The sequence below is a fragment of the Scardinius erythrophthalmus genome (assembly GCF_964197995.2).
Source record: "Scardinius erythrophthalmus genome assembly, chromosome: 21".
Lineage (NCBI taxonomy): Eukaryota > Metazoa > Chordata > Actinopteri > Cypriniformes > Leuciscidae > Scardinius > Scardinius erythrophthalmus.
The window spans coordinates 3,054,924-3,199,102 of record NC_138241.1 but is presented as its reverse complement, the minus strand read 5'-3'; the positions used below and the strand labels follow the sequence as shown (position 1 = coordinate 3,199,102).

At 38.5% G+C, this 144,179-nt stretch overlaps 6 protein-coding genes across 7 annotated transcripts in view; 4 read left to right on the top strand and 2 right to left on the bottom strand.

Annotated features, from left to right (window-relative positions):
* eloal (elongin A, like) overlaps window positions 1-13,968 on the bottom strand; it is a 27,645-nt gene extending 13,677 nt beyond the window's left edge. For both annotated transcript variants that reach the window (XM_081351940.1, XM_081351941.1), the window contains exons 1-8: window positions 13,757-13,968; window positions 11,170-11,226; window positions 10,953-11,065; window positions 10,250-10,847; window positions 9,002-9,104; window positions 8,745-8,909; window positions 8,573-8,670; window positions 4,826-5,006 (exon numbers count right to left, since the gene is read on the bottom strand). In XM_081351940.1, coding sequence (XP_081208066.1) covers window positions 4,826-5,006; window positions 8,573-8,670; window positions 8,745-8,909; window positions 9,002-9,104; window positions 10,250-10,847; window positions 10,953-11,065; window positions 11,170-11,226; window positions 13,757-13,828 — 1,387 coding nt within the window. In that variant the 5' untranslated portion in view covers window positions 13,829-13,968. The remainder of the gene's footprint in view (window positions 1-4,825; window positions 5,007-8,572; window positions 8,671-8,744; window positions 8,910-9,001; window positions 9,105-10,249; window positions 10,848-10,952; window positions 11,066-11,169; window positions 11,227-13,756) is intronic.
* A 970-nt stretch (window positions 13,969-14,938) lies between these two features.
* klhl31 (kelch-like family member 31) lies at window positions 14,939-23,463 on the top strand. The gene is made up of 3 exons (XM_081351939.1): window positions 14,939-15,066; window positions 17,030-18,232; window positions 22,418-23,463. Exons 2-3 carry the CDS (start codon window positions 17,058-17,060, stop codon window positions 23,148-23,150), a joined length of 1,908 nt encoding a protein of 635 aa, XP_081208065.1. The 5' UTR covers window positions 14,939-15,066; window positions 17,030-17,057; the 3' UTR covers window positions 23,151-23,463.
* Window positions 23,464-26,919: 3,456 nt separating this feature from the next.
* On the top strand, window positions 26,920-73,958 carry gclc (glutamate-cysteine ligase, catalytic subunit). Its single transcript, XM_081351408.1, has 16 exons — window positions 26,920-27,469; window positions 29,207-29,319; window positions 32,565-32,747; window positions 38,749-38,862; window positions 50,167-50,225; window positions 51,657-51,793; window positions 51,871-51,945; window positions 59,179-59,295; window positions 64,673-64,811; window positions 65,765-65,877; window positions 66,986-67,078; window positions 67,963-68,067; window positions 68,255-68,336; window positions 69,348-69,460; window positions 70,231-70,351; window positions 72,630-73,958. Exons 1-16 carry the CDS (start codon window positions 27,320-27,322, stop codon window positions 72,809-72,811), a joined length of 1,896 nt encoding a protein of 631 aa, XP_081207534.1. The 5' UTR covers window positions 26,920-27,319; the 3' UTR covers window positions 72,812-73,958.
* Window positions 73,959-75,238: 1,280 nt separating this feature from the next.
* Window positions 75,239-97,463, top strand: elovl5 (ELOVL fatty acid elongase 5). The gene is made up of 8 exons (XM_081351305.1): window positions 75,239-75,730; window positions 76,862-76,926; window positions 77,900-78,087; window positions 85,084-85,161; window positions 88,094-88,265; window positions 93,392-93,516; window positions 95,322-95,456; window positions 95,535-97,463. Exons 2-8 carry the CDS (start codon window positions 76,869-76,871, stop codon window positions 95,652-95,654), a joined length of 876 nt encoding a protein of 291 aa, XP_081207431.1. The 5' UTR covers window positions 75,239-75,730; window positions 76,862-76,868; the 3' UTR covers window positions 95,655-97,463.
* A 24,909-nt stretch (window positions 97,464-122,372) lies between these two features.
* On the top strand, window positions 122,373-124,986 carry LOC308681365 (zona pellucida sperm-binding protein 3-like). The gene is made up of 8 exons (XM_081350181.1): window positions 122,373-123,023; window positions 123,522-123,640; window positions 123,716-123,819; window positions 123,908-124,085; window positions 124,228-124,345; window positions 124,429-124,511; window positions 124,612-124,700; window positions 124,772-124,986. Exons 1-8 carry the CDS (start codon window positions 122,379-122,381, stop codon window positions 124,840-124,842), a joined length of 1,407 nt encoding a protein of 468 aa, XP_081206307.1. The 5' UTR covers window positions 122,373-122,378; the 3' UTR covers window positions 124,843-124,986.
* An 11,386-nt stretch (window positions 124,987-136,372) lies between these two features.
* Window positions 136,373-144,179, bottom strand: part of dnaaf10 (dynein axonemal assembly factor 10) — a 16,207-nt gene continuing 8,400 nt past the window's right edge. Inside the window, exons 6-9 of the mRNA XM_081350178.1 lie at window positions 143,134-143,249; window positions 141,855-141,989; window positions 139,240-139,337; window positions 136,373-136,787 (exon numbers count right to left, since the gene is read on the bottom strand). Of these exons, the coding sequence (XP_081206304.1) occupies window positions 136,580-136,787; window positions 139,240-139,337; window positions 141,855-141,989; window positions 143,134-143,249 (557 nt within the window). The 3' untranslated portion in view covers window positions 136,373-136,579. The remainder of the gene's footprint in view (window positions 136,788-139,239; window positions 139,338-141,854; window positions 141,990-143,133; window positions 143,250-144,179) is intronic.

The following is a 144,179-nucleotide window of genomic DNA, read 5'->3' as shown; positions in this document are numbered from 1 at the left end:
TGTCACAGTGAGATGACATTATTCTACTCACCCTTCAACCATCCAACATTAAAAGGAAATTTAAAAGTGTAAAAGCATCAAATCACCCCTAAGCGCGAGTCTTCGGTTAGATATCACTGTAGAAATATACTGTATATCTGTATTATGTAACTTATGTTGCCTTAATCAAAAATGTTCATTAACTTCAGCATTACGTGACACTATTTAAAGTGATTTCCGTCATTTTGTCAGATTATAAATTGAAAACAAACCTGGAAACAGACGTGAGGATTTGAGGGGAATAACGAGAGATTCTTTGTGCATTCCAGTCAATTATTAATGGGATATATCGTAAATTAAAATAGGGAGAACCGACCACAAATGTGGAGTATATGCTGGCCTTTCTCATACTTTTACAGCGGATTGCAAAGGAAAAAAGAAAATAATCACGAGGAAAAGCAGCAGCGACTGAAAAGAGCTCTTGCCGTAGATATTCTCGGTATAACGTCACGTTAAAATACCAAGTATAACGTTATTATTATGATGTCTGAAAATAAATCATGAAGGGAAACTGACGGATCAGCTTTATTTGTAGGGCAACCGTATGATTTAAAATGACTCGTTTCAGCCTTTTTGAATGGAAGTTCCCAAAACCGGAAGTGCCTCCCATAATTCAACACGCAGTGAGATCAGGAATAAGGCGGATAGTGAGCACAGATCAACACCTCGAAAATCCACCGGAAATAGTAGACCATCCAGGGACTTCCGCCATACTCTTGCGGTGGATCTTTTATAGATAAGATTAATTATGTGACTAACCTTAGAAATCTGACTTTAGATTTTAAACTTATGATAAACTTTTATCACACTTCCCATTTTTATGTCTGATGGTGACTAACTTTCCATTCCAGATCTAACAAAAAAAAAAAAAAAAAAAAAAAATCATACTTCCTTTTATTTAGGATGTAGCCATCATCAAACGAACTTTCGATATGATCTAACCGTCTAACAAACTTAACCTTGGTCGAATGGAACTTTGAAAATGGACTCAATGTTTTGACTGTATTGTGAAATGATTGACTGGAATATGAACCCCTTACAATGTTTTTTATATTTTGCTGATGTCACTAACAAACGGTAATGGGGGGGGGGGCTTGCTTTAAACCAGTGGTTCCCAACCTTTTTTTGTCTGAGACCCCCTTTTTCCCAAGAAAATATTTTAGGGCCCCCCTTCACATTTAATGATATTATATCGCTGTTGTAAGCTTGCAGCAAGGATGACAAAATATGTTGTTTTTAAGCAAACGATATGTTTACTATAACCAGATATGTTTATGCACAAATAATAGCCTATGATATTGAAAATACAATAACAAAAACATCTGTAGGCCCTTTGTAATTTAAAAACGTAAGCCTAGGAGTAGCCTATAAATTGGCCCTATTTGAAATGCAATAACAAAAAAATTCACACTGGTGTGTAGGTAAAAAAAAAAGAAAAGAATATAGGCTATTACTAAATGACTGCTGTCTGGGGCCTCAGTACTTGCATGTTATTTGTGAGGCTTTATCAATGTGAGGCTTTATTTTTGACGCTTTTGGCGCTATAGCGAGCAATAATAAACTTGCGTTTATTAACAGAATAATGCGTCTTTAAAACATTAACATTGTAGCCGGAACTACTTCTCTCTCTGTGTACGTCTATGACGAGTCACGCAGGTACTGGGCTACTCCGCAGCGTCAGCGATCCGATCTAGTGTAAAATAGTCCCAATGTAAACACTTATTATAGGTGTACCATAGTTGTTCAGGATAAGACAAAAACACGGATTGGAAAATGGATTCATGATGAACTCGCTCATTATATACATTTTGTAAATTTTGAACAGAAAAAAGTTAAGGACTTTTATTTAATGCTGCTCATTGCTCAAAACTTTTCAAAATATGACGCGACCCCCCAAAGAGCTCGCTGAGGCCCCCTTGTGGGCCGCGACCCCCCTGTTGGGAACCACTGCTTTAAACAATTTAACCAATCATATTGATAGAGCTTGACATGTTAGTCATGATGATTCTGTTTTGATGTTACCCCATAAAGCCTGTTGTGTTCCTCTGTTTGGTCTATTGCTCGAGAACTCCCGGCCGTTTGAATAAACCATCTGAGGGACATTTACTGAAGTCCGTCTCTTTTCTTATTTATGCTGCGCAGCAAAGAAGTTAGAGTAAGAGACTCGGCCAGTTGTCGACGGAAGACGCAAAGAGCTAGAGGATAAAAGTTATTAAGTGTCGATCAGTAGACGCAACAGATTTATTTATTAAGTGTCGATCAGTAGACGCTAGATAGTCAGATTTAAGGAAAAATCCATTACACTCTCTTCAACATACTATGCTTTGGGACACACTTATTTTACTCTCACACACCGTTTAGGATGATAGCATGGACATTAAGACGCAGGGTTCTTGTTTCTTGAATAAATAATTCAATGACAAATACATTTTTAGCAGTCCCTCATCTCCAACGGTGTAATTGACAATCATTATTGAAGCGGCACGTTACTTTCAAAAGGTGATTTGCTCTATTTTGATTATATCAGAACTTTATCCCAGTACTTTCGTCATACTAGAGATCATATTTCTGTGTGGTTGAAAAGACTGTGAAGCGGTTTCATATCCATTCATGAGAACGGCTCTCTCTGGATCAGAACACGGATCTGAATGTTCCTGTGATCAGACTTATCACAGGTTTAACAGAAAGAGCCGAATCTCCGTCGTTCAGGAATAAGATGGTGTGTGTGTGTTTGAATGGAGATGGCGATCTGTTAACGATTAATCGAGCAGCTCCGGGATCTGTCCACTCTGGGTTTGCCATTAACCCCTCAGTCACAGTTGCTCTTTAAGGCTATTCATAGTGTGAGCGGACAGATGGTCAGAGACGACCCGCATTTATGAGCCGTCAAGCACACTTCAGGAGAAGGCTTACACATTACACTTACACATTATCTCCCAACAGAACGTCTGTTAGTGCGGAGTCAGAGATCAGCCGACAGTCTACAGGAGGACGAAGCCACTCAAATCAGCTAGCATGACGGCTTTATAGACCAACAGAGTTTAATTTATAGACCCATTTAGTGTTTGCAAACGTTTTAGAGGGCGAAAAATCTGTGCAAGCCACGGAATAAAACAACAACAAAAAATTAATTGAGTTTTTCTCACAATTTTGACTTTTTTTCTTGCAAATCCGAGTTTATCATCTCACAATTCTTAGAAGGATAAACAGAATTGTGAGATATACTCGTTATTCTGTCTTTTTTCCTCAGAATTGAGTGTTTATATCCCGCAATTCTGACGTTTTTACCTTCAGAATTGTGATATAAACTCACAATTGCAAGTTATAAAGCCTGAACTGGGAGATATAAACAAGCAAATGCAAGAGAAAGTCAAGAATTGTGAAACAAAAATGTTATACCATGTTTAAAAGTTATGTTTAATGTTATAGGTTTAAATATTATGTCATGCTGTAACTGCTATGCATGCATGTCCCCTATGAACTGCGTATGTGAATATTATAAAGACTTATGGTTTACATCAAATTCATGCTTTAATAGTAGACTAATCATTGCAGGTTTCATCAGTCCAGTCTGTGTTTCGCTTAAAAGTGTGTCTTCAACGACGGAAATAAATGAAGACTGTATTTTTAGCATTACGATTCTGACATACAACGAAACGTTTCTCCTATTCTGTGGATTTTGGACATTTTCCTCCACTGGAAACCGCTATTGTTCTGCCAGCACTATCCGCACGCGCAGCCGAAAGTTATGGAATGACAAACCTGACATAATAAATAAATACATTAATAAATATACGAAGAAATGTATAAAAACTAAAATAAATGAGTATACTTTTATTTCCTTATGTATAATTTTATTTTTTTCCACATGTATTTATTTATTTATGCATTTATTTCTACTTTCATTTATTTTTCACATTTATGTATATGTCTACATTTATTCATTTCTACATTTCTTCCTCTGTATGCTAATGAGGGGGGCGTGTTTTACCTCAGACATTAGCAATCGAGCTCAGAGTGGCAGAGCTTTGAGGCCACAGTGACACCTTGTGGTGTGACCAAACGATACGCAACGTCAATGAAATTTTAATTAATCAACTTTAATTAATCAAATAACATTTGTTTTTCTTGCAGGAACAACATTCATATGCTTTTAATGTGACAAAACTCTTTGAGGAAAAACTTGTGACTATGAGTGTATGTGTCTATGGGTAAAAATAACATAGTTATGGGAAGTAAAACTAGACAGTCTGTTAGAATCTTATGATTAACGAATTAAGTCATCATTAAAACCTTGTGATAAGTAATCACAAGATTAGAGTTTTCTTTACCTAGTAACAGAGGGGTTTGCATATGAAGAACCAATCAAATAATGGGGAAATTATGTAATGCAGCCTGACATTTATGCCATACCCTGATTCTATAAAAACTGTTGTATATGTGTTTTACGGTGGGATTCTCAATGGAATTTGTCTGAGATCCTCCGGCCTTGCTTCTTGGGAGAGATTCCCTGAGAACTGCTCGGGAAGATCTCCTGGCCGTGATTAAAGCATTTAAAGGACATTTGCAGATCTGTTTGTCGATTTATTCCTGCGCAGGAAGCTAGTTTAGGGAAGCAAGTTAGTTAGAAACTCGGCCAGTTGTCGACTGAAGATGTCCCGGATATTAAGGCAGGTGTCGAGTGCAGACGCCCCAGGTAGTTAGGTTTAGGGAAAAATCCACGACAGCAAGCATCAGCAAGTGACGTAAGGTCAGTACAGATTGAGCACGACGCGAGCGCCACTACCTTTGGGCTTCCCGGAGTGAGCGGAGACGATGCTCTTGGTGAGCAGCTGTAGTTTCCTCTCCCGCTCCTCGGACATGCGCAGGTACATCTCTCTCCAGGACTCGTACTCCTCCAGCTGGGCGTTTCTGAAGTCTTTCACACAGTGTCTCTCCCACAGGTGGTCCGTCTCCCCAACATACACCTGCGGCAAAACATTTCAGTTCAGGATATACCAGTCACACGATTGGGCACACATAAATACATTCTGGAAAAAGTAGGAACATTTTTTTAAATGTTAGATCAACGTCCAAAGTAAATGTTTCAGAAAAAGCTTCCACAAACCATGTATCAATAATGTTTTTGTGCTCATGTTCTGAGAACAGTATTAAAGACCAGGGCCCGTATTCATAAAGAATCTTAATGCAAAGAGTAGCTCCTAGTGACAAAATTCTAAGAAAATTCTTAGAAATGTGGGCGTTTACTCTTAAATTTAAAGAAAAAATCCTAGTAAAGAAAAAAAGTAATTCAGAAAGCATCTTAACCCTTAAAAGAGGTCTTAAGGTCAAAATTGTTAGGAGCACGGACGAGGACTTTTAAGAGGCTTAAGAGTTTCTTTAGCAGAGGAGAAAATGGCAGAAAGACGAAGAGGGAGAAGAAATGTGTTGCAGACAATGGATGACAGTGAGTTAATAAGACGCTTTAAATTAGATCATGCAGGGATCATGTTTGTGACAGATCTTTTTAGAGACACGCTAATATCTCCAACACAGCGCAGAAATGCCATAGCGCCCGAAATGAAAGTAATCACTACATTACGATATTTGGCAACTGGGAAAATTCCATGTTTGATACATTAAAACCAACATTCAAACCACCATTTAAATAGACATGCCAACAATCAGAGTGGAACAATTTTTATCATTCTAAGCCAAGCAAATACCTTATAGGAAATTAACAGCATGGTTAATAAAATAAGGATATAATGTGTGTGTGTGAGAACGGTCAAATAGGAAAAATTACGCATGTAATTTCAAAGTGGAGGCTTAGAATAGACCCTATACTTAAAATCACTTTTTTCCCCTTCTTGGACAACCAACCAATCACAGTCTTCAAAAGATTGTGTCATACATAGCAACGGGGTCAACCCCGCCTTCTTACTAAGATAAAAGTTTTTGTCTTTTCCTTACTCAGAGTTGCTCTCAGATCGGTCCCGAATCGCTCTTAAGCTAAGACTCCTACGTAAAAGTTTTTAAGCTAAATTAAGAGTTTTCTGAGAGGATTCTTAGAATCTTTATGAATACGGGCCCAGAAAAATTATGTTGCTGGAATCACATTTGTTCATAACTTTGAAAGAACCGTGCCAGAATGTTAGCCAAAGCTCTGAGTTTACAGGCAGCTCGTTTATTAGTATGGTAGGATTAAAAAAAATAAAAAATAAAAAAAATAAGTTAATTTTGTTTAATTAATGTTTAATTAAACCTTTGGAAACTCCATAACGACACTTATTTGGCTGTATATTTCTCATGATCTTTTTTAACTAAAGGCTTACTTGTGCTTATGCAATCTGTTTTATAGGCTAATAATTGTGCCTACACACATTTTTCTTTACAAAATGCGAAAAAATGGATGAATTGGACACAAAAAAATGGTAAAGTTTTAGAAAACTTTAATTTGGTGTTCACTAGATTTATAGCTCTATTTGGAAATAATTAATCAATCTAGAACGGATTTTTGAGTGAATCTGCATAGAAAATAATAAACAAATTAAAAGTATAGATAAATACAATAGAACAAAGATACAAATGAAATAAACAGTGCTTTGTTTTTCAGGTACGCCTCCAGGTAAAGAAACTGAATAATCAAATGTAAAACAACACTGCATAGTCTTTTACTGTATGAATTTAACATAATTAGTCTTAATCACATCTACAAAAGTGATTCTTTTTGCATTTTGTGGTTTAACATTAATGAGAGACTATAGACTTCTGTCACTTTAAGACTGAACGCACGGATCCAATATAATGATACACATCTGATTTCTTCCTCAATTAAATGTAAAATGTACACACGTGGGTTCAACAACCAGATGCATTTACACTCGTCCAGTTTAATCTGGAATGCGTCTCAGACCTCCTCCTGAAGTGATTTGAGAGTGATTTGTCTCGTAAGAGTTCCGGAGGGCATTAACAGCTGGTCTTTCACCATCAGATAAAACGCATGAAGTGACCAGGTGTAAACAAGCCCATAAAACATGCAAAACCCGATTAGAGCGGACGGACTGAAATGCGCTTTGAATAGGATTGGAAACCACATATGAATGTAGCTCGATGTAGGATTTGTAATTTTGCTGTTCAAACTTGTTAAATATGATTGGATTCCTATCAGATACACTACTGGTCAAAAGTTTGGGGTCAGTAAGATTTTTAATGTTTTTAAAAGAAGTCTCTTCTGCTCACCAAGGCTGCATTTATTTGATTAAAAATACAAACAGAGTCATATTGTGAAATATTATTACTATTTTAAGTAACTGTTTTCTATGTGAATATATAGTAAAGTGTAATTTATTCCTGTGATCAAAGCTGAATTTTCAGCATCATTACTCCAGTCTTCAGAGTCACATGATCCTTCAGAAATCAGTATAATATGATGATTTGATGATCAATAAACACTTATGATTATTATCAATGCTGAAAACAGTTTTTTACATTATTTCATGATGCTATGATGAATAGAAAGTTCAGAAGAACAGCATTTATCTGAAATCTAAAGCTTTTGTAACATTAAACACTACCGTTCAAAAGTTTGGGGTCAGTAAGAATTTTAATTTTATTTTTATTTTTGGTGGAAAGAAATAAAATAAATCAATACTTTTATTCATCAAGGATGAGTTAAACTGATCAAAAGTTACAGTAAAGACATTTATAATGTTAAAAAATATTCTATTTTAAATAAATGCTGTTCTTTTGAACTTTATATTCAAAGAATTTTGAAAAAAAAAATTGTACACAACTGTTTTCAACATTGAAAATAATAATGAATGTTTTTTTTAGCATAAAATCCTCATATTAGAGTGATTTCTGAAGGATCATGTGACACTGAAGACTGGAGTAATGATGCTGAAAATTCAGCTTTTGTCATTTTAAATTGTCATAATATTTCACAATATTACAATTTTTCACAATTTTTATTTATTGTTTTTTTATCAAATAAATGCAGCCTTGGTGAGCAGAAGAGACTTCTTTTAAAAACATTAAAAAAATCTTACCGATCTAAAACTTTTGACCAGTAGTTTATATGCACAAAAACTGGATTTGGACTGACAGTCTGAACACAGTAGTCAACATCTGAAGTGGATCAAAGCCTTTCATCAAAGTTACACATGAATTTTGAACAATACCCATTCTTGTCTTAGGACAACTTTGATGAACTGTTTTGATCCACTTCAAATGTCGGCTACTGTATATTAAAACAAAAAAGTTGCATCCAATTCTCATTTATTTATTTCTCATGATCGTTTAGAATTAAAGGCTTACACTTGTGCTTGCAATTTGTTTTGTAGACAAATAAACTGTGCTTACAACCATTTTACTTTACAGAATAAAAACAACTAAATAAATTCGATAAAAAAAAAGGACTTAAAATATTAGAACCTTTAAATTTCTTGGTAATTATATGATTCACACACTTTCATTGCTGTTATTTCATAGATTTGATGACTTCACTATTATTCTAAAACATTAGAATCCTAATAAAAATAATTCTTCTTACTGGGTTGAACTCCTCGATGCGGAGGAGTTGCTCCGGCTTGCATCGCTCCAGCACCGGCTCCAGGATTTCAAACGGCACTCCTCCGATCTCATAGAGCGCTGCGAAACACACACCGGCTTTAAAGCAGACTCGACTCACCTCGCGCACGAGTAACATCAGGAGGATTACGTACAGTCGATGTTGTTCTGCAGCGCTCGGATACACTGCTGGTACAGCGTCATCATCGAGGGCAGGAACATCATCTTACTCCCAGAATACACCTGCATCTTATTCTTCAGCCTCTGGCCGATGAAGACCGGAGCCTCTTCCTCACACACTTCACTCGTCTTTCTGTCAGCTGGGTGTATGAGGACCACAAACACACACTGTTTTATGGGATCATCCAGCTATAGAGTGAAAACACACTGTAGATGCAGAGCTTCGACCCACCTTTCTTTTCACTGAAGTACTGATACTGAGACACATCCTCACATTCAGGAAAACTCATCGGCAAAGGAACGTTTAACAAGTCCATCACGGACCGCTCAGGAACCTGGAGTTAAAGGGAGAGTTCGCTCAAACATAACTCATGTTAAACCTGTGTGTGGACAATAAGCTCCAACATGAGCTCACATCTAGGCCCGGTTCCACAGACAGGGTTTAGATTAAGCCAGGATTAGACCTTAGTTCAGTTAAGTAGCTTTTCTAAACGTGCCTCAGAAACTAACATTACTGGTGATGTGACGCGTCTTCCTACATGGGTGTTTAAGAAATGAAAAGCTACACACTCTCCATCAGTGAGGGTTAGAAGAACTGTTGCCAAACATATAACAGGATAGAAACATCATAATCACTGCAATAATGATCCAATGATCGACTCTTTAGCATTTTACTCTCTGAATCCAAACAGTGACTTTTTTTTTTTTTTGGCCGGGCAGTGAGTCATGACATCATACAGTGCATTATAAGGTGCATTTCAAGGCATAACTCATTCATAAAAAAATTTATTATACTAATATATATATATATAAACAGTAGTCAACATTTGAAGTGGATCAAAACCTTTCATCAAAGTTATACATGAATTTTAAACAATACCCGTTTTTGTTCGATGACAACATTGATTTTTTTTTGATTCACTTCAAATGTTGACTAATACATACATACATTATATATATATAACCCAGGGTCACAAATCGTCATAAGTCGCACGGGCATATTTGTGGCAATAGCCAACAATACATTGTATGGGTCAAAATTATAGATTTTTCTTTTATGCCAAAAATCATTAGGATATTCAGTAAAGATCATGTTCCATGAAGATATTTTGAAAATTTCCTGCCGTAAATATATAAATCATGTATTTCTGTGAGTGAATGCAGCACAATCGCCAACATAAATTAACAACTTTAAAGGAGATTTTCTCAAAAAAAATTTGGCCCAGATTCAAGATGTTCAATAACTGTATCTCGACCAAATATTGTCCCATAACAAACCATACATCAATGGAAAGCTTATTTATTCAGCTTTCATATGATGTATACATCTCAATTTCAAAATATTGACCCATGTGACTGGTTTTGTGGTCCAGGGTCTAGATCTATATCTATATCTATCTATCTATAAAGGCTTGAAGTAAAGTGTTTTGGAGAATTATACTTTTAAAGAACAAAACAAAAGGCCAGTTTGTTGTGGTACCGTCGTCCTTGGCTCTTCTCCCACAGTCTTGCTGGCCTTCAGAGACACACAGGACTGGTGTGTGTGTGCAGGCTTGAGTCTCTTCTTCTGGGATCTGGCCGCGCTGACGGCTCTCCTGCGTTTGCTGGTCTGCAGGTCGTAGCTCAGGTAGGCCTCGAACGACATGGAGGGCGTTTCAAAGCCGTCGTCCATCGGCCTCTCTCTCTCCATCGACGCGGATCCGTCTCCGGCCTTCTCTCGCTTGCACGAGTCTCCACTCTTCTCTCTCTGCGTTTGAGAGGCTTTCAAGGGTTTTTCAAGTTGCTGTTTTTTAGTTATGCCAGAAAGCTTCTTGGTCTTCTCCTTGCCGTGGCCCGAGTCCTGATTCACACTCCAGTCTTGCTTTGGCTCATCCTTTTTTTCACCATTCAAGTAGAGTTTGGAGTTACTGGGCTTGATTTTGTCTTTTTTGTCAAGGTCATGTGATATTTTCTTCTCAGCGCTGGAGTTCTCCACTCTTGGCCTCTTTCTAGAGTTCGTGCTCTCCGAGAGACGGCTGTTCTCCTGAACTTCTCCACCCAGCGGCTCATTTCGGCTTTCCTCAGGCTTTCCTCTCGAACTGCAACACAAACAAAACCAAAACGAGAAGAGACTAAGAGTGCAACATGCCACATGGAAACAGTCACTTGAATAAAAATGGGGGTCGATTACAGATTTTTAAGACCTTGAAGAGTCTTTTGGAACGAGCGCTTTCCATCGATCCACCAGTATTTTTGCCAGCTTTCCCGCCTCATCATGCTTCCGGAAGGAGTTGACCACTTTTCCAATTCCAGTTTCCTGAAATATAAACATTGAAGGTTTCAGATAAGATCCGTCACAAGAGGAAAATAACTAAAAAGTTAAATATGATATTTAATAATAAAAATACATTCATCTCTTACAGAGAGGATTTCAAGTGTAATGTCCAATGCTTCAAGTTTCTTCAAGATCTTCAGCAGCTGAAATGGAAAAGGTCAGTTAAACAAAGCAAGACAAAGAATTCACTGATTTTGGGCAAAACTTTCCCAATTTTCAATTCACAGGCTGGAATTTCAATTCCAACGAGCTGGTGGATTAGACTTAGGATAAAAGGAGGAGAACAACAGATTCGATCAGTTTAATGTTGGTGTGGTAGCAGCTGTTTCAACAAAACTGGCCAGAACGAAACCTCTTGGTAGTTCTGGCTGAGATTGCCAGCTTGCAAACCCAATTCATGTTGTTTGGCGCCATTTTTGAAAACCAAATAAATCAGAGCATTCTGGGAAATGAAGTGTCCTTCCGCCATGGTCCGTAAAATGAAAGTTAAAGACATGTAAATTAAATTGCGTTTCATACATTATGGTATACGCTGTGAATATTATAACCTGTTTGTCAATGTTTATATGCACTAGCGTTTAAACGTTTGAGATCAGAAAGATGTTTTTATGTTTTTAAAAGAAGTCTATTCTGTGCACCAAAGCTGCATTTATTTGATCAAAAATACAATTAAGCAGTGAAATATTATTTTGGTTTAAAAAATCTGTTTTCTATGTGAATATACAGTAAAGTGTAATTTGTTCCTGTGATCAAAGCTGAATTTTCATCATCATTACTCCAGTCTTCAGTGTCACATGATCCTTCAGAAATCACTCTAATATGATGATTTGAAGCTCAAGAAACATTCATGATTATTATAATCAACAGTTGTGTACAATTTTTTCAGGATTCTTTGATGAATATAAAGTTCAAAAGAACAGCATTTATCTGAAATACAAGCTTTTGGAAAATCATCAATGTCTTTACTGTCACTTTAATGCATCATTGCTGAATAAACGTATTAATTTCTTTCAAATAAATAAATCTTACTGACCCCAAATTTTGAACGGTACTGTATAACGTTACAAAAGCTTTCAATTTCAGAAAAATGCGGTTCTTATCAACATACTATTTTTTCAAATGTTTTCAAAATTGATAAATGTTGTTTCTTGATCATCAAATCATCATATTATAGGCTACTGATTTCTGAAGGATCATGTGACACTGAAGACTGGAGTAATGATGCTGAAAATTCAGCTTTGATCACTGGAATAAATGACATTTTACATATATTCACATAGAAAACAGTTACTTAAAATAGTAATAATATCACAATATTACTGTTTTTATTGTATTTTTGATCAGATGCAGCATTGGTGAGCAGAAGAGACCTTCAAAAACAAAACAAAACAAAAATCTTACTGATGTAAAACTTTTAAAAGGTAGCATACACACATAAACATGTTTTCTGAAGGATCATGTGACACTGAAGAGGTCATAAAGGATGTTACTGTATCAATCAAACAGAAATTAGATGTTCTAAACATGGTAAAAGAAGTCCCACCCAATAATAATCTGAATCTGCTGAGCGAGGGCTTTCTCAGGTCAGGCGCTATATATGGAGAACCCTTAGCTTTAGGCAAGGCTCTATAAATGGGCCATGCAATAACAGTTCAACACACGCCCAATATTCACATCATGGTTGTAAAACACTGCGCATGTGCAACTGAAGGGTCAATGAATTGTGCAATCACATTAAACAAAATACTTTAAACAAACTACTCTAATTTTTCATATTAAACAAAGTACTTTAATGATGCACTATAAAAGTCACCAAAATGTTGCATGGCATGTTGTTTGAACATAATAAGCAGCGACACATTGGCCAAACCGCCTGACAGTCAACATGAGAGACAACTGCAGGATTATTAATAGACAGACCCTCTCAAACACCCCCTCCCTCAACAGCTGCTGACATCCACAGGCCACCATTACTTTATTTCACTACCATTTCTGTGCATATACAGTAGTCAACATTTGAAGAGGATCAAAACAAGTTCATCAAAGTCGTCCTACATGAACAGGGATTGTTCAAAATTCATATATCAAAGGTTTTGATCCACTTCAAATGTTGACTACTGTATAACAGCCTTAAAAACAGCAAGAAAGGATCACAAAGACATATGGACTATAAAAAAAAGAAAAAAGAAAAAAAGATTATTGTTGCATTTGGGTTCTTTACTTTCTTAAAGCAAACACTGCAAAGGCATTTAAAGCAATGGTTTTCAATAATTAATCAAGCTTTAGGCTTAACAGGGCTAGTTGTCATACTTGCATTGCTGATATTATAGGTTATGTAATTGGTTTACGGTGAAATTAACAAAAAAAGCAAACACGGAAAAGGTAACATAAGACACGTGACTAATAACCCCAACCTCACATGAAAAATATTTCTGAGCAGTTCAAAAATGAACCTTCATTATATAGCTGACTTGTTAAAATGCATCCCAGTCGTCAGCTGCTACCCAACAGCTCTCACACACCTGGACTAGTCTTCATTAAGGTGTTCATTTACTTAAACCCGGGCCTGCAGTTCCTGAGATCAAGCCTGTGTGACAACTTGCCCCTGAGGCTTTTTCTTCCAGCCTGTTTGCATTGAGCAAAGCGCTTCAAGCTGTGTGTGTTGAATCCTACCGTGTGTCCTTCACCAGATTCTTTCAGCTGATGCTTTAATTGCAAAACCTTCTTCACATCAGCTTCGGCCATGTCAGCTCCTCACACGCACGCGCATTTCATGCACTTATTAAAGTCTCGCCATATTTCTTTCGTCACCTTTATATGGGCGGAGACGATGTAAGAGTGGATGTAGAGTTTCATCACCTTGTTGGAGAGCCTATTCTATAGATTCTAGAGCACGAGCACGAGCTTTCGGATAAATAAAGCGAATACGATCATAAACACTCCACAAACACAAGCAATCACACTTTTCAACACTGATCACTGAATGTAAGCGATTATTTACAACTTTGATCAAATTTGCAGTAGGCTACACTGAAAAAACTAAAACACATTTCCTACTGATTGCATTTAATTGTTTAGTGGTATAATTTGTGCACGTCAAACACCCATAGGCTAATATTGGAATTTGGGTTTTGGTTCATAATTTCCAGGAAACAATTTGGATGAAGTAGCTTGCATTAATAAAGAAGTAAAAAAAAAAAAAAAAACTTTTAGGTAGGCTGTAAAAGGTAACATGATATAAAACTGCACTAGGTTAATTTATACTTAATAAAAACATTGATTTTTAAATGTCGGTTTTTAGCTACTAAACGTTTGCATGTGGATTTTTTATTTTTTTTAAAGGATTTAATGATGCTTCATTTGCTATAACACAAATAAATTCAAACATTATGAGTATTTTATAGATCTTTTACTCTTACTTTATGTAGCCATTAGTTCAGGCTATAGAACGTTAGAACGTTCCAAAGAACGTTCCCATAACGTTCCAATTTGGTTATTTTTTTGCGGGAACCAAATAAGTAGCTACTATTCAATACTGAAATATAGTAGCCTTAGCCTATGTGTGTGTGTTTTTTTTGTTTTTATATATATATATATATATATATATATGTTTTGGTGTGTTCATATTAGTTTGGTGTGTCAAGTTAAAAAGTAAATTAACCTTCTGAAGAAAAGGTAGAGAACGCTTCTGGAGGCGCCTGTTCTGTTCCGTTCATCCACAAATACACACGTCTTGTGTTTTAATGTTTATCCTTCTGCCTGACAGAATGCGAGTCCACCAAACGCTCTTCTTCACGCCTTCATGTTTGTGTAATTCTGACCTGTTGTTGAATTAACGGAGCACATTTGCGCAATCACCTTTAGAGGAGGAGTTACTCTGCTGTGTGTTCCTCTGACGGGACACCTCTCTCTTTCTCTCTCTTGCACACCAACTTAGGGGTGCAAGTCTGTCCTTCTCCAGCACCCACTTCATCTCGACATCGGTAAGTTCATTATTGTCTTTATACTAAACGTTTTCGGTGGTTCTTTGCAGCAACATGGTTTCAACGAAGAGCATCTTCTTCACAAGCTTGGCTTTGAGGGGTTCTTGAGTTGATGGTTCTTGGGAGTTGCGTTATAGGTGTCAGATCAGAGTGTTCTAGGTTATTTAAAGTAATTAAAGTCACACACACATATATTTACATGTCCATAGACAGCACTTATAGATCCTAGGAGTATACATTATTTAATTTTTACACAGATAAAAAAGAAAAGAAAGAAGTGTTGGTGCTGAAAGGACAAATGGGTTCCAGTGACTTCGAGTCTATAAAAGGAACAGCAATGAAACACAGCCTGTCTATTCTTGGCCATAGTTGTGATAACTTGTGACAGATGCGAAGAGAGGAATGCCGAGGTGATATGCTGCGATAACAACTCTTAAGAGTAGTTCATTAGTAGCCTATAAAGCTTTACACTTCTTAGATGACTTTTGGTTCACCTATTTTTCTGTTTGTTTGTTTTTTTCGCTTCTTGTTAGAGTGACTCTATTTGTTAAAGGGATAGTTCATCCAAAAAATAAAATGCTGTCATCATTTACTCACCCTTATGTTGTTCCAAACCTGTATGATTTTTTTCTCTTCTGGTGAACATAAAAGAAGATATTTTAAAGAATGTGTGCAACCAAACAGGTATTGGACCCCATTGACTTCCATAATAAGGGGGAAAAAACACTATGGAAGTCTTATGGGGACCATCAGCTTGTTTGGTTTAATTTTTGGGTGAACTATCCAACATGAGAAAAGTGTCTGACTGGTTCATTATGAGAATGTTGAGAAGTTGTTTTTTATTGCTGATAAATTGTAAAATTTAAAGGGACATAGTGATGGGGAAAGAAATATGAGACGGGCTTAAAAATTAATTCTAATGCTTTTTGCATTCTCTCGCAAATGTTTTGCGCTCCCCCAAAACTTTGCATTTCGAATTATTTGAGAGTGAACGCAAAGTTTCTCGGAAGCTCAAAAGCTTTGGAATGTATAATTTTTCTCCCATCTCATATTTTTTACATCACAATGTCACTTTAGTGCCTCCTGATTGTTTAAAGGAAATTGAAAATGGAAGGGTTGTTTTCTTTCTCTTCAAATAAAGCCCTAAAGCGACCCCACATTGACTATTCTACCTGTTGTTCTTTACATTGCTAGCAGCCTACATTGTGAAAAAGTGTGTATCTGTATCAGGGTGATCCAATCAAAATTTGCTTTAAAAAAACAGCACAAAAGTAAGATTGGTTACCTGATCCTGGATAGAAAAACATGAGATTTACAAATCTATAAATCATTCTGATCCAAATTAAGGGTAGGTTTACACGACAACGATGCGCTTAAAGCTGAGAAGTTTTTTCTTTGAGTTTTCCTCATTCAGACGACACCATTGTCAAAACAATTCCCATTCACACGGATCCGTGAAAACGACTAAAAACACTGTCTTCTGCTGCCAGGCCAGTAGATGGCGATGAAACACTGTAGACTGAACATGCAATACGCATGTGCATGACATCATTGTCTTCAGAGATTCACACTTTTGTTGTTTACATGGAGACCATTTTCAAAAACTTGCACTTTCAAACCCGTTTTCAAAAGTTTGCGTTTTCAGGCACACAAAATGCTGTTGTCATTTAAATGAACGGCCAAAATGCATAAAAAGTTTTACGTTTTTAGTTGAAAATGGTGTCGTGTTAACAGACCCTAAATTTGGGCCAAGTCTGCAACCACTATGCAGTGCACTATGCACTATGCTTTGTGCTCACACTTAGGTGGACACATCCTAACCTTCTATTTTTATATGGTCTGTGAATAAGGCTTTTTCAAAAATCGATTCTTGAGCTATTACGTTTGGTCCACCCAGTCTTGGGTATTGGTTAACATCCTTTATATAAATGGTGAAATTGTGCTCTCCTTTTGTCAAAATTAGGTCTTGGCTGTGACCCATCACTACAGTCATGGCACCCAAAAAGAACAAGACTGCTAAGAAGAGCAAAGCTGATATCAATGAAATGACCATTATGGTAGAGGACAGTCCCACCAACAAAATCAACGGGCTCAACACTCTCCTGGAATGTGGAAATGGCTTTAGTTGTATCTCAACGGAGGTCACTGACCCCGTCTATGCACCAAATCTCTTGGAGGGTCTTGGCCACATGAGGCAAGACAGCTTTCTCTGCGATCTGACTGTCGCAACCAAGTCCAAGTCTTTTGAAGTTCACAAGGTTGTGATGGCTTCTTGCAGCGAGTACATCCAAGCCATGCTCAGGAAGGATCCATCCCTCAAGAAGATCGAGCTCAGTGAGTTGTCCCCGGTTGGTCTGGCTACGGTCATCACATATGCCTATTCTGGAAAACTCACCTTGTCGCTCTACACAATTGGTAGCACTATCTCAGCAGCCTTGCTGTTGCAGATCCATACTTTAGTGAAGATGTGCAGCGATTTCTTAATGCGTGAGACTAGCGTGGAGAACTGCATGTATGTTGTGAACATCGCCGACACTTACAATCTGAAAGAGACGAAAGAAGCTGCTCAGAAGTTCATGCGGGAGAACTTTATTGAGTTCTCCGAAATGGAGCAGTTCCTGAAACTCACCTACGAGCAAATCAGCGAATTTCTCATGGACGACTCTCTTCAATTGCCTTCTGAGCTCACAGCTTTCCAGATCGCGATCAAGTGGCTGGACTTCGACGAGAAGAGGCTGAAGTACTCGTCCGACCTCCTGTCCAACATTCGCTTTGGAACGATCTTACCTCAGGACCTTGTCAGTCACGTACAAAACGTTCCCAGGATGATGCAAGATTCTGAGTGCCACCGTCTTCTGGTGGATGCCATGAATTACCACCTGCTGCCATTCCAGCAGAACATCTTGCAGTCCAGAAGAACCAAGGTCCGTGGAGGCCTACGGGTTCTGCTCACGGTGGGCGGACGGCCCGCGCTCACCGAGAAATCCCTCAGCAAGGACATTCTCTACAGAGATGAAGACAATGTCTGGAACAAGCTGACGGAGATGCCCGCGAAGAGCTTCAATCAGTGCGTGGCTGTTCTGGATGGGTTCCTTTACGTGGCCGGTGGTGAAGACCAGAACGATGCGAGGAACCAAGCAAAACATGCCGTCAGCAATTTCAGCAGGTACGATTTTACATCCTTTTTAGTAGGGCTGCACGATTAATCGAAATCAAACCGCACGTGATTTGGCAAAGGCTGTCATTATTTATGTGCAGTTTGTCAGTGCAGCGGCTGATCGGCAGTAAATGCTGCTCCATCTGAACACCAGAGTCTCACACACACACACACACACACACACACACACACACACACACACCACATATCCCTCTGAACACCAGAGGGCGTCTCTAACACAAACACACACACACACACACACACACACACACACACACACACACACACACACACACAACACATATCCCTCTGAACACCAGAGGGCGTCTCTAACACAAACACACACACACACACACAACACATATCCCTCTGAACACCAGAGGGCGTTTCACACACACATACATGCGCCGCTGAAGTACGATAATACACATCATTCCAGGAAATCCCGATGGGCTTCACACTATCTGTATCTGAATAAACAGAAGATTGAAACGCTTTGATTGATTAAACATGACTAATAAACACATGACTGCCTTATTCTGTGTAAGAAGCTCATCATCTCACAGGAGGAGGAGCTCAACTGTCCTTATGAAGTGAGTTTAGAATAAAGGCATGTTATTAAATGTCGTCTTTTGTTGGACAAGAGGTTCATAAATGCTTCTCATGTTTGGAAACATGTTTGACGCGTGTTGCTTTTTCAAATGCACGTTATAAGCGACTCAAACTCGCAGTGCTTTCAGATGGAGCAGTGTTTACTGAGCCGTACGTCACTGACAAGCTGCGCATAAAAAATAATCACATAATCACAATAATCCAAATCAATTAATCGCGCAGCCCTACTTTTTATTACAAAAGCTTATTATTTATAGTCAGCATGAAACGGAAGTTGCGCACGTCTTTTTTTCCCTATTGTGACGTATATCTGAGTGAAACGTCTTCTCGAACAAGAACAAATGCAGAGCGGGGCTTGATTGGATGGTTGTGGTTTGCTCGCTAAACACTTGCAGTCTTCCTACGAGTCCGCACTTAACATTTAATAGTCGGGAAGAAGTCTTCAGAAAATCACCCTTCTGAAACCTACAATGACAAGCGAGACACCCTACGGTAAGGTCCTGTCCCAAATGGAACCGCTCTTGCGATCTTCCTACGAGTCCGCACTTTCGTGACGTCTTCAAAAGTGCGCATCGAGGGCGCATATCGACCGCAAAGAGGGCGCTCGCCAGCACCCTTCTGAAACCTAAAATGACAAATGAGACTTCTTGTGGCTTTAACGGACATGCGCATGCGGCAGCTATTGTAAGTTCACAAGACTGCAAGTGCACATGAAGTGTGCCATTTGGGACAGGGGCTGATGGGTAGAAGTCTAATGCAAAGCACCCTTCTGAAACCTAAAATGACAAATGGGACACCCTACGGTCTCGTGGACTTAAAATTCCCGCCGCGTGAGTGTAATCGTGAAGTCCACGAGACTGTAAGGTTCTGTCCCAAATTGCACCCTAAGCATTCGCAGTCTTCCTTCGAGTCCGCAGTTTCATGACTTAAAGGGATAGTTCACTTTGAAATTAAATTTTGGTATGTTTTAGCTTACCTCAAGGGCATCCAAGATGTAGGTGTCTTTTTTTCCGCAGTAGTTTCAATTTTTATTTTTTTAGGTCAAACCGTTCTTGTCTGTCAGTCATATAATGCAGGTCTGTGGTCACTGTCTCAAAGAGCATGCACAGAGTCCAAATTAAAACAATTCCCCATTGTCCAAATTAAACAATTCCCCATCGTAAGTGCACATTGATGGCCTAAGACACGAAACGAGCGGTTTGTGTGAGAAAACGAACAGTATTTATATCGTTTTTAGCTCTTATACACAGCCACGTCCAAGTGATCTGAGGGCGCGCGCGCATCCTGCTGTGTGACGTGTGCACAGACTGCTGCATAGATATATACACTAGATGTCGCCTTAAAGACATTCGTTCCAATGAACTGCCGTAGACAAGGCGACATCTAGTGTATATATCTATGCACCAGTCTGCGTACACGTCACACAGCAGGATGCGCGCGCGCCCTCAGATCACTTGGACGTGGCTGTGTGTAAGAGCTAAAAACGATATAAATACTGTTCGTGTGCATCTGTGCATCTGTGTGACTCTGTGCATGCTCTTTGAGACAGTAACCACAGACCTGCATTATAGGACTGACAGACAAGAACGGTTTGACCTAAAAAAATCAAAATTGAAACTACTGTGGAAAAAAAGACACCTACATCTTGGATGCCCTTGAGGTAAGCTAAAACATACCAAAATTTAATTTCAAAGTGAACTATCCCTTTAACTCTGCTTTGACTGTCAGGAAGAAGTCTTAAAAAGTGCGCATCGAGGGCGCATATCGACCGCAAAGGGGACGTTCACGAGCACCCTTCTGAAACCTGAAATGACAAATGAGGCTACGTTTACACGTAGGTGGCTATTTTCATAAACGGACATTTCACCCCTCTTCGTTTTCAAAAATAACATCGTGCTCACGAACCTGTGTATATGCTGTCAAGAGCATGCCAAACCTGTAGGTGGCAGTGTAACGAGAAGCTCAAGCCCACCTTAGCCAATCAGAATCCCGAAAATAGTCACATTCTGTGACGTCGCTACCTAAAACTCCGGTTTTCTCTGTTTACATGCAAACGTGCAAACGAAGATTTTCAAAATCTCCACTCTGGCCGGAGTTTTTAGAAAGAATCGGTTTCATTGGCGAATCCTCCGTTTGCGTGTAAACGAAGGGCGCAAACGAAGGGAAATGTCTCCGTTTTTCAAAATAACCATGTACGTGTAAACGGGGCCTGAGACACCCTACGGCAGTGATCTCAAACTCAATTCCTGGAGGGCCACAGCTCTGCACAGTTTTGCTCCAACCCTGATCAAACACACCTGATCCAGCTAATCAAGGTCTTCAGGATCACTAGAAACTTCCAACCAGGCGTGAGTTGGAGCTAAACTGTGCAGAGCTGTGGCCCTCCAGGAATGAGTTCGCCGTTTACACGAAGGGAAGACGCAGATATTTCCCTGCGGTTTGGCCTCTCATTTACATGAAAACCCTGTTTTTATCACAGAAAACGATTATTTCTAAAAACTCCGGCCAAAGTGGAGATTTCTGATAACGCTGGTAATGTGTTGCCGTGTCAACTGGGAGAAACGGGGTTTTAGCTTCTCAAATGTCACATTATGCGCCAGAAAATGCTTAACGTCATGTGAGCGCCCTAGGAAGTCGCTCGTGTTATTCGTTGTTGTCGATTCTGAGGATTCTGATTGGCTTGCATGGCTCAAAGTACTAAACCTGCTTTTAGCCTCTTAACATCCTTGATGTGTCATTACAAGTGCACAGAAAATGTGAGTGATTCCTTCAGAGTGAACACGAGTGGATCTGACTGCAGTAGATGTGAAAGTATAAAAATTATGTTATTTAAGCCAGCGCAAATACCTGTGTTTACATCCTGTTTTTCGGGTGAAGTCCAAAGTAGTCGATTGCCGAGTTCACGCGCGTGATCATAGGTAACTAAACCTATGCGCGTGAACTCGGCAATCGACTACTTTGGACTTCAACCGAAAAACAGGATGTAAACACAGGTATTTGCGCTGGCTTAAATAACATAATTTTTATAAATATCTTTCACATCTACTGCAGTCAGATTCACTCGTGTTCACTCTGAAGGAATCACTCACATTGGCTGTGCACTTGTAATGACACATCAAGGATGTTAAGAGGCTAAAAGCAGGTTTAGTACTTGCCCCATTGAAGTCAACAGGGTGCAAATTTTAAAAATAGAAAAACTCGGTGTAGGCAACACCGATTTTTGTCGTTGTTCTCTGTATTGACAGCACTCCAAATGTACAAAAAAATTAGCTCAATGTTAAAATTGACCGGAGTTCTCCTTTAAGTAAGGGTTAATGGTATAAGTCCACAAGACCGTAGGGTGTCTCAGTTGTCATGTGCACGTGAAGTGTGCCATTTGGGACAGGACCGATATCGCTGCAAGATAGAGGGGAAGTTATTTTTATCAAAGATTACAAGGGAACATAATGATGTGCACAGATAAATCCTTTGTAACAAACACTGCAATATTCCATAAAAATAAGAATTGTCCATTTTGATTTCATGGCTTTATCTCATGTCCACTGGGATGCATGCATCACTCACGCGTACTTCTCTCCTCAGATATGACCCCCGATTCAACACGTGGATCCACCTGGCCAACATGATCCAGAAGCGCACTCATTTCAGCCTCAACACCTTCAACGGCCTCCTGTTCGCCATAGGGGGACGCAACTCTGAAGGCTGTCAGGCGTCCGTCGAGTGCTACGTTCCCTCATCGAACCAGTGGCAAATGAAAGCTTCAATGGAAGTCCCTAGATGTTGCCATGGCAGCACGGTTATTGACGGCAAGATCTTGGTTAGCGGCGGCTACATTAACAACGCCTACTCTCGCGCCGTGTGTTCTTACGACCCGTCCACCGATAGCTGGCAGGATAAGAATAGCCTGAGCAGCCCGAGAGGATGGCATTGCTCGGTGAGCGCCGGAGATCGCGCTTACGTTATCGGCGGAAGCCAGTTGGGCGCGCGTGGCGAGCGGGTCGACGTCTTACCGGTTGAGTGCTACAACCCTCACTCGGGCCAGTGGAGCTACGTCGCCCCCTTGCTGACGGGAGTGAGCACAGCAGGTGCTGCCACCTTGAATAGCAAGATTTACCTCCTGGGTGGATGGAACGAGATTGAGAAGAAGTATAAGAAATGCATTCAGGTGTTTAACCCCGATCTTAACGATTGGACTGAGGATGACGAATTGCCCGAGGCTACGGTCGGCATCTCATGTTGCGTTGTCACCATCCCCACACGCAAAACACGAGGGTCGAGGGCCAGCTCGGCTTCATCCGCACCGATTAGCATATAATCTGGGGAAATCTAATTGAGTATGATTTTTTATTACTATTTGTTAAAGGCCAGCTTTTCTCACAGATGCTAAGATTGTCAGTTCATAGGAATCTTGGGAATGTTGAATGTCAAATCACAACATAGCAGGGGTGTAACGGCACACAGAAGTCACGGTTCGGTTCGCGCCTCGGTTTGGGGATCGCGGGTTGATATGAGTTTGGTACGGTTACACACACTATGTTTAAAATCGAAGTATTTTGAAAAAATAAAATAATATATATATATATATATATGTATATATAAAAGTCTTAGGCATGTTAATACCCCCCCCCCCCCCAAAAAATGGTTTTAAGTCAGTTATTTATATCTTTTACTGTAGTGTGTCAGTAGGAAATATCAGTTTACATTTCCATTTATATTTATATTGCACAAGGAGTCTGACAACAGCCTATTAACATGCCTAAGACTTTTGCACAGTACTGTATATATATATATATATATATATATATATATATATTGATGTGTATTTAAAGGTGGTTCAAAGGTTGTGGAAACAGGGAAAGTGAGAGAGATCTGGGGGTAGAATTATTGTTTATAATGTTTACGGAAAAGGAAATGCACACAAACAACACTGTAAAATCAAGAGTTTACAGATATAAATTTCATGGGAACATATTTTCCAAGTGGGGCCAGTTCTCCAGTTACGATTCGATTAGTCCCTTAATGTACAAAATGAGGCAATTACAACATATTAGACATTCTCCTTTGATTAAGAAACAATGCAGATACTTATTAAAGCATTACGTTTCTAATGTCGCACATGTGAGCTTATTTATGTAGGATAAGCCAGGTTTTTCATTTCACTTTACTCCTTTACCTACTAACATTGTCTTTATTCATTAATCAGGACACAGGGAGATAACAAAGGTTTATAACCCAGTTTGCACTGTAAAAATACGAAAGAGTGTGAGGAATGATGTGAGGAACACTGAACCGGGAATAGAAGGATTTACAGTGCTTTTTTCCTTCTTGAGAACAGAATGAATAGATAATTGTGAACAAGTTTTGGCCTGAACTGTCGAGGACAAACACAAACATCTGCTTTGTTTTCTGACGGTTCATGAACTTTAATGTTCTGATTAAAAACAGAAATGTGATAACTGAACACACTACTGATTTATTACTTTAAAAAGATATTGCTTATTAATGTAAATCATTGGATTGCATTTCGAATATACATACTGTGATACATGTTGTCAAATAATAAAGCTCTGCATATTTATTAAAGCTTCTTAAGAAATGTTGCTGTTGACATTTTTCTATTTCGGACAATGACTATATACACACTACCAGTCAATTTTTTTTATGTTTTTAAATGAAGTCTCTTCTGGTCACCAAGGCTGCATTTATTTGATAAAAAAAAAAAAAAAAAAAGTAATATTGTGAAATATTATGACAATTTAAAATAACTGTTTTCTATTTTAATACATTTTAAAGTGTAATTTATTCCTGTGATCAAAGCTGAATTTTCAGCATCATTACTCCAGTCTTCAGTGTCACATGATCCTTCAGAAATCAGTATAATATATGATTTGATGCTCAAAAAACATATTATTATTATTATCAGAGTGTAAAAAAAAAAATTCTTCAGGATTCTGTGATGAATAGAAAGTTAAAAAGAACATTTATTTGAAATAGAATATTTTGTAACATTATAAATGTCTTTACTGTAACTTTTGATCAATTTAATTCTTCCTTGATGAATAAAAGTATTGATTTCTTTATTTCCCCCCCCCAAAAAAATAAAATAAAAATTATTACTGACCCCAAACTTTTGAACGGTGGTGTTTAATGTTACAAAAGTTTTCTATTTCAGATAAATGCTGTTCTTTTGAACTTTCTAAAATTATAAAGCGAGAGAGATTCCCTTCCTGTTTGTCTGACCAATGAAAGACAGTCACTGTTATTTTGCAGTTCTGGTGCAGCTACTGGCACAGAAGCGACTGAGTAAACCTGTACAAAAGCTTTGACTTTACACTTACAAGTTCACAAAGTAAACATACCGATGGGCGTTGCAGCTGGCATATAACAGACAGTATGACAGTGCAAAATCATAATTATGATGATGACAAAAGTGAATCTGCAGGACGTGACTCCTGACCTAATAATAAAGGCCTGGCCCCATTTACATTACTGAATTCTTCAATATAAACTGTGTACAGGTGTCACATAAAAGCATCTACAATGGTTTAAAGGGATAGTTCACCCAGAAAAGAAGATATTTTGATGAATATGGGTGACCAAACAGTTTATGGATCCCATTGACTCCCATAGTATGAAAAAGAAAATACATGGGGGTTCATCAACTGTTGGGTTACCTATATTCTTCACAGTATCTTATTCTGTGTCCAGCAGAAGAGAGAAGTTCATACAGGTCTGGGACAACATGAGGGCAAGTAAATGAGGACAGGATTTTTGGGTGAACTGTCCCTTTAATAGAAGTTTACATTACATGGTTCTGAGAATAAAACCTAAAAATAACCATTAGAAAACATTCTGTATAATGGTTATAAAATAGTAGTAGTAATAATAATAATAATAGGGGAAAAAAACATTACAGAACATTCTGTGTAAATTATTAATTAATTGTTATTATAAAAATAAAATAAAATAACCATTAGGGAATGTTCTGTCACTGTGTAAAGAATGAATGGTTATTAAAATAAATAAATAACCATAAGCAAGCGTTCAGGAATTAATGGTTATTAAATTAATTAATTAATAAAAATAAATAACCATCAGGGAGCGTTCAGTGTAAAGAATTAATGGCTGGAAAGAAAGAAAGAAAGAAAGAAAGAAAGAAAGAAAGAAAGAAAGAAAGAAAGAAAGAAAGAAAGAAAGAAAGAAAGAAAGAAAGAAAGAAAGAAAGAAAGAAAGAAAGAAAGAAACCATTTGGGAACGTCCTGTGTAAGGAATTAACGTTTATAAAAAATAAATAAATAAATAAATAACCATTAGGGAATGTTCTGTATAATGGTTATAGAAAAAAACATTGAGAACGTTTTGTGTAAGTAATTAATTAATTGCTATTATAAAAAATAAAATAAAATAACCATTAGGGAATGTTCTGTCACAGTGTAAATAATTAATGGTTATTAAAATAAATAAATAACCATAAGGGAATGTTCTGTGTAAGGAATTAATGGTTATTAAATTAATTATTTATTAAAATAAATAAATAACCATAAGGGAGCGTTCTGTGTAAAGAATTAATGGCCGGAAAGAAAGAAAGAAAGAAAGAAAGAAAGAAAGAAAGAAAGAAAGAAAGAAAGAAAGAAAGAAAGAAAGAAAGAAAGAAAGAAAGAAAGAAAGAAACCATTTGGGAACGTCCTGTGTAAGGAATTAACGTTTATAAAAAATAAATAAATAACCATTAGGTAATGTTCTGTATAATGGTTATAGAAAAAAACATTGAGAACGTTTAGTGTAAGTAATTAATGGTTATTAAAAAAAAACACACACACACACACATAGGGAACGTGCTGTATAAGTGACGGTAAATCATGCAGCCAATGTTCTGGGAACGTTATTCATGGTTGTAAAAATAAAACCTAAAAAACGTTGTGTGTTTGCTGACCTTGGTGTTGCTCCAACCATAACCCAAACAATTCACAGCCAACATATTCCAAAAAACAAGCAATTAAACAATATTTTGCATTGTCATGATTGCAATAGCACATTCAGACTGGTGCGCGTGTTATCGCCTTGACCACGGCACCGCCATCAGCGACAACAAAGAGGAAGCAGGAATTGCTGAGTCATAATATGATGACGCGCCCTCAACGACACAGTCACGTGTTTTCAGCGCAAGCAAAGTGTGTGCGCGCGCGGACAGGACTGACATAACTCGCGCACTCCGATCAAATATCAACAGCTCGCAGCTCGAGGTCGCTTTATTCGTGCGTTATAACGTGAGTTACAGTGAAACCTTCCCCTGAGAAAGCGCTTGGAAACAAAAGCGAATCATTTCCTACTTTAAAACGAGTCGTTGAAGGGCCTAGCGCGCGCGCTCGCTCGCATTACAGATCATCGTTTATCAATATCACGAAACGCGTGACGCGGCGGAGGAGAAGAAGTTGCTAGTTGAAGTCCGTAATAATCATAAGCCGGGGTTTGTAGGTTTGTGATATGGGCTTGCTGTCACAAGGCTCACCGCTCAACTGGGAAGAGACCAAGAAACATGCTGACCACGTTAGGAAGCACGGCATCCTTCAGTTCCTCAACATCTACAATAAGGTGAAGGAGCGACAGAAGGATGTGCTGAAATGGGGAGATGAGGTGAGGATGCATGCTTGTCTTTACAGCCTCACAAATCATGTATTATGAATGCACATGCATGGGAAACACGTGGCTGCGTTGCATTAAATGATGCAATGGAGCAATGGTGATGCTGCATGTGAGCAGGTGCACCTTCAGCTCACTGTGTGTTTATTAATGCACTTTTATCTGGACAGTTGATCTTAAAATCCTAATGCTTACAGTCTTGAACTTGGTTTTGTAGAGAAATGCAAAGTTCAGACTTTATATAAGGTGTGTATTTTACAGCAATGCAACATCAACAACAAAAAAAGTCTGGTAGAATGTGCTTATTGTGTTGATGTTGTATTACCCACACATGTGCTGTTATTGAGCTGGATATGCTGAGGTTAGAGACTGGTTTGCTGGTATGGGTTGGTTACGGGTGAGTTAAAGGGTTAGGCAAGGTCAACAGTGTAATTACCCGGTACAACAAGTGTCCAGCTGACCTTTGACCTCCTCCAGTGATGTTTAAAAGTACTCCCAGGATGAAGTCCCCCTGTAGTCAATCATTTTATCCTTTAAAACTCCTCTTTGATCACCAAAATGACACATTTAAAAATTTCCTCATGCCTTAAAATATCTTGAGTGTAACTCGACACCCTTGCCTCATTTAGTATGCGTGATTCTATGAATATGCAAATGAGCTCCGCCTCCACTCACTCACTCACTCAGCTCAGAGATCCACTGGTTGACGATCACACGTTGATCTGATTGGTTACAAGGTAGTTTGTGACGTCGGAAACACCAGCGTGTTTTTTGGTTCACTGCAGTTTTAAGGAGGAAATACTCAGCAATGGTGTCAACTTATGAATTTACACATGGTTTGTCTTAAAGCACATTAAAAACACCACATAGACAACATTAAAAGCTGGATCTTCACCACAGGGCGACTTTAAACCACGTTAAGAGATTGTGCAGAAGATCCAGGCTACTTTAAAGAAGCTCGAATACAATACTTTTAGTTTGATTTCATATTCTCCCATGTTAACTTATTTCATAGTTTCGGTTATTATCAAACTGTGAGATGAGTGGCGTGTCCAAACTGTTAGCTGGTATCTGAGTGATGTGTGTGTAAAGCAGCTCAGGCATGTGAAGATCTGCCCTATTACACAGTGATTTTAGTTCACAGATTTTGTGCAAAGATGTCAATTGCAAAATCCCATTTCTTTTGGTTGGATGCAGTTAGTCATCTTTCAGTAGTCCACTGTTCTTTAAAGAGTACTTAACTAAACATTAGGCGCCTAAAAGTGTTTGCATGTGCAAACTCGCAGTTCATGTGGGATCAACAGGCTAATGTCGATTTCTGAACCTCCTATTGAAATGGCTTTTCATTTCATTACCTTTGACCGGCCAGAAGACGTCAATGGATTTACGATAAAACCTGCTGGAATGCTGTTGGTTTAGGTGAATCCTTTGTTCGGCGTTTGTGGATTTAAAAGGGAAAATGAATGGAATGGGGGGGGGACGAGGAATGGAATGGCATCCGACTAGGAATGCGTTTTTACTTTTTACATTTTACTTTCATAATGAATGTAATAAGAAGAAAAACACTGTGCTTTATCATTGTTGGTTGGGTTTGCAAGGCAAATGCGCTCGCACGTAATGTGCGTATAATACCTCAGCCAAAGCAGGAACTATTTTTCACTTGTGGTCAATATTTTTGCAACATTAGTATTGTGATAAACCGCATGATAATAAGTCTAACTCATCCCGCAGGTGGAGTACATGTTGGTGGAAATGGATGACAAACATGAAAAAGCCCGTCTGGTTCTGAACGGGAAGGAGGTTTTGGAAATCCTTCAGGAAAAGGGGGAAAAGATCAACCCCAAGTGAGTAACTGAGTGTGTCACAAAAACATTCTGAACATGTTGGTGTGATGACCCCAAAAAAAACAAGATTAAAGTTTTACACTTTTAGGGATACACCGATATGAAAATTTTGGCCGATACCGATAATTCTTTATATTTGGGAGCCGATAACCGATATATCGGCCGATAAATCTAAATCCAAAATTGTATATAATTTTTTGAGTGACTGATTACAAAAACAAAAGTCTCCATTAAAAGCCATGTCCCAAACACACAATTATATGTTCTCATGATACTTTTATGTGGCCGATATGACAGATTTGGCCGATATTAAACATTATTTTTCTTTCTGAAGTGATTCCAATCATATTTAAAGCAGTTCAAAGCCATCATGTTGAACAGTGCGCATCTGAAGTGTCTCAGCTGAAGGAAATAATACATTATTTATCGGCTTTAATATATCGGTCCAAATCTTCTTATCGGGCCGATAACGATAACATTAAAAATGATCATATGTTATCAGTTGACACCGATAAGGTGGCCGATATATCGTGCATCACTAATTATTTTGTTCACATACTCGGAGGTTTATTTCAGGCTCCTCACAATCATGACTTCAATAATAGCAGGTTTATCTGCAACTGTGTAAAGCCGGGATAAAAAGGGTTTGACCCCATTGTTGATTTATTTGATTTATTAGCTGGTTTGTCCTTTTGTACTCTTTAACTGTAAAGACTTGCAGCCAATCCCTCTTTTATGCATGTGTTTAACTGGTCAACAAGATCGATAGTATCTTTTGTGTTTGCTGTTCCTCTCCCTTTGATCAGACTTGCCCTAATCGTGCTATTTAAAGGCTCCTAATGTTTTTTCAGAGTCTCCTACAACAGGTTTAAACGCATCCACGGTCAAAAACTCTTTATTTAACTCATAATCTCCACTGCAGCATCAGCTCTTTTCTCTCAGTGTCTGAAACGCTTCGTTCAAAGATTCAGTCTCTCTAAGCCCCTCTCTGAGAGCTGCTCTGCTCTGATTGGTCAGAAAGCAAACGCTCATTATCATATCTGAATCTCAGCTCTTGATATATAGTGATACGAACAGTAGCGATGGCCTGGGTTTTACCGTATCAATCTCATCAAAGTGTGAACAACACGAACCAAACTCTTCCAGTCTCAGATAAACTACAGTGTTTGAGGGCGGAGCTAAGAGACGCTGATCAGCCAATCAAGACCAGAGGCGGGCATTATGCAAATTAGATATAAACCTACACCGGTTCATCAGGAAGTGAGATTGAATTACTGACGACTCGTTTCAGTTCAGAATCGACTCTATCTTTTAGGAGACAAAAACTCAGTTTATGTGAACTTTGAAACTTTACAGATCTTTTACATTCACAAACAGCTTTTTTACACACTACATGAAAGAAAATATGTTTAAAAATGTATAATAGGGACACTTAAATCTTTCTTTTTTTAAATTATGGGCTCATCAGAAGTTAGTTTGGACAGGATACGCATTGTTTGAAGTTTGATCAGTTGTATAGGAGTGAGGAATGTGACCTTTATGATGTTGTCCTGATGTTGTGTATCTGTAGCTCAGGGCAATATCAGCACACACTGGGAAACGAGAGAGTGGCATTCCTCATTACTGCCTCTCTACTGCACACACTGAAGAGTGTCACAGCACTTTACACTTCACATCGCTGATCCCGTTCACAACGCTCGCATTAGCCGTACACTGACATAGTCCACCGCGTGGAAAAACACTGATGGAGTCCAGTCGGAAAAATGAAATTTACTGTGGAATTCTGGATGAATAAATCAAACTCAGGGTTGTATAATTATTCAGATCATGATATATGGACCAGTGTCTGTGAGTGTTAAAGCTCAAAAATACTACATAACACACACATTTACACACAGAAACTCTCACGGCAACCCGTCATAAGGTTTAACTTGACGTGTCTGACAAAAAATAAAAGGAATTGTTTAATTTCCTTTTGATTACAATGTTTATTAAATTGCTTATGTTTTATTCCATTGATTACCACCATTTTTGATAATGAATTTGCATTAGGCTAAATTATAAATCCTGAAAAAAAAAACTGAAAAAAAAGTAATTTATTAAGTTAAAGTTTAATGAATTTAATTGATTCTTTATGATTATTAAATTCCATAATTCCATACATTTAAAATGGAAAACATTTTAACACTTCTAAAACAGAACTAATAGATTGTTAAATTGAATGAGTTTCATTAATTGTTTAGACATGCTTTTTGATTACTAATATTAATTTAACGTGTGTGGAAATTTCCGCATTTTTTAATTTCCAAACTTTAGAATCCAAACTCTAATAATTGTGTAATGTATGATGTCAGATATTTGAGTGATTTTTAATATTTTAGGTTTCTCTTCTTGTTTAGTTTAATGTTGTTAGCCTCAGTGCCCATTGGCCACAGCGCTCTTGTTACATCATTATTGGCCATTGTCTGTTGTGTTGTCCATTACTTTACATTACTAGATCAAGAATGTAATGGAAGTCACTAATACACTAGTGCTCATTTATCTACCGATGCATAATGGATTGAATGAAGTGCTTTGCTAGTAATTCACATTTATAAGTTCCTTTTCATAAAGAGACAGAATATTGATCTTGAAGTGCAGGCCGGAGTCGCGCAGATACACGATTGAAGGAAATATAATATTTTATAAATTCAGTTGATTAGTCATGCTTTTTGATTATTAAAATGTAATCAAACCATTAAAATGGAATCCATAAAAATTTAAAGTGAAAAACACAGAATTTAGGGGATTATTGAGAAAAAAATGTCACACTTCATAGGGCCCTATATATTTATTTTATAGATTGTTGATAAATTGTGTAAGTTTCATGAATTGTTTAGACATGCTTTTTGATGACTAACATTTAATTTAACCATTAAAATTAAATACGAAAAATAAATTAATTCAGGAAATTTCTGAATTTTCCAAATATTAGAATCCAAACTCTAATAATTGCGGAATGTTTGTGTTCAGATATTTGAGTGATTTTCAATATTTTAGGTTTCTCTTCAGTCTGTGTTTCGACTGCTTTATTGTAATGTTGTTAGCCTCAGTGCCCATTGGCCACCGCGCTCTCTTTACATCATTATGTTCCTTTTCATAAAGAGACAGAATATTGATCTTGAAATGCGTGTGTGTGTGTGTGTGTGTGTGTGTGTGTGTGTGTGTGTGTGTGTGTGTGTGTGTGTGTGTGTGTGTGTGTTCAGCCACCCGACGCTGTGGAGGCCGGAGTACGGCAGCTACATGATCGAAGGCACGCCGGGACAGCCGTACGGGGGCTCGATGTCGGAGTTCAACACCGTCGAGGACAACATGGGGAAGCGGAGGAGAGAGGCGTCGTCTGTGCTCGATCTGAACCAGACTCTCCTCACAGTCACCGCGTTTCCCAGGTGCGAAACATCTATTAGAGCTGCACGATTCTGGATAAACTGAGATTCAGGATTTCTTTTCTTTTTTTTAATCGAGATCATGATTCTTCCATGATTCTGAATAGACAACGAAGCAAAATAACATGTACTTTACTAGAGGTTCTGACTACATGTTTGTTGCCGTAGTCCAGGGGTGCCCACACTTTTTTGCTTGATGATCTACTTTTAAAGTGATCAACACAATGAGATCTACCAACTACCAACTAAAAAACACATTTTAATAAAAAACAAAAACAAAAAAAAACACTTCAAATGGTTGTTGCTACTACAGTAGTAGTACTGCATGTAATCTTGTAATTAAGGAGAAAAATATATCATTGTTGATATTCAATTTTAACACTAAACCCAAAATACCTACAACATTCTGCCTTATTCTGATGACTTGCACTGACTGGAATCAGACAGTTTTATATAATCCGGGCAGAAGCTGCTGATAGCTAGTCTCAAACAGGCCTCCACATTGTCATCAGTCATGGTGGACCGGTGTTTTGATCATTTTCAAACAGTTTATTTTCAAATGGTTGGAATTTATAAATGAATGAATGAATGGCATTTGTGTACGCTACCGATTCCGAATACTGTTAGCTTCACAATTTCGCGCTCTGTTCTCCGAAGCTCTTGAGCTGGAAAGCAGAAGCAGGCTAGTTGTCATGACAACCGAATAAACAAAAATCGCGCCTGGTAAAAATTCATTCGACAAGTGCAAGTTGTACAGAAACTAAAAGAAGGAAGGACAATGCTATATTTATTTTTATTCAAATTTAACAAAAGCATATTTTAAAAATTATGTGCGATCTACCAGCATTGTCTTTGCGATCGACTAGTAGATCGCGATCGACCTATTGGGCACCACTGCCGTAGTCCATTTAAAAATATATTTCTTTTGAATGAATTTTCAAAAACAAGATTGGTTTGAGTGAATGATTCAATGACTCGCTCATAAAGACATGTGCGTATCTCAGTCCGCCGACTTAAACTACGCCCTAAAAGTGTGTCCTCTTCCTGTGAAAAAAGTAGATACGTTTGAGTGTGCAGCAAAAGAGTAGACAAGCTTTGGGAGAAACTATCATGTCATACAATTGCGTCTTTTAACGGTTGCTCTCTGTCACAGTAAACTGACCTGTCAATCATCTTGTCAAAGATAAAATCCTCCACATTTAACTTCCTACCGTATCGGAGAGAAATGCAGAAGCTCGTTGATCTGGGTCTTTCATGCGGAGACTCTCCTCATATTCATGCAGAACGATGCATTTAAAAGTTCATGGCCAAACGGATCTTTGTAAAAGTCCACATTGTTATTGCAGATGACATATAACACGGATAACATTAAACAATTTTTTTATCAAGTTAAACTTTGATTTTGTTAACAACAAAAACGTGAATCTCTGAAGACGATGATGTCATGCACATGCGTATTACGTGTTCAGTCTACAGTGTTTCATCGCCATCTACTGGCCTGGCAGCAGAATACAGCGTTTTTAGTCGTTTTCGCGGATCCGTGTGAACGGGGATCGCTTTGACGGTGTTGTCTGTATGAGGAAAACTCAAAGGAAAAACTTCTCCGTTTTAAGCGCATCGTTGTCGTGTAAACCTACCCTTATTTGACAATGAAAACATTTCTGTGGAGTTTAATTGTGAACAAACAAGTTTACGTGTTTACATTCATTCTCAAGGTCAAAGAAATATTTGGAAAGCATAAATATTGATATTGTATGATATGGAAAAAAAAATTGATAATATTTTTGGCCATATCAGCCGTATCATATTTGGCCATAACCCCTGTCCTTATGTCTTAAATTCACTTTTCATCATTTTAAGGCCGTACATATGCTTACATTTCTCAAATAGTGTAATAAATGTCTTAATTTCAGTTTGAATGGGTCTTAAATTAAGGAAAGACGAGGTGTATTCACCCTGCTGAGCGGGATGTGATAAAGCCTGGAGTGGAGCGACAGCACGTTCCTCTCTGCACTCGTTCTGTAATCACTCCGCTCCGAGTCCACTCCGGGTTTTCCATTCCCGCTCACGGGAAAAACTGCTGTGGGCTATTCACTCCATTTTAAAAGTTATTCTGATATGTTTATTTTTTTATATCATGAACGTCTGAATTTATAATACTATATGTAACGGTCTGGAAAGTATTGTACACGTTTAATAAATATAATTACACAAAAATGTCCAAATGTAGTGAACGTGCCTATAGAGAGAAATGCACATTTTATACGGATTACATAAGAGAGTAGTCTGTTTTTAGTCGTTTTGAGTTGTTTTGCTTAAAAGTAGACATTTCAAGCTATATATATATATATATATATATACACATATATATACTGTACACAGTGCTATGCATAAGTTTAGACACCCATGCTAAAGTTGACTAAAAAGAGGAATAAAAAATCATCTTTTGGAAACTGAACTTAATGCCTTATTTTAAAAAATTAGGAAAAATCCAACCTTTAAGGACACCAATTTTCTTTGTGAATGAATAATGTATCGTAAAGAAATAAATGTTCTTCCTTAAAATACAGGGTGCATAAGTTTGGACACCCCTATGTTAAATTCCCATAGAGGCAGGCAGATTTTTATTTTTAAGTATTTTTTATTTATTTATTTTTTAGGATACTATGCATCCTGATAAAGTTCCCTTGGCCTTTGGAATTAAAATAGCCCCACATCATCACATAGCCTTCACCATACCTAGCGATTGGCATGGGGTATTTCCATAAGATCATCTCTCAATGCAAATCAAACTAGCTATTAGTCTAACTGAAATAAAACCATGCCAATCGCTAGGTATGGTGAAGGCTATGTGATGATGTGGGGCTATTTTAATTCCAAAGGCCAAGGGAACTTTATCAGGATGCATAGTATCCTAAAAAATAAATAAATAAAAAATACTTAAAAATAAAAATCTGCCTGCCTCTATGGGAATTTAACATAGGGGTGTCCAAACTTATGCACCCTGTATTTTAAGGAAGAACATTTATTTATTTACGATACATTATAAAATTGGTGTCCTTAAAGGTTGGATTTTTCCTAATTTTTTTAATTAAGGCATTAACTTGCAATGCAATATCGCGCCGGCACCTCCATGTCCTGATTATATTGTCTGCTATATTTGCTTCTCATTTATGAAATCTAGGCAATTGTTTGATGAAACGTCGATTAAAATTAAGGTACAATTTATACAAAACTTCACTTTAAAGAAAGGTTTTATACAAAACAAAACTTAATGAAGTGGTCAAAATCATGTCTGACCCACTCCATATGTCTCCCGATATATTGCGCATCTAATGATCCTATCCTACTCGTGCCCAGGGCCGTACCCACCGTTGAGGTCTCTGAGGTCTTACTCGTGCCCAGGGCCGTACCCACCGTTGAGGTCTCTGAGGTCTTACTCGTGCCCAGGGCCGTACCCACCGTTGAGGTCTCTGAGGTCTTACTCGTGCCCAGGGCCGTACCCACCGTTGAGGTCTCTGAGGTCTTACTCGTGCCCAGGGCCGTACCCACCGTTGAGGTCTCTGAGGTCTTACTCGTGCCCAGGGCCGTACCCACCGTTGAGGTCTCTGAGGTCAGGACCTCTGTCATTTTTCGTGCATATAATGAAGAGCAGCAAAACACCCCGTACGGCATTGGTCCTGGCTTTTGTTCACACAGGCGCGTTCCGGGACTGATCCCGGCAATGTTACCAGGTCCCCATCCCGGCATCAATCCTGGCATCGATCCCGGGACGTGTTTGCGTTCACACAGAAGGCACTCTAGCAATTTTACGTCAATTTCCCGGGATCAGCGCGCTGTGTGAAAGGGGCTTAATAGAAATGCAGTTCAGAATGGCCTTTCTTTAAATGCAAATGTTCTTTGAGTATTTCATTTGTGAAGGTAAAGCATGTACTCACTACACTCCTAATTACAAGAGGAAGAAATAACTGCTCTTAACTGGGTGTGTGACCGGCTGTGGAATGGGGTTTGGCTGAGGAGAAATTGAGAATTTTTTTTTTTTTGCTTTAACCCCAGTGTCTGTCTACCTCGATATCTTCCTGAAGTGGTGTAACTGGTCACACTGCCCACTCCTAGTCTCTGGACGGCGTGTTTATTTCTCCTAGATAAATGGACTGTTTAGTGTTCACCCACATGATTAACAACACGACTGTTTTGGGCTGCACCAGTTCTCATATAAATGACAGTGTTTTATTAAGGCCCTGCCACATAGTTGTTCCAGTTATAAGGAGATCTTCTTATTCAGTATGTATGTATTAGGGCTGGGTATCGATTAGGATGTTCGCAAGCTCTCAATTTGATTTGATTTTCGATTTAGATTTTTTTATTTCGATTCGACTTAATGAATATAGATTTAATACAAATCCTATATTTTATAAAGAACAGTGAACATAAGTTTACAAGTGGTTAATTAATAAAAAGAAATTAAGAGCCACAAACCTGTATATTAAACTCTTTTTATTTTATTTTAGTACACTTGGGTACATTAAAACAGAACCCAACTCTATTTTCAAATGCGATGAATAGACAGATTTTGATGCAAGATGAAAAATTGATGCTGGAAATTGGACGAGTCAGAACCGATGCTTTGATCAAACACAATCAGGTTATTTTATGTTTAAGATAAAACACGCATAATCTCACAGCATTAGCTGTAACATAGAGACTGCTAGAACAGTGTAGGAAAAAACTAATTCTGGCTTTTGGGTGATAGATAAATAAATATGGAAAAAAATCGATTTGTGGCCTTTAAAATTTTCACATTTTGAATCGACCACATTTTAAAAAACGATTAATCGAAAAAATCTATTTTTTTTGCCCAGTCCTCGTATATATGTATATGTGTATAATGTATATACTGCTTTTCAACTACAAAACAAATGGTAATATTGTGAAATATTATTACATTTTATGAATTTATGATTATGAATGTTGAAAACAGTTGTGTACATTTCTGTCAGGATACTATGATTAATAGAAAGTTTTCTAACATTATAAATGTCTTTACTGTCACTTTAATGCATCATTGCTGAATGAAAGTATTCATTTCTTTAAAAAAAAATCTCACTGACCCCAAACTTCTGAACGGTAGTGTTTAATGTTACAGAAGCTTTCTATTTCAGATAAATGCTGTTCTTTTAAACTTTCTATTCATCAGAATTGATAATAATAATTAATGGGTTTTTTTAGCATTAAAACATCATATTATACTGATTTCTGAAGGATCATGTGACACTGAGGACTGGAGTAATGATGCTGAAAATTCAGCTTTGATCACAGGAATAAATTACACTTTACTGTATATTCACATAGAAAACAGTTCTTTTAAATCATAATAATATTTCACAATATTACTGTTTAAAAATAAAATAAAAAATTATTGAATAAATGCAGCCTTGGGGAGCAGAAGAGACTTATTTTAAAAATATTAAAAATATTACCGATCCCAAACTTTTGAATGTCAGTGTGTGTACGGCTTGTGGCAAAAGAATAAAAATGATGAAACTCGATTTGCTTCCAAGCTAAAATCTGTTTGAAGGAGTTGGGTGTGCCTCGTCTGTGTAGATAACATTCGCCCTTTGACCCCACAGGCTTTATTAACCCTGATAAAAGATGCAGGCAGATTTGCCTTTCCATGCTTTTAAAGGGGTGGTATAACGCTTTGATTAGCATATTCTGTCTTGATAATCTATAAATCGTGTTCAGGGGGCGGGGTTTATGTAAATTTTAAGGTTGGTGATGTCACTAACCCGGGAGGAATGTCGTGTAGTCTCTACCAGCCGTTTGTTGTAGTCCTTTGAACTTTGAGCGTTGTAACTTTGCGGATGTTGTTTATGCTCAAACAGCAACATTACACACTAACTAAAGTTAGAAAAGTCAAATCATAATCAACCACCCCTTTAAATCACGTGTAGAGTTGCAATGTACGATGCTAATCTATATATTTTGTGTGTGTGTTTTGCAGGTTAGGCTGCCCAGGCTTCACACTGCCAGAACACAAACCCACACCTGTTGAGAAAGGGGTGTCGAAATCTCTCTTCTTCCCCGACGAGGCCATCAACACACACCCCAGATTCAGGTGAGAGATCATGTGACCCAGGCCACTAGGGCTGAACGATATTCTGTTTTAACATCGACATCGCGATGTGCGAATGAGCGATAGTCACATCGCCGGAACATGCGATGTGAAGGGTAACGTTAGTAGTACTGTTGAAAACTTTTTCTTCGTCGAAGCAAGAGACCAGGAGACGTTGGGGATCACGTTCAAACAAAGTTATTCTTTATTGAGGACTTCGCTGTACGCGGCTGCAGTTCTTCCCAAATCATTCTGGCTAACAAACTTTACATGGTTTCTTTATAGGCCTTTCAGTGGGCTGTCCTTAAAGGTGCTAAACATACACACAGCCTTAGAGGTAACCACTAAATCTAATCATCTAAAGACAATAGAGGCAATTGCCCCCGACTGACTTCCCCAAATGTTATAAACACAAATGGTCCCGAGAACTAAGACTATGTAACAGTCACACACAGTTCAGCTCTTAGTTGGAAGATCAAAGATGGTATAAACAACAAATGGTCACGAGACCTTAGACTAGGTAACATTCACACACAGTCCAACTCTTAGTTGGAAGATAAAAGACTAACAAGACCCCTGACTATTACAATGTTTAGACAGCTGTCACCTTGAATGCCCAATACAGTGTAATTCACCTTAGTTTTTCATGTGTTATTATGTAAGGAAGTAAGATCAGCAGATCTTAAACATATTCTTAAATTTGGATTCTTAAATTTGGATTCTTCAGTCCCCCGTTTGAGAGTTCTTAAAAACTCTCACAAAATACAAATTTAAACACATAAAGTTAATTCTTGTAACTGGTGTAAGTTACAGGCACATCGCATATGTTCATTCTTGTAACTTGAAAAAGGTACAGGCACATAGCATATGTTCTGTGTTGATTTTCTGTAATTGCATGTTGACACAGAAACAAACATGCACTTAGGGTCCGTGAAGTCTTACGGGTAATATTCTTTTATGGTTGAATCAGTCATTTTCTCGTGCGAGGTGTGAGTCATTCGTTGAATGAAACACTTGATACTGTGGAAGCATACGTAGAATGCCAGTAGGAGAAACAACAGCAGAATTGCTATTTCTTTAATCCACAGCCAGGGTTTACCAATCAAGTTTCCGAACCATGAAGAATTGTCTTCAGTCATCTGGTGTAATTTTGTTGAAAGATCAAGAATGTCTTGTTGGATTTTGTTTAAGTTCTCTGTTGGATCCATTAACCCAGTGCAGCACTCAGGGCCGATAATGGTGCAGGCTCCTCCTTGTGTTGCAAGAATGTAATCCAAGGCTACTCTGTTCTGTAAGATCATTATCTTGTGCGAAGCGAGAGCGTTCGTGATGTTGCCCAGGGCCAAAGCCGTATCATTGGCCAATTTCTGTACAGAATCCGACAGGCTTCTGACTTGATCGAGAGCCTGCATGACACCATACGATGGGATTAAGGCTCCAAGAGTTCTTGACCACCACGTTTGAACACAAGTGAGTCCTGGAATGCAGCCATCTTTGTTGGTAGAAGGAGCTGAATCTTGTAACTGTGGAGAGCTTGGAGTGTAGTGTGTGTTTTCTCTGATAGCTGGCAGAACATAAACCAAGGTGCACCTGCCGTTGAACTGGCTGGGTAGGATGCTGTAGACAGAAGTTCCACATAACCAAAAAGTGCCAGTTGGTGGAGGAATCATACACCACTGATTTATTGCAAAAAGTTTCGGTAGGGATGGGTTCCTGAAGAGACACTCGTTTAAGTCATTTTCCTGTTTCTTCTCTGTAGTAGTAACGTACACATAGGAATCATCTGTTCCTCTTTCAATCACAAAACTGCAACGTTCACGAGGAATCTCACCCAGTGGAGTCGATGCTGGAGCATAATTTTCCATGCACCAGTGGAACATCATTGGCAGGAGTAGATCTGTCATGATGGGAGTAGCTGAAGTTAGGTTGCAGGATGGTAGTCCAGGAATGCAACACTGAGAAGCTGGAGGAATGGTTACGTTGTGACATGTATCCTTTTTGTCTAATCCACTGTTCTGACGATCGAATAAGGTACACGTGTCACATTTGGACAGAGGGTGTGCAACCCATGGGATTCCGGCTCCTACTGAAGGTGCATGTGGCATGCAAACGTTCTTTCCAGCAAACAAGGCATTTCTTGACATATTCATCAGCTCTAAGAATATGTTGTTTCTGGGGTCTACACTTTGCGCTATGTCCATGATGGTTAGTATTAAGGCAATCTTGATCATGTTGCTGGATGACTGAAGTTCCCGTAGATGAGTTTTCTGCGTTGTGTATTTTTATTTTTTTTTTCTTCTTCTGTGTTGGTTGTAGTCTCTGCAGTTGGTCTAGTTGTTTTCTGGAGGTTGGGTATATGCAGGTGTGTGGGTCAGTGCATATGGTTAAAAACAAACAAACAAAGAACAACTGCAACAGACCAGTATTCATTGTAAAGACTACAAACATTAGGGTTGTATCATCTATTCAATCTGAGTCTGCTAATTGTGGTTCCTTCTTTCCCTATTTCTTAATTTATGAGACACCTAAAAGGAACAGTGAGGTGAGGAGAGACTATGGTTGGGAAGGGCCTATAAGGGAATCTTCACCACAGGGTTGGCCCCCGAAAGCCTGTTGCTTCCGGTTCTTCCTGGGCTCCTCACTGGTCCATGTGTCCTATCCTATCCCTGTAGGGGGAGGAACCACTTTGCAATGTGACACATGAGTCCAGGTTTTCCTTCCCTGGCACAATACTGCAGCTGCTGTAATCAACATAACTTGATGTGGTCCTTGCCACTTAGGCTCTAATGGTTTGTTTTTGAATGACTTTATCATGACCCATTGACCTGGGACGATTGTGTGTCCACCTTCTGGTGGAGTCTGCCAACAAGACTCAACTCTCTCTTTGGCACTCTGTACTGCCTTTGTGAGGTTTTCACAGTAAGCAATCAGGGCATCTGAGGCAATGTGTACATCAGCATTTCTAAGATCAATCACACCTGGCATCTGCATTGGGCGTCCTGTAATAATTTCATGAGGGCTCAGTCCTACTGATCTGTTAGGTGACGCTCTCATACTACACAGTACTGCTGGCAGTGCTTCAACCCATGACACTCCTTCCTGATGCATTTTGCTTAGCCTGGTTTTGATTGTTCTGTTTGCCCTTTCAACCTGTCCTGATGCTTGTGGCCTGTAGGGGCAGTGCAGATTCCACTTAATCTTCAACATTTTAGACACTTCTTTAACTACCTGTCCTGTGAAGTGTGTACCTTGATCTGAGTCAATGCAATCTGGTAAACCCCATCTGGGAATGAAATCAGTGACAAGACATTTAGCAGTATGTGCAGCGGTAGCACGCCCTGTTGGATAAGTTTCAATCCATCTTGAGAACTTGTCTATTACTACCAAAACGTCAGTTTTTCCCTTACAACGAGGCAACGAAATGTAATCAACTTGCAAATGACGAAATGGTCCTGGTGGAGCTGGGGTATGTGCTGCTGGTGTAATGGCTGCTGGTACATCATTATTTTTCTGACATGTAACACACCTTTTGGCTGTTTCTGTGCAAACATTTCTGAATTTTGGATTCCACCATTGATTTGAGAACCTGTGATTCATCGTTGCTGGACCACTGTGACCCAAATTGTGTATTTGTTGAGCCAAATATGGCAGCAGTGATTCGGGAGCAACATACTTCCCCCCTTTGGTCCAGCAGCCAGATGAATCAACGGTGGCTCCTTTGTCTAACCATGTCCATGCTTCATATAGAGGAACATCTTTGTACAAATCAATGATAGATTCAGGGGGCAGAATTGTCTTCTGTGCTGTACTACCTGAACACACTTGTACAGTTACATAGAAACAAGCCTGTTTAGCTGCTACATCTGCAAGAGCATTACCTTTAGCTTCTGTAGTGTTAGTTGTGAGATGTGCTTTCACTTTGATCACCGCTAATTTCTTTGGAAGTTTCATGGCAAACATAAGATCTTTCACTAATTCAGCATGCTTAATGGGGGATCCAGCAGAAGTTAGAAACTGTCTGCTTTGCCAAATGATGCCAAAATCATGAATAACCCCAAAAGCATATCTGGAATCTGTGTAGATATTTGCAACTGATCCTGAAGCTAGTGTGCATGCTCTAGTTAAAGCTACCAGTTCTGCAGCCTGAGCTGAAAAATGATCTGGAAGACGACCTGAAGCTACCACCTCAGTGGTGGACGTTACTGCATAACCTGCTCGTCTGTTCCCTTCAATTACTTGAGCTGAACCATCAACAAACAACTCAAATTCTGCATTTTCTATGGGAGTTTCTGCTATTTCACTTGTCGCTGCGTATGTAAGCGTAACACAATCATGAGTCATTTCGCCTTCATCCTCTAACACAACTTCAGTCATTGCAGACATCATACATGAGGAGGGGTTCGTGACTGGTGCACGCTGTAAAACAATGTTCGGGGCTGTGAGAGTAGTTAACCAATTTCCCCAACGAGAGGAAGTGACAGAAGTGACTTTTGCTTGATTCGTTAGTGCGGACACTGCGTGAGGGCATTTTACATTTACCGTCTGACCTAACACCATTGCTGATGAAGCCTGAAGCGCTAGATGAACTGCCTGTACTGCTCTGAGGCATGGTCCCATACCTTGAGCTACTATGTCAAGTTTACCAGAATAGTAATGAATTGGACGTAAACTGCCCCCATGATCTTGCATTAGACATGCAGTCATAAAGCCCAAGTGTTCATGGACATAAAGCACAAAGGGTCTATTAGATTGGGCAATTCCTAATGCTGGTGCTTGACATAGTGCTCTCTTCAAATCATTGAATGCTTTGAGGTGAAGCTCTTCCATACAAACAATATCTGAATCTTTACCATGGCCTTTCAACAAGTCATAGAGAGGCTGAGCAATCGAGGCATATTCTTCAATCCACGGTCTACAGTAACCTGCAGTTCCTAAAAATGAGCGTAGTGTTTTAATGGTAGTAGGCGGAGGTATGGCTTTGACTGAAGCCGCTCGATCCTGTGTAATAGATCTATTTCCTGCACCAATTGTTTGACCCAGAAATGTGACTTGCTTTTTAGCAATTTGAGCTTTGTGAAAGCTGCATTTGTGTCCTTTTTTATGCAAATAGTCCAACAATGATGCCAATTCAGTTTGATGTACCTCGTGGTCTGTTGAGGCAATCAAAATATCATCGACATATTGGATCATAGTGGACTGTTTTACTGGACATTCTGGGTCACACAAATCACGTCTGACAGCCTGATGGTATATGGTCGGGGAGTTTTGAAATCCCTGGGCCAATCGGGTCCACTGATATTGTTCATGGTCAACTGTGAAAGCTAACCATGGCTGGCTGTCAGAGTGCAATGGTACAGAAAAGAATCCATTAGACATATCAATTACTGAAAAAATCTTACAATCTAATGGTAAGCCATTACAAATTGTAGATGGATCTGCCACTAGCGGGGTGATTTTATCAATGTTTTTATTGGCTACTCTGTAGTCTATGGTAAGTCTCCATGTTCCATTGGATTTCTTGATTGGCCATATGGGTGAGTTACAGGGACTGTTGGTTTTAACTAGCACTCCTTGCGTCAGCAGCTTTTCTACAATAGGTTTGATTCCCTGTATGGCTTCCTTACTGATTGGATACTGTTTGGTAACCGGGGGCGGAGTTCCTGTCAATTTGACTGGTTCTACACCTGTCAATAAACCACAATCATCCTTGTCATTAGCCCAAATTGGATGATTCAGTAAGAAAGCATACTCTGGAGGGATTGCATTATTGGTAGAAACGTGTGCTGAGGAAATTTTAATGCTAGCAGATTCTGAGGACATGTCTAAAGTTAGATGTACTTGTCTCAGAAGATCCATGCCTAAAATTGCACCTGTATTCAATGGAGCACATAGCAATTTTGTAGTCAGAGTTTTCGGGCCAAATTGTACCTCTATGGGCGGGGTTTCATACAAAACAGAATCTTCACCTATTACGCCAGTTAAAGAAAGTTTGGTTTTCTTGTACGGGATGTCTAAACCTTTAGCCAATTTTGTAGGAATTATTGTAATCTCTGCGCCTGTATCAAGCAAAAAATCAATCTCTTTTTCTTTTATGCTACCTTTCACAAAAATTCTTTTGTCATTATGATGGATTACAGGGGAAAGGTAGCTACTCACAGCCCCAACAATTAGTTTTTTTCCTGTTCTTTTTGTGCTCTTAGAAGAGCCTGAGCGAGTTGCCCTAAAGTTTCAGTGGACATTTGCTGAACTACATCAGGATTGTAGGCAGGTTGAGAAGGAGCAGAATTATGCATTCTATTTCTTTTATTATCTTGCAACTTCTTCCTACATTCTTTCTCCCAATGCCCTGATTTTCCACAGTAGTGGCATGTGCTTTCTTTTTTAGTCCATCTATTGTCTTGTTTCATTGGGTTAAACGTAGCTGCTGCTATTCTCACTTGGGTTTTAACATCAGCATCCCTTTCCCATGTAGCTAACCTGTCTAGGTTACTTCTGAGAGTTTCGTTAGCCCATGTAACATGTAGGAATGGCAAGGCTGATCTGTATTCAGCTATAAGACCATCTGCCCAAATACGGATTAGAGCTCCTCTATCATCTAGTACACTTTCAGAATCCTCCACTATTCCACTGTACGTGGCAGCTGCCTGAGAAAATCTTTCAGTGTATTCACTTATAGTCTCTCCTTTCTTTTGTACACATCTAGTAACTTTTGACCAGTCTATTTTGGGTCCTAAGAGATTCTTTAGGATTTTCAAAACACCTTCTTTCAAATCGCCTTTACTGGCATGTTGTAGTTCAGACGTAACAGCAGACTCAAAACTGTTGAATTCAGATTCAGTTAGAATTTGTGACATCAGCTGTGTAACTTCTGGCAACGACATGTCATAAAGACGCATTTTACTGATCAATGCTCTTCTAAATTCAGAAAATTCTGTGCGTGCTGAGGGTAAGCTCTGGGATAGTCTCTCGATATCTTTGGGTCCTAGCGCTTTGGCAACAGTTTGTACTTGGACAACAGAAGAGTTGAGAGGAACACTTTCAGTTCCCTCAATTCCCTGAGACCTTCTCCTAGCGCCACACACCTTTACTGAATCTACTGGCTTATCAGTTACTGATTGGATGGCTACATCTGTTTCAAAAAAAGCTTGTAAGTCAGGGTAAATGTTATCTGGCTGACTAACTTCTACATCAGTTTTTTCTATAGCTTTGTTGCGGCTCAATTTCTTAGTCAACGAAGATATTCTAGCACGTAGCTCATTTACCTGTTTCTCTAGCTCTGAGTTGCGCTTAGACTGTTCTGTGGCTTTTGCTAAGACGAATTCTCTATGAACACAAATAATGCCCTTCATATTGTTTTTGCGGATGCTTGCTCCAAGCACCTTTTTACACTCATCTACTGACCAAGTTTTGTCTGGGTGAATTTCATATTTCTGAGTTAGTTCCTGTCTAACTTTTTCAGTGACTATAGTGTCCATTTGTTCTCTTAAAATATTTTTGAATTCGCTTTCTGACCACGATGGAGTCGCAAAGCCACCTTTTTCCGTTGTGGGGATCAGTCTGGCATTTTTTCTAAACATTTCTGAGTTTTCTTTGTTACCACACAATAAACAAAAAAACTAAAACTTCTCTCTACTGTCTACAATAGAGGGTACACTTGTTAACACAGCTTAACTATTGTTAACTTTCCAAATGACCAACACTTCACACTTAACCTCCCTGCCTACAAAAAAAACAGAGGATAAACCAAAATAACTAGCACGTAAAGCTAATTCTTCTCTGCCTGAAGCAAAGGATAAACCAAAATATTAGCACATATGCTAAAATCTTCCCTGCCTACAAAAAACAGAGGATAAAACCAAAATAACTAGCACGTAAAGCTAATTCTTCTCTGCCTAAAGCAAAGGGTACACAATATTAAAATGTACTGTTAATCTTCCCTGACGGGCAGAGGGTATCTTTCATCTCTAAACAAAACTTTTTTTAGAGGATAACTTAGTTAACAAAACCCTGCAGCTGTCTGTTAACTCTTCTCTGAACGGCGCAGAGGAAAAAACACATATACTGGTCTGTAGCGGTTCTTTGAATGAAGTGAAACTCACCAACCCTTGGTAGTAAAGGAAGATTCTGTAACTCAGTCAGGCTTTGAGATCTTTGAGCTTGAAGTTTCAATCTGGAGGAAGCTGGAAAGATTCAGTCTGGTAATCTTTGTTTAGCTGGAAGTTTCGCTCTGGATTCCAAAAGATGCAGTCTGGAAAGCAGATCTTTTGTTGAGTTTGCTGTTTCAATCTGGATTCAGGTCTTTGAGCTTGAAGTTCTTTGAGTTTCCTTTTTCTCCATCCGGGTTCACGGCACCAAATTGTTGAAAACTTTTTCTTCGTCGAAGCAAGAGACCAGGAGACGTTGGGGATCACGTTCAAACAAAGTTATTCTTTATTGAGGACTTCGCTGTACGCGGCTGCAGTTCTTCCCAAATCATTCTGGCTAACAAACTTTACATGGTTTCTTTATAGGCCTTTCAGTGGGCTGTCCTTAAAGGTGCTAAACATACACACAGCCTTAGAGGTAACCACTAAATCTAATCATCTAAAGACAATAGAGGCAATTGCCCCCGACTGACTTCCCCAAATGTTATAAACACAAATGGTCCCGAGAACTAAGACTATGTAACAGTCACACACAGTTCAGCTCTTAGTTGGAAGATCAAAGATGGTATAAACAACAAATGGTCACGAGACCTTAGACTAGGTAACATTCACACACAGTCCAACTCTTAGTTGGAAGATAAAAGACTAACAAGACCCCTGACTATTACAATGTTTAGACAGCTGTCACCTTGAATGCCCAATACAGTGTAATTCACCTTAGTTTTTCATGTGTTATTATGTAAGGAAGTAAGATCAGCAGATCTTAAACATATTCTTAAATTTGGATTCTTAAATTTGGATTCTTCAGTACCCATAGTGTATTAAGAGAATGGTAGCACACAGTAAAAACCAGTTTGTTGTATGGCTTTTTGCTGGGGTGACATACGCGTTCTGCGTGCCTGCACAGTGATTGGTTCGCTGTGCCGCGCTCACCTCTCCACCGCTCACAGCCAACATTCAAAAATGCGCGACGAAAGGATCCGCCGCAAAAAAATTTAAAAATCAGCTATTTGGGACTAGCCTATTTCGTCTACAAAAAGGAGGATGTTGACCAAAAAGGGGTAGGCTACTTTGCTGGAGTGTTATAAAGTTGTGGATGGTTGTCTTTTTTAAAAATTCGTTTATTTTTCGTGTTCGCATTTATGAGGAAAAAACAATGTTACGTGACATTACGGACGCGACCGTTATGAAAGCGGCACAAAAAGACTGCTTTAAAACTTTCACAGAGAGCTCAAACAGAAAGCACAAAGCCTTTCTTTAAAACGAATTTCGTTTTGTATTAATTGTATCTTAATTTTAATCAGAATTTCATTATCCAATTTCCTGGATTTATTAAATAGAAATTAAATATAGCAGCCAGCCAGCGCCTGAACTGGAGATTATAAGATATGATCCATGAACCGAAACTCAGCGTAAAAGGTAGCCTACTTGCCTCACACACCTAAAAAAAAAAAAAAAAAAAAAAAAAAATAGAAATATATCTATTATCTACAGAAATCTCTACTTTTAAACAGAACCATTAAAAAATATATATAGCTATATTTAATCTGTATGAAAAGTGCATTTCTCCCGATCACTGCTGCGAATATCGCGAGTCAGTATTGTCAACTTCATCTTTACAGAAAACACTTGTTTATTAATAAACAATTAAAATGTCTCATTGTAATATTTTACATATTATTAATCATTACTTTTGTTGGGTCTAGGTGCCGTTTACATGAACGCGTCACTGAATCAGCACAGAAAACATAATTTTTCAGGTCCTAGAACCCGAAGAACGTTAGGTCCTGTAGAACGTTCACCGAATTCTGAGAGAAATATGTTTCTGGAATAAAATATTAAGTGGCCTTTTTGTTACTTTGTAATGAAGCTTGCTTATTAGTGAAATTATTAATAACATGGAATGGTAGGCTAATTATTGACTTTAGCCTGGATTGATGGCTCGCAATATCGCGATATATATCATTGGGAAAAAAATATCGCAATGTAATTTTTTTTCCAATATCGTGCAGCCCTACAGGCCACTAACAGCTATCGGTTTCGTGTCCTAAAGAGACGGTGTGAGTTGACCTTGCAGCTGAGTGTGTTTGAAGTGTCATCTGATGCAGAACAATGTGAAGTTGTTTGTGTAAGCTAGAGCTCTGAGGCATTTCCAGGGGGGTTATGGGAAACCGGTTCAGCAGACAATGATCTTTCACATACCAGTAGCCGAGAGCCTTAGACACGCTGTTCATCTGATCTCTCTAAAAGTATTGGTGCTTCCATTATGTTTGCTCATATTTACCCCTCGTCCTTCTCTCACACTGAAAAAAAAATGTCCAGAAATCTTATTTTTATTTCATTTTGATAATATTTTTTTCTATTTTTAAATGCAAATTTTTGGAGATTTGTTATTTATTTATTTTATTTACCTTTAAATTACTGGATTTGATCAATAAATAATAAATAAAAAGTAATTTAAGCACATTCCTCACTTTCTTTCAACTTATATTCAAAATAACGCATGCATAACTAAAATTAAAATGCTTTTAATTCAGCTCAAAATATCTTCCATTGTGTGTCTTTGCAGACCTCTTGTTGAAAATAATAATATAAGATGATATTTCATGACTCTAGATGGCCTTATCTCTATATGGAGAAAATGAGCTGTCCCTCTGGGTCCTAAAGTCAGCTTTTCTTCAGTATGCATTCAGATACACATCTAGATATTATAAAATACATTTTTGTTTTGGTAAAGGTTTAGCATTTTAATTTAGAATTTTGAGCATTTTTAGGTTTGTCTAAGTGTCCTGAAGCATTCCTCACATTACATTTATTCCTAAGGGGGTCAAATCGACCCGAGACTGAAGGATTTTTGCTTTTTTAAATTTCAACCACAAAACTCCTCGAAACCATTTAATTTTTGTGTGTGTGTTTGTGGTTCAAGTGTGACAAAAGTACTAGGGTCTTGGACCCCTCTGATGAACACTCAATTTAAAAAAACAAAATAAAATTTCGGGTCAAAATGACCCGAGGAAGGATGAGGTTACAGTAAGTTGAAGATTTCAGCCAGCCACTAACTCTAAGCACATAACTCATCCTGCATCTATGTAATGTTTCTAAATACTGGATGCGGCTGAATGAGGTGTGGATGCTTTGACTAATGCATCAGTGTGTGTTACAGCACTCTGACCAGAAACATACGCCACCGGAGGGGAGAAAAGGTGGCGATTAACGTACCAAGTAAGTCTTTTTTTTTTTTTTATTATAGAAATTAAGAGTTGTTTCTGTAAGTCAATCTCGCTCTGGAAATAAAATAAACGCTATATGTCTGGTTTCATTTGATCTACTCTAGACTGTATATTGTTCTGTATGTGTTAGACAGGAAGGAAATATGACATTTATTATGGGTTTATGTGAGGATTGTTTGAAATTCACTTAAATTTAAAGTTATATTTTTTGAAGCCTAATAAATGTTAAAAAATGTATAGCTTTCAATCACACTGAATGGCTATAATTAATGTTTAAAATGGGGGGGGGGGTCTGAATAGAATTTTTTGTAAAATTACATTTTTCAAAAAAATGAAAATGTTTTCAACATTGATAATAATCATAAATGTTTCTTAAGCATCAAATCATCATATTATACTGATTTCTGAAGGATCATGTGACACTGAAGACTGGAGTAATGATGCTGAAAATTCAGCTTTGATCACAGGAGTAAATTACTACTTTTTTATATATATTCACATTGAAAATAGTATACTAATATTTCACAATAAAACTGTTTCTTACTGTATTTTTATCTAATAAATGCAGCTTTGGTGAGCATAAGGGACGTTTTGCAAAATCGTAATGTTTCCAAAGCTGGATTTTTGGACCAATGAGATTTCACAGTGGGCGGAGCTACCCAGTGATGACATAAATGACATACAGAAGGCCCCTGTTCACATTGCAGAAATTTAGTATAAAGATTCCTGTGAAAGAGGGCGCTTTTATCTAGGGATGCACCGATATGATAATTTTGTCCGATAATTCTTTATATTTGAAAGCAGATAACCCATATATTGGCCGATATATAATTTTTGAAGGCCTGATTACAAAAAAGAAAACTCTCACGATTAAAAGTTATGTCCCAAGCACACAATTATAATGATGTTCTCATTATAATGTTATGTGGCCGATATGACAGACTTATTTTCCTTTTTGATTCCAATCATATTTCAAGCAGTTCAAAACCATCAAGTGCGCATCTGAAGCGTCTCAGCTGAAGGAAATAATCCATTATTTATCAGCTTTAATAATATATCGACCAAATTTTCTTATCGGCCCGATAACGATGACATTAAAAATGACCAAATATTGTCCGATACCGATACGGTGGCCGATATATCGCCATCCCTACTTTTATCGCTCCTGCAAGCTTGGGAGGACATTCTGCAAAAAGTCAGATTTGTTTAGTTTCAGAAGCTAAAGATGTGTTTCCCATGAACAAAAATTATATAATTTTTTAATATTTTTTTGCTAGTGGGTGTAGGGCACTAGTTCACATAGTTAATGTATGTAAGTGAAGATAGCAAGGTGTCTGAATAAATGTTAGTTTTACTGTATATTGCTGCATGTTTTCTCTCGCATTTGGAATGGCTCATCTTTTGACTTCCGTGTCCTTCTCAGTTTTCAAAGATAAAAACACCCCGTCTCCGTTTGTGGAGACGTTTGCGGAGGACGATGGAGAAGCGGCCCGGGGAGCCCTGCCCGATCACATCTACATGGACGCCATGGGCTTCGGCATGGGCAACTGTTGCCTGCAGGTGAAGTCACGTTCTCTCTCATCGACTTGCATTGAGAATATTGGGGTCATGTGACTGACATCGGATCGATGTTACAGGTGACCTTCCAGGCTTGCAGCATCAGGGAGGCGCGCTACCTCTACGACCAACTGGCCGTTTTCTGTCCAATAGTGGTAAGAGAACACGGGTTAGAGGAATGCAAAGTCTAAGGACAGAGCTGTCCATGTTATATTTCAACTGAGTGACAAAGGCACAAGAACCGCAATTACAAACCAAGTCAGGTTACACTTGTTACAGTGTCAAAACAATTTTTTTTGTATGTGAATACTGTTTTACATGAATATTATGACACGAGTGAAGCACAAAGCTTTGTTTACAAAAGAAATTATAGGTTAGCAAATAAATGCTAGATTATACGAATGAGAGAGTTGTGTGTGAGCCCATAAATTTAAGCTTTGTCCGCTTTAAATTCTGGTTTGCGATCTGGTCGTCCGATTTTCAGCGAATTTAACAATATTCCATTAGTTATTCCATATAGAAAGCTTGAATTGTCTACTTTTAACCCTCTGAGGTCTGAGCTGTTTTCTGGGCCCTGGAGGTGTTCTGACATGCTCTGACATTTGTGGTTATTTCTGTTACTTGTGACATTTTCATGGCTAAAGTCTAATTACACTGTATTCAGCACAAACTCGGCTACAATAATATATCAGCAGCATGTATGTAAAAGTTTGTAGTTTTGAGATAATGACATTTATGCGTGGTTTGTGAAAATACAAAAATAAATTCTCACTGAAATAAGGTCATGAAACCCATACTGATTATTTCTTCACAAGACTTTTGAAAATTGTATCACGTAGCCTAGAACATTTGCTCTAAAACTATGTGAGAATCACCCTGACTGCTCATTCAGAGAAGACAATATATTGATTTAAAAATTTTACGACGTGTTTTGTGTTAGAAAGCAATATGCGAAGGGGCGGATCACCTCATTAATATGAAAGCTTTCCACACCTGAGAAAGACAAAGAACCTCCCTAATGGCCCTATTAGGAGCTTATCAGGGCCCATCATTCTGACCAACCTTGCACAAAGAATGAGGAGATTTAAAAAAGAATGGCTTTTAAAATTGTTTGGATTTATTTACAACACAACATAATCCAAAGATACACAACAAAAAAGCACTTATTGAAGAAAGAGACCTTTGTGCCATTCCTAAAAACATTGTACATACCTTTCATTTTCTAAGGTGTTTGATTTTCACTTTACCATGTTCATGTACAGAGACATGTACTGTGAATGTTGAAGTCAGCAGGACTCAGTGGCATCTGGGCCCTGAAAAAAAAAAAAAGAACATACTGATATCAAGAGAAAGGCCTGCACGATTTTGGGAATACATTTTAGATTTTTCTTGTTAAAATTGCTTTTTAAAATTCACAGAATACACACACTCACACAAATGTTTCCAACAATATATAATGAACACCAGGTTTGTTGTGCCTTGTAGGTATAGGCTATGCGCAGTGCTGCATAAAATAATAACAATATAGCAGCCTATATATTAATTTAAAAAAGATTTCAGTAACAACTAAGCTAGAGAAAAATATATTGATTATCATGTTACTTCAAATGTTTCCATTCGTTATGATGATATGAAATGAGATAATAGTAAAAACATGAAGCCGTTTGGAGCGTTTTGCTTTTCCAAAATATGATACATTCAAACGCGATCACGATCAAAAATATGATACATTAAAACGCGATCGCGATCAAAAATATGATACATTAAAACGCGATTGCGATCAAATATAAAACATTATGGTTAGGCCTACCATATACATAGCCTATCTACGTTTGAGCAGATATCCACAAACACAGTAACAGTAAACACGGGTCTAAATATTATAATATTCACCATATATCTAGCAACAGTTCAACTGCAATGTGAAATTTATGCAACAATAGCAAACTAATATGTAAGAATTACTTACCTTATCTTTCTTGTCTTCAAATATCGTTCTTCTTCTTCTGATGTAAATCCAATGTAAGCTCAGGCAGGTCTTTCAAACTCGACGAAAAGTGAAGTGAAGTGTTTTGTTGTTGAGGTAATGAGGGCGATCGCGTTCCATGTGGAGATTTGCATGTGAATATCTTTTGCGCGAGTGGGCGTGGCCGAATTAAAAATAATTAGGAAGCGTTTGAGAAGCTGGAAATCTTGTTGGTTTTATACAAATTACTTAAACAGAGAATATTTGTTTTCGTTTTGAATCCGATCATTTAAAAGTACACACTTAAATGTTTATAAAGGTGTATGGCTCATAAATGTGTGACAAGTATTCGCTGAGTTTTGTTTCAGTTTATAGACGTGCTCAAGAAAAAAAAGTTCACCGCGACGGAGAGGCAGAACGCACACACTGTTTATTTTCTTTATTTTACAAAAGCACAATGTTTTGATTTGATTGGAAGTGGACACATACAAAAGTAGAAATACCACAGATTCTTTTTTTATATTTATTTTTTCTGTATGACCATAAATGACGGAGAAATTTAAGTTTATAGTGCTACAATGTGGAGAAAATCCAGCAAAACGCGCCGGCGCGTTTGTCGACCTCAGAGGGTTAAACAAAACAATTCAAAACGAAAATAAACCAACTAGCATATGCTTATGTATTCCGTATGAAGTGTGCATTTCTCACGCGCGTTCACTGCGAAGATGACGGGTCAGCATCGTCAACTTCATCTTTGCAGCCGACACTGACACAGAAAACACTAGTTTATTAATAAACAATTCAAATGTCTCCTTGCTATATTTGACACATTCATTTGCCGGTTCTTTTGTCGTATTCTTTCCTGTGGTAAAGTAGTAAAAACGCTGTAGGACAGATAGCCTACATTTTTACTTGTACGTCAAATTCTTTTTAACACAGTTTGTGCTTGTTATTAGACATATGGTAATTGGTAAGGCGCGTCAAGTTTATTTGTAAAGCGCGTTTCACACGCGCGGGTGATTTTTGTTTCGCTTTCTCTGGCAGCGCAATATCAAACATAGCCTAAATGTCTTGCCCTTGTGGAAGATAAAATCTGCTTTTCATACCTTTTACAACAAGTAGAAAACATGAAGATATCAGAAAAGAGGTCGATGGTCTCTTTCCTGTTCGTGTCCCACATCCATCTCAAAGCACATAGCGGTAGGCTATCACGCGTCTTTGTGTGGAAATATTAAACGAAAGTTTTTTTTTTTTTTATAGATTCAACTTTATTATATTATTTAAGTTACCAGTATTTACTGATATTTATTTCAATGCTTTGAAGACTTTAGTTTGTTGTTTCTTTGTTTTTTTTTATTTCAAAACAACCCAACGGTGGTGCGGAAAAACTGCCACCGTCACAGCCCTAGCAGCTACATGTATTTACTGTAGGGATAGGGTAGGATTAGGGTTTGGTTGAGGGTTAGTTGCATGTATTTATGCATAATTAACTGTTAATACTATGGTAAGTACGTGTAACATATGTAACAAGGACACTGTAAAATAGAGTGTTACCCAAGTCATGTTGAAAATAAAACAGGCAGACTGTCTCTGATGGAAGTGATGTGAATGAATCATATCGAACGAATCATGTGAAACAAGCTAGCAGAGAAACGCACACTTTAGATTAGGTGTCTTTAACTACTATGTACTTATATTAAAAAACGTTAGGTAGTATTGTATGTTTGTTGGTATGGGTGGGTTAAGGGGTCAACAGTGTAATTATAGATGCAATTACAGAAATTAATTATAGCTGTAATTACATTCAGGTATTTTTTTTGTGTAAAAACTAGGGGTGTAACGGTACGTGTATTCGTACCGGACCGTTTCGGTACAGGGCTTTCGGTTCGGTGCACGTGTGTACCGAATGACCGAATGCAATATTTTGTGTGCGGAACATAGGTACATTTTCGTGTTTCCACACAAACATATTAAGTGGCGGAAGTCTCCGCGTTCAGCGCAAATCCCGCCCTGCAGCTGATTCTAAAGTTTTACCCGTCGTCACTGTAACCTATACCAATGAAATCGACTGCAGGGCGAAAAAAAGCTTTTCCGGTCCGTGTGCGCCGCCGCACTCCCTGTTCCATGTGTGTATGTGTGTGTGTCTGCGCGCTGCGCTCTCTGCTCAATGTTCAATGTTCGACTCCCAGTTTGCGCTGCGCGTTCTGCTCTGTCGTTAACGGCCCAAACACTCCAGTCATGTACCGATCACGCACTGGAAAAGCAAAGTTCGCTCAAATAACGTGAAATTTCTCAGTAGTAGACTTCTGTTTGCTGAGCTGGTATAGTCATGCTGGCAACAATGGTAAAATGACCTGCTCTGATCACATGCTCTGGTAATAATAGCTTTGTAGGACCATATTTTATTTTGATAATTAGAAAAAAAAAAAAAAATATATATATATATATATATAGCCAGCAGCCATATCACCCTGTAGCCCAAGACTGGTTGCCCACTGAAGCTAAGCAGGGCTGAGCCTGGTTAGTACCTGGATGGGAGACCTCCTGAGAAAACCAGGTTGCTGCTGGAAGAGGTGTTAGTGAGGCCAGCAGGGGGCGCTCACCCTGTGGTCTGTGTGGGTCCTAATGCCCCAGTATAGTGACGGGGAAACTATACTGCCAAAAGAGCACCGTCCTTCGGATGAGACGTTAAACCGAGGTCCTGACTCTCTGTGGTCATTAAAAATCCCAGGATGTCTTTCGAAAGAGTAGGGGTGTAACCCCGGCATCCTGGCCAAATTTGCCCAGTGGCCTCTGTCCATCATGGCCTCCTAATCCTCCCCATATATACTGATTGGCTTCATCACTGTCTCCTCTCCACCAGTAAGCTGGTGTGTGGTGGGCGTTCTGGCGCAATATGGCTGCCGTCGCATCATCCAGGTGGATGCTGCACATTGGTGGTGGTTGAGGTGATTCCCCCCTTCTATGTAAGGCGCTTTGAGTGTCGAGAAAAGCGCTATATAAATGTAACGAATTATATATATATATATATATATATATATATATATATATATATATATATATATATATATATATATATATATATATATATATATATATATATATATATATATATATATATATATATTAAAAAAAATCTTAAATTGATTATGTTGATTGATTACTGAAAAATAATAATACATTGATATATGTATGTTTAATATTATTTTAATATAGGGCTATTTTCTGTTCCTTTTTCCCCCCAGTGTTTCATTTAATTAGGTGATTCTAAGTTTAATTATTGATGATTACAAGCTTGGAGGAATTGCAATTAATTACAGCAAATTGTGCAATTAATTAGTTTATTAAATTTTTTTTTTGATTCCCAGCCTTAATTTTTAAATATGAGCAGGCCTACAAGCTGGGATTGGTAATGCTGCACTGTAATCATAGTTATTTATTTATATTTTTCATTAAATTTATTATGTGATATTGGTTTGAGACTGAGAGTATTTTATTTAGTGGAGAACTTTGCAGCAGTATTTTATTTCTTATTCTTTTTTTTATTTTATATATATTTTATTATATTTTATTAAAAAGTGTTTTAAAAAGTGTAAACAAATTGTTAAAAAAAGTTTATAGTAATAAACAACCTGCAGTTTAATGTTTGCATTTCTTTCCCTTACTGTACCGAAAATAAACCGAACCATGACTTTAAAACCGAGGTACGTACCAAACCGTGATTTTTGCGTACCGTTACACCCCTAGTAAAAACATTTTTTGTGTTCACAGTGTAAAAACATGTACGCACACAATAAGTGCATTGTATCAAGTGATTAATTTAAATTAGGGCTGTCAAGTGATTACAATTTTTTATCTAATTATTCGCACATAAATTTTCGCTGAGAAATTACCCCCCCTCCCCACACCCCTCCCAAAAATAATAATTTAAAGTCATTATTGTGTTAGATGAGAAAAGCATTGAAGAGACGATACAAAAAGTAGCGGTAACACTTTATAATAAGGTTTCATTAGTTAACATACACTTGTTATGAACTGCACTTATTAATCTTTGATAATGTTCATTTTAACATTTACTAATACATTATTAAAATCAAAGGTTGTATTTGTTAACATTAGTTAATGCACTGTGAACTAACATGAACAAACAATGAACAGCTGTATTTTTATTAATTAAAATGATCAAAGATTTATAAATACTGTAACAAATGTATTGCTCATGGTTAGTTCATATTAGTTAATACATTAATGTTAACAAATGAGACGTTATTGTAAAGTGTTACCAAAGTAGCTTTAGAAAGAAATATTCTGTTTCAACATATCATTTATTACACATAAACTTTTAAGGCTATAATGTGGCCTTAATCTTTTTTCTTTTTTTCAGAACTGCATCTAAAGTGCCATTTAGGGATATTTACACTGTTTAATGCAGCTCAAGAGGTGGCATGAATGAAAAATGATACTCTGGCAATCACTATCTTAATGAGTGCGTCATTGAATCATTCATTCACCCGACTCATTCAAACGGTTGATTCGTTCAGGAACGAAGCAAGTGACCGTCTTTATGAGTGAGTCACTGAATCAATGACTCACTCGATTCGTTAGTAACCGCTGTGTATTGCTCAGAGACACGCAACAGTTCTGCTGTGGCTTTGTTTCGAACTATTTTCGGCCAAAACTGACAAATTTTGTCTAAAAAGTAACAATATTAAATTCTTGTTTATTATATTGTTGCATAAAATTAATATCACATTTGCAATCGTGTTGATATTCAGAACAAAACTGTTCTTGCTGTGTGATATGGCTAAACTATATCGTATCATATAAATATAAGGCAAAACCCATATGTAGGCATATTTTTGCTCTCATAATTATGAATTTCAGTGCATTTCAACTGCATGCTAATAGAATTCATCACTCTGCATCATGATCATAAACCAAACTTTATGCAATGTTTTATTTATATTATTTATCTATAATTTATTTATATTAGTACATAGTCGTTGAAGACACTTAATATAAAGTGGGACAGCAGAGAAAGTAAAACTTTGCATCCCAGAAAAAAAATATGATTAACCAGTGTATTCAAATTCCTGTTTATACTGTTGTTAAATAAAATGTATATAAATATGGGGAGATGGACTTGCAGACTTTCATGCATGATGTTACTGCATGTGGGACTGCTTTTTAAATCTAAAAATAACATCCAAATTGTATTGAATTGAATATAATTTAATCTTCTAACTTTGACCCTAGTTGACAATTTACCATCTTTACCATTATACATGAAGTAATATATAACCCACCGTCATCATTTTCACAGTCTTGTGTGCTTAGCAGTTTTACAACCTTTTAAGACTCTGTTGTTAATGTTTCCAGAAAGGCAGTGTTCAGCTCTCAGTATTGATGTGTGTTTGTGCAGATGGCTCTCAGTGCCGCCTCTCCGCTCTATCGCGGACTGGTTTCAGACATCGACTGCCGTTGGGGTGTGATCTCTGCGTCTGTGGACGACCGGACCCGAGAGGAGAGAGGCCTGGAGGTGAGGACACCTCACACCTGCACACCTGCACAGAAACACAACTAATGCCCAAGACTTTGGGCCATATTCATAAAGCAATAATTTCCTTTTCAAATTGGCCTTTTTCTGGGTTTCTTGCACTATGGAGCAAATTACTTACTGTTTTTAAAGGGATTGTTCACCCAAAAATGAAAATTAGCCCATGATTTACTCACCCTCAAGTCATCCTAGGTGCATATGACATTCTTCTTTCAGACGATTGCAATCGGGAGTCATATATAAAAAAAATGTCCTGACTCTTCCAAGCTTTATAATGGCAATGAAGGGCTGTTTCTGTTTTAAAGTCCATAAAAGTGCATCTATGCATCATAAAAGTGCATTCATTCATGATAAAAGTGCATCTATCCATGATAAAAGTGCATCTATCCATGATAAAAGTGCATCTATCCATCATAAAAGTGCATCTATCCATCATAAAAGTGCATCTGTTCATCATAAAAGTGCATCTATCCATCATAAAAGTGCATCCATCAATTATAAAGTGCATCTGTCCATCATAAAAGTGCATCTATCCATTATAAAGTGCTCCACAGGCTCCGGGGGGTTAATAAAGGCCTCCTGAAGCATAGTGATGCGTTTGTGTAAGAAAAATATCCATATTTAAAACTTTATAAAGTAAAATAACTAGATTCCGGCCAAACGAACATACGGATTCCATGTAAGGAAGTTGCAGAAGGCTTTTATTAACCCCCCGGAGCAGTGTGAAGCTCTTGTATGATGAATAGATGCACTTTTATGATGGATAGATGCACTTTTATGATCAATAGCTGCACTTTTATGATGAATAGATGCACTTTTATGATCAATAGCTGCACTGTTATTAACAGAAACGGCCATTCACTGCCATTCTAAAGCTTGGAAGAGGCAGGATGTTTTTTAATATAACTCTGATTGTATTCGTCTGAAAGAAGAATGTCATATACACCTAGACTCGGGCGAGTAAATCATGGGTAATTTTCATTTTTGGGCAAACTATCCCTTCACGTTTTTTGGGCTTAATTCCTTCACTAAATTATATAATTTTATAATTACAGTCTACATGATGATCCGTAATGCCCTCATCCAAACAATAGACCACCGCACTTCAGTAATAATTAGAGAGATCCCAGACCTGTGTGAATCATACATGAAACCACTCCGTTAATCATTTAGAAAGAAAACGAATCTCATCCAAATTGTCCCTTTTGAGAATTTACAAAGTGAGAACTTTGTAAGTACAAATGTTAATGTCAAATGGCAATAAAAGCTGCATGTGTAATAATTAACAAGGCTGTCGGAAGATCTGAGGGCTTCTGATGTCAGCTGGTTTACAGGCTAAAGGCTTCTGAAATAAACGTAGTCAAACTTCACTAATTCTGGGTCACTGAGAACAAAAATGATGCTTAAAATTGTTGGTTGGCTCTAGTTTTCAAGATATGCTATTGGGTCCGTGTATATGACCTTTGACTTGAGAATAGTGAGTAATAAAGATATGGGATCTCAATGACTAAAATACATCTTTGTCTGGATCTGTTAATTACTCTATGTCTGGGTTTGGACAGTACTTGCTTTTTAGGCCAAACAATGAACGATGCAATCTGACACTAGTATTGCATTATATATGATATGAATTGCATCATGTTATTCCTAATAATCACGGATGATGCAGTCATAACGAAGCTTACATCACAAACGGAAATGGAGTACATCAATGCTTGCAGACGAAAGATGCTCCATTTCATGAATACAAGAGACTAGACAAGAAGACAGGACTAAGCTATATACATAATAGTTTTTTTTCTGTTTCATATAAATCTGATTTACCCTTTAGCTGATTTTAATGTGCTACTACAAGTCACAAGTACTGTCAACACAATATACATAGACGTGAAATATAAATTTCCTAAAATATCTTGGAAACAGTAGACAATTAATTGTCATATTCTTCACATCAAAATACATAATAAATAGCGTGGTTTATCTCTGAAGCAGACGACGACTTAAAAAATTGTAGACCAGTGTTATCAGCCAAGGCCAATATCTCAAAATAGACAAATATATCAGCCAGGCCAAGCATTTCAAATCACTCTGGGTATTTTTTTTTTTTTTTTAAACTACAGATGATAAAGAGGAAGCTTGTTCCCATGTTCATCTGTCTTTAGTGTGTAATGTTGCTGTTTGAGCATGAAAAAGTTTTCAAAGTCCCTCCAGTGGGAGTTCTTCTCTATATCAGTGTCAGTGTTTCTGAACTCCTGAAACGCCTCTACTGTAGTCTTGAGTTTCTTCCGGGAACGAACACGTCACAATATTCCTCATTATAATAATTAATGCGCAGAATAAAGGGGCGGGGCCTGGTTGAGTTAGTTAGTAGTGTGTTGAAACTGGTGGTTATGGTAAGAGGCGAGGCATTTCCCAAACACACTCGAAGTGCTCGACTCAACACACTGCTCCAGCCGACCAATCAGAACCCAGTGTGCTTTTCAGAAGGTGGGGCTTCATAGAGACAGGAACTAAACAGAGCGTTACTGACAGACTGGGGCTGCGTTCCAGTCCACTTTTAGACACGCACTTGCAAACTTCCCTAAGCACTTCCTCTCGGGGAATCCCTGCCGCCATTTTGAAGTGTGTTCCACTTCGTGAAGTGGATGAGGGAAGTTTATAGGGACAGACCCTCGCTCCCTCGATTTTGACCGTGGGAGCGAGTCTACTTCATATGTACACTTCAGGCAGTTCCATATACCACAATGCAACACAATTGTGACGTCAACGCTTATTGCGTTTAATTTACCCCACCACAAACAACTCTGATATATTAATTATTTAAAAAAAAATTATTAAACAACTCAAACACACCTATATACATATAGATGCTGCATTAAACATTTTCGTAAGGGAAAAAGTAAATAACAAATCAACCCCATAGTGGATTCTAAGTGATCAAGGGCTTAGCTCGTTCCAATTCAGCCTATTGCAGGTTCCGCCAGTAGTGGGCACTCATGCAACGATAGCAATGACGTACATCCGAGTGAATGAGGCGGAGGGAAGTTAGCGAGTGAACGAGGCGGAGGGAAGTTAGCGAGTGAACGAGGCGGAGGGAAGTTAGCGAGTGAACGAGGCGGAGGGAAGTTAGCGAGTGAACGAGGCGGAGGGAAGTTAGCCAATGGAACGAGGCGGAGGGAAGTTAGCGAGTGAACGAGGCGGAGGGAAGTTAGCCAATGGAACGAGGCGGAGGGAAGTTAGCGAGTGAACGAGGCGGAGGGAAGTTAGCCAATGGAACGAGGCGAAGGGAAGTTAGCCAATGGAACGAGGCGGAGGGAAGTTAGCCAATGGAACGAGGCGAAGGGAAGTTAGCCAATGGAACGAGGCGGAGGGAAGTTAGCCAATGGAACGAGGCGGAGGGAAGTTAGCGAGTGAACGAGGCGGAGGGAAGTTAGCCAATGGAACGAGGCGAAGGGAAGTTAGCCAATGGAACGAGGCAGAGGGAAGTTAGCCAATGGAACGAGGCGGAGGGAAGTTAGCCAATGGAACGAGGCGGAGGGAAGTTAGCCAATGGAACGAGGCGGAGGGAAGTTAGCGAGTGAACGAGGCGGAGGGAAGTTAGCCAATGGAACGAGGCGGAGGGAAGTTAGCCAATGGAACGAGGCGGAGGGAAGTTAGCGAGTGAACGAGGCGGAGGGAAGTTAGCGAGTGAACGAGGCGGAGGGAAGTTAGCCAATGGAACGAGGCGGAGCGAAGTTAGCGAGTGAACGAGGCGGAGGGAAGTTAGCGAGTGAACGAGGCGGAGGGAAGTTAGCCAATGGAACGAGGCGGAGGGAAGTTAGCGAGTGAACGAGGCGGAGGGAAGTTAGCCAATGGAACGAGGCGGAGGGAAGTTAGCCAATGGAACGAGGTGAAGGGAAGTTAGCCAATGGAACGAGGCGGAGGGAAGTTAGCCAATGGAACGAGGCGGAGGGAAGTTAGCGAGTGAACGAGGCGGAGGGAAGTTAGCCAATGGAACGAGGCAGAGGGAAGTTAGCCAATGGAACGAGGCGGAGGGAAGTTAGCGAGTGAACGAGGCGGAGGGAAGTTAGCGAGTGAACGAGGCGGAGGGAAGTTAGCCAATGGAACGAGGCGAGTGAACGAGGCGGAGGGAAGTTAGCCAATGGAACGAGGCGGAGGGAAGTTAGCGAGTGAACGAGGCGGAGGGAAGTTAGCCAATGGAACGAGGCGGAGGGAAGTTAGCCAATGGAACGAGGAGGAGGGAAGTTAGCCAATGGAACGAGGCGAAGGGAAGTTAGCCAATGGAACGAGGCGGAGGGAAGTTAGCCAATGGAACGAGGCGGAGGGAAGTTAGCGAGTGAACGAGGCGGAGGGAAGTTAGCCAATGGAACGAGGCGAAGGGAAGTTAGCCAATGGAACGAGGCGGAGGGAAGTTAGCCAATGGAACGAGGCGGAGAGAAGTTAGCGAGTGAACGAGGCGGAGGGAAGTTAGCGAGTGAACGAGGCGGAGGGAAGTTAGCGAGTGAACGAGGCGGAGGGAAGTTAGCCAATGGAACGAGGCGGAGGGAAGTTAGCCAATGGAACGAGGCGGAGGGAAGTTAGCCAATGGAACGAGGCGGAGGGAAGTTAGCCAATGGAACGAGGCGGAGAGAAGTTAGCGAGTGAACGAGGCGGAGGGAAGTTAGCGAGTGAACGAGGCGGAGGGAAGTTAGCGAGTGAACGAGGCGGAGGGAAGTTAGCGAGTGAACGAGGCGGAGGGAAGTTAGCGAGTGAAGGAGGCAGAGGGAAGTTAGCCAATGGAACGAGGCGGAGGGAAGTTAGCCAATGGAACGAGGCGGAGAGAAGTTAGCGAGTGAACGAGGCGGAGGGAAGTTAGCGAGTGAACGAGGCGGAGGGAAGTTAGCGAAGCAGTGAGTGATTTTCTCATTCATGACCCCAGTTATTTCAAGCCGTTGCAATATGCATATCGCGATATATGTATTTCGATAATTTCAATATATTGTGCAGCCGTAACTGGAACGCAGCCTGGGAAGAGAGGAGCCGCAACAATGGAGAATATGGGGAAAATAATCAACATTCAAGCAGGAAAACCTGTTCTAGTAGAGCCTGAAAACAGCATAAAGACTTTGTTTGGGGCCGTTAACGTTGCGTCTAAAAATGTGTCGTTCCTCCATCTTGACTGAGCTTTCAGTGTTGTTACAGAAAGGCTGAAGCTGATCGGTTGGTTCTTGTCTGAAAAGTTGGTATTTTTTCTATCATTCTATCATGAATGCGCTTGTCACACATCTACATTTAGAAGGACGAACTTGAGCGCACCAAAAATGTGATGTGAACATAATATGGCCTCTCTAAAATGAATTCTCTATCTGTTTCTTTGCAGCCGCTGAAAAACAACAAATTCAAGATCAATAAATCCAGGTATGATTCGATTGACAGCTACCTCTCCTGCTGCGGCGAGAAATACAACGACATCGAGCTGACCATCGATGAGGAGATCAACAAGCAGCTCCTCGATGCAGGTGAACACACACACTGACACCCGTCTACACACACACACACACACACACACACACACACACACACACACACACACTGACACCCGTCTGCATCGACCTCAGTGAAGACTTTCCTCACTTCTGTGTCCTGTTGACGAGAGCAAATGTAGACGGCATCTTTGATTATAATAGGGGCTTTCGCACCGGAGGACCTTTGCATAGTTCCTAGAACTATTGAGTGGAAGTTCCCGGTTATCGGCGTGTTCGCACCGCAGGAACTAGGAACGAGTTTATGTAGGAACTCCTTATGGGGGAAATAAATGAGCTCCTCCTTCAGAGTCGGTCTAAACCAGCGCTACATGATCTACATTGACGTTAGTGTTCGCTGATTGGCCGAACACACGCGAAACACCAGCAGCCATTTTTAAAAAGCAGTGTAAACACACAGATTATAGCCTATATATTTACTTCAGAAACTAACTCTATGAACATGGAAAACTGATAGATTGACCTCTTGACCTTTACGCTGAGGAGAAAACCCAACACAACTTTGAAGAGACCAAGAGAAACATGATTATGTGTTTCTGCTCAGCAACACTGGACATCAAACACACGACATACGCTAATACCCTTTCATTACTGTCTACTTTCTATGTATAACAGTTCTATCTAATAACATATCAGACAGGAGTGTTAGACAGATCGTAAACTAATGAACACCGAGTCGTTCTCAGCGTCGTCAAAATAAAAGGCACAACAACAAGCGAGACTCACGTCACTTCAGAGTTCCTACTGGCGGTGCGAACGCAACCAGGAAACGTTCCTAGGGGAACCATTAGCTCTCGGGGAAACACCCTGGAGGCTCGATCCTAGGACTACCCGGAGCGAAAGCCCCTGATGTGTTCGGTGTGAAGCGGGTCTGTGCTCTCGTCAGCCCTGTTCAGTGTGTTCAAGCGCTGTGTTTCGCACTGTTGCAGGCATAGACAAACTGCTGGCCCAGCACATCGCACACCTCTTCATCCGAGACCCGCTGTCGCTCTTCCAGGAGAAGATTCACTTGGACGACGAGAACGAATCGGACCACTTCGAGGTATTTAATGGAGTAGTTCACTTCAGAATTAAAATGTCCTGATGATTTACTCTCCCCCACGTCATCCAAGAAGTTCATGTCTTTCTTTCTTCAGTCTAAAAGAAATGAAGGTTTTTGAGGAAAACACTCCAGGATGTTTCTCCATATAGTGTCTTCAATGGGGTCCAACGGGTCGAAGGTCCAAATGTGAGTTTCAGTGCAGCTTCAGAGTCTCGACACGATCCAGCCGAGGAATAAGAGTCTTATCTAGACAAACCAGTGGGCATTTTATAATAAATATATACTTTTAAACCACAAAAGTATTGTATATATAAGTATATATGCTCGTCTTACACTAGCTGTGATGCGACACACATTTCGTAATCAGGTTGAAAGGTCAAGCGTGACGTAGGAGCAAGAACAGACCCAGTGTTTACAAAGCCAACATGCAAAGACTAAACCAAATGCCATTTAAATTAATAAAAGGTAAAACATCGATGTTGGACGATTTTGAAGTTTGAGGAGAAAATCTCTTTTCACTCTACACTACAGTTTCCCCTTAAAAATACACATTTATATACTTTTTAACCACAAATGCTCGTCTCGTCTTGCACATCCACGACTTCACGCATTACGTAATCAGGTTCAAAAGGTCACCTTTGTGTGAAGTTGTGGACGTTCAAGATGAGCATTTGTGGTTAAAAAGTATATCTATTTTATAAAATGTCCGCTGGTTTGTCTAGATAAGACTCTTATTCCTCGGCTGGATCGTGTCGAGACTTTGAAGCTGCACTGAAACTCACATCTGGACCTTCGACCCGTTGGACCCCATTGAAGACACTATATGGAGAAACAACCTGGAATGATTTACTCTAAAAAACCTTCATTTCTTTTCAACTGAAGAAATAAAGTCATGAACATCTTGGATGACGTGGGGGAGAGTAAATCATCAGGACATTATAACTCTGAAGTGAACTACTCCTTTAAAATGAACATCTGATTTCTACTGTTCTAGCAAATTGATCAACATTAACAAACTAGAAATGTTAATATTAGGCCAGTGTTTGCCACATAGAATGATTTGTTCATATAGTATGTGAAAATGAACTTTTTTTTTTGCATGTTACAGAATCTTCAGTCAACCAACTGGCAGACAATGAGGTTCAAGCCCCCCCCTCCGAACTCTGACATCGGGTGGAGAGTCGAGTTTCGGCCCATGGAGGTATTAAACACACACCTGTCTTTGGGAAACACTGCTCTAATGCCTTGTCCTTTACTCATCGCTCTTGTCTGTGTGTGCTTGTTTTTTCTTTATTTTACAAAAGCATCATGTTTTGTTGTTATAGTGAGAGTATAAAAATAAAATGATACCCTTTACAGTTTCTAATGATGTCTTACTCTAATATGTATGACAAAAAACTGAGTATTTTAAGTTCTTTCCACTGTTGTGAGGAAAACAATCCCAGCGTGTTCGTCGAAACATGCCAATATTAAAACCTGATTATAGAGCAGTGCGTATCGCCACTCGGCCGGCTGTGCCAAAACACTTATTTATGAGCTTCAATATTTCATACAAATGTTTTGATTTGTAATTATTTACTACAGTGCACTTGTGTACATACAAGTACAATATAAAAACATGTATTTAACATGTAATTAATTTCTGTAACGTCTATAATTACATAGTGATGGGAAGTCTGATTCTTTTCCGTGAACTGGCTCTTTCGGACTGTTTGTTTCAATGAACCGGTTAAAAAAATCTGATTCACCAGTTCGTTTACATAATCACACAATGTTGTCACATATACGCAATTCTGTTATTAAAGCACCTAATAATGAAGTGAAATGCTGATGTTTTACATGTGTAAAGCATATATGTGACCCTGGATCACAACACCAGTCACGAGTCGCACGGGCATATTTGTGGCAATATTTCATACAAAATGCAATAGCACATCATGCTGTCAACACAGACTCCATCCATCCAGAAATATGACATGACATGATCTTAACCGTTATTGTGAAATTCACCCTGTTGTATGTGAAATCTGGGTTTGTTTTGAAATGCATAATTATGTAACACCATTTTTTTTTTTTTTTTTACAGGTCCAACTGACAGATTTTGAGAACTCTGCTTATGTCGTATTCATCGTTCTTCTCACCCGTGTGATCTTGTCCTATAAGCTGGATTTCCTCATTCCATTATCAAAGGTGTGTGTGTGTGTGTGTGTGTGTGTGTTTTACACATTTAGCATTTAAACTGATTTATGCACAGCAGAAAAAGTGTGATTCTAGGGATGATTTTAATTGGCAGAGATACTGTTCATGTTCTTAAAAGTAGAAATGTTTATGCAAGACACTTGTATTTGTGTAATTTTTTGCAACTCTTCTGGTTTAGGTCGATGAAAATATGAAAGTTGCCCAGAAGCGAAATGCCGTGCAAGAAGGCATGTTTTATTTTCGGAAGGACGTCTTTAAAGGTTAGTTGACAGTAAAGTTAAACAAAGGTCATTATCAGTTATATCAGTGTTATATGATGTGACATTTGTGACAGTGCATGCTGGGTCCACATTTACTGTATATTTAGTGTCTTTAACTACTATGAACACATTTAAATTAATTATTTACTACAGTGCACTTGTGTACATACAAGTACAATATAAAAACATGTATTTAACATGTAATTAATTTCTGTAACGTCTATAATTACATAGTGATGGGAAGTCTGATTCTTTTCCGTGAACTGGCTCTTTCGGACTGTTTGTTTCAATGAACCGGTTAAAAAAATCTGATTCACCAGTTCGTTTACATAATCACACAATGTTGTCACATATACGCAATTCTGTTATTAAAGCACCTAATAATGAAGTGAAATGCTGATGTTTTACATGTGTAAAGCATATATGTGACCCTGGATCACAACACCAGTCACGAGTCGCACGGGCATATTTGTGGCAATAGCCGACAATACATTGTATGGGTCAAAATTATCGATTTTTCTTTTATGCCAAAAATCATGAGGATATTCAGTAAAGATCATGTTCCATGAAGATATTTTGTACATTTCCAACCGTAAATATATAAAACATGTATTTCTGTGAGTGAATGCAGCACAACCGCCAACATAAATGCACAACTTTAAAGGAGATTTTCTCAATGTTTAGATTTTTTGCCACCCTCAGATTCCTCAGATGCCCGGTTGCATAAAATATTGTCCTATCATAACAAACCATACATCAATGAAAAGCTTATTTATTCAGCTTTCAGATTATGTATAGATCTCAATGTCACAATATTGACCCGTGTGACTGTTTTTGTGGTCCAGGGTCACATATAGTGAATAAGCTAGTCTTAATCAGAATCGCACACAGTCTCCTGATCCCCCAGAACCCCCCACAGCCGTTTACGTCAGAAACATGTCAGCTTGTTCACCTCTCGTGAGTCTGCAGGTCTGAGTTAAAGATTTCTTGCATGATTGTGGTTATCTCCAGGCTGTAACCCAGTGTTGGACCCGCCGTCCGCGTCTCAGAACGGGGTGGAGAGCGACGCCAGTGACGGGGAAGAGTTCACACTGATGAGCATCGACACCATCATCAACGGGAAGGTGTGTGTTTCTCTGCTCTCCAACCGTCTTTAAAGCGGTGGTTGATTATGATTTGACTTTTCTAACTTTAGTTAGTGTGTAATGTTGCTGTTTGAGCATAAACAACATCTGCAAAGTTACAACGCTCAAAGTTCAAATCAAAGGGAGATATATGCTTTTAAAGAAATCGCTTTTTAAGGACTACAACAAACGGCTGGTAGAGACTACACCACATTCCTCCCGGGTTAGTGACATCACCAACCCTACAATTTACATAAACCCCGCCCCCTGAACACGATTTATAGATTATCAAGACAGAATATGCTAATCAATGACTAGAAGATAACTACACATCAGCTTCATAACTTCATCAACTAACCATTCAGAAATGTCCTGTTGCTTCTACATGTTGTCACTTCTTCTTGAGTCTCTCCATCATTCTGACTCCGGTTTGAACATAAAAGGCTAAAAGTTTTTGAAATGTTTAGTGTGTGTGTGTGTGTGAGGTAAAAGGACACGTGCTGTTGAAGCTCCGCCCCCTGTGCCGGGAGCAGCAGCTCATTTGCATTTAAAGGAACAGACAGACTCAAAACGGTGTGTTTTTGCTCACCCTCAAAAAGTGATAATTTTAACATGCTATATAAAAATATCTGTGGGGTATTTTGAGCTAAAACTTCACACACACACTCTGGGGACATCAGAGACTTATTTTACATCTTGTGAAAAGGGCATAATACCACCTGTCTTTAAGTGTGTTCCTCTGTTTGATGTGTGTGTGTGTGTGTGTTCAGGAAGGGGTGTTTCACGGGCTGATCCCGATGTTGAACAGCTACCTGGAGAACATGGAGGTGGACGTCGACACGCGCTGCACGATCCTCAACTATCTGAAACTCATTAAGAAGCGCGCCTCTGGTATGCAAATGACTTTGAGTTAATTACAGTGCAGTTTCCACACTGAGTTCTGCAATCAGTGCAGTTTGTGTTATAGATGTTTCAGTTCTGTGTGCTATCCATTTAGATTTTTTAACTTATGCTGATTTATTTATTTAAGATAGTGTTTTTTGTTTTTTCAAACACTGTTTTAGTTGTTTCTGTACGATCATGTGTAGTTTCTAACGGTTAAAGGGTTCTGAACTGCTGGCAAAATGGGCTTTCAATAAAACGTATTCCTGCACCCCATGATGCTTTGCGCGAATTATGGGTGTAACTTCCGTTAAGCTGTAAACAATCAGTGAAAGGCTCGCTCTATGAACACGTTAAAAGTGTCACAGTGAGATGACATTAATCTACTCACCCTTCAACCATCCAACATTAAAAGGACATTTAAAAGTGTAAAAGCATCAAATCACCCCTAAGCGCGAGTCTTCGGTTAGATATCACTGTAGAAATATACTGTATATCTGTATTATGTAACTTATGTTGCCTTAATCAAAAATGTTCATTAACTTCAGCATTACGTGACACTATTTAAAGTGATTTCCGTCATTTTGACAGATTATAAATTGAAAACAAACCTGGAAACAGACGTGAGGATTTGAGGGGAATAACGAGAGATTCTTTGTGCATTCCAGTCAATTATTAATGGAATATATCATAAATTAAATTCGGGAGAACCGACCACAAATGTGGAGGATATGCTGGCCTTTCTCATACTTCTACAGCGGATTGCAAAGGAAAAAAGAAAATAATCACGAGGAAAAGCAGCAGCGACTGAAAAGAGCTCTTGCCGTAGATATTCTCGTTATAACGTCACGTTAAAATACCAAGTATGACGTTATTCTCACGATGTCTGAAAATAAATCACGCAGGGAAACTGACGATCAGCTTTATTTGTTCGGCAACTGTATGATTTGAAGTGATTTGTTTCAGCCTTTTTGAATGGAAGTTCCCCAAACCGGAAGTGCCTCCCATAATTCAACACGCAGTGAGATCGTCAGGAATAAGGTGGATAGAGTAGAAAAGCGGCAAAAAATTGGGAAAAGGCTGTTGTTTTCCCTTTTTCAAATCAAATCAGTCAAATATCGCCTTGCTTTAGTAGGAAATACTTCTTAGCAAACTTTTAGTCATTTTTGGCCACTATAGTCATTTTAGAGCAGTATCGTTCCCGGGTTTAGCGGGAGTGAGTTACGTTCAGTTTCAGTGAAGATCACTAAAGGTTGCAAATCATCACAAATCTGGAAAAAACCCTGTTTATAGTCAACATTTCAAACTGGATGATCACGAACACACTGTTTTAGTCCAAACGGAGGGGAAAGCTGACAGAAACTGCTGTTCTCATGCAAGTCATGGAGCCGTCATCATCCAGCGGACTCTAGCAGTGACACAGAGAACGAGTGAACATTGTTCATCTACATAAACTGCCGACTAGCGTTGTCACAATAATGGAATTTCCCACTTGGATATGATATCTTGAAAAATATCGATATTCGATACCACAGGGAAAACACTGCCGTAAATACTGTACCTCCATTCAGATCATTTATCATCTCGTAAGTTTTTGATAATTTGGGCACTTTTGTTGTAATAGCTCACACACAGAACAAGGGAGGCTTTATTTGAAGCGTTAAACTATTCCACAAAAAATGTAAATAGAACAATCCAGATAAATAAAATAATCAAATAAGAACAAATAAACTAATTGTAAACGATAGCACAAATAAATACAACCGAATTAAGAGTGAACTGAAATAAACACGGCTAAACTACTCGTGAAAGTTATCAAACGCTGGACAGTTTTCATTGTAAAAGTTAAATGGAGATTAATGCTTACAATTAAAGTTAAAGGTATTTAGTCATTTTTTGTTTGACAACACTACTACCACTGTCATCGTAGGTGCATGTCCACTGTGAGAGACATAATCTAAAAAAAAACAAATCCAGAAATCACAATGTATGATTTTTTAACTATTTATTTGTATGATACAGCTGCAAATAAATAGTTAAAAAATCATACATTGTGATTTCTGGATTTTTTTTTTTAGATTATGTCTCTCACAGTGGACATGCACCTACGATGACAATTTCAGACCCCTCCATGATTTCTAAGTGGGAGAACTTGCAAAATAGCAGGGTGTTCAAATACTTATTTTCCTCACTGTATATATATTCTTATTGTACTTTAAGAATGACATTATTGATTATTTGGATGATTTTGCTCATATTTGCTCTGACTGTCTTGTGTTTCTCTCAGGTGAGCTGATGACTATGGCGAAGTGGATGAGGGAGTTTGTGTCCAAACACCCCCAGTACAAGCAGGACAGTGTCATTACAGACAAAATCAACTACGACCTTCTGCACAAGTGCGACCGGATCGCCAAGGGGGAGGAGAAGTGTCCCGAGCTGATCGGAGAGCCGGTGAACCGGGGGAAATAAAGCCTGCGAATCATATAGAAATAGAAATATATACAAACAGCTCCTTTGCATGAGAGCGAAAGACCAAGTGTGTGACGGCAGTCCTGAAAATCACTAAAACTTCTATTTAAAATAGCATGTGTTGATTGCTGAGGTCAGCCAAAGGTTTGTGGAATTTGTAAATAGCAGATTTTTTATTATTCGCAAATTATTTTAATAGCTTAAACAGATCCATGATGCAATTGTACCCGAACGTGTACATATTTCACTCCGGTCTGAGTGTGTGAGAGATTATGTAAATGTAGCAAACACTAAAATTGTACATTAGTGATATTTTCATTGTCGAAATGTAAATACTGTACTTCATCAGGCATTAACAAGTGTACTTTCTTTCTTTTTTTAATGGATGAAACTGTTGATTCTTCTTCTTTTACTAAACGCATGTAGGAGTTTAATTGCAGAAGGCCGTAGAAGTGTGCCGTGCGTTGTGTTTTTCACTAACTAATTATGTTGGATAATTTTATTGTTTGACATTTATATCATCTTAGTCGAGGTTTTGCGGTTGTGTTGAGCTCTGTCCTCCACTAGAGGCCGCAGAGGGCCTTTTTTAATACAATAATGGATAAATGAATTAGATTAACATTATGCTGTAGTTTGTTAGCTTTAATATCTGTATATGTCTTGAAATAAAGTGATTACTGTACATATTTCAGCTTATTGAGTGGCCAACAATGCCTTTTCTAGACCTATCATTCAAGCCTTGTATCTGCAACTCTTTAAATGCTTTAAATGGAATATTACTCAGTTCATTAAATCATTAGCAGTCGCTGACAGTGTCTGCCAGCTAGCGATGCAATAAAAGCTGAACATATATTAAGACTTTTGCTGTGCAACTTATCAATGAACAAATTAAACATAGTGTAAAACACTGCGTACTGATGTCGGTCTTATTTACAGCTGTACAAGTATTGCAATAGCCAGTCACTGTTCACACTATTCTGCCTATTAAAATCCTCATGGACGGGCCTGGAGGAAGGCTGTATTACATAAGCTCTCTTAATAACGTTCCCATGTCAGGATGTTGATCGTGTGTATTGACTGTTGTGGATTGTGTGAAATAATGTATAACGTTTGCAAATGTGATGCTTAAAGTCCTCATTGTTGTGTTTATCTGGATATCATTATATTCTATGGAGCTAGAGAGCAATAAATAGGAGCCTGAGTGCACTTACAACTTTACATAATCACACATCGCCATCTAAACTAAGACAACAACTGCAGGATAACCCAGTTTCTACTAAATAGGCTACATAACACATGAAATCAAAATTAGTTTTTAGGCTTTTAGTATGAATATGTTAGCCTTACTATTGTCTATACACTAGTTTGTTCAAAAACAATGACAAAAATCATATTTAGAACTTAGTTTCACTTTCTGCCAATATGGATCAGTGATTTTGATGACATCACTCTGCACTTCAGCTTCTCATTAGATATTCTGTCCAATCAAATGCTCTCTAGAATCGGAAGCTCCGCCCCCTACATTATAAACAGAAGCTGCAGCTGTTGGTCACTTGTTCACATATTTACTGTTTTCTACATGGTGAATATCACATAGTGCACTATATAGGGGACGGAACGATCCAGATAGTGTAAATATGCTTTCCATTGGGGCGAATGAAGTCTGGTTTGACGTTAGTGTCACATGAACCGCCGCAGCTTCGGTCCAGAGACACGACACACAGAGCGGATCATATGAGCGAGTCGCAGAACAGAAAACGTATCAGACCGGTTTGAGTTCTGCACAGAATGCTGTATTATAAAGAGATATGGAGGAGATTAGGAGGAAATTGCGGCTTTAACAAACTCAATGGCTCTGGCCGAACTGTGATATAAACTAAACGCTATTGGCTGTTTAAAAAAAGGGGAGGGGCTGTTCGATATGCCCCGCCCTGTCTTCCTGTTTCAGTGGAAATTCTGTCAACACACAGAATAATGCTGTCAGTTTCAAAGCACTTCACTGGGACTTTAAGAGGATCTTTAAAATAATAGGACTTTGTGTCTCTGCATCATAAAGAATCAGCACACTGAACTATGGCCAGATAGATCAGAGATCACTTATATGTATGACCGTCTTTTAATGCTTACTGACATTTTTGTTCAGCAAAATACCATAAACATTCACAAGAGCTTGGGGGAAATTACAATATCTATATAAAAAGAATAATTATTAACCAAAGACAAAAAAGTGATATGTCTGCGTGACATCTGTGACACTTTCGCTGTGATTGTTCCCTTCAATCAATAATGAGAGGGTCACAATTCAATATGATAATTGAATCCTACTTTTTTTTTTGCAGTTCCCTTCAACATGGACCACGTGATGCGCTCGATACATGAGAGCAGCGCTGTGATTGGCCAGATCTGTTTCCACGTGAGAGCAGCGCTGTGATTGGTCAGTTCTAACTTCAGACGAATGGGGTGACTTCAGTTCCTGCAACAGTTCACGCCTTGTAAAAAAAAAATATAATAAAAATAATATTTCTTAAAACGCGCTGTTAGAACGCGCGCTTTTCTCATAGAACGCCGTAATGGAATTCAGAACTGATGCATTTACGTTCTAACACAAGTGACGACATTTCGAATGTGAATACGTCACCACTCAAAAGTTTGTTTTCCTGATATTGTAAACGTTCCGAACACAAGCTGTTGTTGTGCTCGAAGAAAGCGTGTCTGATCATTCTTTAATGTGCAGATAAAGTGAAGTGCGCGCAGACTTTGCCCTCGCGCGTTCCGTTATACGCATCAGTTTAAAGGCGGACTACTGACACTCATGACGCTCTTTACTTCCCGAGGTCTCTCCACGCGTTCTCACTGACGACACACCCGCACAGCACTGAGCCCCGAGGAGAACATAACCAATATCCGAGAACACTCAAGGTAAGATTCACAACGCTAAAGAGATTTAAACACACTAATGTCATCTGAAAGTGCGCGTTCTGGGGCCGAATGACGCGCGTGACCTCGCGAACGCGGACGCGCCGAGCATCATATGACTTTATTAAAGATTAGAAGTGCTTGGGTTTGATAATGTCCTGTGAAGCCGATTGTAGTTGATCTTATGAGGAAGACTTTGATTCACGGTTGAGATGTGCAGGCTAGTGTCAGTTTTGGATCATATGTTGTAACGTTATAAAAGCAATATGCGAATCAGTGACAGCAGTCCTGCTGTGTGACATGCCATAATTCATCACATTTTTATTTAATATAATGTCATTTCATTTTAAAGCTATCATTGTATATTGGTTTCTGAGTGTATTATATCTCCAAATTGCAATCATAGTCATCATACACAAGTAAAAATTAAAACTTCATAATGAATGCGTGGTTATACTGCCAGTTTGGCATTAGGAGATTAATTGTTACCATTTTTATACATCATAATATTTTAATGAAAACCTTTCAAGAACCCTAAAATCAAAAGAAAGAAAATTAAGCCTGTTTATTGGACCAGTAGCCTACTTTTTGTTTTTGACATTGACAGTTTCCTTCCTCTTATGTAGGCTGTGAAATGTAGCCTATATATATATATATATATATATATATATATATATATATTCTTATATCTATATTCTTATATATTTGAAATAAATAGTGTGTCTGAGCCGTTTGAGCCATTGTGTTGTGTAAAGAGCTCTTGTATGCGTGGTAAGTCCTTGTCTGCACATCTGATGGAGTGAAACATGCCTGATGTTAATCTCCATTCCTCTGTGCTCGTGTCCTCTCATTGTTAGTCCCGCTGGGAAAGTGTTCCTGGATTAGGGATCTTTATACGCACCATTTCTTGACCTTTTCTGAGCTACAAACAAGCGAATAAAGAGCAATAAACGTGATGGATGGTAGTCTTTGCTGTAGGCGGCCATTTTTATAGCTGTAATCAATACGTGTCCCAGCAAGGATTTATTAAGTTAACTTCAATTGACTTTTAACGAGTTTTATTATGTTCTAGGACTTTCTCAGACGTCTCAAATGTGTGTGTGGAAATAATCCTCCTATGATTTTGTCTTGAAGGTTGAAGATGGAGGCCATTAACCACAGAGTTAACACTTACATCGAGTCTTGGATGGGACCCCGGGGTAAGACCAAAACTGAGCTTTACAACTCGTCTTTCTTTATGTTGTGTTCTTGAATCCTACAAACAGAACTTATTTCAACTTTATTTTCATAGCTTAAACCATATTTGTGCACGCTGATTGTTTTAATAATGTCTCACACAGCCAAGAAAGGGGTTCTGTTTTGCTAATCTGGCAAACTTTGACAAATCCAATGATTATTTTATCCTCAAAGTGCTCATTAGATCAACCCAGTATCTTGTAAAGTTGTGTTCCAGACTGAAAATAATAATTAGTAAAAATAATAATGAAAACACCACATACTGTGCCAGTCAGTTATTGGAAACTGTATGAATCAATCAGATTGGAAGCAATTATAGTTTCAGTCTGTATTTGCTGTAAATGAAAGCGTGTTTCCATTTAAAAAGGTAATTGTGACCTTTATCAGCGAGTTTTTTTACTGTAAGTAAAATGATGAGATATAAACTCACAATTCTGAGAAGAAAAGTCAGAATTGTGAGATATCTACTAGCAATTGTGAAAGAAAAAGTCTAAATGACTTATATTTTCTGGAGAAGAAACAAGCTTCCATAGCAGTGTGGAGGCAAAATGGGATTTGTTGGAAAAATCAGCATTATAAAATTCTGATCGGATGAACTGATTCCCCGCCAGCGTCTTTTTATTTTTTAAGTATCCAGCCAGCGGCAGCATTCTTGATCATTTTCACAACACTTTCATGGCCCCCAGTGTATTTTGTTGTATGAATATCTGAACCAAAAAAACAACAACATATACAAACAACTATATATATATATATATATTATAGAGTATTCAACATTTGAAGTAGATCAAAGAAGTTCATCAAAGTTGCAACTCGTAAAATATGTATGATTTAGCAAAATTTCATTTGAGTGAGGTCATATGAATTGGTACGAATTAGCCACTTTGTATAACAGTGAAACACGTGTTGAGGACGCTTGTGCTCTCTCGTTCACAGATCCTCGGGTCAAAGGATGGCTTCTGCTGGAGAACTACATCCCCACGGTTGCCTTCACCGTTCTGTACCTTCTGATTGTGTGGATGGGACCGAAATACATGAAGAACCGAAAGCCGTACTCGTGCAGAGCTGTGCTAGTGCCGTATAACCTCTGCCTGACGCTCCTGTCGCTCTACATGTTCTATGAGGTGCGTTCCCGATCAGCAACACACGCTTTATATGAAGCCGTCACGTCATGAGCGATCGCGTTTGATGTACAGTCAAACCAAAAACCATTCAGACACCAGATACCATTTCACTAGTGTGATCAGGACACTATAGTTCATTTATGTGAGTGAGGAGAGCAAAATAAAGTAAACTGTGACATATTATACCCAAACACTCTTTATACAGAGACTACCAGTGACATTTATACACATTTGGGAGCAAAAATGATTCAGACACTTTGAGCTGATCATGTTTTGCTGAAGTGTGTTTTCTTTAATTGCTAATGCTCTTTTTACACACAGACTGAACACAATGAAGCATTGCTTGGTGATTGGTTGAGCTAAACTGGTATTATCCAATAGTGTAGTTAAATTTAACAGCTGACAGATATTCAACATAATTCATGTGTGAGACAGTCTAAGAAGGACGGACAAAACCAGTTCGTCATATTTTATTACCATTTTCTAAACTATAGTGAATAAACTGTGATAATGTTGAAGGTGTCTGAATAGATTTTGGTTTGACTGTATTTTAAAGTCCTGTGAGGACATACTGTCATTTTCAAAAGTCAAAACTTCTTTCCCAGTCCGTTCTCGTGACCGTCTGCATCACCGACGTCACTTGAGTGATCAGAAACTTGCCATGTCCAGTCATGGGGAGGTGATGTTTCCCCTAAACACCAGAGAAACTACAACGAGGCTCGTTTCAGTGCAGATTATTTTATGAATATGTTGGTCCGTAGCTGATAGCTCACATGCAACAGGGCGTTTACAAAAAATGGTTTGTTTAAAATCTAAAACAGAAATGGGGCAGAAAACGGACATGAAAAAGAAAATATGAATGACAATACGCACAATATTATAGACTCATTTGAAGTTTTCCCCTTGAATGATTCTCCTTGAATGAATAGGACAAAAGTAAAAACTTTTTTAAGCATCTCAGTGACGCTAAACTCAAACTGGCTAGTCCTGCTAACTCGTGTTTTGTTTTGCAAATGTTCTGTTCTGGAGTGCTCTCAAATGCCTTCACTCCTGAAAGCTTGCGTTCCCATTGATTTTATGCCGTAACAGATATTACACAATCGAGATATTTGATTGTGCTCAGGACCTTTAAGGACATGCACTTTGATACTGATGATTTGACTTTTTGGAAACTGAGCCGGTCTGATATGTCACAGTCCATGTTCACCTGGAGGTTCAGAGTCCTGCTTGCCTCACGCCGTCTGCATTGCAACACTCACACACTGTCTGGCTGTCCAAATAAGCACACAGATATATGAGCTCTCTTATATCACAGCCATCGATGACCTTACAGCTGTTTTACTGCAGCATCAGTGGAGAAAGAACAAAACCTCTCGGCTGCACATGGCCGTGTCTTCTCTTAAAGAGACAGTCCGCCCAAACGTGAAAGTCGTTTACTCACCGTCATTTCACTCCAAACCCTTACAGTAAATCATTATAGGAAATAAATACAGGCATTTTTAATGAAACCTGATTGATTTCTGTTCCTCCATTGAAAGTCTATTCACCCATTGATGCTTTAAAGAGTTCAAAAACAGATCGTAAAAGTGACCCGTATGAATCAAGTGGTTTAATCCAAGTTTTCTGAAGTCACAATTGCTTTATATGAACAGATTTAGGCTTTTATTCACATAATATCAGTGATCATACATGGAGCTCATCAAATATGGTCAACGAAAGCTCAAACGTTCTTGCATGACAGAACTTTATCCGTTTAAAGTTATTGTCGTCTTTATGTTGTAAGTTCAGTGTTTAATCAGTTTGGTGATTTTGGTTTCACAATAATCTTCACTTAATTAATGTAAACATTTCATTCCTTAACATTTCAAGTATACATTAACACAAGTTAGCTCAAGTGTGTTTATAAATTAACATCAACAAATACAGTATTAATCATAATACCTAATCCAATATGAAATCCAATTGGACAATTCTTGTTTTTTTTATGCATTCCAGTGTTTATCATAAATGATTAATCTGTGCACAACAATATTGTTTTAAATTCATGTGCCTCATAATTAGAGGTGGCTTTTGCAATTCGGAGACTCGTTTTATTATCTTTATGTTTTAACAAAGTTATCTCATATTTCACTCTTAAAGGTATAGTTTTAGAAAAGAACCACAAAAAATGCACATGCGCAACACTCTACCTGCTCCCGAGAGGGAACGCCTATTAAACGTGTGCACGAGAGAGCGTGCACGAGCCTAGTTCTCCTCGTGCACGCTCTGTTTACAAGTTGCTGTCGGCATGGCTCATACAAGCCTACTTTCCAAAACTATTATGTTGTAAATTATAAACTAACTCAAAAACATACATGCAAGACAAAATGTCAAATGCCCTTCCGTGTTTTATTTACTTATTCTACTGATCGATTGAGTGAGGACTCAAGACATGATCTGCAATGGAGAAGCAGCTTGTTGCATTTGTGTAATAAATACTATGGTGAACACATTGGAATTATCAAAAATGAACTCACAAGATTTTAGAACATTTCAGCATGAAACCTTTTACCATTTGGTCATAAGGCTACTTTAGACAAACTGAGATGTTTACCGTGTCTGCGCGGTGCGTGACTTGTGCCAGGGCTAGCATCGCTAATCATAGCTTACATTAACTTTTACTAGCAGTGATTTTAAATGCATTTCTCCATTAGCATGGCAAACTTTACCTGTTGAGTAGAAACTTCGTGACTGAGGCATCAGTGGGAAGTCCAACCTGTGCTTTTAGCTTTTAGCGCACACTAGCGTGTGAAATATTCTCCCAAAAACACTCTGGTCTTGTTTCTTTCTTCAGAGGCCTTTCTCTTCTTCTCATACAATTCGTAGACACTTTGTCTCTTGCGTCCCTCAGACCTTTTGAAAAAACCCGGTGAGAACGGCGAGCCTCAATGAATGGCTGAAACCGTAGCTCACCACACATATACACCTGAAAGTGCGCATGCGCAGAAAGGACAAGCACGTACGATGGCCTTACGTAAACATATCACCAGAATGATTGACAACTAGGAGGACCAATAGTCTTGATGATCCACCGGGAAAAAGAAAATCCTCCACTATACCTTTTAATAGTCTATTTATAAATGCAGTCTATGTACAATGCATGCATTATATCTATTCTACCTATGATTTTATTTAAATATGAAACTAAAACCACCATTAGGTGGCTGCAAATCATTTTCTTTAACGAGTGAATTATTATAAATTATATCTTTATTATTATTATTATTAGTCAAAGGATTTAAAACGGCGGATTTATTCAGTGACAAAGCAATCAGGCTGAATAAGGAAGTGGTTAAACCTTTCACTGGTTAAAGTTTCCACAGTCATTGCATCTGCTGCACTTTATTTGTACCATTTAGTTTTATTAGATTATGTTTATTTATCTATTTGCCTTTTTTAGAATTTGAAAGATAATAAAGATATTGTTTGATAAGGGAGATCATGGATTGAAGTCCCTGAAAACCAAGAAAGCCGTGCTTGAAAAGTCCTGGAATTTAATTGGATGATATCTGTGCGACCCCTGTAAATGCCCGTCTCCCCTCCGTTGATCCTGCTGTGTGTCGGGAGCCGTGGGAACGCCGGAGCGTCCGTAACGTTATCAGATCGAGTGAGAAACGAGGCGAGTCGGAGAGTAAGAGCTGGGACTGTGCTTTAGGACTTCAGAGAGAGGCATTTCAGTCTCTCTAACAGCGAAATCAACCCGCTGACCCCGAGACGCTCCGGGACAGAGCAATCAGGGCGATACCGGGACCGTTCACCTCCCCTGAATGTCCTAGAGGTTATTTTAGTAGAGATGTCCTCTTCTGAACGCCATCGTCACCTGTAACACGAGGTCGGGCCATAATGAGAACATTTCTGAGGTTTAGGAGGATTTATGCAGTTTACAGGGACAGATGTGCAGCTTTCATTCTGCATTTGCTTAAAAAAAACAAAAAACGTTAGCAGAAAGAACAAGGACATTATTCAGAATGAGACAATGAACAATGACACATTAGAGGCTCATGGGAGATTTGACTGGGGTCTGAGAGGTGAGAACAAGGTCATGGAAGCACTTTTGTTCCACTTTTCTGCAGAGGTCAGCAGTAAAAGCTCTGTGCATCAGCGGTACACCTGTGAGCCTCCGCATCGGCTCCGATCGGGAGTATGTGCAGACTTACCTACAGAAAGATGACCCCTGTGAGTTTAGATCCATTTGATGGCTTATTTGAACGTTCATGACCCCAAAATATTATGTTGTATTAATATCTGAACATTAAATATATCAAAAGAAAGAACAAAAACAAAACACAAAAAAAGACCAAAAAACTTTTTATTCAAGCTTCATGCGAGATACGGCAGGCAAAAACACTGATTTTTCATGCACTGCTCAGTTTTGAGATTTTGGGCTAGTTTACTCCTTCAATATGTGTTCTTTCAAGCTGCTATAAAGAAAACGTTGAAACTATATATTAAGATGTTTATTTTATTACATTTTGTTTGCTTGCGGCTGTAAGTTTCTCCCGAATTTACCAGGAAGTTAGCGTTCCAACGCGACACGCCGAGATCCGTCTGTCCACTGAAGTCTGTCATGACCGGTCTCGTTGTAAAGCTCTGAGTCTCCTGCACAACGCGGTGTAACCCAAATACGGGCATTTCCTTTCTATCAGTAACCAATCGTGAATGTCCAAAGGGGGATTTAAAGCTAACGACAAAATCTCATTTCGAGCTATTTAAATCTTTAAATGCCTCTCAAAATGAGTTTTTTGTCATTCTCCAGTACAAACATCTCAGTCGATGTACACCAAACTCTCCAGTTATACACTTAGCAGTATTCTGAAGATATTCTCAGAGGGATTTGTTAATAAATCATTCCTGGCCTGATTTATGTGACAGTTTAATCAAAAAAAATATGGCAAAAATCAATTTTTTTAAGGCTATGGACAGTATATTTTGATTTCCTAGGTAATGAAAGCATATATCCTGAAATCCCTCTGAATTTTTATTTTCATCTTGTGTGTAAACAAACTGAAAAAAGAATTTTGCACCTGGCTTTATCATATGTTCAGATCTATCTACCGAAAATATATGCAAAATCGTGCATATTTAATGAGATAATGCCTAATTAGCATAATTAAACATACAAATTTCTAAAACTTGTAATACATTTTTTTGTTTATATACTTGTGTAAGTAATCAACTGAGGAAGTTTCATGGTGATATCTGTTATTTTAAAATTGTACCCTATTCACCTGTAGTGTCTCGACCTTAATCAACACTTGAATGTTGGAAAGTTTCATAAAAAAAAAAACGAATATTCTGTTGAATGTTTGATCATCACATTATTAGGGCTGGGAATCTATTAAAAAAAATTAACTAATTAATCGCACAATTTGCTGTGATTAATCGCATTTCCCCCAAACTTGTAATCATCAATATTTAAACGTAGAATAACTAATTAAATTACACAAAAAAAAGGGGAAAAAAAAGAAAAATGTCCACACAAATTGGACTGATAATAGCCCTATATTAAAATATTAAACCTCAATATATCAATACATTATTCTTCATTCAGTTCTATGCAACATACTCAGATTTGACAGATTTATTTTTTGACGAGTTATTAAAAATATAGTCATACAAAGCTATTATTACCAGAGCATGTGATCAGAGCAAGTCATTTTAGCATGAGTATATAAGCTCAGCAAACAGAAGTCTACTACTGAGAAATGTCACGTTATTTGAGCTGACTTTGCTTTTCCAGTGCGTGATCGGTACATGACTGGAGCGTTTGGGCCGTTAACGACGGAGCGTAACATTGAGCAGAGAGCGCAGCGCGCCCACACACACACACACACACAGAGCAGAAAAGCCCCGCTCGTGAAGTTACTAAACAAGCTGCGTTAGAATGAAACCTGATCGCCGAACACGGAGGGGCGGGACGGCATGTTTTCGGGCTTTTCATTAGTAGCCGCAACAGGAAATCATTAAAACGAGAAAAAAAAAAAAGGTGTTGCGTCAATTGCGGTATTTTTTTTTTTTTTATGCGTTAAACATCTCAAATTAATCGCAAAGATTAATGCGTTAATTCCCCCAGCCCTACACATTATTTTACTTGTGCGTAAGAAATACTTCTATCGCTAGTTTCTGCGTCTTCTCCTCCTGTGTTTTGATCAGGAGATTCTGCACTCTTTCAGTAGATGTGTAATAGCGCCCCCTACAGTATAACAGTGGAAACACGGATAGCTGGAGAACTCCGTCAGTGGCGGGGAAAGAGTTAATAATGTTCTCAATGTTTGCACAAAAAAACGTATAGGTCATTCATGGAATGTTTTATCGCTGCAACATTTTAAAGTAAACGTTTTTAAAAATGTTACGACTTGTTTCAGACCGTTCAGAGAACATTCAAAAGTAACGTTTGCAGAACGATCGACTGGAACGTTCCCTTAATGTTCACATAACCCCTCAAAATTTCGACTCCCCTGTGGTGAAAATCCAGCTTTTAATGTTGTTTATGTGTCTATGTGGTGTTTTTAATCTGCTTTAAGACAAACCATGTGTAAATTCATAAGTCGACAGCATTGCTGAGTATTTCCTCCTTAAAACTGCAGTGAACCAAAGACAGTCTCAAAAACACGCTTTGAAATCGCTGGTGTTTCTGACGTCACAAACTACCTTGTAACCAATCAGATCAACGTGTGATCGTCAACCAGTGGATCTCTGAGCTGAGTGAGTGAGTGGAGGCGGGGCTCATTTGCATATTCATAGAACCGCGCATACTAAATGAGCCAAGGGTGTGTCGAGTTACAGCAGAATGTTCTCGGAGCGTATTGTTGTTCACCGGGTGCATTGTGTGTTGTGTTAGTGTAACCTGATCCTCTCTGCTCCACAACTACTTCCACAAATGTGTTCGGTATTGTGAATCCTGATTAAAGTGGTGTTGAGTTTATCATTTACTCTGTTGTCCTTCTGTCTCCACAGCTGGTAATGTCAGTGTATCAAGGCGGATACAACTTCTTCTGCCAGGACACACACAGTGCAGGAGAGGCCGACACCAGGGTAACACAACCAACTGAGCTTCACATGCATGAGATCACACAATATTATATAAAACATTCGATATTATACAATGCAGTACACACAAAAGAAAGGATACATACGATATTCTCCATTCTGTTAGAGAATGGCCCTGTCCCAACTGGGACCCGCAGCGCTCACACTCTTCCTCAGAGTCTGAAACATTAAAGCAACACTAAGGAACATTTTTTACCTTAAAATAATGTTTTCAAAATCGTATCAGTGGTTCATCAAGTCGTAACAGGGTGAAAGGCACTTCTGGATTCGCTTTGCGTCCCTATATCGGCTATAACAGCACTATGCAAGTTTGCCAAACCGGGTCGTGTTTCGGTAGTTCTAATAAGACTACAAATTTGATTTGCTTTACGTCAAGCGTTACAATAGTAATTTTTTTTGTTTTTTATGGTTTCTGATGTCACAATACATCATACTTTTGTGAAATCATGCATCATACTCTATCTTGCCTGTGGACATCGTTCATTCCAAAGCCGGAGCTGGATAAACAGCGAGTGTGTGTGCGACGGTAGACTGCGGGCGGCGAAACTATTTACGACAGCGGTAATGGACAGTTCCACTTCCAACCTGTAGGGGGACCGAAGAGGAAAAGTTCCTTAGAGTTGCTTTAAACCACAAATGCGACTCCCTACGGTCTCGTGGACCTTTTTTACTATCATTTTTTTATTAAAAACACATAGCTGCATATACAAAGTAATAGACCAATGACATATGCACACTAGAGATGCGGCCGCGGATGACGTGACGAAAAATGATATTTCAATGAAATCGGGGTGGGTTGACATCGGGGTGAGTAAATTATCAGCAAACATTTTTTTGAAAGTGAACTAATTCTTTAAAACAACTAGCGGATGGCGGGCTTTGGAAATTGGTCCAGAAACGTTGGTGCGGACGGATGAGGAGTTTAGTGATGCGGTTGCGGATGAAATAATAGCCCATCCGCGCATCTCTAATACACACAAGTACACACAGAGAGGAGAAGAAAAACGGCTATATAGATATAATAGTGTATACAGGTACAGTAATAATTTTAATGAATAGGTTATTCCATTGTGATATAACAACATTTTTGATTATATAATTAAAGTGATTTAAAAAAAAAAAGTAAAAGAGTGATTAATAGTGAAACAATCATCATAATAATAATAATATTTGTAGTAATATTAGTAATAATATTAGTGACCGTAGTAGAAGCAGCAGTGATAATAATGGTAATATTAACAACACTAATACTGACAATAATAATAATAATAATATAATTGCAGACTAGTTCTGGGAAGACCCGTGGACTTACCGGACACTTAAGTGAGTCCACAAGAGTGTTAGTGCACGTGTGCCATTTGGGACGGGGCCGATATCTCCAAAGTTCTCCAGTAGTTCTCTTCCCTGTGTTACTGTATTGTTAGCTAGGATTAGAAGGAGTGATTCCTGAAGACTTTGGATCATGTGGTTCGACTCTACATGGAGTCGCCTCATGATCCACAGCATTAGACTGTGAGGGTTTATCATATAAAGATATGTCCGAGAGCAAACGCTGGTCTGATGATATGATGGATTCACAGTTGTGGATTGGTCAGTGTCATTTCTCAAACATGTGCCGCCGGCGCTGGTCAGGCGAGGACAGGAGGATCTGTAGCAGCAAACGTTTATTTATATTTACTAACCAAAGTGGAGAAAAAACAAGCGTAAAGGCTTTGAAAACCAAAGACAATACTTGACAAAGGAACTGAGGAAACAGAGGGCGTTACATACTCAGGAAAATGAGGAACTAGACCAGATACAGGTGAGCCAAACCAGTTAACAGATCAATGGAAGAGGAAACCAGTGGAACAAAGAACACAGGAAGCCAAAACGTACACCTCAGCATGCTTTTAAAAAGAGGCAAACATTGTGCTTTAAAATAATATACCTATAAATAATGTTTTTGAAGACATGAAATTTAATAAAAATGTAGCGTAACACTTTATTTTACAGTGTCCTTGTGATATATGTTACATGTACTTACCATAGTAATAACAGTATGCAATTATGCATAATTACATGCAACGTGATTGTTGTATAAAGTTGCAAAATAAATGCAGTTAGCTGAACTTCAGTGGGCTTTTTTGAGCCAGAAGGGTCTTTTTATATGTAATTTCATTATTTAAGTGTGTTCTGACAAGCATTTATGGTAAATTAAAAAATGTCACAAAAAAATACATTAAATATATTTGTAATTGTGTGTTTGTAATGATGAAGTTGCAATTTAAACTTTAAACGTAATACTGAATGAACCCCTAAAGTTAAAATTATAATCTAGTACTTTGCATGTAATTTGACATTACAAAGTACACTTAAGTGGCCTTTTATTTCAATAATGTTAGATTATCTGCACGTACACTTAAGTTTAGTGCAAATTTCATGATGTTATGCTATTATAAAAAGTGGGACAGTGCAACGATTAATTGCGATTAATCACATCCAAAAATAGAAGTTTGTGTTTACATAATAAATGGGTGTGTACTGTGTATAATTATTTTGTATATATAAATACACACACATGCATGTATGTATTTAAGGAAAATGTGTTATATTTATAAAAATAACAAATTTTCCTTAAATACATTCATGCATGTGTGTGTATTTATATATACAAAATAATTATACACAGTATATATAATATAATATAATATAATATGATTAATGTGATTAATCGTTGCACTGCCCTAATAAAAAGCTTTCATTTTAACAGCATTGTTTATATTTTTGATGTTAAGTGTATAGAGACCAATCAAATGAATGTAACATAACCTTTAAGTGAAAATCAGAACTGGACTGAGAATCAGAGAGTTCTTATCAGTTCCCACTCCTGACTTACAGAATGATAAGGCTAAATGATTGTCTTTTATTCCCCCCTCAGATGATTCATGTACTCTGGTGGTATTACTTCTCCAAACTCATCGAGTTTATGGACACGTTCTTCTTCATCCTGAGGAAGAACAACCACCAGATCACGTTCCTGCACGTGTACCATCACGCCAGCATGCTCAACATCTGGTGGTTCGTGATGAACTGGGTGCCGTGTGGACACTGTGAGTTCCTCAGACTCAGACGCTTATGCTGCATATTATATGCTGAATTATTCAGATGCATAAAAACAAACCCACACAGAACAGGGTAAAAGTGCATGTCTTTAAATAACTGCTTGCGTTATGTAACATGGTATTTAAAGGACTGTATTCACTCAATCTCTGGCATAAAAGGGATAGTTCACCCGAAAACGAAAATTAGCCCATCATTTTAAAATGTATCCTGGCTCTTACAAGCTTTATATTGGCAGTGACTGGCTGTTTCTGATTTGAAGTCCATAAACTTTTATGATGGATAGATGCACTTTTATGATGGATAGATGCACTTTTATCATGGATAGATGCACTTTTATGGACTTAAAAACAGAAACAGCAATTCATTGCCATTTATAAAGCTTGGAAGAGCCAAGATGTTTTTTAATATAACTGATTGTATTCGTCTGAAAGAAGAATGTCATATACACCTAGGATGGCTTCAGGGTGAGTAAATCATGGGCTAATTTTCATTTTTGTGTGAACAATCCCTTCACTTCTTAGAATAGACTGTGGATACTGATCATAGATTGAAGTGCGTAGTGCTGGTTGTTCATGCAAAAACGTGGTTGAACTCGCCTTATGCCATATTTACAATGCAAATGTGGCACAGAAGCGCCTCTGAGGTGAACAAGAACATCCACTTAGCAGAACAGAAAACAATATGCAAGCGTAAACGTAGACAACAAGAGGACAAGCCACAAACTCAAACTGAAGGCTTAAACACAACCACGGAAATGAGAACTAAACCAGACACAGACAACCATAGAAACGACAACTCAGGAAACAGGAACTAAGAAACGTGAAACTAACACACTTAGGGTGTGTGCACACTTCGCTTGGTCCGATGTGGTGACAAATTGGGTATTCCCTCAAATTGTCTCCGTTAGGAAATAAAAGTGATCCCATTTGCTCAAATTACTTTTAATAGGTACTCTCTTTAGTTCCTGATTACAATTCCTTCAAAAACATGTTTTAATAAAAGTTGTTTTAACTATGGTATAGTGTGGGGTGACCAAACGTCCTCTTTTGCCCGGACATGTCCACTTTTTACATACTGTCCGGGGGGATGGGGGTTTTCACTGTTTGTCATGGGACCATTAAGTGTGTACTTTAAATTGACTGGCGTTTGTCTTTGCACACAAAACATATGAAACCGGCTTCAGCCTCGCCCCGTGTTGTTATAATCAGCCCGTTCCTCAGCGGCTCCAAGCAGAGAGCACGTCAGAAAACAGAGGTGTGTGTGTGTGTGTGTGTGTGTGTGTGTGTGTGTGTGTGTGTGTGTGTGTGTGTGTTTCGGTCGGGATCTGTGTAAAGCAGAATGCATGACCTGCAAAGCTGGCACGTACGTGTCGGTGTCAGATAAAGGTGCTAGCGACCTAGAAGCCCACATAAGGAAAGTACAGGCTACAAGAGAACATCAGGAGGATTGAAATAGGTTTTTACTGAAATAGTGTATTTTAACCTATGGCCATGAAAAGAAACAGTGTCATGTAAAAGTTGTTAAAAGCTAAACTATTTTTTTTTTATATTATTCTATTGTTGCGGGCCAAACGTTGAATGGATAGGATGTATTACTTTATGTATTAAAGTATGATAACATTAACTACGCCTCCCCAAACCACGCCCCATCCATCATCCACGCCCCACTCCTTAACCACGCCTTCCCAAACCACGCCCCACCCCTTAACCACACCTCCCCAAACCACGCCCCATCCATCATCCACGCCCCATCCCTTAACCACGCCTCCCCAAACCATGCCCCACCCCTTAACCACACCTCCCCAAACCACGCCCCACCCCTTAACCACGCCGCCTCAAACCACGCCCCATCCCTTAACCACGCCTCCCCAAACCATGCCCCACCCCTTAACCACACCTCCCCAAACCACGCCCCACCCCTTAACCACGCCTCCTCAAACCACGCCCCATCCATCATCCACGCTCCACCCCTTAACCACGCCTCCCCAAACCACGCCCCATCCATCATCCACGCTCCACCCCTTAACCACGGCTCCCCAAACCACGCCCCATCCCTTAACCATGCCTCCTCAAACCACGCCCCATTCATCATCCATGCCCCACCCCTTAACCACGCCTCCTCAAACCACGCCCCATCCATCATCCACGCCCCATCCCTTAACCATGCCTCCCCAAACCACGCCCCATCCATTATCCACGCCCCCACCCCTTAACCACGCCTCCTCAAACCACGCCCCATCCATCATCCACGCCCCATCCCTTAACCATGCCTCCCCAAACCACGCCCCATCCATTATCCTCACCCCCACCCCTTAACCATGCCTCCCCAAACCACGCCCCATCCATTATCCACACCCCCACCCCTTAACCACGCCTCCTCAAACCACGCCCCATCCATCATCCACGCTCCACCCCTTAACCACGCCTCCCCAAACTACGCCCCATCCATCATCCACGCTCCACCCCTTAACCACGGCTCCCCAAACCACGCCCCATCAATTAACCACGCCTCCTCAAACCACGCCCCATCCATCATCCACGCCCCATCCCTTAACCACGCCTCCCCAAACCACGCCCCACCCCTTAACCACGCCTCCCTCAAGCCACGCCCCGTCCTCTTTTCTGAAAACTAAAATATGGTCACCCAAGTATAATGACCAGTAATGTCTGTATTAGTTAGCGTATGTACTAGCATAGCATACAGATTATACAGTTTATACACACAGTTGCTCTTACCGTACATGTATTCACAATCATCTTTAATGCAAGTATGAGTTCAATTGTGTTAAATGTCAAAATATTTCAGTTATAAAAAGAACTAATAATAATAATAATAATAATAATAGCCTAAGTGAATAATTGAACATTACATAATGAATTAATAGTTTAATCAAGTGAAAGAAATGACGTAATCCTTCTTATGTACTTAGTATTATCATTAACTGATAGTTGATGGAGATCCGATTTCGCAGAAGGACCTGATTTGTCACGACACCTGACCAAAAAAAACATTTAGTCCTGGTCCCTTTAGCGTTCACATTGGCATTTTAACACCGAACCTTCACCGTTCACAACCTGATTGGTCGGTTTGATGACGTATATTTCGCTACAGAACTCACTGAACATCAGAACAATGCTGTGTTCTGGGATAAATGCGCTCGCTGTGTGTGCGTAGCTACAGATGATGGTATTCTGACCAGCTGAGAACTCGTGAAGAGTTTATAAAGTGTGTAAAGAGTCAAAACAGTGTCAGGAATCCATCAAAGCAAAGAATGCCGTAGAAGTGCGGCACAGGGTGTAAAATCTCGCCGCTCTTTGCTTGTTTGGGAAAATTAAGCTCTAAGAACATAGGAACTCCAAGGCACTCGAATTATGTTAAAAAAAGTTTAAAAGCCTTTATTTTATTCATGGCTTTATATTCATTAAATTTTGTGACAGGTACACCTACACGTTATGGCTTTACATGCCTTCGTCAGGGTGTGTGTAACAAACAACGTCTCAGGTTCATTTTTAACAGCAGTTAATTAGTCAAATTACAAACACCTGGTCGCTCTGTGTCAGGAGACCTAAAGAGAGAGAGAGAGAAAAAAAAGAAAAAAAAATACAAAGAGCATATCCTACACGAGCATATCCAACATGATACACAGCCGAATCAAACAACACAAAAACGAATAATAATAATACAAAATTACACCTAAACCAATATCATAATTATCATTTTTTATACCAAATCATGCACTCTAATGGACAACATCACGACTATGATGAAAAAAAAACGGTTTGATTGAGGGTTCTGTTCTTTTAAGGGTCGCATCTTGTGACATCATGTCCTGTTTTTGGTTCGTTTACATGTGTATGGTCCGCGTTGTGTTCATATTTCATTCGAACCGCACCAGATTTGATTTAGAAGCGGATCGAGTCTCATCTCTTCAGCGTTTAGATCCTCTTGTTCGGCGGCTCCAGGATTCAGACGTCAGTGTTCACTGTTATTCGGATGAACTGAGAGTTTGCATATATATATATAATTATTATTATTCTTTTTTTTTTTCTTTTTTTTTAGGTTTTCCTAAAAACCTAAAAATATAAAAAAAAATATATAAAAGAATATGGTAATTTCAGGCCTGAAAACTTCAAGTGAGTCAAAGAACATACTTTTGAACAAAATCTGGTGTTCTGAAGTTTGTTTCAGTCGTTTAAAACTGATGGTCAGGGCAAACTTCTGTTCAGCATCTTCAAACTATTGGTCCATGATTAATGTGTGTGTGTGTGTGTGTGTGTCTCTGAGACTCCTCCTCCTTTGAGCTGTAAATCTTCATCTGGTTCAGACGCGAGGAAACACATGAACGCACTGGAGAGCCGCTTTATGGTTGAAACTGAATTGTAATTATAAATTAAATTCTGATTCCTGAAATGAAGAGCTTTGCAACACTGAGAGTCCTTGTCAAACAGAAACAGATCAGGCTACATGTTACAAATAGATTGTGGTTATTGATCGTGGATTGAGGTGTGTAGTATGGAAGCTTGTTTCCACCACAGAATAAAACATTTTAAAAGATAATTGCGACTTTTTATCTCACAATTGTGTTTACATCTCACAATTGCGACTATATCTTTTCTGAGATATAAACTCACTTTTGGATAAACACTTCTTTTTTTTTTTACCTCAGAATAGTTTATATCTCACATTTCTGACTTTATAACACGCAATTCTGACTTTATAACCCGCAATTGGGAGACATAAAGTCAGAATTGGATGATATAAAGTCGCAATTGCGTGTTATAAAGTCAGAATTGCGTGATATAAACATGCAATTTTGAGAAAAAAAAGTCAGAATTTCAAGAATATTTCTCGCAATTGCGAGTTTATATCTCATAATTCTGACTTTATAACCTGCAATTGCGACTTTATATCACGTAATTCTGAGATAAAAAGTCAGAATTGTGAGATTAAAAAGTCGCAATTACCTTTTTTATTTTTCACTCTGTGGCGGAAACAAGCTTCCATAGAGTAATGCTGGCTATTAATGCAGAAACATGGTTGAAAACATCATTAGAATAAATCTAGTGTGTTGAATGTATTTGATATGTAACGATGTTTCTTCTCTCTTCATCAGCGTATTTCGGCGCCTCGTTTAACAGCTTCATCCACGTGCTGATGTACTCGTATTACGGGCTCTCCGCCGTGCCGGCCATCAGACCGTATCTGTGGTGGAAGAAGTACATCACTCAAGGCCAGCTGGCAAGTGCACGCTTTACCACATTCATCTCTCTCTGGCTTTCACTTCATTATAATAACAAGTGCTCTGCTGTAATGGAAGATGTGGTCACTGCTACGAGAGTCTAATAGCTGAAGCAATCATCCTCAGACAGACTTTATAATCAGTGGTGTGCAAAGCTTTTTCAGAAGGGTTAACTGTTCACTAGTAAGATGTCCTAGTATGATTTTAAAGAAAATAATGCTTGAAAAATAATATACACTACCGTTCAAAGGTTTCAAATGGGTCAAGATGTATCAATAATACAGCAATATTGTGAAATATTATTACAATTAATAACGGCTGTTCTCTATGTGAATATATAGTAAAGTGTAATTTATTCCTGTGATGAAAGCTGAATGTTCAGCATCATTACTCCAGTCTTCAGTGTCACATGATCCTTCAGAAATCACTCTAATATGAGGATTTGATGCTCAAGAAACATTTATGATTATTATCACTGTTGAAAACAGTTGTGCTGCTTCATATTTCTGTGAAAAACGTGACCCTTTTTTTCAAGATTCGTTTGATAAATAGAAAGTTCAAACGAGCAATAGTTATTTAACTCTTTCCTCGCCAGTATTTTTTTAAAAAGTTGGCCATTTTCACAAAACTGAATATCAGATATGCTCTTAAATGTTTGATCGTGTCATTTTACATATGCATATGATTACATTTGCTATCGCCTGTTTCTGCCTCTTCTTCCCCTGTGTTTTGATCAGGAGATTCTGCACTCTTTCAGTAGATGTGTAATAGCGCCCCCTGCAGTATAACAGTGGAAACACGGATAGCTGGAGAACTCCGTCAGTGGCGGGGAAAGAGTAGCCTGGGAAAACCCAGACAACTTCCGGGCAAATTTAGATTTGCTCTGCAAGTAGTCTGGCAAAGAGCCCATTAAAGCCCATTTCTAATCCGTCCAAATCGCGGCACCAATCAGAAACGTTGTGGCGGGCTTTACACGATGACGATCGCTCTGATTGGTTTTTGGTCTATCCAATTGCGCCCAGAGGCATTTGAGCGACGTCCGTTGGTGAAGCGCACCAACTTTTAAATGCATTATTATATTCAAACTGCAAACACATGAGGACAGGCTCCATGAAAGACCCACTGGCAGATGAACGCGCTACTACATTTCTCTCCGAAACGGTAGGAAATTAAATTAGATTTAATAGAGGATTTTAACTGTGACACGATGATTGACAGGGCAGTTTACATGACGGGATGCACGCGACAGATCCGTCCGATAAAGATGACGAAGTAGTATGTCCCAAAGCTTGCCTACTTTTCTGCTACACATTCAAAAGTAAATACATTTTCTTCACAAAAAGAGTACATATGGCATAGTGTAACTTAGGCGAATTGGGACGCAGCATATGTCTTTACACATGACGATCGCTCTGATTGGTTTTAGGAGTTTTAGGTCTATCCAACTGCGCCCAGAGGCATTTGAGCGACGTCCGTTGGTGACGCCCCTTTGGAAATGAGTTATTAATGAAGCTTTGCCAGACCATAACTCAGTTACTACTGAGAATGGTCTGGTTTTAACCAGGCTAGGGAAAGAGTTAAATTGGAAATCTCTCGCAACATTATGAATGTCTTTTGATCAATTGAATGCATCGTTGCTGAATAAAAGTAAAAAACAAACCTTTTGAACGGTAGGGTATAGATTATAATGGTTGCATTTGCCAGAATTGGGACTTTTTTTAAAAAGGAACTGAATGCATGCAATCTTAGTTTAGCTAACTTAACCTAACGGAAGAATCAATGACTGATTGCTGTTTTCTCTCAGGTCCAGTTCGTCCTGACCATGTTCCAGACATCTTGTGCTGTGGTTTGGCCATGTGGGTTCCCAAACGGCTGGCTGTATTTCCAAATCTCTTACTGCATGACTCTTATCTTACTCTTCACAAACTTCTACATACAGGTAAACAAGTTCTCATTTTGGCATAAAGAAAGAATATAATGGAGCGAATGTAAAACGTTCCCTTTCTTTGCTCCACAGACCTATAAGAGACACGCGGGATCTCGGAAGACCGATCACCCGAACGGATCGATAAACGGCCACGCTAATGGCGTAACGTCCAACGAGAAGGTGAAATACAGGAAACCACGCGCGGATTGACGGTCCCGTCGCTGATATCAACGCAGTAGAAGAGCTACATGTATGTGTGTCATCTTACCGCGCTAAAGCCATTTAATCCTTAAGAGACTCCTTACATGTTTGCACACTGCAACTTCATGTTATTCATATTGAATCCAAAAAATTAGGAAAAGAGAGCTACAATTAGGGTCCAAGTTAGTACGTCTCAGGCGTCTAGAGTATTTTTGTTTTTCATATATTTTTCTTGAAATATAAAGACGGCTAACCTTATTACTGTACTCATTTGCACTGGTGTTTTCACTTAACTTGTTTGTAGACATAGAGTTTACCAAATATACAGCGGTATGCCACACACACACATTTATAGCCTATGCAATGTGTCTTTACAGTACAGACAGATGATCTTACGGTCAATAGATGATAATACGAAACAGTCAGGAGAATTTATGGAAGATAATCAGTTTTATTGACTGTTAATTGATTGTTTAGTGAATTACAGTAAGTTTACAAAAGAAAATGGACTGTTTATTTAGTGTTAACTCTGATTTAGCATAGTTTGTTGTTAGCGCTGTACTGGACAGGGGAATCTCATTAAAACATATCCATTTCATTCCAACTTACACATTTATTGGTGTTTCTCACTATTCCCATCCCATTTTTTTTTTTTTTAAGTATTACAGTAAAAGCTTTACTGTAACATGTAATGACTAAGATTATTTGGTGACATTTTACAACAAGGTTACAGTAGTTAACTACATTAACTTTTAAAGCATTTATTAATCTTAGCTAATGCTCATTTTCAACATTTACTAAATCTTTATTAAAATCCAAAGTTGTATCTGTTAATATTATTCACTGGCCCTGAGCTAAAATGACCAGTTGCATGTTTGATGAGTAAATACTGAATCAAGCGTATTGCTCATCGCTAGTTAATGCATTAACTAACGGGACCTTATTGTAAAGTCTAACAGATTCTTTCCCTTCTTCCCAAATGTGGTCAAATTTCATAAACACAGTCACAACTTTAATAGTTGTAGATTTAGGGTTGAAATATTAGCCAGGCATTGAGATTGATCACTAATATATACTTGTTTGTTGTATATTAAACTGGCGTCTGCAGATATCGGTGTCCGTCTAATGTCTCTTCTGTTTTAACCGGCTGTGAATAGATTACTTTTTATTTTCTGGTGTCAAAAATGTCATAATGAACCCGCAGTTCAGCATGTCGCTTTAGTGAACAAACTGCTCGCGCTGTAACGACGGCACGTGCATTAGCTCTGAAACACGTTCCTGTGAGGCTGCGTGAAATAGACTTGTGTCGTTTCGTGAAGGAAATGAGCACAACTCAGTCTTGAGTCACTGAAAACATGAAATCAACATGTTTCGACAGGTTAACGCTCTCTGTGCCAGCATTCCAGACATTGTTAAGCAACGGTTACTTTGTTTGTTTGTTTGAACAGTTTCCTCAATCCAGCCGGCTGATTCTTTGTCATTTAAGTGTGTTAAAGGTAAACCACTAGCATTGAACCGCAGGAAATCAATACTTGTGTAACATTGATGTGTCATTAATATATCCTTATCAGTTATTGCTGTTAATAAACAGGCCATTCTCTCTGTTAGTGTCCAGTTTAGTTGGAAAAGTGATATCTTGCATTAACTGTGCTACTTCTCTGATAAACAATGTAATGCTGTTAATTGATGCTTTTGGTCCCATCCAACGTACAAGATAACATTTGCTATTAATACAGAAGAGAATTAATGAGGTGTATCACTGAACTATTAATACGGGAATGGTTAACAGACACAATAAAGTGATTTTTATTTGGAGATAAATTTGTGCCAGTGTTTGATTTCAGGTATTTGAAACCTTTTTTTTACACCAATTCAACTATTATAAAAAGCTTCTTGCCGACAGTACAAATAAATGCAATCAATTGGAATAAAAATAGAAAACACAAATAAACAGTAAACAAATTAATCCTTATTAATCTAGCAATATTAATCCGCAGTTATCATAACGTGGTGTCTGCTTACAGCGAGTGCTAATAGTCTGCTTTGTTGGCGGAGGCCGTTCACACTGACTCCTCCCACCATTGTCTGATCGAGCCGGACAAAATCACAAAAGAAATCCTGCTGAGAACAGGATCAGCATGTGAGTGGATGGAGGTGAGGTCACTAGTGGGCGTTCATGGATGACATTTACGGATGTTGTAGACACCGAATCCTTTTTTTAAGGGAAAAGACTAAATCGAAATGGAATCAGTGCATAAAATGCTTCATATCAGAGATTAATGAGAAACAGCGTTTCTCATTTTTTCAAAACAATGTTTTGCCATCGCTGCTACTTTATCTGTGGCGAAAGTGCAAACGCTGGTCAGTCTGGGTTCACAAAACCATTCAGTCAGCACAGCAAGTCCCACTGCATTTACACAGAGACTACATAAATTACTCTCAGAAAAAAAGGTACAAAAGCTGTCACTGGGGCGGTACCCTTTCAAAAGAGAGCATATTAGTACCTTAAAGGCACATATTGGTACCAAAAGTGTGCAAATTAGTTCCTAGATGGTACATTGTAACCTTTTTTTTTTTAAAGAGTACCGTCCCAGTGAAAGCTTTTGTACCATTTTTTTCCGAGAGTACAGGGAAGTTGCTGAATAACTTCTCCATCTTGCCAGTAACTCCACCACAGGATGTAGCGGCTAACGTTAGCATAAAAACATGATATTGATCATGCAACTTGTTTTTTAAATGTTTTAGTCTAACGTCTTTTAAATCTTATTCCTTGTTTCAGGATGTTCAGAAAACATTCAAATGTAATGTTCCCGTAATGTCTGCAACATTTTAAAATGGAATGTTCCTTCAACATTCACACATCCATGGAATAACTTTTTTTTAAAACATTCAGAAATAGGCAAATGTTTTCATAACTTAATGGGAATGTTAGCAAAATGTTCTTAGAGCATATTTTTGTTAGCTGGGTATATATATATATATATATATATATAGACATAGATAATACAATCAGACATATGTAGATATAAAGAACATATGTAGAGTTTTGAAATGATTCAACCCCCATTGTAAATCAGGTTTATTGGCACGAATATAAAGACTTTCAGCAGTTTGCAATGAATTGTATGGACCACCCATTGGCCCAATGACGGAGTCCAATGGCCTGGGCGAAAGTATAAAGCGTGTATGTCTTTTCAGCGCTCCAGTGAAGTTCACTTAATTTATTGGAATTTAGTTTCACTATTACTTTAGCTCTACGCTTAATCTGACTCCAATTTCAAATGATAATCAAATTTAGATTGTGTTTCTGATTAGAAAAGTCATAATATAAATTATGAATTAATTTAGATCTTTGATTATTCTGAGCATCTCATAATTTCAAATATTCGTTCATTAAGGGCCCGGTGTCGCTTTGAGACGTCAACGCCGCGAATGTGCGCTCACGATCACAAACTAGCCAGTTCTGAAATAGTCAGAGGATGCAGTGCAACTATTTTACCCTAAGCGGCCGCTCACTGCTGACTCATAACAATGGTCTTTTTTTTTTTTTATAGTTGCGAGCTTGCAACGTGCTAAGTCAGTGATAGTCAGAAATCTGAAGGTCTCCTTGATGTGCCCCATGCTCCATTCATAGTGCCTTCGGTTTGATCTATCCTGGACATAGATTTGCGGAAACACCAGACTGCACTTAATCTACTAGTAAATAATGATTTCTGGAAAAATGGAGAATAAATCAAGATGTAACATTTATTTGTCAGGTAAATGTATCATGCCAATTACACAAGTGATTAAAAGCCAATTCATAAATGTAATGTTTAGTAAAATTGCTGGAATTGCCTTAAATGACCTTAGCGAGGTGTACAGGGTCAGATGTGTGAGGAAGGCTAAGGCTATCATTGCTGACCCTTCTCACCCCTTGTGCCAAGAGTTTTTACTGCTTCCTTCCGGGCGTCGTTATAATGTTCCACGGGGTAACACCAACAGGTTCAAAAAGTCCATGATCCCAAGAGCGATTAGTCTTTTAAATGAATCAGTATATTTAATGTATTATTTTGTTATGTGTTCTTTGTTTGGTGTTGATGGTATTTTGTATGTGACTGCTGGCTGTAAACTAAATTGCCCCATGGGGGATAATAAAGCTAAACTAACTAACTGAATAATAAATACATGACATCAATTACTCAAAGATGACTCTAAAAGTAAGCAATGCATTCCTGACAGAGACACACAGTGGTGTGTGAGTGTGTCCAACAGGAAAACACTGAAACATCACTGTATGGGGGATGATCCTGGTTAAAGGGTCCCAAAGACTTCTCTGTCACCTACCCTTAAATACCCAGACCAGAACAAAAGGGTTGTACCAATATTTTGGGGTCAATCCATGTACCCCAGGGAGTAAAACCTGGTTTCGGGAGATATCTTGAAGACACATCACCCAGAGAGGAGAACAGGATTCTCCTAAGTTCTCAACCTTTCTCATTAAACCAATGACTGCAATGAAATTAAGGCCATTTTACCAATCGCACTGAGACACTTAAAATGATACCAAACATGAAAAGGAAAAACAATAGATTCACAAGATACATCATATGTGATATATAGACATTCTTAGTGAACTTTTGGTGACTTGACTCGAGGGGGGAGGAAGGGTGGAGGGAGAGGGGGATGCAGAGAAAAGTTTAGGACAAGACAATGTCCTGTGATCTTTCTTTGCGATCCTGTGTCCAGGGTGCGTTTTATTGCTTTATTGCACGGTGAGTTTTGTCTTAGCCGGAAAATCAATCCTTACAGAACAAATCAAACATAAGGCAATGAAATGGCTCTGTTTCAAGTGGTTTTCAAAATTATTCAACCTCTTCATGGCAAGCATCTTTAGTTCTTGGTAGAACAGTTCTGACCTGCTGCAAACGAGATGTATAACCAGACAGCAGCGTTTCTGAGGAATCTCAGCTCATTCCTCATGAGCAATGGCCTCCAGTTCAGTAATATTCTTGGGTTTGCGTTCTGCAACCGGCGTCTTCAAATCCCACCAGAGATTTTCTATGGGGTTCAAGTCACTGGCCACTGTAGAATCCTCCAGAACTTCTTCTGAAACCAAGCATTGGTGGAATCTGAGTTATGCTTGGGATCATTTTCCTGTTGGAAGGTCCAATGACGCCCAATCTTAAGCATCCTCACTGACGGCATGACGTTTTCTCCTAGGTTTCCTGATACTTCAGTAAATCCATCTGCTCTTCCACACACTGCCGGTTTCCAGTGCCGGAGGATGTAAAGCAGCCGCAGAGCATCACGAGCCCCACCATGCTGAACTGTAGACAGTGTTCTTTTCAGCATATGCTTCAATCTTCTTCCTTCCAGTATACCACTGATCCATATGGCCGAAAAGTAAAAAATCACATCATCGCTCCACAGAACAGAATCTCAAAATCTCTGTGGCTTATTTATATGATTTTGATCAAATTGGAGCCAACTTTTCTTGTGCTTTTGGTCAGTAGTGGTGTACATATTGGAGTTCTGGCATGCGTTTACTACGAGCCTTACTGTACAGCTCAAACCTTTTGCACCAGGTCTTTTGCATTCATTTGAGGGTTTTTCTGAACCAGCCTTCTCATAAACTTGGTTGCAGCCGTTGACAGCTTCTTTTTTTCTGCCATGTCTAGGTAGTGTAACCACTGTTCCTTTAACTTTGAAGGGTGATGATATCTTCTTAGTCACTTAGTCACTTACTTAGCCAGTTCACATATTTCATGTTTTCTAGCTCAAACACACCTGTTGCAGCTAATGAAGCCCTTGATTAGTTGCATCAGGTGTGCTTGAGACAACAACTGTTTTCAACTTGCAGATTTGTGCTACTATGAGGGATTATTTTCAGGGGGTTGAATAACTTTGAGACTGCAGAGGTCATTAAAAGTTGCATTTTCATTTGAATTTGAAAGCCTACATCCCTACTCGTACTCAGGAAAGGGAGGAAAATGAGAACCGGGTATATCGCAGTGTGCCCAGAAACTTTAATCTCCCCAACTTTAAACCCCAAGGGAGTCACAGGAGAGCTTAAGCCCTACTTAAAAACTGGGGGAGAACGCAGCTCATACCCTGCCTTGAGCACTCTACCTAAGATCTGCTATATCTAGCGCTTTGTCATTATCTTTTAGCACAAGACCATAGTATTTGACATAACAATGAGGGTCACCCCGCAGGTGAACTTCCTCTACTTGTTGGCATTGTAAAACCAGGCCACATAAGAGCACCCATTAAAGGGGACCGACATCCCTACTTGAAAACCAGACAGCAATTGGGGAGTGACGTAAATTAAGTAGAGAAAATCAAAACAGCCCTCTAGACCCAAGGGCCATCCAAAGGGGAGATATGTCCCAGACAAGAGAAAGGCAGTCTGCTTCTTTAGTTTTCCATTAGCTCTCATGCAGCATAAGCCAACCCCAAGGAGGCCGCGGGAGATAATGCCCTACATTACTAAGATAATGTATCACTTGTACTGTGCTTAACTGGTTTAAATCTTACCTCACCGATCGTTCCCAGTTTGTTGTCTTGGGAAACAACAAATCTGAAATTGGACAAGTCCGCCATGGTGTTCCTCAGGAATCTGTCCTGGGTCCCATATGGTTTAGTGTTTATATGCCTCCTTTGGGGCAAATCATTAGGAAATATGATTTGAGATATCACTTTTATGCTGATGATACTCAAATTTACATCAGCTCCAAATCTGATCCTACTATCACCTTTAAAATTCTCTCAGAGTGTGTGCAGGAAATAAAAACGTGGATGCACCATGATTTTTTTTAAATTAAATCTTCCAAGACAGAGATTTTACTCATTGGCACACCTGCGGCTATTCACAAAGGGAACATTTTTAATCTGATTATGGATGATAGTGTTTTATTGCCATCTTCTCATGCTCGTAACCTTGGTGTGATCTTCGACACTCACCTAAACCTAGACTCGCAGATTTAGAGTATTACAAAATCTGCATTCCATCATCTCAGAAACATTGCAAGAATTAGGCCCTACCGTACTCTACCTGACACTGAAAGGCTTATTCATGCATTTGTTACTTCCAGTATTGATTATTGTAATGCACTATTTGTTGGCTTACCTGCTAAATCAACAAACCGGCTGCAGTACATCCAGAATTCAGCAGCATGTGTTCTTACATATACTTCATCACATCAGCACATTACAGGCGTGCTTTATAGTTTGCATTGACTTTCTGTTCATTCGCGTATTGCCTTTAAAACTCTCACACTAACATACAAATCTATGCATGGATTAGCCCCTTATATCTATGACTTAGTCAGCCTGTACGCACCTTCCCGTTCCTTGCGGTCATTCGCCTACTCTTCAGCAGCCTCCCTGTAGATTAAACTCTGGGGGAGAGAGCTTTCTCTGTTGCTGCACCCATGTTATGAAATCACTTGCTCTTATTGTTAGAGATGCTCCCACATTAGTCAGTTTCATGAAGTTGTTAAAAACTCATCTTTTTAAAATTGCTTATATGGGCCATTCTACAGAATTGGTGCAAAGTCAGAGTTGGAAACATCTTGAAATTTTTTTGTTTTTTCCCACAAATTTTGCATGTATGCAAATTGTATAATATCCAAGGTATGCTTTTCTAGTAATTGTGCAGTTAATTCTCATATTGTATTTTCAGAAAATGCTGGAATATTTTCCTTCTCCCCAAATTTGTCACTACCGAAACACAATATTAAATAATTTATTAAGAAGGCTTATAATGACCTATTAAGATTTTGTTTACATCTACCTTATAAATATATATTTTTTCTATTTTTAAAAAACATTTTTACTGGTTAAATCAATAAAGATTATAATTTTAATAATATTTTAAGTGTGATTTATAAGATTTGTTGTATTTTGAACCCAATCTTTCTTTGTAGAAGGCATAAAGTTTATCGTACTGATTTCAAAGTTAAGGATTCATTAGTATTAATATGCATTGAACCAAACACTATCATAACATCTTAGTTGATAATTCAATATACTTTATTTTTGACAAAACATCCCATGTTACGGTAGTGACTGCACATTTTTGGTAGTGACAGTAATGTTTTGGTAGTGACCACAATAATTAGTTTGCCATGGCTGAATCAGACTGTCCACATTTTATGTTAATATAAATAAATAACTATGATGCACATATGCAGTCAGTACATATAGCAGACACACATCTGACAGTAAATATCTTATAAGAACACCTAGAGCTATTCTATATTTTGGGTCTTGAGGTGCAAGTGAGAAGAGGTATGCTCATAGATTTTTCTTCCTAAAAAAACAACAACTTACAATGTAGACTCAGAACCACTTTGTTTTATTTTCACATTTTCAACATTTTGTTTATGAGTCATTCAGATAAATCTCCAGAACCACTGAACTCTGTGTGTGTGTGTGTGTGTGTGTGTGTGTGTGTGTGTGTGTGTGTGTTTACATAATACATTAATTTCAGAATAATTTTCCTCATTCAGATAAATCTCCAGAACCACTGAACTGTGTGTGTGTGTGTGTGTGTGTGTGTGTGTGTGTGTGTGTGTGTGTGTGTGTGTGTGTACTGGTGTCTGATCACCCTCACTGGAAGTGCTAGGTGGTGTGGAAGCCCTGCAAAATGTCTCCATCTCTTTTTGTCTTTTCACCATCATCCTGTGTCTTTTCTGTCTTTTCCTCCATGCTTTTCTGACATGTCTTTGCTCCCTGTCAGATAATTCACTGAGACTCTTCAACTTTCCTTCTTCCCTTCGTTTCTTATTTCTTTCATTTTCTTTCCTTAAGTATTCCTCGTACTTCACTGGGTCTTCCCTCAACCTTTGTTTGTATTCTCTCTGTCTCTCTGTTGTAGTTTTTCTATTTTTTTTAGGCATGTTGGTGTTTTATGTCATTCTCCTTGCCAAGTTAATCATAGAAATTAACATTACTGACAACAACCTTACACCTAAGCTAGTATCATGGACTGCAACCTTAAGTAATTGTAACCTCATCACATTACAGAATTTTAACAGAATATTGCATTCTAAAACACTACTAAAACATACTACAGTAGTAATTATTTGCATAACTGTACTAAAATGTAGTTTATTCCTCCAAATAAAGGATTATGTGTTCCCTTTTGTCACTACCAAAACAATGTCACAACCGAAACTTCAAGAAAATGTTTCGGTTGTGACTGTTTTGGTAGTGACAATTTTAGATAACTTTTGAGCCTAGCTCGAAGATGCTAATCAGCACATGGTTAGCCATCACTGGTCAGAACAGTTGAACACATATAACAACTAAATTTTATGGAATAACATCCCAAAAAAAATTCTCAATAGCAGAAAAAATGAGTTTGGTAGTGACATTCCTTAAAGTTACACACAGATTTTTAGACTTTAGAACACATTTACCTCAAAATGATGGGATCAATCTACTCACCATATAGCACATGAGAGAGAGGGACACAGGAATATTTCCTGATCAAAAATGTAGGAGTGTGGTTAAAATCAGTCTCAGCCAATGGACTACAACATTCACTGTTTTGGTAGTGACATGAAAATGCGGGACATGTTTTTTTAGATAAAGTTTCATGATTTAAAAATAAAATATAAAATAAATATTTTTTTTAACTTCATTTTTAAAAAAAAAAAATATATATTTTTTTTAAAACAAGAATGGAAAAATTTGCAAAAAATTATTCAATATCATTTTCACAAGTTGAAATTTAGGGGTTAGGGTTTGGGACAGCCACCTCCTAATTGAAAGTAGCCCATAAATTATGATTTTATATATATAAAGCTTACTGATATCTTAAATATTATTGTGGGTTTCAATAGATAATTGAAGGATCTTAGTAAACATCTAAGATTTTAATAATTAAATGCTTTTCAAATGTGTTTTTTGGATGAGGGACAGCAGTTTGCACCAATTCTGTAGAATGGCCCATATAGACTGTCATAATTAGTATTTTACTGTGTTGTACTGTAATGATTATTTTTGTACTTCCGTATTTTATTTGCTCTTATTGTTTGTAGCGTTTTGGGTTTTAGAAAAGCGCATTATAATTTAAATGTATTATTATTATTATTATTATTATTACATATACCCCAGTACACTGGGGGAGAGCAGCTCAACCCTGAATAAAATATAATCACTTCTCCAGGAGCCGCTTTACTCCAGCGCTAACTATAGCATGCAACAGAAAACCAGGAGGGACGACCTGAAGGCAGTCTACCCTTACCTGTCCGATTCTTGGACATGGGTCATACAAGAGAGACCGTTAAATCACCCATCCCAAGGGAGAAGCATACATCTCTATTTCAAGACCTAACTGTAGTTGGGGAGGGAGGTAAACTAGGCAAATGAAATCTATACTGCCCTACATAACTCTATTCACCCTGCATCAACCCTAAGGGGGTATCTACCAAGCAACCTTTCATAGGGAAGTGTACAATTCTACTTTAGACCTAACATAGGGCTGAATATAGCCTAACCCTGGAAAAAGATACTTCAAGGTATCAGAGCAGAGCAAGAGAGATGCCAGAGACAATCCACCCACAACCCCGGATCAATGTCGCTCTCGCCTTAGGGGTGTGAAGGGTGTCCTCAGACATGTGCCTATGCTACCACCTAATCTAAAGTATCTATGCAGAAAAACGTGTCGGCATGCATAAGCCATCAAGCACTGCTCATTCTACAATATGAAACAAGCAATGGAGAGTGTTTTCACATTGCTCTTTTTCTTATAACTAAAACCTCCTCCATTTCTGTCTCGATTCGGCAATGGTTGCTTTCAACTCCTCCTTCAGGAGGGGGCCATGAAAGATAATGTAGAGTCTGTATTGCAAGATCCTCTTTATTCTATCAATCCGACCCTGGACCAAGGCCCCAGAAGAGCATGCTGAATCCCAGCAGTGCTCAACACCAGAAAAAAACAGCAAACACTTACGCTCTTAATGTTAGTCCATACTCTGTGCCTATCACGCAGGCCCATGAAGGCAGACCTCAGCATAAGCTGGAGGGGGCGGTAACACAACCTTCTGGCAGCTCTTGCTGAGCAGAATTCATGTCTGTCTTGCCTCCACATATGCCTTGACATGAGCCATACTGAAAAAGGATGCAGCACCAGGGGAGAGATGGCTTGCAAGCAGCTCTTCAACTGGTGAATGCATCACCATGAGTGCATCCGACTCTATCGAGAGCCAAGCGCTCGTGCAAACACTATATTCCTATATCTCGAAATCAACAAGAACAGAGATAAATGTATGAAAGAGAAGACCCAAGACACTCTTCTTCAAAATATTTAAAAAGCCTTTATTTAACTGGCTATATCACGGTAGAAAGACACGGGGGGGGGGAAGCAACCCATGCATAGAGGCACGAACAGCCTTCTTCAGGGTGTGCTTTCCAACCAAACAATTTCCTCTTTATGTGTGCTAATTAGAAACACCTGAGTGACACAATACATGCACATACAGAGAAAGTCCACTAGGTGGCTACATTGCAGATTGAATCCAAAGACAAAAAAATTATGATGAAAGACAAAAATACACAGAAAGCACATATCACAAAAAAGGATTGAAGTCTATTTGTTCATTCAACCCAGGATATACTGTGGCCTGTAGTTCATATATATAAAATGTTTCTCTCTGTGAAAGTAATTTTAATCGGTCACCACCCCGAATACTCTTTTTAATCGTTTCTAAACCCTCAACCATTAGGATTACTATTGTGCACATTTGGGAAGTGTTTTGCCATAGGTTAATCTAAATGAGCTTTTCTAATGGCATTTTTATGCTCCGATACTCTGTCTTTGAGACGTCTCTTGGTCCGGCCTACATAAAAGCATCCACATTTGCATGATAACCTGTATACCACAAAAGCAGTATTGCAATTAATGAATGCTTTTATGTTGTACATCTTATGTGTCTTGAAATTACAGAATTCTTTGCATTTTTTAATATTAGAACAATGATTACAAGACCCACATTTGTAAGTACCTTTTAACTGTCTGTAAAGCCAAGTAATCTGTTTTTTTGGCAGGGATGAACAGAGATAACTTCAGGGATAACACAAATCCATTATAATGATCGAATCAAGTTCCCTCGGGAGTCAAACATGCTCTAACACGGTGTTTATCTTACAAAGAAGCGGCTCCTGAAGTCAGAAAAGCTGATGATGTGTATTACAGTCACCCTTTTATACTTATGGGTGCTCCGCTTGTGGCCAATAATAAAATTAATAAAATTGGCGTGTTTGTCACACGTGCTTCAGACACCTGTCACACTGATGACGTTTCCCATAACATCAATCCAAGACGCAGTGTCAAAGTTCTGCTTCGAAAGGGAACAGTAGCATCTGAAAAACTGTATTAATGATTCATCCATTTAATGATTCATCCATTTGTAAGCTTTCTGAAGCAACCTAAAACTCTCAAAAAGAACAACAGTGCTACTACCAGGGTTCTAAATTAACACCCGCCAACCCGCCAAATGCGGGTTAAAATTCATTTTGGCGGGTGTTAATAAAAACTTACTAGCCAGTTTGGCCGGTGATGCATGAGGCATTACATGCAGGGATGTAGTGGAGGCTAAACTCACGTAAACGCCGTTTACGCACCTCCCAAAATTCGGAAATAGCATTTACCCACCTCCTGAGTGTGTAAATTGCGTTTATCCACCTCTAAATTTCACGCTTTTCCAGTGCGTGATCGCCGAGCGGTACATGATTCGAGCATTTGGCCCGTTAACGACAGAGCAGAACATTGAGCAGAGAGCGCAGCGCGCCGACACACACACACACACACACACACACTCTCTCTCTCACACATGGAAGAGAACGGCGCACACACGGAGCGGAAAAGACACGCTCGTGAAGTTACTAGCTGCTAGAGAACGAAACCTGATCGCCGAACATGGAGGGGCGGGACGGAACATTTTTGGTTTTATTTTTTTATTTTATTTTTTTTTTGCAAAATCGTCTGTTAATGTCGGCAGCCATTACACTTGTGGAAACTACAGTGCTAATTACAGAAACTTTTTTCTGAGTTTTCTTTAGCATAAAGTTTGCGAGAAACCATGGAAACGAACGGACACAGAAAACACAAGAAATAAGACAAACGGAGTTGGCTAGTAAAGTAGGTTAATATTAAAAGAAATGCGGCAGTGGTTGGGACAGACTTCTGGGGGCGAGAAGAGGAACGATGCAGGGGATGAGGAGAGTATCGACAGAGAAACTAAGAAAATAAAATGTAATGCCAAATGGCTGACGGGTCGTGAATGGCTAGTGTTTGATCACAATAATGTCGTCATGTATTGTCAGGATTGCCACATGTATAGCCTACTCAAAAAAAAAAAAAAAATTGGCTAGTGGATATTCTGATTGGCTGGTAACTTTAGAAAGTTACCAGCCACATTGGCTGGTGATCAAAAAAGTTAATTTAGAACCCTGGCTACTACTACCATGTTTTTTTTTATTTTTTTTATGGAAGCTTGTTTCTGCTTACAGGATAAAAAAATGGTAATTGCGAATTTTTATCTCAGAATTTAACATTTTTTTCTTGCATTTGAGTTTAAATCCCGCAATTCTGACCTTTTTTTTCTTCTCAGAATTGTGAGATAAACTCACAATTGTGGGAAAAAAGTCAGAATTAAATAAAAGGTAACTTTCAAAACTCTATTCAACACATCTAAATAATGTTTCGATGTAGATATATTCCCTTTCAGATATAGATTCGGTGGTCAGTGTGATGCATTTACAGGTTTAAACATTTGCTGGGTTACTGAAACTGACAAGATATATTCATGGGAGTTCTGGTCTTGGCTTATGCTCTGCTTCCTCATCTTCTGTTTTGGCTGTCAAGTCGTGGTGATGGGCCAAAAGTCTTTTACTGCGGTTAATCTAAAGAATTCTATCATCACTTCACTGTTTGGACTCCAAATCTCCCTCTTCAGTGACTTCTAGCCCTTTTTCAACACAGTTTTGCTTAACATAAGATCTGTGAATATTAAGGTGTCTCACTTGCCTGATTTTATTACAGACAACAACCTGGACTTTTGGCATAAACAAAATAATGGACTTTGTTTCTAATACAATTACTCCCCTGGGTACGGATTGTTTGATTGTCCTCCACTCTCGGGTAGAGGCGGATGTATCATTGAAAATTAGCATCAGCACTGTGTCTAAACCAATGTTTACTTTGAATGTCTTGTTGTTTTGAGTATCTCTGCCTTTCAATTTACTGTCATTTCAACAGACTCCATTCACTGTCTGAATTTGCCAATTTATTGTCTTTGTTGTGTTTTAAGTTTAAGAGAATACTTATTCTGGGATATTTCATTATACACACTGATCAAACTAATTCCACAATGGCCAAAGATGTGTTGGTGCTATTGGACTGTTTCAGTCTTACTCCGTTTGTAAAGGGCTCTACTCATAGCAAAGGTCACACACTAGACCTGTTGACTGCTAATGAGTTGTGTCCCAGCCTTCTCCTGTTGATATTGCTCTTTCTAACCATTTAGCTGTACTTTTCAACTTGGATTTATTATTTTCATGTGTAACTAGTCTTGCACTGTTAAGTTTCAAAAGTGGAAATCAACGGATCAGACCGTATGTGCAACTGCTGTTGTTTCATCATTCTCTGAATTGGGCCCAACGCCCTTAGATGAAGAACTTTAACAGCTAAATAATGTGTTGGCTACAAACCTGGATTTTTTTTGTTCCTCTTAAGATTTGTGAAAGAAAGTATGTTAGTACACTGACAGCCTCACATCAACTGTGTAATTATTCTTTTGAAATTTTTAAATGCCAGAATTGCTAATGTTCGCAATCAGGTTTCTTTGCTTTCTTCTCCAACTACTACCGTTCTTACTCCAGTTTGTCCAGTTTTTCGGGTGCTCTGTTTTCAAATTTTGTGCAACCTGACTTTGTTATAGTGGAAAACCACCACTTGCATGCTTGACCCCCTTCCTACTGTCAGATCTGCTACATCCCTACACTCAGTCAAGGTCACTTAGATCTGCTAATTCTGGACTATTGCAAGTTCCCAGGACAAGACTAAAAAATAGAGGTGATTGTGCCTTTTCTGTCATCGGCCCTAAACTATGGAATAGTCTCCCGGTTCATATCAGAATTGCCCCAACTTTATCTACTATTAAGTCTACTCTTAAGACTCATTTATTTTCTTTGGCGTTTAAAGGGGACCTATTATGTCCCTTTTCACAAGATGTAAAATAAGTCTCTGATGTCCCCAGAGTGTGTATGTGAAGTTTTAGCTCAAAATACCCAACAGATCATTTTTTACATCATGTTTAAATTGTCACTTTTTGGTGCTCAGAAAAACTCCGTTTTAAAAACCGTTTTAGTGTGTGCCCTTTAAATGCAAATGAGCTGCTGTTGCCGGCACAGGGGGCGGAGCCTCACGAGCTCACGCTCAGTGTCAGAACAATCTCATCTCACGGAAAGATGATAATATCAAAACAGAAACTCACAGTAACGGTGTTCATTTCGACCTGGAGTCGGACAATAATGCCTACAGAGTCAGAGTGCTGTATAGAGATGGAACAGGTATAGTTTCGTAGTTTAATTACGGTTATAACCTATTTGTCATTGCTTGTATGTATCCACTATTAATAGACTACAAGTTTTGGACCAGGTCCTAATGATGATCAAAAATATACTGATGAGTTTAATAAAGTTTATTGTACATCACACAAAAGATGAAGCGTCAGTTTTACTCCAGAAAATCACCGTAAGAGCTCAGTAAACACAGTATAAGAAGTGCATAAGTACATAAACAAATTTCGGTAGAGTTTAGGGAGCATTTTCTTTGAAAACAAAATAGTTCCACCTCGTCATCAGCGGCTGGCTCAGATTTCAGGAATAAATAGAGAGAGCTATGTGGATTAATACATCCAGCCACACAACACCTTCGCTTGGGAGACATCTCATCAGTACAGAAATGGCGGATGTGTACAACTCGCTGTGAACTCGATCAGGGCGGGTCTATGTTAAAACGGCAGTGTCTGTCAACACTCGTGGGCGGGGCCTGTGCTTAGTGACGTCACTAAAGCCGCATTCTGAAAACAGGTCGTTGGGAGACACTGCTGATGATTTATGGGGATTAATAAAAAAGGAGTGAGTGGATTTTTATCACTGCAGGGTGGGTGTGTATATACACACACTGCCAACACACATTTATGTCCAAACAGCATGCAAAAGTGAATTTTGCATAATAGGTCCCCTTTAATATATCTTGACTTGCTGTTACCTTCGTGTGTTACACCATTTTTTACAGCTTGTGTTTTATTCTTAGATTATTAGTAGCCTATTACTATTTTATTATTTTTTGTGTACAGCACTTTGGTCAACTTTGGTTGTTTTTAAATTGTGCTTTATAAATAAACATTGTATTGTATTGTACTGGTTTAAATCTTGTTTTTTGAGTATTTGTGCCCAAAAGTGCTTAAAATAATTAATGAACCCTTAAGTACTGGTGTTGTTTCAGCTGCATTAAAAATTGCTGCTGTTACCCCTGTACTTAAGTAGTGAAACTTAGATTTGCATATTTTAAATAACTACCGACCTATGCCAAATCTTCCCTCCCATGCAAACATTTTAGAATGTGTTGTTGTTAATAATCTCTCTGAGCAGTTTCAATCTGGTTTTTGAGAAATTCATAGCACTGAAACGACTCTGGTTACAGTGACTAATGACTTACTTTTGGCTTCTAAAGCTGGATCTCCTACTATTCTTATTCTCTTAGACATTAGTGCTGGATTTTACACTGTGAGAATAATATTTTTCTTAATTGCCTTGGTATTTCTGGCACAGTTTTAAACTGGTTTAGATCTTATTTGACGGGACACAGACAGTTTGTTACTTTAAGGATATACAGGTCTGAGATTGGACCAGTTTCTACTGGTATCCCACAGGGCTCAATTTTAGGACCCTTATTTTTTAGTCTTTATTTATTCCCGCTTGGCCAACTTTTACAAACTGTGGATATTAGAGTAAAGTAAAATAAAGTAAAATTTTAATGCAGATGATACGGATTTATATTCATTGTAAACATGGTCAAAGTAAGGCTGTTTCATTGCTCACTAAATGTATTTCTGAGATAAAATCATGGATGGATAATAATTTTCTTTGTTTAAACGGTGATAATACTGAGGTCATGCTCACTGGTTTTCCTCATCGGCTCTATAAGGCGTGCCAAACCCTTTTTTATCATTGATGGGTTTGTACTTGAGTTTCAGAAACAACTGAGGAATCTAAGAGTGATCTTTGATTCTTTAGTGACATTTGACCCCAAAATGTTGTAAAGAAATTTTTATCTTAGAGATATTGCAAAATTGTGTCCCATGCTATCCCTTTCAGTAGCAGAAAAGTTAAAATAATTTAGTTTTTTCCCTAATTGATTACTGTAATGCGCTAATTACTTACTAAGCATACTCTAAATAATCTACAGTATGTCAAAAAATTCTGCAGTTAGAATTTTAACTAGGACCAAAACGAGAACCTTTCAAAGGCGCTATGAAAAATAAAGTTATTATTATTATTCAGCGTGTTCATCAGTACCAGCAAAAGGTACAGTTTTTTAAAAGGTACATTAAATGTAACTTTTATTCCTCTAGCGCTTAAAAAAGAAAACACTTGTTTTGGTTGTTCTTTGGCTCTGCGTGACTGTGTGGATGAATATGTTTCATAGCTTTTACCAAATTTCAAATCCCTTCTCGCCATCTCTGAAAAGCCAAGCCAATGTTGATTCTTGTTTTATTACAAGCTCTGTCTCGTTCTCTTTTCTCCAGTAGACTCTCCTTTGTTCGGCGTTTGTTTAAAACAAGTGATTCTCTGGAGGTTGGAGATTTAGCGGCTCCAAGTCAACTTTTCTCTCTCGCTGTGACAACTAACCCCTGACACACACACACACACTCAACACACTGTGCAGATATTAACATAAATGAATACATAATCTCTGTATTACATACATAATACATTACATACATAGTCTCCAATGTCACCTCTCTCATGTTCGTCCATCCTTCTCGGGATCCACACACACACACACACACACACACACACACACACACACACACACACACACACACACACACACACACACACACACACACACACACTCAACTACCCCTGACCTCCCACACCAGACATGCGTTAAAACAGCCAGAGCAACTTTCCTCTATTCACGGATATGAACCAGAAAAATATCTCAAAAAAAAAGAAAAAAAAAGAAATATCTGAAAGAATTAGGTCATTTTGTGCAAACTTTTATTCTAATCTGTACAAATCTAAATATTGCAAGAACTCAGCATTGTCATTTTTTCAGTCTTTAAAGGCATTTAAACAATTTTAATACCTGAACCTAAGAAAGGCATTATTTTTATAGACAAGTGCCATCCAATTTGTCTGTTAAACTGTGATTATAAGATATTAGCTTTGTTACTTTTTGCATCTGCATCTCCTCTGCTAAAAGACTTAAAAGTGTTTTGGGCACAATAACAGATTGGTTAGCTCAGGTTTCATCCCAAAGAGGCATATTGTTAACAATATAGGCCTTTGTATTAGATTTGCTAGACTATGCTGAGCTGATTAAGGAGGAAAGCTTTATTCCTTTTTTTAGATTTTTACAAAGCCTTTGATTCCCCTGAACACAAATTTATTTTAAAATCCATGTACAAATTTGGCCTAGATGATTTCTTTTGGAAAACTGTCTGAATGTTATATAAAAATGGCAACTGCTCAATTAATCTTAAATCTGGTACCTCTCCATGGTTTGATGTGTTTAGAGGGGTTCTGCTCAACTTCTTACCTTTTTTTTTGAATAGTCAATTACAAGGGATTAATATATCTGATAAACATATTCTCATAATGATGATACTGTTGATCATATCAAAGTTTTCTCTAAAACTTCTGGTCTAACTTTTAATTTTGACTGCTTTCTATAAAGTCTTGTTCTGCCCTATCCCTGTACAATATTCCTGTTAAGTCTCAAGTGAGTTATTTGGGTGTAATTATTTGCAAAGATGACATTGCGAGAGGTAGAGTAAACATTGATCCTTCAATTTCTAAGGCAAAGAGAATGTAAATGTCCTGGCTCCAGAGACTTATCTCTAAGATGAAGGGCCCTCCTCGGCTAAGATGAGAGTATTCCTGCTCTTTCTTTGCATGTAGGCAAATCTAGTTGTGTAGAGGTTGACAGAATGCTTTTTGACTTCTTATGGCAACACAAGAGACATTATAACAACACATTCATAGTCATTAAAAGATTTGAACACGAGGGTCTAAATTTTCTTGTCTTTTCTTCTTTAAACAATATGTTTAAGATAAATTAGTTGAGGCAATTCTTGGAAAAACACAAGTTTAATGACAGGGAAACCATACTGTGGAATAATAAACTGCCTTATCAAAACTGCCTTTTCTTTCAAAGGTTTCAGAGAAGGTAGTAGTTGAGCAGCTGACAGCTTTTCTAAGTAACAATGAACTCTTGGATAAGTATCGGTCTGGTTTTAGAAAGATGCGCTCTACTGAGACTGCTCTCCTCAAAGTGTCTAATGAAGTACAGATGGCTGCTGACTCTGGAAGATACTCAGTATTGGTTTTATTGCATTTATCATCAGCTTTTGATACAGTGGACCACAAAATACTGTTGCATAGATTGGAAAAAGAGTTTGGTGTGGTTGCTTTAAAATGGTTTTCCTCCTACTGGAGTGACAGAACTTTTTCTGCATATGTAACTGGTATTACTGTCTGAAGCCGCTCAGTTCTTGAATGGTGTTCCCCAGGGCTCTGTCCTAGGTCCACTTTTGTTTCTACTCTACATTACCCCTCTTGGAAAAATCTTGAACCATTTTAACAATGTGTCATACCATTTTTATGCTGATGACATTCAGTTGTATTGCTCGTTCAATGATTCTGAGTTACACAAACTAACGCATTTATTGGATTGTATTTCTTGTGTTAAATCGTGGCTTGCTGGTAACTGTCTCCAACTAAATTCAGAAAAGACTGAAACCCTGATTGTAGCCTCAGACAATACAATTCCATCCATCCTTCAACATCTTGGTTCTCTGAGCTCCTCTGTCCAGAAATCTAGGTGTCTGGTTTGACCAACCAATGTCTTTGGACGGCCATTCTGGTCCTCTGGTCAGAAATTGTTTTTATCATCTAAGAATTATTGCAAAATTGAGGGAAGTTTTAACGGACTGATCTTGAGATGGTTATCCATGCTTTAATTTCTTCACGTTTAGATTACTGTAACTCTCTTTTTACTTTTTTTTAACAAATCTGCTCTAAATCGTCTTCAAATGGTTCGGCAAGGCTTTTAACAGGATCTGGTAGAAGGACACACATCACACCCATTTTGTCCTCCCTACACTGGCTAGCTATCAAATTTCGCATTGATTTTAAAATATTAGTTTTAACTTTTAGAGCTTTAAATGGTCAGGCCCCACAATACATCGCTGACTTGTTATGCACATACTCCCCAGGCCGTTCCCTTCGATCCTCAGGCCAGAGTCTTTTAATGGTCCCAAAGACTCGTTATAAAACCCGGGGAGATCTGTCCTTTCAGGCGGTGGCCCCCAGACTGTGGAACGCCCTGCCCTTGTTCTGTCGATTCTTTTACAAGGCAACTGAAGACACTGTTATTTAAACAAGCTTTTAGTTGACTGGGATTATTTTATTTTGGCCTTTTTAAATGTCTTCATTTTTATTGATTGTATATTAATGTGATTGCACCTTGTAAAGCACCTTGTGATTTTATCTGTGAAAAGCGCTCTATAAATAAACTTTACTTACTTACTTACTTAATACACATTTGGGATTACCAAGGGGGAATAGCAACATATGGGGCATCTAGCCCAGTACAAGGACTGACTAACTGGGCATGCATCTCAAGTACTGGACCTGGTGTTGGATGCCTCCTCTACGTCTGACTGCCAAAGGAGGAACTTAATCCAGGGTTCGCCAAGTGGGGAACTTACCTGGAGAGCAAGAAGGCGCTCGTATCCCCCCTTAGAGGGGAATGGCGCTGCAAGCGAGACAAGGGATGCTTCTCAATATCCCTCCTTGTTTCCTCGCTCCTCCGTCCTCCATCCTTTGACCCGGAAACCGATCGAACTCAGCCATCTTTAAGGACATCTCAATTCTCTAATTGCACCACAAGGAGTCGAGGATCGAGGAGTGAGGAGCTTCCTGAGGAGTCATAAGCGAGGATACACGGGTGTATCCTTTGCGGAAGAGTTTTAGCGACTAAACATGATACATTTATTATTAGTTATTATGAATTTCTTAAATAATTAAACTTCAACAACATAAGGGTAGATCCTTTGAGCGCTGCTGATGACGCTGTGAAGTGACGCTCGAGTGATCAAGTATTCCAATGTGTAAAAAAAGCTTTCATTCGATTCCTCTGTCCTCCTTTTCTTCCCTCGCATTCTTACAGGAGGGGGGGGGGGGGGGGGGGGGGGGGAGCTGAGACGCGAGGAAAGGAAATGAGGATGCAAAAATAAGAATTGAGATGCACCCAAGGAGTCAATAGGCCTACCTGCTTGTACCCAACACGTGAAGAAATCGGCTCCACCGGGAGATTATATAATCTTGCAAAGGTATCAGGTGTTGCTGAGCCCGCAGATCTGCAGGACAACACCCAGGAGGAACCCTCACTGTATTCGCTATAACAACCGCCTCGCTCTACATTATCCCTTACACATATGACACAAGTGTCCAAATAAGAGTCTTGCTTGGTTCACTGTATGTTGATGTATGACTTTGGCTAATTTTCTGGAAAGGTTCTCTCTAAGTTATGAATAAACGTTCTTCTAGTAATATTAATTTAACAAAGTTATCTGGCCTTTCTTTAATAATATTCTCAAAACGTTTGCACAAAAACATTTATACATTGTTCATGGAACTTTTTTCTTAAACGGTTTACTTCATCTAACGTTTTGTTTCAGAACATTCAGAGAACATTCAAAAGTAACAAAATTATAAATGGATTGTTCCATTTTTTTTTTTTTTTAATTTTATTTATTTAACAGGACAGTGCATATTAACAACAGTATGCCTGTAACATGCCAGAGTTAGCCAGTGGCTAATTTTCATCTGTAGTCCTGTTTGCCAGATGTACAGTGGCACCCTAGGGAGAATACAATTTTTTTAAGAATTTGCATGTAAATACAAATATGTCTGCTACAGCATAGCTACAGTAGACAGTAATTATTAAAATATAAAATCTCACTAAAATTAGTTCTGAAAAACATTTGTTAGACACATATGAAGATGATCAGTTTTAACATCATTTGCAAGGTTATACAGAAATAAAAAATCAAAATCACGAAACAAAGACACACATTCACAACTGTAACACAAACGGGCAAAAACAAGACTTTAGTGTTGACAGGTCTGAATACTAATAAGCCAATGTTTCAGATGTAATCGAAAAAGGCTGTATGTGTTGATGTCTCTGATTGATGACGGAATGGTGTCCATTAACGTTCGTATAATGAAAAAAAAAAAGTTTTTGGAACTGGGTATATATATATGTCTATAAAGAACATATGCATATGCTGAGATTGATATTTCTACATATCAAGTGTTCCCAGTTATTTGGTGATTGATTAAAAACCATTAAACTAGAGGATGGATTAAATAAAGTAGAGATTTAGGTTGTTTCTGAAGATGGCACAACAGAGATGTACAGTATTGCGGTGACCAAACTCTCTGCCAGTGATCTGCCCTTACAGGGAGGACATTCACTTCAGCCTAATTTCTCTCCTAAGGCCTATAACTACTCATGTGAGTTATTTCAGGACTACGTTCTCTGAGAATCGCCATTCGAGATTTAGATCCCATACCTTTCGACTCTTGTGAGGTGATAATGAATCTTCAGACACCAGACAAGAACATGCAGATTACTGTCAATGACACTTTTTGTTCTGAACCTGTGTAGTGTTAAATGCGGGAGAAACAGTAGTTATTATAAAGGTGACATCAGCAGATGGCGCCAACTCTCAAGTAAGAACTAAGACCTGCAACTACACAACAAAATACACTCAACACACATTCAAAATACACAGTGGGTGCTCCCTTGTTTTTTTTTTATGGAAGCTTGTCTGATGCTAAAAATAATAAAAGGTGATTGTGAATTTTATCTCAAAATTCAGACTTTTTCTTGCAATTGCGAATTTACATCTTGCAATTCTAACCTTTTCCCTCAGAATTGTGAGATATAAATTTGCAATTACATGTAAAGTTAGACAAAAAAAAAGCTGACTTTTTTTCTCAGAATTGCAAGTTTATATCTAGCAATTCGGACTTTAGAACTTACAGCTGCGAGTTTATATTTCACAATTCTGCAGGAAAGAAATTAGAATTGCAAGTTTTATCTGTATTTATAACTCGCAACTGATAAAAAGGTATTTTGTTGACATCGTCAGCACTTAGACCAGACCAGTGTCAATATATCAGATGTGAGATTAATGATTCTGTTGTCAAACCCCTTCATGTATTCTGACATTATCATCATTGTATGTTTATCTGTCATGTTTGTGTGCAGTGAACCCATATAGACAGGCCCATATATTGACATGCTGACACGGGGAGAAGCATTTGTGGTTAAAAGGTATATAAATGTTTATTTTTTCTCATAAAATGGCCGCTGGTTTGTCTAGATAAGACTCTTTTCCTCGGCTGGATCGTGTCGAGACTTTGAAGCTGCACTGAAACTCACATCTGGACCTTCGACCCGTTGGACCCCATTGAAGACACTATATGGAGAAACATCCTGGAATCTTTTCCTCAAAAACCTTCATTTCTTTTCGACTGAAGAAAGAAAGACGTGAACATCTTGGATGATGTGGGGATGAGTAAATTATCAGGAAATTAAAATTTTGAAGTGAACTACTCCTTTAAGAAAAATGGTACACAATGGTATTCTCTAGTAAACGAAAGCGGTTGGTGTGCTGTTGTTTCTTCGGGTGACATGATGCAGTGTAATTGAGGACAGTCTCCACTGAATCATCTGAATCAGCTTCTGCTTTAAAGGTTAAACCCCACCATGCTAAACTTGGGCAGACACTAGAGGAGCACTACTTCACAACAGAGATGTATGGCCTGAGAAAGAAGCTTGCAAAGTTTGCTTTTTTAGGCCCCAAAAACACTTGTCATGTAAATTAACATTTTTATGTGAAAATTGTGTCATGTAAATGCCCCCTGAATGTGTCAGATAAGAGAGCCAAAGTGCCTGTGCAAAAATCCACACTTGAAGTCTTGAAGCTCTCTGCGAGGAGGCGTGAATCATCAAAAGTATTGATGTGTTTCACACCTGGGAAGACAAAGTCCCTCCCATAATGGCCCTATCAGGGACTGCGAGGGAACTATAAACAAAGAATGAGGAGAGATTTAAAAAAGAATGGCTTTTTGATTGTTTGTATTTATTTACAACACCACATAGTCCTTAGATACAAAAGACAAAAAGGCACATTATTGAGCACACTGATCTAAACAGAGAGATGTGAACAGTCACACACCTTTGTGCCCATTCAGTGCAAAAGACATTCAAATAACTTTGTCTATTTTTGTCATACAGGCAAGTTTTATACATCATTCAAAACTGTTCAATGTCTACTTTTGTGTACACTAATAATAAAAACAAAATGTTCTGCTTTTCGTAAAATAAAGAAAATAAGATGCGCGTTCTGCCGTCTCTCTCAGTGTAAGGATCTTTCTGAAACGCGACAGAAAATAAACTGTAACTGAGCGAATACTTGCCAGCCATATGTGAGAGATATGTTTTTAGAAATAGAAAGCTTGAAGTGTCTTTTTTAAATGATGTAAATCAGGGCCGGTTTTTCAAAAGGTTTAATCCGGAGAAAATTGATCCGGATTTAGTGATCCTTTTTTTTTGCGATCCGTGATCACGTAATCCATCTTACTTTTGAGCCAGTTTTTCAAAGCAACATCGGATTGGATCAATCTGATCCGGATAGGAACTTTTCAGGATCACCAAATCCTGTTTACTAGAGCCTTAAATGGAACCAACAGTGTAGCCTACTGGCTTAGCAAAGAACAACAGTTGGCAAAATACCGGTGGCCACAAATAACCATTGTTTATTTTAATTTTAAGAAACAGAAACACTGTAATAAACAGAAACATTTTACTTTCCTTATTTTGTTATAATGTTAAATTGTAGATTTTGTTGTTTTACCATATCTCATTAGATGTGACATGCTTCATATATGCTTCAAATATGAAGAAATGTATATATCATCAGTAAACATTGATTTTGTGATCATTCACTTAAAAAAAACCTCTCTGGTTTTATTTGGTTCGAAAAATCCCAACTGAATCCACCCTTATGATGGGATCAGGATAATCCTGTTTTTTTTTGATCAAATAGATCCCAAACTGAGTTCAAAGTTCTGAAAAACCCAAAGGGCAGGTTTGATCCAGATTAAATTTAAGATCGGATTACATGATCTGATCTTAGTTCAGAATCCCTCTTTTGCTTTTGAAAAACCCATTTCCAAGATTTGATCCAATCCGTGATCCGAAATCCCACTGGATTACTTTTGAAAAACTGGGCCCAGGTCAACAAGTGAATCTGAGCTGTTGTGAGTGGAGGCAGGACTCATTTGTACATTCACGTATACTAAATGAAGCAAGGGTGTCGAGTTACATTTTAGTTGGATGCTGCACACTGGTGGTGTTTGAGGAGATATCCCACTGATATGGTGAAGCACTTTGGGTGTACTGTTGCACAAATGAAAGTGCTATATAAATGCCTCATTGTAATGATTTTCACCAGGAATTCTTCTGTTAAACAAATTGTAAAACTATTGCTTCAAATGCGTAACCTTGAGCTGTCACTAGCGGTCTTTAATTAAAGTGTTCATTTAAAACTCCCTATGGAGAAAGTTAATAACTTCAGGAACCCTATGGTTGCATGCTATATGGGACTTGAAAAGTACAGGACGACTATCAGTTTCATCACATCGGTTTAAGTAGTTAAACCAGACACACAGCAAAATGACAAGTCAGGTACAACCAAGGATTGATTTGTCAGTTTTATTGAGAACCTCCTTTTTGGCCTTGAACCATTACAGGACCAAGTGATGCCTTGCCTTCCCACTGAATGCCTAGAGAAGAAAAAAGCCAAGCTAGGGCACTTGAGTCAAAAGCAACCTTAGAAAGAGCAAACGCTACCAACCTCCATAGGGAGCAGCAAATTCACCATCAGGACCACATGTTGAGTCACAGCAGCCACAAACTTGGTCATTTCCATCAGCAGCAAACCACCTGCAACAAAACAAAGACATGGAACCTTCAACATGAGAAAAGTCAACTTCACTCCACCACCCCCCCCACACACACAAAAAACACATACCCATTGGCAAAGGAACAGGATTTGCGCTGAGTGTCACTGGGTGCAGAAGCAATAGTTGCCTTCAGAATACATGTTATGTAGAAAAAACATGTACCAACCCATCATGATCTTCAGGGAGAAGAGCAATACTTCTTCACCAGCCTCTGTTGAGGCATAAGGGACCCATGTTGGCCTCAAGGCATCACTGCTTACGATCAAAGACCGGAAATACTGTAGGTAGTTTACTGTATCACTGTAGTAGGCAAGTGGTCAAGTACAAAGACGGCAAGTGTGGGTATTTGGACAGTCGCATAAAAAGATGCATACACTCTGCAGGTCCAGAGGAGAATCAATGATAATCAATGAAGGTAAAAGGGGTGGAGCCACCTTAACTCAAAGCTGTACAAAATGGCAAAGCCAAGTGCTGGTGTTTGTGTCAACATTAGTTAGGATGGGGTTCCTGAAAGTGGTCTTAGTGGTGGTTGTGATTGTTGCATTTGATCTGCCTGATGTCTTGGGAAGTTTGAGGTCCAGTCATAGTCCAAGAAGCATGGGGCCAAAATCAGATCCAGCTTCCAGAAGTCCTGCCCTTTCTCCTCGAGGGCACTGGAACCCTTTGCAAGTGGCTTCTCAGTTTCAGAGTCCTTTGGGTCCTGACTACAAAAGCTTTGCGCAGGAGCCTTTTGGCCTTCAGGAGAAGCAGCTGTTGCAGGGTCCAGTGAAGCCTTTGGATTGGAGTTATCCCATCGTTCCTGAGGTGCAGAGCGAGTTGGCTGTGGACTTCCAGTTGAGGCAACCCGTGACTCCCAGTAGCGTAGCGGTTCAATGTGGCGAGAACCGGGTTCTTGTAGAGGTCCAGCAGGACTTCTTCAGCAATGGTCAGTTGATCCAGCCAACTGGTCTGTCTTTAGGTGGATGTCCTGTTGTTGGTCAGGATCCTGGGTCAAGAGTGCTCATCTTTGAGTATGAATTACAGGACTGCAACAGTGTGCTGATGGTAAGAACACATACATTGTAATGGGTTATTTGTTGTGGCAGAGGACCTTTTCAAGGAAAGTCAGTTCACTTGGTTTTACAATGCCAGGGCAACTAAGACCAATTTTGATCTATTTGAATGGGTAAATCCTGATTTTTTCAAGCTGCTTAAGCCTTCAAACCAACATCTGATGTAAACTATCCCATAAATGGTATGAAAGAAGCTTAAGAAACCAGAACAAATCTTGGGCCTTAATGGTGTTAAATCTATTTTTACCTTGGAACAGCAAAGTGTTCAATCCTTAGTGTATTTCTCCAAAACATTGGCTATCTCTGGCAACACCTGAGCCTCTGAGGGCAGCTGTGGTGATGTGAAGAATTTACTAATTGGTGATTTGCTCTTTAGGAATTCCACCATATTGCAGTGCACCTTCTCCCATTCATAGCAATACGAGTGCATGGTCTTGGTGTATGTAAAGTCTTTGAGATGACCCTCTTGGTAACCACAATCTTTTTACAGATGAATGAGGATGAGCTTGTCTACACCTTCTCTCTTACCTACAACCCTGAGGCGTTTGCAGGGACTCCGATTACCCGGGCCGATGGTGCAATTGTAGCTGTTCAATGCCATTATCAAAGGTAGGGGATCTGTGACTTTCTGCACTTTCTTGTGCAACTGGGAGACCATTTAATGTGTACTTTCATGAACTGCAGGCTCCAAAATGTAAGCAGTGATGCCTTGAGGCCAACATGGGTCCCTTATGCCTCAACAGAGGCTGGTGAAGAAGTCTTGCTGTTCTCCCTGAAGATCATGATGGGTTGGTACATGTTTTTTCTTTCAATATAATAAACCTTTACCCTTGCTATTGTGGCTGTGCCTAAAATGTTTTTTTTTTTTGTGTGTAGATGATTGGTCCTATCAGAGGCCTTCATACTCCTATTTCCTGGGTGGCGTTATTAACATCGAGGCATCTGTGAAGCAGTACAATCATGTGCCTCTGCGTGTGTTTGTGGACCGCTGTGTGGCCACTCAAGTACCTGATGTGAACTCTCTTCCGAGATATTCCTTCATTGAGAATCATGGGTAAGGTCATGGCCCTTGATGCAGTAGGACTGTTTAAGTTGCCTTTTGTAACCACTTTGTCACAGTCATGGGGGTAAGGACTAGTTGTTTGATGCTCTACAGTTGACATTCATGAGTTGCTCTTTGTGAATTTTGTTGTCAGGTGCTTTGTGGATGCCAAATCTACAGCTTCCAGCTCCCACTTCATGCCTCGGTCCCAGGTTGACAAGATCCAGTTCCAGCTGGAGGCGTTTATGTTCCAGGAGGGCAACAGTCCTTCTGTATGTACTACAAATATCATGAGTTAACTTGACTTCTCCCCCCATCTGCTTTGGTTTTGTGACTTGTCTGTCATCCCTTGCAGATCTACATAACATGTATTCTGAAGGCAACTATTGCTTCTGCACCCAGTGACACTCAGCGTAAATCCTGTTCCTTTGCCAATGGGTACGTGTTTTTTTTTTTGGGGGGGGGGGGGGGCGGAGGGGGTGGTGAGTTAAGTTGACTTTTCTCATGTTGAAGGTTCTATGTCTTTGTTTTGTTGCAGGTGGTTTGCTGCTGATGGAAATGACCAAGTTTGTGGCTGCTGTGACTCAACATGTGGTCCTGATGGTGAATTTGCTGCTCCCTATGGAGGTTGGTAGCGTTTGCTCTTTCTAAGGTTGCTTTTGACTCAAGTGCTCTAACTTGACTTTTTTCTTCTCTAGGCATTCAGTGGGAAGGCAAGGCATCACTTGGTCCTGTAATGGTTCAAGGCCAAAAAGGAGGTTCTCAATAAAACTGACAAATCAATCCTTGGTTGTACCTGACTTGTCATTTTGCTGCGTGTCTGGTTTAACTACTTAAACCGATGTGATGAAACTGATAGTCGTCCTGTACTTTTCAAGTCCCATATAGCATGCAACCATAGGGTTCCTGAAGTTATTAACTTTCTCCATAGGGAGTTTTAAATGAACCCTTTAAAGACCGCTAGTGACAGCTCAAGGTTACGCATCTGAAGCAATAGTTTTACAATTTGTTTAACAGAAGAATTCCTGGTGAAAATCATTACAATGAGGCATTTATGTAGCACTTTCATTTGTGCAACAGTACACCCAAAGTGCTTCACATCATATCAGTGGGATATCTCCTCAAACACCACCAGTGTGCAGCATCCACTTAAATGTAACTTGACACCCTTGCTTCATTTAGTATACGTGAATGTACAAATGTGTCCTGCCTCCACTCACAACAGCTCAGATTCACTTGTTGACCTGATTAGTTACATGGGTAGTTTGTGACTTCAGAAACACTCGTGACTTCAAACTGTTTTTGAGACCGTCTTTGGTTCACTGCAGTTTTAAGAAGAAAATACTCTGCAATGGTGTTGAGTTATGAATTTGCACATGGTTTGTCTTAAAGCTTATTAAAAACACCAGACAAATAAACAAAATTAAAAGCTTTTTTTTTCACCACAAGATGACTTGAAGTGCAGAGGGAATGGTTTCTTTACAAAGGAATTCCTCTCCAAACAACTGCTGGAGCTCTGATGTTAAAGTGGGGAAGTAGCTCGATTGCAGGCCCTGTTCCCTGGTGTCACCGGTTGGCATTGTACGGCTCATAGACTTGAGCTTGCTGTGAGTTACGCATTCAAAGAAATTGGAGCATCTGATAATTTCAAAATCCTCATGAATAAACTTTACTTGCTCTACCACACATCCAGCAAAGATAAAATGGAACAAAGTGTGTATTCTTCATTTCACGGGGAAATGAAGGGCGCATTTGAAGTCGCTTTTGAATCGGGGTAGCCTTTGTCATGATGCAATGAAGTATACCCAAGTCTAGATAATGATCTGAGATGTCATCGCTCTGCTGTAGAATTTCAAAGGCATCAACATCTATTCCATGTGATAATGTTAGATCTAGAGTATGATTACGACAATGAGTAGGTCCTGACATGTGTTGTCTAACTCCAATAGAGTTCAGAATGACAATCCAGTCCTTAAATGCCAATCCCAATGCATCTTTTTTCGTTATCTACATGTATATTAAAGCTGCCGTCGGCAAATTTTTTTTTATCATATTCAGTGAAATCGACACTATATTCTGACAGAACAACATAAATAAGGTGGTTTTAGAAAAAACCCGAGCTTCTAACTCCACCTGGGGCTCGTTCTTCGTACGTCGCTAACTCAGTTAGCTGGATTTGATTGTTGAAGATTTGGCATGATCTTGGATCGTTTGGTTCTTCGAAGCTCATCCTGGACTTGCTGTCACAGCTGCGCAAGCTTAAACCAGCTCGGGAGCAGGCTTATTTCATGTAAACAGGATTAGATCGCGGCTTCATAAGCGGAGCTGATACGGGAAGTCCAGCGCAGCGCGATAGTGCACTTTCTGAGATGTTTTTTTTTTTTTTTCTCGTGACTTGTGAGATTGTCGTTTACATTATTAAATTGTTGGAAACGCACATTTATTTTCGACTTGTCGGAGTCTGGCTTTAAATACAGCACAAACTGTTTGCATTGCCCTAAGATTATTTGCGAGTGGCTCTTTCCTTTACACTATTGGAGATGCGGAGAACTTGATGGAAAGTGATGTCTGTCGTGTCATTTGGAGTTTACCTGGCGCTTTTAGGTTTAAAACAGTTTTTTTTAAAGCAATTTTTTTTTAGGCTATCATCATTTTTTATGAAGATCATACAATCATGACCATGCCGATTACAGTATATGTCACTCAGGCTTCACTAACGTGATTGGTACCATAGACTATAGGCTGACCATAGGCTGCCATCAAGGCCTCAATGAAGGGGATTATGTGAACAGAAAGGGGGTTCTCAATGTAAATGTGCAGCCCAGTTACTATTGGGATTCTTAATATTCCAGATTAGTAATATTATATCAAATAAAAAAAAGGCAGTTGACTAAAATCTTCCATAATCACAAATGTGAAAGCAAAATGGCCAGGATCTGTGCATGACTTAAGAATTTTCAGAGATTCACATTTATGCACATTATTTGAAAGTGGTAAGAAAAGTTCCACAATTAAATATCAAGCTCACTGTATTACATACACTTATGCTGATCCTAACAGAACTGCATTTTTTCATAGGTGATTATGACATGTTCCTGCAGACAGGTGTTTTATGACCCCATTCCCTGACCCAAACCAGTGACAATGCAGCTCTAGCAGGACAAGGGCACACAATGAAATGAACTTCAGCTAACTAAAGGGAAGATTTCAATGTCTGAAAAGTCTGAGGGTTGCACACCTGACAGGGCCTGTGACATTGTTGCATGTGCCAACATTGCAAAAAAAAAACCAAAAAAAAAACAACACCTTTCATTAAATGTTTAATAAAAGACAAATATGCTTAGTTCCTTGAGTTTTATTTCAATTGTTCTTTGTAAAGAAAAGCCAGTGGTCAAGTGCCTGCAACAAGAGATATTAGACACATGCCTCATGCAACAAATAAAAAGGTAAAGTTGGCTCTACACTGCCCACCTGTAGGCCTATGTCTCCTCTGTCTGTGCAGACTCTTCTGTAGGCCTTTCTGTAGATGTGGAATCCTGCAACTTATACTGCAGCCATAAAGCATACAAGTATAAATGAAGTAAAGTTATTTATGCTCTTGCAGGTAGGCTAGTTCCTCCATATGACAGTTATCTGAGAGGCTTTATTCACTGTCCAGTGCAATGGAAACAATTGGACATTACAAAGTCTTATACTTTCTTTCCTTTGGAAAGTTAGAAAATGTCCACTTACTGCACATATTTCAGCCACCACTTTCTTGGGAACAGATACAAGTGTTGGTGTATTATGTAAAAGTGCACAAAAGAGGAAAACACAATGTCATTACAATGAACTACACTCGGGAAAATGTGATCAATAACTCATGGCAAAATATTTTTACATTAACATAAGTTTATCAGTTTTCACTTTCACAAGTCAAAGCAATTCATCATTACTTTTAATGCGGCCTTCATTTAATGCAGCAATATTTGTACAATTATTTTACAGTGTAGGCTACTAAGATCTTTTCTTTTTTTCAGCCTTTTTCTTGGTTGCTTTTATAAACAGACAACCATTTATTTAACAGTGCCTTTTATAGAAGAGAAGAGACTATAATATAACTAAAAATTACCATTAGGCTATGTAGAATATTTTTGTACTTCAATTTTATTTGTTCCCATGTTCTAGTGTGGTGACTCTGACATTACAATGAACAAAGTAGCCTAATTATGCAATTATTAAAATACAAATAAGGCTAATAAGTGATAAAAACATCTAACATGGCCACTTCTAACGGATTTAAATTGTCTGCTACTTTTTGCCAGCCCTCGTGGCTTTTGCAGACTTTGTGTTCCCTGGCGATTAAACATTAAAATACCGAATAAACTTCGACTATCTTGCTCTGCTGAGGAGAGAAACTGAACAGCCAATAGCAGCATTGCTGATCAATGTTTCTACGATCGATACATATCCCCTTTTAAACCAGCGCATGAACGCGCAGTTATCTCAGATAACCAGAGAATGTCTAATAGGAAGAGAATTGGCACTCTCTGCTTACTTCCGGTTTCTGGACTGGCTGCAGTAACACGTCTCTGTCCATGCGGGGGCGCTCGCAGGCGAGTGCAGAATGAATGGAGGTCTATGGCGAAAAATCCTCAAAATCCACTTTTCTCAGGATATAATTTTTTTGTCAAGTAATTTGAATGTTGTATTCGAAAGGAGATGCAAAGAAATTACACATTGCTGGGTGTTAGATTTTTTAGAGTCACTTATTTGGTATAAAAAGTCTTTTAAAATGTCAATGACGTCAGAATGCTGACGTCATTAGCATAATGCTAGCGTGTTATGGGCAACAACAACTCAACCTGTAAGAAATCGAAAAGAAATAAGTACTCGTTCATTCAACTTTCGACCTATAACCCATGTTGAACTTGCAAAACCTACAATAAAATATGAGATTTCTCAACGGGAATCGGGTGAAAAAGACACATTTAGCCGTCTAGCCCATAGACTCCCATTCAGTCTGCACTCGCCCGCGATCACCCCCAGTGGAACTCTAATGGAACTGCAACCAAGATCGATACAATGGGGCTAATAGGAAGTGCCAAGGCTCTCCGTAGACGGGCTCTGAGATAACTCAATCCAGCGATGCTAATCATAAACAACAGGTGAGTTCGAAGAACCCAATTAGCCGGATCATGATTAGCACGATGATATCATCTTGGATGTGTCATTTGATCTCGGATGTAATAAGCAACGTACGAAGAATGAGCCCCTGGAGCGTGTTATTTGTTTTGCAAAAATCCACCGCTCCCGGATCATCGTGTCCAATCAGCGCAGGGGGGTGTGAGATCTGACTGTCAATCACATCGTGCACACGCCACAGATCCCCCCTGTGACGCGCACGTTACAATATCACCTGCACACGACACGCCTGAAGATTGCACGAAGCGTGATGGCGGAGAGAAAATCTACTAACAAGCTTTCAATTCCTCGGTTATTGCTATCTATGGATAGATTAGCCAGGGCAGCCTACCTCCGAGTCCATGGTGTTGATCGATACTGAAGAGACGGACGCGTTCACAGAAAATCAGGTACACACACACACACACGCACGCACTGACGAGCACAACCTCGATGGGCGGGTGCTCGCTGGTAGTGGGGGAGGGGCATGAGAGTTGTAAACACTCAAAATTTTGGCTAAGTCGACCCAATCTGCCAGACTTGCCGACTGCAGCTTTAAAATAACCGACAATTAGGACTTGATCTGCAGCCAGTACTAACTCTGATAGAAAATCAGCAAATTCTTTCATAAAGTCTGTATGGTGCCCTGTATACAGCAGCCAGGAGTTAAAGGAGTTAAACTGTCATCCAGACCAAGCATTTGCTCCTTAAGAACTTTCAGTGGTCCTCGGACACTGTCCAAACACAAGTTCAGTTGGACTGAACCGTAAAGATTCCTGAGGGGTTTTACGAATAGCAAAAAGATCAAGTGGCACACCCTCATCCCACTCATTCTGTCTCCCAGCAATACTTCAACATAGCCTTAAGTGTCTGGTGGAATCTCTCAAGCACACCTTGATTATCAGGATGGTAAGGACTGGAAGTACGAAGACGGACACCCAGTGAAGGCAAAGTTTGTGTGAACAACTTGGACATACAATTTGTGCCTTGATCTGTTTGTACTATCTTAGGCAGACCGAAAGTAGAAAATAATTTTACCAATGCCTTAACGGCCGCTTTGGACGTACTTTTTCGCAATGGCACTGCTTCTGGGTATCGAGTCACTTTTTTCATCAAAACCGATTATGTTTATCAGTGGTTGTATATCAAGCAGGGACACGTTTGTGTGCATTTTGTTTTGTAATTTGACCGGAACGAATAGAGAGTCTCTCCACAACGGATTGAAGCGCGCGTCCGAGTGAAGACTGTGCGTGAGCCACACGAGAACTGCAGCGGCAACGAGCACTTTCATCACTTGATTTCAAAAACAACACATTTCAGCGCTAGATCGCCTCTTATTTAACAAACAAACTAAATGAATGCTCTGCTAGTTAACTGGAGATGTTTTATTTATTTGTATTGGTACATTCATGCCATACCAAAAAGTGGCAGGGACATGTCCCGCCCGCAAATTACGCCTATGGTTTAGATCAGGGAAGAAGTCCTCTGAGTGAGCAAACACAATCAAATAAGCGAATAAATTCAATTAGTGATTTTATTTTTGAAAGCATTCTCACTTTACTGCATTTTAACACAAGTGCCAGTGCTTTTCACAGTAGCTTTGCAGGAAGGTTTCTTCAAGCGTCTCGGAGACGTTCCCGCAGTTCTTCTGGATTTAGTCTGTCTCAGTTTCTTGATGTAATCACAGACGGACTCGATGATGGTGAGATCAGATCAGACCGGCTGTTGTCAGACTCCTTGTGCATACACAAATCTCACTGGATTATTACAATTAATGGCAAAAAGAATGTTTGGAAATGTGAACTGATATTTCCTACTGACACACGATAGCAAAAGATATGAATAACTGACTTAAAACCAAGTCTTTGACGCTGAAGATCTTTTAAATTTTGTTTTTGATGAATGTTAATTTAGTTAGATTATAAATTGTTTTTGTTTATATCTAGTAAGATTGGTTTTGGTTTGGTTTCTTTCTTTGATTTGCCATGTTATAGTTCTTTTCTCCTCACCTCTTTCGTTTGTGAACCTTTTCCTTGGTTATGATTTGTACGTAAGTTGTACATTTATGTAAATAAGTATCTAGGGGGTATAGCCTACTTTTCATCTCGTTTCTCACTGTAATAAATGATCACCTGAACTAAAGTAGACTGGTTTGTGTGAGATGTTTTCCAGTACATGATGTTGCACGCCGTCTTCTCCCTAGACTCAAAAGGTTTGTAACACTTTCAATGCATTGTTAAAATGGTCATTTTCATCACACAGTTAAAAATATACCTAAAATATATTAAGTAAAATGCAAATAAATAAAATAAACATAATTTTCACTTCAAGTATATTTTTCTAATTGTTTTAAAGTGTGTTAAAAGTTGTATTGTGAAAATAGACAAAATCATGATGCTAATATACTTTTAATAGATAAATACTTTTTTTTTTTTTTTACTATATTGTCAGTGTAATATTGAAAAAGTGTGTTACAGAGACAAACAAGAAACATTACAAAGACTTTGCAACATTTGACTCTTTATGTTAGTTCTTCTGGTGTTGAGGAATAATATATTGGGCAATAAAAGCATATATTGGCCTTTATGAACATGCACTGATGCAGTAAATGATGTATGAAGTCATGAAATTAGAGACCCTTGGGTACATTGAACTTTTTTCTTTTCTTTCTCAGGATCAAGGATTTGAATCTGATCCTCCAAGCAATGCCCCGTTTAATCATTCTCTGTAAATATAATAACACCAGTTCCTCATCTGTCCGATACGGCTCTCGTCTAGCGCCCCCTGCAGGGGATTCTGGACATGCAGGAGAAGGTAGACATTAAGAATTGTACAATTAAACAAATTATGTTCCGATTCTATTTCTGTAATGGTTCTATTAAGAATAAAAAAATAATAATAATTATTGGGGAATAAATATATGGTCGAATTAAATGCTATTTCTTGCTTCAATACCTATAAATTCGTATTGCATACTTCCCTTGCCTGCTGCCAAATTAGAAATAAATGTATACAAATACGTCAGTTTCCCTTCATGGTTTATTTTCAGACATCATAATAATAACTTCATACTTGGTATTTTAACGTGACGTTATAACGAGAATATCTACGGCAAGAGCTCTTTTCAGTCGCTGCTTCTTTTCCTCGTGATTATTTTCTTTTTTCCCTTTGCAATCCGCTGTAATAGTATGAGAAAGGCCAGCATATACTCCATATTTGTGTTCTGTTCTCCCGATTTAATTCATGATATATTCCATTAATAATTCACTGGAATCCACAAAGAATCTCTCGTCATTCCCCTCAAATCCTCACGTCTCTTTCCTGGTTTGTTTTCAATTTATAATCTGACAAAATGACAGAAATCACTTTAAATAGTGTCACGTAATGCTGAAGTTAATGAACATTTTTGATTAAGGCAACATAAGTTACATAATACAGATCTTCTCCTCGCTGCCCAGACCTGAACACACACCTGAACACACACCTGAACACCTACATCAGTCCATCCTGTCCTGATCGGTTTGCTGTCTACTGTAATAAACTATCTTTCATTCGCAACTGGATCTTGAGTTTCGTTCCAGTGACACACAATACCTTAAATAATCAACAAATTTAAATAATAAACAACACTCAAATAATCTTTAACTACACATACTTATATAAAATACAGTCAGTATCTACACTGATCCGAGTTCATTTAACACTATAACAGTTCTGGGTTTATTTTGAGTCAGACATGACAAAAGTAATAACTTGAGGTCCAGTTAGTGAGTCCAAACAACTCATAACCGCTATGACTCATCGGTACTCTAAAACAGGGGTTCTCAAACTATCTGGAGATAGGGACCCCTCAAAGGGCAGAAAAAATTCCAAGGACCCCCTCATAACCGCAACACAAATGTAATAGCTAAATGTAATAGCTAAATAGCTAAAGAGAAAGATGGGATAGGGGCAGGGGCGTTTCTAGGTTTTAAAAACATCAGGGGCTGAGCCTGAAACATTAGGGGCTGGGGGTGGGTTACAAAATAACATGATTCGATACAGATAATAATGTATATTGTAGGTCTATAGGGACAGCCACACCAGCCCACATTAGCCCACAGACACCCGCATTGAAATGTGAGGTAGTTAGGGGGGTTCGGGGGCATGCTCCCCCAAGAAAATTTGGATTTCTCGGAGCTACATGTGCATTTTAAGGTGTTTGAAGGCCCCCAAAAACTGGATAACAATAGCTTTAAAAGCATGTCAGTGGGCAGTAGCATAAATTATCAAGCAGATAACAGATTCTTAAACATGAGAATGAGGATAAATGTTGAAATGAATGGTCCACACTGCAAAATGGAAATTGAGAATGTTTCTGCTTATTGTTGACAATACACAATCACATATTCCAAACAGGAATGGCCTTAAATGAGAAATCTTTTAAGGATTATTTTGCATATAGATGTTACATTTCAATCAAACACCAGTGCAATCTTTTGTTTGTTTATTTTATAAATATATATCTATACTTATATTTTGCTTATAGTTTCTGTAATTAGCAAAGAACATCTGTGTTAAATAGGAATACATTGTAATAATGTTAATCAAGCTGACTAAATCACGACTGTGCAGCAGTTCACACTCACAATAAAAATACAATATAATTGAAAACAAAGACAAGCTCATTACAAAGGAAATAATATTACAGATCTAGACAAATTGGGTTGCTTATAGTTAAAAGAATGTCAAGAACGATCATTTAGGCTAGATGTATTTTTCACATTTTTGGTCACAAAATAATTTTTTTATGACACGAGTCAGTTTTGATGACTTTGCAATATTGATAAAATGTTAGAATATGAATAATGAAAAAGTACGCAGTTTTAATCTCCCTTTTGGCTATTTCAATACTTAATTGACGACAGAACACGACGTACATGCTCGTAGTTTCTTTTGCGTGATACAGGGCGCGCTGCATTTGCGCGTGATATTGAAGAGTGCGCGCTGCGAGCGCACGGCTGATACGACAGGAAAGTTTTACTGACATATAGCAGCAAAGCAGCAGCAAAGCCAAAGCACAATGAAATAAGGCGACTTATGATTTCGGGGGTTTACATAGGCTATTGTCCAGTTTCATTTTTGTCAGTCAACTTTTCAAAAAACATTCAGGGCTACACTCAAAACATTCGGGGCTGAAGCCCCGGCAAAATCGTTAACGCATGTGCTGAGGGGGTGCTAGATCATTGACGGGGGGGGGGGGGGGGGGGGCTGCGCAATTATATATATAATAAATTAGCTAAACTTGGCCACTAAATATTTAATATTAAATTATTTTAATGATCACAATTAAAGTTTTAATTTTATTAAATTGAACAAGCGCAACATTCAGCATTCAATCAAATATTCTAAAAGATGTATTAATTAATAATAATGTTATAATATGTGTGCGTACAACAAGCAAGATGTGCGTTTGTAAATCCGGTGGCGCGTGCATTGATTTTTATTACAGTGTCGGCTGCAAAGATGAAGTTGACGATCGCCATATTCGTAGTGAACGCGCCTGTAGAGAGAAATGCACATCATGGATTACATAATCAGAGAGTAGCCTTTTTCTTTTCGTTTTGAATTATTTCGTTTAAAGACATTTCAAGCTTTGTGTATTTGATGTATTTCTCATGTCTGTGTGAGGCATACACTGAGTTTCGTTAAGTTAGGATGAGATGCGCTCCATTTAACGTGCAGTGCAAGTGACCGCACGGGCGCCTCCATGATTATTGTCTGTTATATTTGCATCTTATTCATTAAAAACAATCAATTGGTTGATGGAAAATGTATTAAAATTAAGATACAATTTATACAAAACGAAATTCACTTTAAAGAAAGGCTTTCTACAAAACAAAACTTAATGAAGTGGTCAAAATCATATAACCCGCTCCACGTCTCTCGATATATTGCGCATTCTATCTTACTCGTGCTGTTGCACTTTTCATAAATCAACATAAACGAAACAAAATAACATCATAATATTTGAACAAATATGAAACTAAATGCGCTTATTTAATGGCTACAACAGTATAGTAGGCCTACAGAATCTCTGCAAATTGCTGCACATTCATTTAATTCTGAATTTTTCACAAACAAGTTGAAAGGCATTTGATCAAATCAAGTTCACGGATAATTGTGCGTGCATTTATTAATCCTTATGATACTAAAATCATAACAAAGTAGGCTATGTAAATCAGATGAGCCCAGAATATGAACGCAACGTTCAACGCAACAAATGCATACACGTTAATCATTTTCCTCCCATAGAAAACCATTATAAGAACGCTTAATGAGGCTTAACGCAGTCACGCAGATAAGAATGTCCCCTTATTATGGCGAAATTACGAGATATTATGTCGAAATAACGACTTTGACAGATTGACGTAATACAACAGAGTTTCTATTGGCCCAAAGTTAAAGCGAGGGGAGTGCTGATGAACACAATGCGCCTGTTTAATTGGCTTTTATTCATTCATTAGCTGTGAGACGTGAAATTAAAACCTGAGGGAAATGTTTTGGTAGATTGACGTAATGTAAAAGACGAATGTTCATTGGTCTAACGTTACACGCGCGGGAGTAATGAATGACGATGGGCGCTGCACTTTCTCCGGGTATGTTTATATTTTATAGCGAACTTTCCACGGACCCCACTTTGAGAACCACTGCTCTAAAATAACTAAAAAATGCAGCTCATAAAAGTCATTCATTTGTGAATCTAGTTCTTTCTTTCAATCAACCAATCAATTCATCAATCCATCAACCTACCTACTTCTGCAGTTGGGTAATATTAGTGCTAAAATGCTAAACACTAAAAGGTTGCCTTGAAGGGAAATGCATGACCCAATCTTCTGAGGACGGTTCAGTGGATGATGAGGAGATTCGAGACTCTTTCGAACTCAAGTGTTGGATATGATCTTATTTTGATCATTAAACCCTGAACATTAAACGGATGCATTGTTTGGCATATTTAGTGGAGTGAAACGGTATATTCAGTGTGAGATTGGGCCGTGGGGAACGGACTGCATTACAGAAGAGAAGAGTTGAAAAACAATAGAAATGTTTGACATCAGTAATTACAAACGGATAAAAGATTGCGAAGACAAGTTGTTGTTGTTGTAAAAACTTTACCTTCACATTTTGTATAAGAACGCCTCTTAGCAGTAATAGACACTTGACGACAAAGCAAAGCAAAAGTTCTTAAAAAAAAAAAAAAGATAATTGCACATATGAACTTAAGACACATGTGTGGCATGTAAACGGTCATCAAATATTCCAATTAGTTTGGGAATAATGGCACAGATCCTGCTAGTGTTCGCTCAGACTGTGTTGAGTTTGGTCACGATAAGGACCCGCACAGACTGGTCAAACGACGAGCTGACGCAGAGACCCTGCTTGTCGGGGCTCCAGTCCAGACTGGAGATGGGTTGTGTGGACAGCGTGACGTTCTGCAGGAGATTCACGGACCCGGCAACACCCATGTCTACGTCATCCGAGCCCTTCTTAGTCCTCTGGGCCGGATACTCGCTGGAACAACGGAAAAGCAATGATGTGTCAAGAACGCCACACTGAAGATTCATAATGAAGCACTCGTCAGTAGGTATGGACACCGAGAACCGGTGTGGTGAACAAATGAGTCCTACTGAAGAGATGAGTCCGAGCTGAGGACCCAAGCAATCCGATCGGATCAAAGCACATTTTACGGGTAATCGCTTTAGTGCCTGGTTACAAATAATACACAATCACTTTATTATAGAAGTTTGTACTACGTTATAACGAGTCATTAATGTATTTTAACTTCATATACTAGTATTTAACTGAAGCTATAGATTGTGAAATTAAACATTTCTCGTTGTTAGTGTGTTTTTTTAAATAAATAAACATATTTGAGCTTCAAACAACTACATTCTCGACTGAGAAACTCTTAAAACTACATTTCGTGACACAATAACAGTCGTATTTTTTAATTTCGCGGTCTTTCTCTGCTATTGACGCAACTTGAGATTTTAAATATTAGCTATAGAATATATACAATTTACAATTTAATTTAATCTTACCTTGCATATAGCAGCGGGATTTAACATTCTACATAAAGCTACCACATAATAACACTAAAACAGCTCACGTTAGCTACAAGTTGTCGCAAGAACAGATTTAGATCAGGCATACTACTGGCATACTAATGGGGTCCTAAGCTCGGACTCATCTCTTCAATAGGACTCATCTGTTCGCCACACCGGTACGTAATTGGGTCAATACCGGACTACCAATAAGCTTCAGGACAAACGATACTGTTATCGACACTTGCAGTGTTTTATCTCTGTATACTTCTGTGTTAGATTAGCGAATTAGAAGCTGCTCCTTGTCATTTTCACAATGTCATCATATTGCTCAGCGTACGCGTGATATCCATGTGCATAACTTCCTATAAAATTTACATTTTGATTCCTCTTATCGATTCCTTTGTGTGCATATCAATATGACTTTAAACCATTCAAGCGTGAGACGACTCCTGTGTGTTTCATGTGTATCAGTATATCGGACCCGTGCAGCTCTTAAAGCGACAGCACTAATATTCCTGCAGCGCCTCTGTGAGAACACTGACCAAACAACACAAGACAGAGAGAAAATGAACTCGTTCTTCACTGAGTAACTCTATATTTGTAAAGTATATTTTATAAAGTGCAGTGTTATTTTACATTTAATTACAGTTTCTGTAACTGAAAATCTTAAAACACTGTTTATTTCAATCATATCTTTGTTCAGTTGTATATTTGTTTTTTGCGATTTCTAATTTTTTATTTGTTCTTTAAGGCGAGACACGGCAGGCAAAAACATTGTTTTATTTTTACTGGTCAATTTTGAGATTTTTGGATATTTGTCTTCAATAACATGTCTTCTTTCAGACTTGTGTTGAAAAAAGCCATAAATACACATTTAGGTCTTTATTTTACTACACTCAGTCTGTTTGCGTCTGTAGTAAATTCAACTAAAGTTGGCGTTGTTAATCATCACACACACCGCTGGAAAGCTCTCTCTCCTGTACAATGCTGTCGGATCCAAATATGGTCATTTCCTTTTTATCAGCAACCAATCGTGAAAGTAAAAGGGCTGAATGTGCAATCTCATTGGCTGATATAAATCTTTAAAGCCTGTTTTCTCTAAATTACTTTTCTCTCTGAAATCTCCACTTCAGTCGCACCGATATACACCAAACTCTCCAGTCTTGTACCTAGTAATATTATAAAGACATTTACAGAGGGATTTGTTAATATATTATTCCTAGCCTGATTTATATAAAATTTTATTCCAAAAACCATGGTGAAAATCATTTTTTTAAGGCTATTGACAGTATATTCTGATTTACAGGATAACAAAAGTAGATATCCATAAATCCCTCTGTAATTTTTTTCCCATCTAATATGTGAACACAATGAAAATGTTTTTTTTTAACCTGGCTTTATCCAATACTCAGATTTTGATTTTTAAATTATATGCAAATTAGCACATATTTAATTAGATATTGCCTAATTTGCATATTTAAACATGAAATTACAGAAAACTTGTAATACATTTTTTCCTCATCTTAATGTAGGTAATCAACTGGGAAAGTTTCATGCTGATATCTGCTAGATAAAATGTTTACCCTATTCACCTGTAGTGTCTCGCCTTAATTACAGTGTTTACTTGTCTTTAATAATGCTTGAGATTTACATTAGTTAGTCTAGACTCTAGTTGTTCTTCTATGGTGTTTTTAAACCACAGGCAAACGTTCCTTGTGTCAGTGTTGATCTTTGTTCATGATATTCATAAATGTTTTGCAACAAGACTTAAAATAAGTCAATGATATCTAGGGTTTTATTCGTTTACCTTATTGGAATCAGAATTTGGAGTCGGTAAACAGTGTCGGCATCGATAAAATGTAAACGATACACATCCCTACTCTTCAGATGTTAAAAATATTAAAGAAATTCCTTACTATTTCCATAAATGTAGATTACCCGCTCCACCAGCAGTCATGAAGATGTCACGATTCTGAGGCAAATGCCTCACTTGCCAAACTGTAGACTTGTGAGCCTGAAATACAGAACGCAAACGCTAAACACTCTCAAACGAGTCTTAAGAGTAGTAACATGCACAACAAAGATTTAGGATGCAAAAGCACTATAAAAGCATCATGAAAGTGAATAATGCGCTACAATCCAAGTCTTCTGAAGGCCTGTGATTCCTCTGAGTGCTCAACAGACAGACATTGAGTCCATTATTCAGGGAAGATCTTGAACATTCCCCCTAGCCCTCCTCGGGCTCAAGAGATGTCCAATTTGTGAACGAATCTTTCTTTTGAATCAGATCTTTTCTATTAGTAAATCGATCACTTGTAGGGTTAGATTATTTGTTAAAGACGGGTTTCTTTCTCGCACAAAGCTATCGCAGGGCTTCAGGAGACTGTGATATCGCACACGAATGGCACAGGACGCTTTTAGTCTGCGTTTGTGCCATTTTTGAAGCTTAAAAATAGGGCTGGGCCGAAGAACGCTATTATGAGTGCGCATCCCTTTCTCACAGACATCACTGAACAGTTTCAGTGCAGTCGGATATGTCAATATGTCAAGATTTAAAACGATTCATTACAAATGTTTCTTGAAGGTAGAGAGAGAGAGCAAGAGAGAGCAAGAGAGAGAGAGAGTGTGTGAGAGAGAGAGAGAGAGAGAGAGAGAGAGAGAGAGAGAGAGAGAGAGAGAGAGAGAGAGAGAGAGAGAGAGAGAGAGAGAGAGAGAGAGAGAGAGAGAGAGAGAGAGAGAGAGAGAGAGAGAGAGAGAGCTTCTTTTGCATGCTCTTGATTGCTGATCGCATGTCTTTTGGATTAAGACTAAATCATATGTAGTAAAAACATTGGTTGTTACATTATTTATATTTATTACATGGCTTGGTTGAATTCTAATGTAGAATGCTGTTATGTAAGGGATAATGTATAGTGAGCCGGTTGTTATAGTGAATAACAACCCCGACAGGCTGAACGGGATCCCGACGCGAAGCGGAGGGGTCTTGAATCAGCCTGAAGGGGTTGTTATTCACTATAACAACCGGCTCACTATACATTATCCCGCTTATTACATGGCTACCTACAAAATAAATAAATAATTTGACACAAATTATTTATTTAAAAAGGAGTTTATTGATTTAAAAACGATTGTATTGCTTCCGCCAAAGAAAATAGTCCGTTCCGCGTCCATAGCAACGCGCTGTTTTTCATGGCAACGGTCTGTTATACTTCGCAGCGTCTGTTATCAAGAAATAACAGACCGCATTCTACATTAGAATTCAGCCAAGCCATGTAATAATTCTTGATATCACACCGCTGCGAATTATAACACACCGTTGCCATGGAAAACAGAGCGTTGCTATGGACGCAGGATTCTAACCGTAGAGACGGAATGGACTATTTTCTTTAGCGGAAGCAATACAATCGTTTTTAAATCAATAAACTCCTTTTTAAATCAACATTTTGTGTCAAATTATTGATTTATTTGGTGGGTAGCCATGTAATAAGCGGGATAATGTAGAGCGAGGCGGTTGTTATAGCGAATAACAAACCCTTCAGGATTCAAGACTTCTGATCCTCTGCTTCGCGTCGGGGTCCAGTTCAGCCTGTCGGGGGTGTATTCGCTATAACAACCGCCTCGCTCTACATTATCCCTTACATAACAAGTGGGTTCCCGACAGTATTGCAGGAAAACGAAAATAATAATAATAAATAATAATAAAAAATAATATGATTCATAGTCTTTTGATTTCTCTACCCAATATTTTTAGTAAATTACAAATGCAGTGAATATACTGGTATCGGAGTGTATCGAAAAATGAAAGAATCTGTATTGGACTCATTCTGGGAAAAGTGTTATCGGTTCTCGGTTTCATATCAGGAAAGCTATTGTCAAACACACACTGAAACTTAATGGTCTTCACATCAAACATAAAGTTTGGTTTAACTTGAAGAAATGATGACAGAAACATATTACTATTGTATAATCAAATGTACTTATCATATTATAATTATTATCATCATTATCATTAATATTAAGGAACATTAGAACACCACGATTTTTAGCTCGATCCATGTTTTAATTTATACAGTCTACAAGTTCTGTTGTACAAAACCTTATTTGACAAAAAATAAAAATGCAATGTTTTGCTGTAAATTAATTGTTATATTTTCATATGTTTTCATTTTCTTATTTTCAAACATAATTCAGAAAAAAATCAAATAGAAAATGAAATTGATTTCATGGGATCCTACATATTGTGGCATTTACAAGTTGTTTACATTCACTCTCAACTAACACATTTATTTCCCATTACTGCCTTACCCATTATTGATAAACAAATACCGTGATAAATACTGTATATCAAGATGGTATGATATGGAAATAATATTATTGGCCATATCTCCCAGCCCTACTTAAAAGCTTGAGTGCCAATTTATAGTAATTGCATGTTTTCTCCTGCGAGAAATATAATAAATGAAGGCAAATACAATTTTCATCATCATTCAGGAAAAATAAAACATGCATACAGCCTTTCAGTGAGACAAACCTTTTCCGACACTGACGCAAAGCCCTTGGTGGGATGCTGGGTCCTCATGTCAAACACATGAAACTTGCCCTCTAAAGATGTGGCCACTAGTTTGTTCATGTTAATGTCTTTCCTGTCAAATTCAACAGAGCAGACCTGTGAAGGAGACGCAAAGTAAGTTTATCCATTATACAGCATCTACACAAACTAGCTTCCTCCCACTGTAATGAAGAAAGCTCGCGCCCGCGCCCGCGCCGCATCGGGACCAGATGATGGACAGGTTCTGTTTCACGATTCTGGATAAACTGAGGATCACTTTTTTTTTTAAATATAGATCACAATTCTACCTCGATTCTGAACAGGCAACTAAACAAAATAACATGTCATTTACTAGAGGTTCTGACAGAATGTTAGTTGCTGCAGTCTATCTAAAATGTTTATTTTTTAAAAATCAGTTTGAGTGAACTATTCAATGACTCACACATAAAGACTTCACTTGTTTTATTACTGGATGAATCGGTGATTTTGAACGAATCTCTTGTATAAACGATTCAATGACAAATACAGTTTTAACAGCCACTTGTCGCCACCTACTGGTGTAACGACGTAACTGATACAATCTTTATTTGAAGCGTCAAGTTCCTTTCAAAAGGTGATTTACTCTATTTTTATCACTTCTTTAGACGTCAGTGTTTATATCTGAACTATAAACCTGTGATTATATGAATGATTGTAAGAAATAATATTTCTGTGTGGTTGAAAAGACCACATATCCATTCATGACAACGGCTCTCTCTGGATCACACAGATCTGAATGTTCCTGTGATCAGACTTATCACAGGTTTAATAGAAAGAGCCGAATCTGTCGTTTAGGAATAAGATTGTGTGTGTTGCGATCTGTTAACAATTAATTGTGTAGCTCCACTGCTCAGCCACTTTATATTCCCTGTCCATCTGAAATCTAAATTAATAATAACGTTTAAATAATATCTGATGGCTACATCAAAGCAAGTCTGTTACATTTATGCTCTTCTAATTTATATAATAATTTCTTAACCACCGACGTTGTGTAAAATGTTCATTATGCGTAAACAGCTCAGACAAAGTGTTTATTTCAGATAAAAGTGAATGATAAACATATTCATCAGATGGTATTTTCACGTTACTGAAGCTGAAGTGTACTTGACCACATGGTCCATGAATGTCTACTGTCTAAATACTCACGATCAGGTGTTGAGTAACACCTGTGCAATAATGTACACTGAAATAGTTCTGAAGAAGTTAAATATGTCCCACTTACCCCATTTTTGATATTTGTCTCCCATCGTAAAGACATATTTCTAAGATCAAATAACTTGATGTCACCATTGTCATATCCAGCACACACACAGCGGTCTTGGTCGTTGAACGCGTGACCTTGAGATAAAACAAGGAAAGTGGCGATTAGTTTTATTTTCTATGCTTGGATTTCTGATACTAAAAAAGCAGTTGTAACATATTTTATTAACAATGACAGAATCTGCCAGACCTGTGAAAAGATAACATTAATAAAAGCAACAACAACAGCATTAAGAGATCGTAAAGGCCCTGAGATGCTCTCGTTTTGCAAGTTCTTAAAGTGGATTAAACTGAAGTAAACACTGAACACTGTTTGAGAACATGCTGATGCACACACACACAGCAGAAATGCCAGCGATGAGAAAAGAGCAGTTCAGAAAGCATCTGATCACGGGGAGGCGAGTGTGTTCACACCAGCTCTGTTCAGGGGTTTCCTCTTCAGTATTTTGCTTAAAATAAGAACTAAAAACAAACAAACAATGTACATAATATTCAAAATTCTCTTTCCTTGCCCTCTAAAAATGATTCTCACAATTATATAGGGGTGTAACAATATATCGTGTAACAATATATCGCAATACAAAATTTGTATTGTGGATAGTGACAATATGTATAGTGTATAATTTACCCAAAATAATAAAAAAAAAAAATTTCAAGTTGTTTTAGTGTCAGTACTACATTAAACTACTATATATAATGTATAATAATGCAATGGGGGAATATTTGTGTGTCCTGATAATGCCAAATGTCTGATGTTACCAGTAACAGTGTCCTACATTATTTTAAATACATCTAGTCAGTGACAGTGAAAGTATATTCGTCTACAATAATTCTGTATTTTCAGCTTCAGAATCATGAATATTGTTATTCTGGCGTCTCTATTGTCCTGTGTGTTGGGTTTCAGCACCAAGTCCAAGACTATTCACTTACACAATGTAATATCAAATTTAGCATTTTAATCAACAGTTTTTTTTTTACCTTTTATCATATGTCTTGGAGTGTCACAAT

Coding starts and splice junctions, on each gene's coding strand:
- klhl31 (XM_081351939.1), top strand. CDS start 17,058: ATGGCACCCAAAAAGAACAAGACTGCTAAGAAGAGCAAAGCTGATATC. Junction 18,233..22,417: donor GCCGTCAGCAATTTCAGCAG/GTACGATTTTAC, acceptor TTCTCTCCTCAG/ATATGACCCCCGATTCAACA.
- LOC308681365 (XM_081350181.1), top strand. CDS start 122,379: ATGATAATCAATGAAGGTAAAAGGGGTGGAGCCACCTTAACTCAAAGC. Junction 123,024..123,521: donor ACTGCAACAGTGTGCTGATG/GTAAGAACACAT, acceptor ATCTTTTTACAG/ATGAATGAGGATGAGCTTGT. Junction 124,086..124,227: donor TCCTTCATTGAGAATCATGG/GTAAGGTCATGG, acceptor TTTTGTTGTCAG/GTGCTTTGTGGATGCCAAAT.
- gclc (XM_081351408.1), top strand. CDS start 27,320: ATGGGCTTGCTGTCACAAGGCTCACCGCTCAACTGGGAAGAGACCAAG. Junction 27,470..29,206: donor TGCTGAAATGGGGAGATGAG/GTGAGGATGCAT, acceptor CTCATCCCGCAG/GTGGAGTACATGTTGGTGGA. Junction 32,748..38,748: donor ACAGTCACCGCGTTTCCCAG/GTGCGAAACATC, acceptor TGTGTTTTGCAG/GTTAGGCTGCCCAGGCTTCA.
- elovl5 (XM_081351305.1), top strand. CDS start 76,869: ATGGAGGCCATTAACCACAGAGTTAACACTTACATCGAGTCTTGGATG. Junction 78,088..85,083: donor CGCTCTACATGTTCTATGAG/GTGCGTTCCCGA, acceptor CTGTCTCCACAG/CTGGTAATGTCAGTGTATCA. Junction 95,457..95,534: donor TCACAAACTTCTACATACAG/GTAAACAAGTTC, acceptor TTTGCTCCACAG/ACCTATAAGAGACACGCGGG.